General features: G+C 42.9%; 2 protein-coding genes across 7 annotated transcripts; one reads left to right on the top strand and one right to left on the bottom strand.

Annotated features, from left to right (window-relative positions):
- The first annotated feature begins 18,097 nt into the window (after nucleotides 1-18,097).
- Nucleotides 18,098-50,738, top strand: Mrap2 (melanocortin 2 receptor accessory protein 2). Of its 4 annotated transcripts, XM_041679668.1 has the most exons (6): nucleotides 18,127-18,245; nucleotides 18,526-18,644; nucleotides 18,799-19,041; nucleotides 33,980-34,113; nucleotides 42,033-42,132; nucleotides 49,187-50,738. In XM_041679668.1, the coding sequence occupies exons 4-6, from the start codon at nucleotides 33,987-33,989 to the stop codon at nucleotides 49,578-49,580; spliced, it is 621 nt and encodes a 206-aa protein (XP_041535602.1). In that variant the 5' UTR covers nucleotides 18,127-18,245; nucleotides 18,526-18,644; nucleotides 18,799-19,041; nucleotides 33,980-33,986; the 3' UTR covers nucleotides 49,581-50,738. The 4 variants fall into 4 exon arrangements, with proteins under 4 accessions (XP_041535603.1, XP_041535601.1, XP_041535602.1 ...); XM_041679669.1 differs by lacking the exon at nucleotides 18,526-18,644 and having other exon boundaries at nucleotides 18,098-18,245; nucleotides 18,866-19,041; XM_041679667.1 differs by lacking the exon at nucleotides 18,526-18,644 and having other exon boundaries at nucleotides 18,099-18,245.
- A 3,880-nt stretch (nucleotides 50,739-54,618) lies between these two features.
- On the bottom strand, nucleotides 54,619-130,869 carry Cep162 (centrosomal protein 162). Of its 3 annotated transcripts, none has more exons than XM_041679853.1 (27): nucleotides 130,637-130,869; nucleotides 129,437-129,556; nucleotides 125,996-126,107; nucleotides 122,992-123,138; nucleotides 122,532-122,715; nucleotides 120,768-120,835; nucleotides 112,758-112,876; nucleotides 111,273-111,303; nucleotides 110,738-110,854; nucleotides 108,300-108,497; nucleotides 107,384-107,459; nucleotides 103,511-103,793; nucleotides 101,602-101,863; nucleotides 94,497-94,627; nucleotides 93,990-94,217; nucleotides 93,365-93,505; nucleotides 91,700-91,812; nucleotides 89,696-89,801; nucleotides 83,506-83,632; nucleotides 82,187-82,350; nucleotides 81,329-81,433; nucleotides 77,710-77,922; nucleotides 72,434-73,086; nucleotides 70,417-70,558; nucleotides 68,715-68,813; nucleotides 58,436-58,570; nucleotides 54,619-57,225 (listed from the first exon to the last, which is right to left on the bottom strand). In XM_041679853.1, exons 2-27 carry the CDS (start codon nucleotides 129,491-129,493, stop codon nucleotides 57,019-57,021), a joined length of 4,218 nt encoding a protein of 1,405 aa, XP_041535787.1. In that variant the 5' UTR covers nucleotides 129,494-129,556; nucleotides 130,637-130,869; the 3' UTR covers nucleotides 54,619-57,018. The 3 variants fall into 3 exon arrangements, with proteins under 3 accessions (XP_041535787.1, XP_041535788.1, XP_041535789.1); XM_041679854.1 differs by having other exon boundaries at nucleotides 108,306-108,497; XM_041679855.1 differs by lacking the exons at nucleotides 120,768-120,835; nucleotides 122,532-122,715; nucleotides 122,992-123,138; ... (1 more) ...; nucleotides 129,437-129,556; nucleotides 130,637-130,869 and adding an exon at nucleotides 114,365-114,448.
- Nucleotides 130,870-131,404: the final 535 nt, after the last annotated feature.

The following is a 131,404-nucleotide window of genomic DNA, read 5'->3' as shown; positions in this document are numbered from 1 at the left end:
CAGCGTGTAAGTCATTCCAATACATAGTCACATAAGCATGCAAACACACACACACACACACACACACACACACACACACACACAGAGAGAGAGAGAGAGAGAGAGAGAGAGAGAGAGAGAGAGATTCATTCCTTAAGTTCCGTGACTCTAGAGAAGCTTGAGTAATATAGTATGGACGTTCAATACATATGGGATACATCACTCTTCCTGGATCTGTCTGAGGTACTTGGGATTGACATTGACTTCAGGGTTTGCCATGCCCTGCTTTATCATATTCTCGTCCCATTCTTCACTTACCAGAAGAAACTCCAGTGTTCTTCACACCAGTGTAAGCCTGACACAGAAGGGGCTCATGAGATGGATTAATAAATAAATAATCTTAGGAAGATTATTTGGTGTTCAGTGGGTAATATGAATTCGGGAACTTAAGCAGAGAAAAAAAAAGAACAAAGAACCAGGTCAGATTCTCCTGTCAGACCCAGCCCATGATGGGAGGACTGGGGGGGGGGCTGTTGTAAGTCTGTGTAGGACAGCAGGACACTTCCCACTGCCTTGTGCACGATCCTGCAGAGTCCCCAATACATACATCGTGGATATAATATGTGCACCTTTTAGTTGGTGTTACAGAAGCAGTATTTTAAAACACAGGAATCAAATGCATTTAATCCTTGTGGAAAAAAAAACACTGAGTTGGGGATATGGCTCAGTGGTTAAAGCACTTGCCACACAAATGGGAGGATCAGAATTTGAATCCCCAGAACACACGTGAATGTCAGGTGTGCCTGGTGACATGCCTATAATTCTAGCCCTGAGAAGGTGGAGACAGGGAATGCCAAGGACCGGCTCATAGCCATATCAGCAAGCTCTGGATTCAACTGAAATCCCTCGCTCCAGGAATAAGGTAAGCAGCTGAGGAAGACTGCCAACATCAGCCTTGGCCCTCCACACGCACACTTGCACACATACATGTACCTGCACACATGCATGCACCCGTTTACACACAGAGACACCACATGCAGATCCATGAGGGGAAAACGGTAAGACAGCCGAGTGAATCAGAGCACAGACCTGTGCTGGAGTTGAATCAGGCAGGTTGGGTGACTTCAGGCAAGTTCAAACTCTGCTCGATTTCCTGCAAAATGGAGATGATGTTAATGATAGTATCTGTACTAACTTTGAATAGTAGTTATGGAGAGAGGACAAATTAATATTTGTAAGAGTCCTATAAATATACATCAAATTTAAACAGTTGTCTTTGAGGGGATGAGAATAAAGATGTTTCAATGTGTGTCAGTCACCAAGGCCTCTGATTTTGTTGCAAAACAACATGCTATATTTCATGACTTCTTTGGGGTATGCAGAAGTCTACTGTCCCCATGTGAGATTTACAGGAGCATGATTTATTTGTCTGACCCTCATGTCAGGTAGAGAATCATCCTTCTGTTGTCCAGTGAGACATCTGAAAAGAAGCCTCTAGTTCATTACTCATGGGTGGTTTATTCCATCCCAGCAGTGGTGGAATGACCATTAGGGGCTGGAAGAAACTATTCTGCAATCCCCTTTTGTTTGCTGGAGCTAGAGGGGGAGACTGCTTTTCAAACAATCTAATCGTTATCTATAGGGCATGTGGCTCAGTTTGGTTATGGGTTTAAGTGTTTTCAGCTGCCTCAGGGAGGGAAAGGACAGCTCATCTCCATCCTACAAATAACTGTTTCTGGCGAGCCCAGCAATGTCCATTCAAATTCTGAAATTACCAGATACCATGCATCTTATGAACCCATTTGAGTTGTACAGTAGAAGATGCAAGTGACCAGAGGGAGGGCAGATCTTCCTTTGTCACAAGGCTGAACTTCATAAATTTCCCTCTTTTTTTCTGATAAAGTAGGTATCTTGCTGAGGATAAACCAAGAGAGAATTAAGATAACACAAGAGGAAATGAGCAGAAAATCAAAGTGATTGGAGTTTGAGGATAAAAATAGACCCTATAAACAAAGTGGTTCAGTTGGTAAGAGTCGGGGTGGAAATAGGCTACTTGTGGGATGCCGATCCACACAGCACCCAGAAAGCAGAATTCCTACTTAGTGTCCTACCCAAGCCTTCCATCCTGCTGTTATCATTAGTGCAATCCCAGCTCGGTGTTCTCCAATGATACAGGCATTTGTTTGCAACCTTCAGAGATCCATAGAACAGTTTGCAACCAAGACTTTCATTTTGAATTTGAGGACAATCTAAGTAGAGTGACACTAGACAGGTTTCCAAAGTCCATTCCTTTGTCCCCTTAACAACCATCCAGACTATTTCACCTTTGAGGATCAAGCTCCAAGTCCTCCCACACACATATGGTAGACATGGGACATACGGGACTTCAGTGGGGTACCTGTCTTCAGTCTGTGGACCTCCCAGCCTGGAGCTGTGTAACAGTGACGCTTGAATGCCTGCCCCCTTTGCTTCACCAGACTCTACTCTTCACCAGAGAAGGGCTGAAAAATCACCACAGAACGCATTAGAAACCCCTCCTGTGATGAGTTCTACACATGATTTCCAAGAGACAGTGTGCTCGAGAGGCATGAGGAAACAGAGAGAAGCCAAAAAGATGACCCAGACAGTTCAGGTGTCCGCAGCCCCCTTTCAAAGTGTCTGATGCTTGCAGGCTTGGAGGAACATAGAAGGTATCAAAAACCATGTGTGCAGCTGATGGAGGAAGGTCATTGGTTAAATAAAAAGAAACTGCTTGGCCCTCATTGGTTAGAAGATAGGTGGGAGGAGTAAACAGAACAGAACGCTGGGAGGAAGAGGAAGTGAGCTCAGAATCCACAGCTCTCCTCTCGGGAGCAGACGCCTCAGAGAGACGCCATGCTCCCAGCTCCCAGGCAGACGCACGCGATGAAGCTCCGACCCAGGATGGACACAGGCTAGAATCTTCCCGGTAAGCGCACCTAGGGGCGCTACACAGATGATTAGAAATGGGCTAAATTAATATGTGAGAATTAGCCTAGAAGTGGCTAGATAGAAATGGGCCAAGCAGTGATTAAATGAATACAGTTTGTGTGTTGTTATTTCGGGCATAAGCTAGCCAGGCAGCCGGGGTGCTGGGGATGCAGCCCCGCCGCCCTTATTACTACATGCAGCTCAGTGGGCAGTTTGAGTCTTAAACTGTTTGTTTTAGTGAGACAGGATTTCCCTGTGTAGACTTGGATATCCTGGAACTCACTGTTCTTCAGAGATGTTCCTGATTCTGCCTCCTGAGTGCTGGGATTAAGGGCTTGTGCCACTACCTCCAGGCGCAAGTTTTTGACTGGGCTAGCTGCATGGATTGTGACAAGCATCCTTCTCCTAGAATTCACAGGTCCCAGGTTTGCCCAATAGAAGCAATCCAAGGCCGTCTGGTGAGCACAGCTCAAGTTTTCCGGGAATCTCCCAACAGCAATGCCCTTCGTTGTTTAGCTGGATATCAGTCACTAGCATCTTGACACAGAGATTAAAGCAGATTGTCCTCGGTCTTAGTTACATTTCTAGTGCTGTGATAAAATGCTGTGACCAGGGCACCTTATAAAATCAAGTGTTTAATTTGGGATTTACTGTTCCAGAGTGTTAGAGCTCATGAGCATCATGGTGGGGAGCATGGCAGCAGGCAGGCAGGCAGGCATGATGCTGGAGCAGTACCCAAAAGCGCACATCTTAGGACACAACTACACACGAGGCAGAGAAAGAGATTCTGGAATGGCATGAGTCTTTTGAAACAACAAAGTCCAACCCCAATGTATGACTTCTCCAAGAAGGCCACACCTCCTAATCCTTCCCAAGCAGGAAATTCCACCAACTGGGGACCACGTGTTCAAATCTGTGAGCCTATGGAGTCAATCCAAGGTCTCCACACAGTCAGTATTTCTTGTGAGAAGATCACATATAACTCTTCTGCCTCCAATGATATGAGGCATTCTCTCAGGCAAAGAGAACTTGAAGACAGCATGCTGTCGTCTTCTCATTAACTTCTTTCTCTCTTTAAACAGAGACCTGCCAGACCCCACCACAGAACTACGCATCCCATCTGCCTTTCTTAGTTTCCAGGTGCTGAGAATGACTTGGTGTTACAAAAGGACTCATCTGCATAAGACAGTCTGGTGATTATCATGAAGGCCTTACTAGAAAACTAAGGGCCAGGGTTTTATTAAACAGAAAATACTGGAATGTACTGGAAGGAAAAAAAAACCCTACAATGTTCTCAATTGCTTTGGAAAGAAGATAAAACCAGACCCTTGCTTTTGTGTGGCATCGGGTGTGCATAGTTCATTTCTGCAACCAACACACACATCATGATCTAACCTGCCTGTTCTTTTGATGCCATATTAAATACCATGGCTTCCCATTCTGTTGTACTGTGCTTTTGAGAACAGCATAATATGAGAGTAGCATTTTATATTTTTATGTCTACTTATTAACAAACGCATACAACACCCATTATTTGGCACATGTCATGCACAAGACATAGTGTTTTCAAAATTGAACAGGATATAAAATCTATCTTCAAGAACCTCATGACTCTTGCTGGGTGGTGGTGGCACACACCTTTAATCCTAACACCTGGGAAACAGAAGCAGGTGGATCTCTGTGAGTTCAAGGATAGCCTGGTCTACAAGAGCTGGTTCCAGGACAGGCTCCAAAGCTACAGCGAAACCATGTCTTGAAAAAAAAAAAAAACGAAACAAAAAACAACAACAAAAACTGATGGGGGAGAGTCTTCTGTTTTGTGTTAATTTCATTGGTTAAATAAAGAAACTGCCTAGGCCCATTTGATAGGCCAACTCTTAGGTGGGTGGAGTAAACAGAACAGAATGCTGGGAGAAAGAAGCTGAGTCAGTGAGTCGCCATGATTCTCCTACTCTGGTAAGCCAGCTTGTGGGCTACAGCAGATTATTAGAAATGGGTTAGATCGATATGTAAGAGCTAGCCAATAAGAAACTGGAACTAATGGGCCAGGCAGTGTTTAAAAGAATGCAGTTTCCATGTAATTATTTCGGGTAAAGCTAGCCGTGTGGGCGGCCGGGTGCCAGGGACGCAGCCCACCGCTCCTATTACAACAAAAAACAACCCCCAAAACCACCTCATGGTTTAGTAATTAAAATCTGTTAGGTTTGTAGCCAGAGTGGCATCTGAGGTTTAAGCTATTTGCAACATAAAAATGTGGTAGTGTTAGCTGGGCAGTGGTGACACACGCCTTTAATCCCAGCACTTGGGAGGCAGAGGCAGGCGGATCTCTGTGAGTTTGAGGCCAGCCTGGTCTACGAGTGCTAGTTCTAGGACAGGCTCCAAAACCTACAGAGAAACCCTGTCTCAAAAAACAAAACAAAAATGTGGTGGTATTTAGAAAAACCAGGACTTGCTATCCACTCTGGAATTCTGAGACAGGGCTCTGGGAATAGAGCTCTCCCGCATGCAAGGGGGTGCTTGCCAGGCCACGAGGCAGGCTGAAGCACTGGAGGTTTTTCTCTTCCCTCTCACACCCTTTGTGTGCTTTTATGCAAGTCAGTGACCTTCCTGAAGCTTTGACTTCTTCATCCACAGCTCGGATGGCCTGCTGGCCTCATACACTCACCATGGAGCCAAGTGAGAAAAGCCCTGGAAAGGAGTCTGAAGGACATGCCAGGCATTTCCACGAAAGCAGGAATCTGGTCTCTTTTCTTTGGCTCCCTGTCATCTAAAGGAATTCCTGAATCTTGATACAATACTCATGGTATGTATTCACTGAATGAATGCCCCGGGGTAACAAGAGCAATTGCCCTTTCACTATAAACAACTCAAAACTATGGCAAATTGATTCTTTGCTATTTACCCACGAGTCTGTGTGCATGTGTGAGTGTGTGTCTTCTAGAATCACTGTGTCACAGGGGTGGAAATGATCTGCAAAAGTGTAATGTCCATCCTTGCAGGGTGACTTGAGTGCCCTTGACTCTGTCCTTGCCATGTGCTTGCATGTCTAGCGTGTTCCAGATCACAGTCACTAGCAGAATTTTCTTTTACTCATATGAAACTCATCCCTATCTAAAGTCACTGAACAATTCTCCTCAGGTCCTCAGTCTTCGAGTGTTTGAATGTAATCATTGCCTTTCCCCCTCCTTAGATTTCTTACTGTTAAATAGATTTTTTTTTAAAAAAAATTGACTATGCATGTCTGTTTCTATGCAGTAGCCTCTTGCTTGCAAACATGGACAAGACTGGCCCCACTTATTAGCAAAAGCCTGAGAAAACACTGATAAGCATAAAATAAATATAAAGGGACAGAGAAAACAATTGCTTTGTATTTTGTCTGTCATGTCCAGAGTTATATAAGACAAATGTCATTTTAGCAATACTGTGAAGGAAAAAAGCCTAGCATCTACCTAATGCTCTACCACGGATGAGTTAAATAAACCATGGTACACACTCAGTGAAATATTACCAGTGTAATTTCACATTATATGATAAAACATAAAATATAATAGAGTGAAATTACGTTAAAAAATTAATATTCCAAATTATGGCTACTGCATCTGCATTGTTTAGGCCCTATGGACATGGTCCTGTCTTACAGTTATATAAGACTAATGAGAAGCTGCCTGTCACTGGTTATCTTGTGACAGTGAGGGATAAATGGTCTATTCTCCTATAAAATGTTTGTGTTATCCTTAAAGTAAAAGATTCAGTGTCAGTATATCTACTATTTCTGAGACTTCATGCACACATTCACATGGGGGGGGGGGAGAAAAGAGAGAGAGAGAGAGAGAGAGAGAGAGAGAGAGAGAGAGAGAGAATGTGTCATCTCATTGCTATTCATCTTCACATTTGGTTTCACAGAACAAAGATTCAATTCTAGTATAGCCAAAAGTGTGAAGAGTCATCTTTCTTAGAGATAATTTGGGGAGAGTCAGAAGTGTGCTCCTTGCTTTTACCACATCACTGATGCTCCTGTCCTTGTAAGTACTGGCCCCTGATGTGGGATAATGCTCTTGTACACCGTATAGATTTGTCACTAGTACTGCTTTCATAAAACGCTGATTGGCCAGTAGCCAGGCAGAAAGTATAGGCAGGGCAACCAGACTAGGCAGAGACTCCATCATCATCCAGAAGCAAAGGAAGCAAGATGAGAATGTCCTACTGAGAAAAGGTACCAAGCCACATGGCTAAACATAGATAAGAATTTTGGGTTAATTTAAGTTGTAAGAGATAGGTAGTAAAAAGCCTGAATAATAGGGCAAACAGTTTATAATTAATATAAACCTCTGTGCATTTATTTGGATCTGAATGACTGTGGGATCAGGTGGGACAGAAACTTCTGCCTACAGGCCCCTCCTTTGCATAAAGGGGAGGGTGATAACAGTTCTCTGAATAACTATCATTTGTTTGCCAAGCATCCAGCATAGCGTGGAGCAGTGCAGAGTATAAATGTCTTCTACTCAAGTTAATTATAAAACTGCACCAAAGACGATGACTGTGCAGAGGAACCAGGCAACTTCCCTGAGGGGAGAGTACCCTAGAGCCTGGCTCCCTGCTGCTGTGGCTAGACAAGGACAATGTGGACCTTGCTGGATGGGCTCCAGATCGGCTGTGCTAAGACACCTTCAGGTGTTTGGTGGTGTCTCCTGGTTTAGCTCTGTGGTAGGCATTTGGGGACAGCAGTTGGATTGGTGCATATTTAAGATGGCAGCAGAGGCACACAGAAAAGGTCAGAAGCTGAAACTAGAAATGAAGAAGAAGCTGCGCTAACAACGGACTGGATCCTGTGATGAGATGCTCACAGCAGGGTTTGATGAGGTGCTATGGAGAGGGGAGAATAGAGATGGCCTTTGTTTCTCTAAGGGTGATAAGTCAGGACTCTTAAGTTCAAACTCATCCTGCATCACCCAGATGGCCCTCTTCACATACCTCCCCCACCCCACACACATAGTGGTTGTTTGAAAGAAAAAGACCCTCAGAGGGAGTGAAACTGTTAGGAGGTGTGGCTTTGTTGGAGGAAGTGTGTCACTGTAGGAGTGGGCTTTGAGGACTCCTATGCTGAAGCTATTCTCAATGTCAGAGACCAGTTCCTGTTGTCTGCAAGAAGTAGGACTCTCAGCCACTTCTCCAACACCGTGTCTGCCTGCACGCCACCATGCTCCCCACCATGATGATAATGGACTGAATCTCTGAAACAATAACTGAGCTCCCAAAACTATATGTTTTCCTCTATAAGAATTGTCGTAGACATGGTGTCCCTTCACAGCAATAGAAACCCTAATTAAGACAGATGTAGGTATCAGTTAGTGTTATTGTAATGGGCCTGCTCATGTTTGTGTTTGAAGGAAGGCATTGGTACTGCACATTGGATTAGAAAAACAGTTGAATGCTTTAAGGGCCATGCTAACAGGAGTATGGAAAATAGTAGTGTTGAGTGTAATTCAATGAACTGCTGTGGGGTTGGGAGGGGTTGATCAAGAGGTTACAGAGGAGAATAATTTTGGTATGTTGCCTAGAGATCATTCTTGTGATTCTTTGAAGAAAGTGGCTGCCTTTGCCCTTGTCCTAAGAGTCTGCCTGAGGCTAGAGAAAAGACTTTTGAATTCATTCTGTTGGCAGAGGAAATCTCACAACAGCCTAGTATAGACTACATTGTGTGGTTATTAGCATTAACTCTAATGAAGATTTCAAATGAAAAGGAACAAGCTGAGCAGGGTAAATTACAAAATGTAAAAATTAAGGAGAAAAGGAGCACCAGGAAGTGGAATGGAACTTAATCCTGTGTTCAAGGAGATAAACAGATTAAGACGTGGAATAAAGGAAGTGGAGACCTTGGGGCAAGTTTTCAATTTGTGGAAAGAAACTTAAAAAAAAAAAAAGGCTTAGAACTGGGTATGGGGATGGTGGGTCTCTGAGTTTGAGGCCAGCCTGGTCTACAGAACAAGTTTCAGGACAGCCAATCTGCCAATCTTAGGCAGTGAAGGACAGAAAGCTGGTGAAGATGTAATTGAATGAGGGGGTCATGCTCCAGCTCCAGCAAACAGCAGAACTTGGCAGCTTCGGCCACGTGATTCTGACTTTAGAGTTAAGGATAGAAGAAACAGGTTATGGAATTTGCCCTTGAGATTAAGAAAAGCCACTGAGGACAGGCATGTGTCGGGGGTGTCCCTACATGGAGGCCTAGAGGGGCCATTGCATGAAGCTGTGAAGTTTGGATTGCCTTGGAGACCTCAAGATGTTGGAGATCCCAGAGCCATGGGATACCTGCTGAGGAGAGCTGCTAACACGGAGGGGAACCAGCCCAAGAGAAAGAAGTGTGTTAGAGTCAACAAAGCTGAACGGAGGTGGAGATCTGAAGAGTGTTTTTACATCAGACATGGAAATGCAGTTTGGAGTTTGCCCAACTGGTTTTCAGTCTAGCTTTGGTCCAGTATCTCCTCACTATGCTCTTTGCTCTGTGTTTTGAAATGGTAATGTAATCCTGTGCCATTTATGTGTTGGACGTATGTGATCTGCTCTTTGACTTTGGTTTTACAGGTGGTTATAGATAAGAGATTGCAGGAATCTCAGAAGAGACTTTGAACTTTAGACGTTTAAGTTAGTTTGAGACTGTGCCTGACTATGGGGACTTTTGAAGTTTGACTGAATGCATTTTTGCATTATGATATGACTACAAGACAGGGAGTTGAATGTGGTGGTTTGAAAGAAAATTGTCCCCAAAGGGAGTGGCACTATTAAGAAGTGTGGCTTTGCTGGAGTAGGTGTGGCTTCATTAGAGGAAGTATGTCACTGTGTGAGTAGGTTTTGAGGTCTCCTATGCTGAAGCTACTCCTAGAGTCAGAAACCATTTCCTGTTGCCTGCAAGATGTAGGACTCTCAGCTGCTTCTCCAGCACCAGGTCTGCCTGCACGCTGTCATGCTTACGCCGATGATAATAATGGACTGAACCTCTGAAACTATAAGTGAGCTCCCCCCACAATGAAATGTTTTCTTCATAAGCGTTGCTGTGGTTATGGTGTCTCTTCACAGCAATGGAAACCCTTAGACAGAAGTCTCCTAGTCAGGGTGCTAAGTACAGGAGAGGGCAGGTGGGCTTCGAGTGCAAGCTGAAGCCTGCTGGGAACAAAGGCCTTCATTCACCTCACAGCCGTGCTCACTAGGCTTGAATACAAGTGATACACCATCCAACTAACCACCCATGTTAGCTGGAATCAACTGAAATTTCCAGTTTGGAATTGCTCTAGTGTACCTTGTCATTGGCTGTGATGCGGTTGAGAGACTAACAAACAGGAAGCAAAAAGCCAGGCCTGATGGAGGAAGGTCATTGGTTAAATAAAAAGAAACTGCTTGGCCCTCATTGGTTAGAAGATAGGTGGGAGGAGTAAACAGAACAGAACGCTGGGAGGAAGAGAAAGTGAGCTCAGATTGGACAGCTCTCCTCTCGGGAGCAGATGCCTCAGAGAGACGCCATGCCCCGCTCCCAGGCAGACGCATGCTATGAAGCTCCGACCCAGGATGGACATAGGCTAGAATCTTCCTGGTAAGACCGGTGCTACAGTTTATTAGAAATGGGTTGATCGGGATATCAGAATTAGCCAGTAAGGGCTAGATAGAAATGGGCCAAGCAGTGATTCAATGAATACAGTTTGAGTGTTGTTATTTCGGGCATAAGCTAGCCAGGCAGCAGGGGTGCTGGGGACGCAGCCCCGCCGCCCTTATTACTACACAGGCCAAGACAGCCTGGTTGCCATTTGCTGTCAGAAAGTAGAGGAGCCCAGAGTCAATCAACTGAAGCTTCCCCATGACTGTGTGATAGTAAACACTCAAACACCATCAGAGAAACTCACTCACCCTCCCCTCCAGAAAACTCTTCCCTCCACCCACTGTCCCGTGTGTGTGTGTGTGTGTGTGTGTGTGTGTGTGTGCGCACGCAAACGTGTGTGTATATTAAATGTATTCCATTTGCCAAAGCTCCATCTTCCAGACTGAATGTCAAGCATGGATGGAAAGATGTTAGCTGTTTTACTGGCTGGTACCGCACTCTGTGCTTGGCTGTCTGTAAGGTTCTAGTGGAGGTACAGTGGCACTAGACGCTAAAGGGACAGCTTGAGGAACTACTCCAGAGTGGACAGGGAGAGCTGGGATGTACAGGGCCTGTGTGGGAGCTCCGGCTGGGTTATGCCTGGTATGTGATCCATAGCATGAAGAGCAGCAGCTTGCCAGTGAAAGCAAAGAGCACAGACTTGGGAACGACGGTGCTGATTTGAAAAGAGCCACAGAGCCACAGAAAACTAAGACAAAGCAAATTAAACCAAATTTAGGACAAAAAATAAGAAAAATATAATAATCAGTAACTTTCAAATTAGCTAGGGAAAACTGGGAGCTATGGCAGGTAGAGGGTAGAAGAGGGTCCTGATTGGCAGGAGGGCACTGAGCCCGGGCTTCTCATAGTCTAGCTCGGCCTTCTGGGATGTTCACCCTCTTGTGTAACAGCATTTCACTTCTATGTCAATAAATAAAGCTTGCCTGAGGATCAGAAAAGTAAAACAGCTACCCTGGCCAGCCTTCTTGACTAGGTAGTAATAACACACACCTTTAATCCCAGTAGCCACACTAGTTTGCCACAGAAACCAGGCGGTAGTGGTGCACACATTTAATTCCAGCCCAAGAGAGGATGATAAAACTGGAGGAGACAGCTCTCAGGCTCAGTCTCATTCTGAGATTCCCGGAGGGAGGACTGCCATTTCAAACTAAGGCAGAGGTTAAGAGCCAGTGGCTGGCTGCTTTACTTTTCTGACCTTTAGGTTGAACCCCAATTTCTGTCTCTGAGTTTTTATTGATCGGGCTTCACTCTTCCTTGGCTCCTGAAGCCCCAGTGATGGAAGAGGATACCGTCCTTGAGGAATGGTACATTGTTCCCTTAGGGGACTTTTGCTGGCAGCATATTAGAGGTGTGCTTCTGCCTTTGGTTTAGCTAGGTGATAGATTATCCTATTTTGAAAAGAAAACAACCAAGTTAGAGCAGCAGATATATCATTCTATGCATTCTAAGATCTGAGCCCCACTGCAGTTTGTCTTGCCCGCTGGTTCTTGCCTTCCTGTTGAACACATTGGGATGCAGCCAGGATCCTCAGGCCAGACACATTAAATATTTGTGGTGGATCCTCAGAGACAGTTCTGGTTTTACTGCTTCCTTTTGGGCTGGCTGACATAGGTCCTAATCAACTGGAAAATAAACCGTGCCACCTCAAGTCTCCAGCCAACAATGAGCCTCTGCTCCTGGCATCCTGAGAGCTGCCAGCTGTCCCTTGCCAGCAGGCCAGGGACATTTCATCCCATTTTCTGTCTTTCCTTATCTTCTCTCCAGCTCCTCAGTGCTGCCTTTGGGTGGTCTCCAGGTTCATTTGTCTCCAAATCTTGCTTGTTTACTTAGATGACTAGATGCATCCATGATGTGTTTCCTTGCTGGTTTTATTCTTATTCTTTTCATGAAAAACTTCTTAATAGATGGTATCATTTTAAGCAAGCAGAAAGGAACAAACTGTATGCTTTTTTCCATATCTGCCTCGTCTCTTTGAAAAATTCCTTATCTTCAGAAGGACAATATATAATACCCACCATTAAATGAATTAGTAAGTGGATGCCCAGTCCTTCCTACAGCATTCTCTTGATTTATCTTCTTATTATTTTGCCCAGTGACTTATTCTATCCTTTGCTTTCTCCCTTGACTCTGGCTTTGAGTTCTTTCTTCCTTTACTCTATGTTTAGAAATGTTTGTCTCTAATCCAGAGGTTCTCAACCTGTGGGGCACAATCATAAGAAAATACGTTTCCAATGGACTTAGGGACTGGGACACTGTTCAATAAAAAATTACAGGTATGAAGCAGCAACGATAAGAATTTTATGGTTGAGGGTCACTACAACATGAAGAACTGTATGAAAGGGTTTCAGCATTAGGAAGATTGAGAGTCTACCTGAAATGAAAAAGAAAATTAAGAAAAGAGCAGTGCAGCCTGGCACTGTGTACCCCATTCATTTCTCATGTTGTGGGACATACCTACTGCGTATTTCCCATCAGGTTCAGAAAGAGCAGCTGTCGAATTAGTGAACCAGCAAACACAAAGGGCTCTAGCTATGGCTGTATACCAAGGCTAGGCCAATGGTGTCTTTGTTGGAAGACCTGTCACTGGTCCCTCAAGTAAGATGACTTGGCCTTAGTGGCTGGCCCTCCTTGTCCCATGGCTTTCCTTAGGCCTATGGTTCCTTCCTCTTCTTTCTTCTCAGTTTCCTTGTAAGGGCACCCGCGGCAGTCTGGTCCCAGTTTCCCTCTCATGACAACCCTGCTAAGGGTCACAGGCTCTGGTCATCACACATCCTTGGCTTTGGACATTATCACACATCTCCCTATGTTCTACACCCTTGAGATTAAAGCTATTTGGCTGTCATCTTAACTTTCATAAAGACATTATCTTTGAGTTTTGAGTTGGAGCTCTGCCCATTGGTCTACTGGATCTGACCTTAGTAACATACCACATTCTGGGTAACTTTAAGAACAGAAATGTGTCTCCTCCCAGAGACCGGAAGTTCCCTCGGGGCCACAGACATGTTTCAGATCTTTCTTTTTGACTTGCAGATGGCCACTCTCTTCCTGTCATCTGGTCACCCTTCTGTGCTCATTTGTACCCACTGTTTCTCTGTGTATTAATTTGCTCTTCCCATGAGAACACTGATCATATAGATGAAGACTTACCTAACATGACCTCATTTAACTTAACAGTCTCTTTAAACATCCCATACTCTGAAGTACTGGGGACCGGGACATATGACTCTGGGGATACACATCTTAGTGCTTAGTGAAGTCAGATGAAGGCTCAGTGTCTCAGCAAACTGTGGTCCTACTTCCTGCTCCCTTTCATGTCCTCCAGGGACATGTTCTTGGCTATCAGCTCCATAATTCTAAGCCTGTCAGCCAGCTAACATCACCCTTCACCCCACTTAGGAGGTACTGGTCAGGTGCTGGAGGGACCGATCATTCTTGTCCAAGGTTGGCAGTACCACTTCATCTGGCAGGGCTCAGCCTGCACCCTTCTAAACTCTAGGTATGTGAGGATAAAAATAAAATAAATAAAAAAGAAAGGCCATGATTGCTCCGAGGTGTGCTAGAAAAGAAAGTTCATTGTAAGTGACGGAGAAAATAGTCAGAGGCAGGGACATCTGGGAGAGTCCAGAGTGGATATGACCAGACTGAGCTGGGCCATGCGGGGATAGGAGGGAGGGAAAGAGAGAGAGGAGGAAGGGAAGAGGGGAAACGGGTGCAGCCGCCAGGAGGTCAAAGGTCCAAAAGAGGGCAGGTAACCAAAATGTCTAGGTTATATAGGGAAGAACCTCTGGGGAAAGGGTGGCCCAGCCCTGGGGCTGCAAAGGTCAGGGTAGAGGGTGGGGTATGCCAACCATACCCTGTGATAGGAGGGACTGAGGAATATATTAAATAATCACCTCAGCCACTTGTCCTAGGTTTGAAACTGAACAGTGTCCTGTCTATTCTGACTGATGGTGCAATTCTTAGATCCACAGACAAGGCTTCCAGAAAAGAAGCTGATGTCTTCTTTTGAAAATTTGACTAAAGTCTTTTAACATCTTCTCTGGCATGCACAGAGTTTGGCTTGAATAAAAAATGTCCCCCATAGGCCCATAGGGAAGTGACACTTTTAGAAGGCATGGCCTGGTTGGAGTAGGTGTGACTTTGTGTCACTGGGGGCGGGTTTTGAGGTCTCAGATGTTCAAGCCAGGCTTGGTGTGGCAATCCTCTTCCTGCTGCCTGCTGATCCAGATGTAGAGCTCTCAACTACGTATCCAGGATCATATCAGCCTGCCTGCCGCCATGCTTTCTGCCATGATGACAATGGACTAGACCAGTGAATTGTAAGCCAGTCCCAGTGAAACGTTTTTCTTTGTAAGAATTGCTGTGGTCACGTGTCTGCTCACGGCACTAGAACACTGACTATGATAGGCAGATATAACAACTTTTCATACATATTCAAGGACAACGTAGTCCCCGAAAGAACTGTATAGACCTCTGTGATCTGGCCCCACTGGCCTTGCTGGGCGCATCTGCTGTTTATCTCAAGAACTTCACACCCGCCCCCCACCCTCCACCCCATCTCCCACCCTACCCCATCCCCAGCAATCAAAGCCAGCCTCCCACCTCATCTCACTCATCCGCTCATCCCGGCTGCTCCTTCTCTGGCTCCTGTGCAGTTTCCTTCCGTGTTCTCCACCAGACTTCTATGGTGCTGTCTTCTCTACTGCCAGGTCCCCTCTTCAAGCCCCAGGTGGGAAACAAAGCATTCCTTTAGGCTGGCTCTCCACAAGGCTCTTTGGTGAAGTTCGCAGTCCTGGGTTTCGACTACTTCCGTGCTCATTTTTCTCTTTTATTAGATTTTTGAGGGTAAGATTTATGTGATAATCATTGCGATTTTCCTAGCAGCTGTTACAGAGCGGAGGCAAACAGTTGTAAGTATCTGTAGACAGAAGAAACAAATGAACGATTGAAGGAGAGGAAGTATGAGTTCCTGATGAAAATAATTTCTGCATTTTGAGCGTGAATCCCGGCTGTGCCACTGACTATAATCATGACCGTAGGAAAATGACCCTTAAGTCTTAATTTTCCAATCTCAGAATGAAAAATCAGAATTTTCCTCAAGAGGTGTCAATATTGACTGATGGACAGCATCTATAGATACATGCAGCTGTGCCTTGTCACTAGTTATCTTTGGACTGACATGACAAAATTAAAAGACAGTGAGTCTGCATTCTTTTATTACCTGTTATAAATATATACCCCCCTGTGTTGAAGAGATGGCTCAGTGGTTAACAACACTGACTGCTCTGCCAGAGGACCCAGGTTCAATTCCCAGCACCCACATGGCAGCTCACAACTGTCTGTAACTCTAGTCCCAGGGGATCCAATGCTCTCATACAGACATACATGCAGGCAAAACACCAATGCAAATGAAATAAAGATAAATATTTTAAAAAGTGAACCCCTTAAATGCCCACTGGATGCAAAAACATGATCTTGCAAAGAAACTGAAACAGGTCGGAGAGGAGGGGAGGGTAAACCTGCTGAACTCTAAAGTAGAAAGGGAAAAGAGAGGTTTCAGATTTCAGGTTAAGAGTTCATTGGTAGCGCTGGCAAGAAGGCTCTGGATAAAGTTCTTGTGCCCGCTTGAGGATCTGAATTCAGATCCAGCAGCGTGTCTGTAATTCTGCTCCTACAGCAAGACGGGACACAGTGCAGGCCCCTAGACAGTGAGCAATGAGGGATCCTGCCTTAAACAAGGTAGAAGGTAAGGACAGATGCCTGGGGTTGTCCCCTCACTTCCACACAGTCGATGTGCCCTGCATGAAACTGCAGTCACACAGGGACAAGCACACACCGGTGTTTCTCTTCCTGCATAGACGAGTTCGTAGCAAGGCAATGGAGGTTCTCTAGGAGAAGTGGTTCTTGAGATGGACCGAGAGGGACGGTAGAAATGTTGGTGACTCTGGGGGAAAGAAGGGGTTGGGTGCCACCAGGGACAGGTACCTAAGAGGGACATGGGAGCTTCATTAGCCCCCTGATGTCTGCAGCCTAGAGTTTTAGCTTCTGAGAGTAATGGTTAGCCTCCTGCAAACAAGAACAGTGTTCCTAGACTGTCAACCCTGTGAACCCCTGGCCCTCTAACTAGGTAAAAGAGCCCCTGGGGTCCACAGCTAAGGTGGACATTGGCCCGTTGTACTCAGCAGTGGCAGTTCTGCTGCTGCTCTTTGCAGTGTCACCAAGCCCTGACAGTGGTAGAGGTGCCATGACACGGGTGATGGGTCACATTCTCACAAACAGAACCCTACAAAGGGAATGAGTCAGCTCACAGTCTTGCGAACCACCGACAATTCTCACTGCAGATTGTTAAAATCTATCACGTAGAATCAAGCTGCTTGCCAATGAGCCAGGGAAACCACACAGAGATGCTATAAAAAATGGTTTTCAAAATATTTCATTTTACATGTGATAATGAAACTACTTTTTTTTTAAAAAAAAATTCACGAATCAGATATCATTTCCAGGAATCCTTTTCTGGCACCATCATATTGACTTAGACCATTGCCAGCCTGCCAGCTGTGACGGTGCATGCCTTCGTATGTAGCTCTCTCTCCCTCCTTCTTTCCCCCTCTCTCTCTCTTCCTCCCCCCTTCCCTCCCTCATGGGTTTATCTGTGTAGCCCTCGCTGTCCTGGAGCTTGCTCTGTAGACCAGGCTGGTTTTGAACTCAGGGATCCACCTGCCTCTGTCGCAGGAGTGCTGAGATTAAACGCATGCAGCACCACCGTCCAGCTTAAACTTTCTTATTTGTAAAATCGGCATGGCCATGCAACCTTTCTAGTGTGGCATTTGGGATAAGTATATGCTAAGGGACATCTTAGTGCCTGGCTCACAGCCAGGGTCATCTTTCCCCAGATAAAAGCCTGGTTGTTCTCTCACCTCCTTGTTACCCAATAACGCCAGCTCTGACCCCATCCCCCACACAAAGCCCACTGTCCTATTTTCTGCTTTGTATTTCTGTCCACAACACTTCATTCACATCCCCTGAGTTGTGTTTACTGGTAATCTTTATTGTCTGACTCCACTAGCTCTACAAAGTTGGTGTTTGGCACCCGATACAGACTGGATGAACAAATACAAATGTGCGCAGAATAGTCATGGTTGCTAACTTGAGCCTGCTCCCAGTCCACTGGTAACTCTTCAGGATCTGTCTGGAGGGTGTTTGGTGCCCCTTGCATCGCATCTATCTGCACCGTTAGGTTGGAAGAGGCACTCAAAATCCGAGATAGTAATTTAGGCAGTGCCTTATGGAGGGGTCAAGCATCTCTGAACTTGAACCCGAGGTTGAAAATGGCTGGCAAGCCTGCTCATGCAACCCCACTTCAGCTCAGGTACCCAAAGTTAGTCTAAGAGACCCACCACAGAGCCCGAGAGGTCAAAGTATCCCTGGGCATCTTTCCTTTGCTCAATGCAGGTGTATAGCCACACTCACGTAGTCCTCTGGCGCCCCAGGACTGGGGAGGCTTCTGGGAGCTCAACCCCAGCCTCCTTGCCCAAGCCGCCTCCGCCTCCGCGGCTAGGTCGCCAGCGCTTGTTTCCACCGCACCGCGGCGCAGGAAGCGACTGACACAGCTCCAGCCAGCAGCGGTGGTGAGGTTTGGGAACCGGAGGAGCTGGACACCGTAGAGCCTGCGGTAATCGGGGCAGGATGGGGCATGGGGATAGCCCGGGGGCCGAGGGTCGTTCAGTCTGCCCCGGGAGGGAGGGCGGGGAAAAGCCATTCGGGTTTGGACGGTACCGAGGGCAGCTTATGGGGGCCCTTTGAAGGGTTCCCAAGTTCGAAGCCTGTCCTGCTGCTGAAATCAGATCTTCCGGCCGAGGGAGTCAGGAAATCCTAGCTACAGCTCCTAGTCCTGGGCTGAGCATTCAGTGGGCTCATTGAGCATCTCGATCAGACCACACCCTCTTTCGCAGGTGAGAAACTTTCCCGCCATCAGGGTCTGCGGGCCTCCGTGGCACATCCACAGAGCCCAGAGGCTGGGTACTTGCGCCTCCAGACCAAGGGCGTGGTCCCCAGATGCGCACCCCCTGCAGTGAGTCTTTTTTTTTTTTTTTTTTTTTTTTTTTTTTGACTAACCCTGCGGTTGACAGGTTTGTTGAGACTGGGGAGCGGGTCTTGTGCCACCTTACTGTTGAGGCTGCAATTACAACTCCCTCCTGCGTTCCTCTCTGTCCTGTTCTGGGTAGGGGACCGAGGAAGGCCTTCTGAGAACAGGTGCGACAGAAAACTGTTCTGAAGCTTTGGTTTCCACAGCGCTTTAGAAGACATGGAGCACCGGATATTGTACTCGATTTAACCTGGCAACGATGAAGCAATCGGGACTGTTCTGAGAGCGACAGAAGCTTGGAGGAAAGTGTCCCTGTAGCTCCAGGGAAAACAGAGGAACTGCCACACACAAATCAATCCTTACGCACTGCCCTCTCCCCAAGGTAAGTGGCAGTATTTCCAGCGCGCAGGTGAAAATGAGATATCGTTTTCCACCCTGACTCCACCGGTTAACAGTGGGGAGCGGAGGGAGATCTGGAAACGAAAGCTGGGATTCCGGATTTGGAGTACAGCAGCAAAAACAGGTACAAGAGAATGGCTTGGGCTGCAGGGATCCGGGGAAGGTGGGGCACTGTCAGCCGGTTTTGTTGCAGTGTTTATAGCAGGGAGGTGACATCGACGACGGGGTGAAGGTGGGAGCAAAAATAAGTAGCTGCTTCGGTAAGGCAGAGGCCAGTCCAGACAGCGTGGGGAGGTTTTGAAGCCCAAAGGGGACTCTCGGTTTGAAGCTTGCCTGATGGGCAGGCTCTGGAGCATTGAAAGTGTTTTGCTGTCACCTTTGCACAGGCTGAGGCCTGAAAATAGAGCCAGACTTTTCAAAAGATGGAAACATCGCCTCCCAGAACAGGTTCTTCTAAAAGACAGCTGAAGACCACCCAGCAAAGCATTCCCAGAGGCCATTCATGGCAAGTTGGGCTGTGCATGGGGGTGTGTCATCTCCAGGCTCCTACAAATGTGAGTTATGATTCATGAGGGTAATGATGCCACCTAGTAGGTGGCAGCCAGCACTTTGAAAACATGAAAATGTCAGCACTTACTGTGAGAGAGATGTGCACTCCTGTGCATGTGTTTCTGTTGTATCTCCTGCCGTCACTATCTTAGCCCTGGCCGCTCTGGACAATATAAAGTATGCCTGGCTTTGCGGAGGCAAGGAAGGCAGTCTCCTGCTATAGCAAAGGATGGGGTGCGGTCTTTAAAATGAGCAGGGTTCTGTTTGTGTGCCTTCTCATTGGTGCCACTTCCTGGGACAGAGATATACGGCTGTGGGTGACTGGACAAAGTTACAATCGCTACAGATCTGAGGGGAACATATCTGAAAAAGATACTAATCCTAGAATGTTGGGCTCACAGTCAGGTTCAAGCTCTAGCTCTGCATTGAAGCTCAGAGACAGTTGTAAAATAGAGGACAGGGGACCAAAGAGATGGTGAGGTGTTTAAGAGCGCTGGCTGCTCTTCCAGAGGGCCTGGGTTCAATTCCTGGCACCCAAACTGTGTGCAAAGCCAGTCCCAGGGGATCCGACACGTCTCCTGGCCTCACTGGGTACTACACACAGGTGGTTAGGAGAATAGTTGGCAGACAGCCATGGGAACTGAATTTGGATCCCCAGCACTCACATTTACAAATGTCAGATGTAGTGGCCGTAATCCTGATGTTACAGAGGTGGAGACGGGGGTCCCTGGGACTAGCTGTCCAGCTAGTCTTTCTGAATCAATGAGCTTTAGACTTGAGAAAGATCCTGTGTCAAAAAAAGCAAGGTGAAGAGCCTGACACCAATCTCTTGCTTCCCCATGCGCACACACACGCATGTACGCCACCCCCCATGGGCAGAGTTGCATGATTATAAATTCCATTGTATGAGAAACTGAAGTAAGAGAATATGTTTGAGGCCAACTAGTGAGACCTTGTTTCGAAGAGGTTTGTGTGTGTGTGTGTGTGTGTGTGTGTGTGTGTGTAGTGGCGAGTAGGAAGAGATGAGATGAGATGGCGGGATAGTGCCTCTGTGATGAGCTACATTCATCTGAAAGATATCTGGAGTTTCAATAGTCTAAGTGAGGCCTAGGGAAGAGACTTGGATTTCCTTGGTAAGGGCATCCCATTCCTCACACACATTTGGGTGGGGCTTGTTACGTGTTTTCTTTTACTGCGATACCTGTAACAAACCCATGAAGTGGGAACATAATTACCGCTGTGCCCATTTAACAAACAAAGAGACAGAAGCACAAAGGAATGAGGTACTTGTTCGTGGTTACATAACCAATAGACAAGAGAGTGGAGATTAACACCAGGCATGTAACCACCGTCTGTCACCTCTTCCCTCCATGAATCATTAGGATTGGAGGAGCCCAGAGTCCACTGCACTCCATGGTCAATTCTGAGCAACATCCAGTTAGCATAGGGGCCATGTCAAAGAATCTGGAGGAAGGTGGTTGGAGGCAAGATCTGAAGACCAGATCATTGAGAGGAACAGACAGTGACAATGTTAGCCTGGCAGAGAGAGACGTGGCCAGCATTTGAGCCAGTCCTGTGAGAGTTAACCGGCAGGATGGGACGTCATTCCTAAGGTCAGTGGTCAGGACTGTCGGGGAGGGTCCCCACAGGATTAGCGGGTGCCGCATTTTGTTTTTCAGTGCTCACGTTCATTTCTGCTAGAAAGAAGAAGAGAAGGAATCAAAGGTTAGCACTCAGTCACAAAAACATGCCTGTAGGTAAAGTAAGGGTACCAGGATACGTTATCTGCCTAAGGCACACACTTTCCAACTGAGAGTACTCACTGCCAAGTAGAAAGGCTAAGGTCTCTATCTGAAGGCTGTACCTACCAACCACTCCAAGGGTGTGAGGGTTGCACTGGGGAGATGGCTCCGTTGGCAAGGTGCCCGCCTTGCAAGCATGAGAACCAGAGTTCGGATCCCCAGAATCCAGGGAAAAGGTTAGATGCAATGGTGCAGGCCTGTAGCCTTAGTTCTCTGGGTCAGGGTAGAGCCAGGTGGTGGATCTCTGAAGTTCATTGAGTAGCCAGTTCAGCTCAATCAGAGAGCTTCTGGTTCAATGAAAGACCCTGTCTCAAAAAATAAAGGTGGAGAGGAATAGAGGAAGACATGTTACATTGACCTCTGGCCTTCACCACCTAGGTCTACATATGCAGAAGCACCTGTAGAATATGCACACATGCATGTGCACACACACACACACACACACACACACACACACACACAGAGGAAGGGAGGGAGGGAGGGACAGAGAGAATCAATGAATACAAGTGTTGGATTGAGGTGTAGCTCAGCAATAGTGCACTTGCCCACCATAAGTGGGACCCTGTGTCACATCCCCATCACCACAAAGACACAAGAAGTGAACAATAATATAAGGGTTAAGAGAAAAGGCTGTTGAAGAGATGCCTTAGGAGTCACTTCTGTGCTAAGCCTAGTGACTGGGCCTTCAAGGGAACACAAATTGAGCTGCATATCTGCTCCCTGCACATGCCATTCAAAGGTGTCCTGGGTAGCGAATAAACCTGCCTTGCTCAAATTTGGTGAGGAAAGGAGTGCTTGAACATTTCCTGGGACCAAGGGGGACCACCTGGGAGAGATAACCAGCTGAAGATTGAGGGCACAGGAGCGGTTTTGAGTAGAGTAGGTGATGAAGAACCACCATCATTGAGCATGCCCAGAGGAAAGAACAGGGCAGCCCTATCTTCTGGCTTTGGATTTGGATGGGAGAGAAACTGGTCAGCAACTCAGGACAATGGAGAAAGAGAAAAGAAGTTCCCCTGATTCCAGTTGGGAGCATGGTGAGAGGTCAGAGTTGGATTTGTGGTCAAGGGCTGGACAGTGCATGTTTTTGTGGGGGAGGGGAGTCTTTGAAGTGTTTGTGTGAGTATAAGAGTTATGGACTCTGCAGGAAAGATGAATGCATTTCAAGGGGCTTTGGAATGCAAAAATAATCAAATACCTGAGGAGGTCCTATGAATTGTATTTACCAGAGTATGGGCTTTTTATGCTTAGATTAAAATAGGAAAGAGTAGCAAGCTGTCTGCTTGATTCTATATTTATTACTGAATTGGAGGAAGATTTAGATGTAGGAGCATTTAGACAAGAAAATGCTTACTTAGCCGGCATTCCGAGACTCCCACTTGGAAAGAGAGACTCATCAGAATGAGAGAGAGAGAGAGAGAAAGAGAGAGAGCGCGCATTTAAAGAGAAGTACCCAGGAAAATTACTGACAATACCACAACCTTTAGTTGTGTGTTGGGAGCTGAACACCTAAGCAAGAGCCGTCAGCACCCATGAGTACTTCCCTAGCTGTAAGTTGACAAATTTGTCTGATTTGTCTGTTGTTTGTGGTTGAAAATGACTTTCACATGCATTTCATTTTCCTAAAACTGTGACTTTTCTTTAGACCTCAGCATAGCAAACAACTGGGGTGGGGCAGCGGGAGATGTATTTTTTTTTAGGAGGTGGAACATAGTTAAGTTTTCACTGTTTGGGGAGAATTAGGGTCCATCTAAGATGATGCTAATACAGTCTAAGGGCCTGGGGATTAAATTTGTTTTCTCTGCCAGGCAAAATCTGAAGCATAACAGATGGCAGCAGAGAAATCTCAGATGCCACAGTCAAAATCAGCAACTGAAGGAAGGTGTTTATTAGGGGTGAGGACACACATACATTGTTGATTGAGGTTTTCTGTCCCACTTAGTCCCACATCTGTTTAGTCCCAAAGAAATTACACAGAGGTCTACATTAATTATAAACTGATTGGCCTATTAGCTCAGGTGTCTTATTAACTCTTATAACTTATATTAACCCATAATACTTGATTGTGTTAGCCACGTGGCTTGGCTAGGCCATCACATCTTGCTTGCTCTGTGTCTGGCTTCATCTAAACTTCCCTCTTCCCAGAATTCTTGTTGTCCCACCTCTACTTCCTGCCTGGTTGCCCCGCCTATATTTCCTGCCTGGCTACTGGCCAATCAGCGTTTATTTAAAATATAAGTGACAGGATACAGACCATTGTCCCACAGGAATACATGCCACAAACATACAGAGAAAAAGAATTGCAAAGTAGGGGGAGGCAAAAAACCCTCTTCTCTGGGGCTGGGAGTTTAAAAACCTTTGAAGAGTCAGTCCTTCCTTTTGGGTTGATCAGTCTGAAGACAGGGTAGTTGACAGTCCCCAACTGTTGTGTGACAGGTTCTTGATGACCAGTCAGTCCATCATCAGGGGGCCTGCTGGCATGGACCTGACAGCTTTTGTTTCAGGTCCAGGAGGTTAAATGCCACCACCTTCATTACCTAGCCATAGCCCTGCTCCCTGTCTGTCTGCCTAAGGGGGGGAGGAGGAGGGGGGCAGGGGTGGGGGGTGGGGGTGTGTGTCTAACTCCTAGGCTCTCAGTAACTGTTATTTTGGGCAAAGGTACAAAGTGATTTTTTTCTTTTTCTACTCGAGTATGAAAAGCATTTATTCCTATTAGAAAGATGGAGAAAGCATGTGAGACATTAATTTTTTGCTTCTCCTGCCTTGCAAAATGCTTGCTCAGCCCATGATAATGTTGCTTAGATGTGAAGAAAAAAAAAGCAGAGGCTGAAAATCTCTCTATGAGATGCTAACACTGAAGGTAGCATGTGGGGTTAATTGTCGCTTCTGCTTCTGCTACCGAGACCTATATACTTTCTTCCCTGACTAAAGAACATTGCTAAAATGCCACAGCCCTTCAGGTGAAAATGATTTACAAGCTTCAGATAATTGGCCTTCACATAGTGCCTTTGCTTTCCCCACACATGGCCCTGTGACAGCAAAACAACTGCCAGGGGAGGCGGGGCGGGCTGAGGACCTGCTTCCCACAGGGGACTCGCATTGTCTGGGGGACCCACAAAGAGACATAAGGAGGCAAGTGAGAGGATGTGACCATACACCTCTCCTGTCTCCCCGCCCCATCCACGGTAACACAAGTCCACTAAAGAAGCAAACATTCCAGATGAAGCCTTGCACAGCCTTACAGAAGCCTGTGTCCTATTCCTGGCAGTGTTTTGAAATTTCTCCCCAGCCTAATGATGCAGGGAGGTCACCCTGTATTCCCTTGAGTCTGAGGCTGAGCTCAGGGTGCTAGGAGTGAGATTACGAGATTATGGCTACCACGGACAATCACTTCATGTTTCTAGTTATCCTTAGTGTCTGCAGTTAGCTATTCGCCCTAGCTGCCCACCACCAAAGGAAGGTGAGCTAGGTACTTTTAGATGCTTGGGGATCCTCGGACAAGGGGCAGGTTCTACCATTCACCCCTCCTTTTGCAAGGCCCCTCCTTGCTCTGTTCTCACCGGGCCGTTTATGCAGGGTGAAGCGGTAGGTTGCTGGGGGCCATCAGTGCCCTTGCTCTGCCAGGCTCTGGCTTGCTTCTTATCGGCAGATCCACTAGAGTGGCTGAGGGCTAGACAAATGGACAGAGTGAACAACGGCTGCCCCTGTGTCAAAACTCCAGACTGACAAGATGATCCTTGTGTTTGAGCTTTCCTGATGCGTTGTCTCAACCTCCTGTAACTACAAGATCCGACTGACCCCTTCCCTTTGTTCTTGCATGTCCACAGAATGATTTAGCTCAGGGCTGTAGGAGGGGTGTGTGCTGCTTGAGGCTGGATACCACTGGAGAGAAGTGAAGCAAGCCAGTTTTGACAAATCACCTCCCAAATGATTTAAGATACAGCCTATTCCACTTACTGTAGTCTGTGCCAAATGTTTCATAAACTCCGGTAATTAAAACTTACAAAGTGGTTCCCTAGGGTGACACAAATGCCTGAAGTTTAAAGTTTTATTTCACCTGGCCCCAATGTTTTAGAACTACAGCTACATAAATCAGCACAAGTACTTTGTGAGCAACAGGCTGATCTCTTGGGAGTCACGCTGTTTGTGTTAGCTACTTTGATGTTGCTGTAATAAAATACTATAGCCAAAAGCAGCTTAAGGAAGAGTTTATTTAGGCTTACAGTTCCAGGGGGATAAGAGTCTGTAATGGCATGAGGACATGGCAGCAAGTGGCAGACATGGTGGCTGGAGTTCCATCATTGGGGGAGAGACACAAAGAAGAGAGAACAAACTGGAAATTGAGTGAGGTAGCATAACTCAAGTGACAAACTTCTTCCACCAAGTCCACACCTCCTAAATCTCCCAATAGGACAGCAAACTGGAGACCAAGTGCTCAAACACCAGACTCTATGGTGGACATTCCTCAGTCAAACTACCACTCTCTTAAGTAAGAAATTCAAGTAATTTATGCCATGGAATTTGAGAAGAGTCCTCATGTGCTAGAGTAGTTGGACAAGGTACCAGGGTAGAGTAGAGGTGGTACTTAACCTCTATCATGTAAAAACTCTTCTGGGGAGATGCAAAACCTACATCTACTCATTGTAGGTAGGAAACCCATAACAACCCAAAGTACAGATACCACCAAGTCTAGCTTGGTGAGCCAATGAGTTTTATGAGGGATACTTACAGGAGTATGGGTGAGGAGTTACTTCCAGGAGCAGAATGACTCAAAGACAGCTACATCACCAAGGCCTACCTCAGCATGAGTGACAGCTCATAAAAGCTAGGAACCCTGGAACATACTGCATAACCTGCAGGCAGCTCAACAGGTTGGAGAGTACCCTTGCTGCTACTGGTCTAGACCTCTTCCAGACAGCTCAGTACGTTCTGCTTCTTCCAGCAAGCTCATCTTATTTCAGTCTCTCGGGCTTGGCTCTCTAGGGTCTGAGGGTGACTCCCAGCTTTTATTGTTTACTCTGGCAGGGAGGGGTCTAATGAATCTGGTTGGTTTCAGGGACTGCCTGGAGCAGTTTTGAGTTGTCTACCTTCCTGTTGAAGGAGCTTCCTTGCTTGTTTCAATCTGAGAGGAGGAAACTGTTTCATGAGGCCCGCCCTCAAGGGAAGGGAAAGTGGGAGTCTGGAAAGAGGAAGCGCCAAGTCCAGATTGGAGGATGGAAGAGGATGGGTAGGAACTTTGAGGACCTTCTTTGTTTGTGGCAAGCCGGAGTTCCTGTGCTAAACTGAGACTCTTCAAGATGCTTTGCATCTACTGTCTACGTCATCATGCTGTTATGGAGCCCGTGTGTGTGTGTGTGTGTGTCTATGTGTGTGTGTGTGTCTATGTGTGTGTGTGTCTATGTGTGTGTGTGTCTATGTGTGTGTGTGTTTGTGTGTGTGTGTTTATGTGTGTGTGTGTGTTTATGTGTGTGTGTTTATGTGTGTGTGTTTATGTGTGTGTGTGTGTCTATGTGTGTGTGTGTCTATGTGTGTGTGTGTGTTTATGTGTGTGTGTTTATGTGTGTGTGTGTTTATGTGTGTGTGTTTATGTGTGTGTGTGTGTCTATGTGTGTGTGTGTGTGTCTATGTGTGTGTGTGTGTTGGGACATGAGGCTCATCAGGAGTGAGAATGATCCTTGATATAAGCCAGAATCTAGAGTGTGTAGGCCTGGACTATTTTTTTTATCTCCTCTAAGTTTCTCATGGTTCTGCTCACAGGGTTTGATCTGAAATCTCTCCTCCTAATTTTACCTTGTTTAGAACAATCACTCCTCCTTCTCACAGAGCATTCTTGTGGGAACTTTATGTACCTATTGAAGGTGGCACAGGAGAGGGTGGATTAATGACAGTTCGGAAATAGCTTTCTTTTCAAAAGTATATTTATTGTTTCATGGGTGCAAGAAAGGTTGGGATAAAATAAGCCAGATGTAATGAACTTTCAAATTAAGGTTAAAGTTAAATGAGTTTTATTTCTAATAACAGTTTAATTCGTTAAAGAGAACGCTGTTTTCCTCAGATTTATTCAGCACTTACAGAGGTTTGCTTGAACTACAAGTTACCGCAGGCAGGCAGAAAAGCTTAAACAGACACGCACACTCGTCCACTGAGGACCACAAGGAAAGGCCCTGTCCTAGGCTCACTGACGGGTGCCCTTTTGCCACCTGTTCTCATTTAGTCCATCTGTGTGTCCCCATCTCTCTCAGGATGTCTATCAGATAGCTTCTATTCTATAGCCCCTTTAGAAGCCCTGTTTCCAAATAGAGTTACGCTTGGAAGTGTCAGGGGTTAGAGCTTCAAATTATAAGGTGTTCAAAATTCAGTCTATAAGTGTCATATCTGATTATTATTCATATATGTGCCCATGTCTGTCCATGTGTATCTGTTTCATCTATCAGTCAAATTCCATTATCACCATCTATCAATTAACTACTTATCACCGTCGATCATGTATCTAGGTATACATAAACAATCATGTGTATGTGCTCACATACATACCCATTGTTAGTATCCAGGCACACCTTGGCCCTGCCCCTTGGAAACCTGGCATAGTGTGTCACCCTTCTGCGCATGTCCTCGCTCTCCAAATCCCAAGCATCTGCCCAGGGGCTTGAATGGAAAAGCGTTGCCTATTGGGCTTTTAAAGGAGTTAAATGATAGGCACAGGTTCTGTCCTCGGGCTGTTTGGCTCTTCTTTTTGTCTCGCTGCAGAAGCACGCGGCTGCTCCCAGTATCCTTCACTGCCACGTTTGTCAGGTCTCTGCTCTGAATCCTCCTATCATGGAATCTTTCTTTTGGGATCATGACTAACGGAGAAGTAGGGTAGAAGGTGTGCGGGAGAGAAGGAGCATTCGTTCACGTTTGCTGTCTCCAGACTAGCACAGTGTTTACTGCCTGGAGTGCTGTAAGGATGCCAGGCAGCTGCTTCCATGCCTGGTGGTCTCCGCTGTGTATTGCTGTGGAGCTATGGGGAGGGTATCTGGGTCCTCGCGGTTTAGCAGAAACAACATTGTCTTATTTCCTTTGTTTCATGTTCTTATCATTATCTTCTTGTCTCCCTCTGCTCTGTTTATTTTGGTGGCTGCAATGTCAATTTGCAGTGATCCAAGGAGACTTCATCTTAGTTTCCTTAAAAAGAAACAGCTTTTATTGTATTTCTAAGTTGGTAAGTCAGCTGGTCGCAGGAACCCTGAGACGTAAATGCTGATAACTACTGCTTTTAAACATTCAAATGGCTATTATTTGAGTTATTTTTATGAATAATTTCTTTCCATTTCTTCTTCCCTTTTTTTTTTATTTTCATAGTTCTGGGGATTGAGTCCAGGCTTAACACACATGATAGACAAGCACTGAGGGGCATCCCATATATGTTATTTTTAATTTTCTTCATTTACCCAGATCTATTAACCACAGGTTGATTTTATAGGAACCTGCTGGCCAAGGAGTTGGAGATGTCTGAAGAATAAAAACAGGATTTTCTTTTCAGAAAAGTTCTTAAGTAATAGTAACAGTGTAGGCATACCTTGAATCTTACCTCACTATTCATCTTTGTGTGTTTATGTATGTGTATGTTTATGTGTGTGTATATGTATATGTCTGTGCATGTGGAGACTAGGGGTTGACATCCATGTCTTACTCAATTGTTCTCTGCCTTAATTTTTGAGACATGGTCTCAAAACTTGGCTCTCACTAGTTCAGCAAGCCTCATGGTTCCTCCTATCTCCCCATGGCAGTGGTTAGAGATGTGAGCTGTTTACATGGATACTGGAGATCTGAACTCTGGTCCTCATGCTTGCACATCAAGCACTTTACCAGCTGAGCCATCTCTCTAGCCCCTCGCCTATTCATCTCCCATACGCCATTGCATTCTTTATGGCCACTCTGCAAAGTAAGTATTGTCATCATCTTTAGTTATCTAGAGGGAAAGCCGAGGCCCAGATAATTCTCTAATGTCTCTGTAGCACAGGTGGGCAAATGAAAGATCAGAAAATAAATAATGTAGGCTTTGGGGCTATCTCTATTGCAGTTAAAATGCCAAGGAAGCCAGAGAAAACAGGAATCAAGCAGACGGCTAAGTTACAATAAAACTTTTAAAATTGGTACTTGCTTTTGAGTTTCATATTGTTTATGGATAGCTCTTTAGATTTTTTTCAATCATTTAGAAATATAAGCATTCTTCCCTGGCAAGCTGTGTAAGAACAGGGCCATTGGGTTTGCTAACTCATGAGTTAGAAGGAAGGTGGTGGAGGTGCTGAGAGGGTGAAGAGACTTCACGTCATAGGGATGTCCTGTGTGCAGGGGGGCAGAGGGCATAAAGTATCCGAGGGACTGTTTAAAAAGTACAGTTTCCAAACTGTGACAAATTATGAGACAAAGTAACTCAAAGTGAGAGGAGCTGGTGTCTGGTGAGACTCAAGGCAGTCTCCTAACTATGAGCTCCTGGAAAACCAAATCCAAGTCACCTTTTTTACGGTATACAAAAGAGTGAGACAAACATTCTCACTCCAGAAAGGAGGAATAGGGACACAGGAAGGAAAGGTTAGACCAAAGGACTGAAATCCAGCAAGGCAAACACCAAACCTTCAGCTCCATGCCCAGCATCTGGGGTTCTTGGTGGCATCTGGTGGGCTCCAGCAGCCGTGGGTAGCTCCAGTTCCTCATTTCTGTTGCCTATAGCACATATACCCTCTCTCTTGGGCCAGCTGAATTTTGTGCCTTAGATGGCTTTATGCCATAGATATTCTAGTTGCGGCATCTCAACATTGTGTATGCGTGGGAGTCTCCATTGCTTCATAATGTAGCCTCTTAACGACTGCTTTACAAGAACCCTGACCCTACTGTCTTGTGCCTGGCTCAGTGGCTTCGTGGGACCTTGGTGTGAGGCTCCATGACTCTTAAATTTTGCATGCCTGTCAAACCATCATGTGGATGTTGCTGCCATGTCCTGCCAGCTCCGGGTGTTGTTGGACTTCTCTTTTGTTGCAGTAGCCTGCTTACAATGCGCCCACGCTGTCCACTCACCATTTTATCTGCCTCCCCTGGCCTTCCCTGACCAAACCGCACATTTTTATATCTCCCTTGTTATATGGGAAGAAGTGGTCATGGCAGAAGCAGCAGGTGTGTGAGAGAGAGCTGCTTTAATAGCTACGTTCCAATTCGAGTGTCTGAGAAAATAGAGGTTCTTGTTTCCCTTGTGTCTCTAGGAAGGCATCCCGTTTAGAGGGAGCCATCAGGGAGGCCCACATCCTGGGGAACTAACACATCAGGGAAGAACATTTTTGGGAACTAAGAGGATGACTCACTTTTGTAACATTTCACAGGGGGAATACATAGCTTAAAGGCATCAGGAACCTGACCTAACTCAGGGCCAAGGACTGCAGGGATGGGGAGAAGTGCGTGTTTATAACTTCCCATAGTTGCTACAGCGTATTAGGGACCAGGGTTCCAGGGGATGAACGTTCTCCTCAGGTTTGTTTTCTCCTGCTGACACCTGTAGGCTTCAATGCTCCCAGCATTTATAAAAATCGGTAACTTTTTTTTTTCGAGACAAGATTTCTCTTTTAGAGCCTGTCCTGGCACTAGCTCTTGTAGACCAGGTTGGCCTTGAACTCATAGAGATCCACCTGTTTCTGCCTCCAGAGGGCTGGGATTAAAGGTGTGTGCCACCACTGCCCGGCAAAATCAGTAACCTTTTTTGACGTTTAGTTACAGCATGGGCACAAAGCCTAAACAGTTTTAAACACATCCCAGTCTGTTGAAGGAGGCTGCTTGTTGGTTCCCCACTACTCAGCCCCAAAATAATCACACAGAAACTGTATTATTTAAAACACTGCTTGGCCCATTAGCCCTAGCTTCTTATTGGCTAACTCTTACATCTTAATTTAACCCATTTCTAGTAATCTGTGTATCGCCATGTGGCTGTGATTTACTGGGTAAAGTTTCATCTGGCTCAGGCGGGGCTACATGGCTTCTCTCTGCCTCTGCCTCCTTTCTCCCAGCATTCTGTTTAGTTTTCCCCACCTACCTAAGTTCTGCCCTATCAACAGGCCAAGGCAGTTTCTCTATTCACCAATGGTAATCACAGCATACAGAGGGGACTCCCATATCACCAGTCTGTGAGTTTCCCAGGTCATTTTGGTTGGAAACAATCCTTTTTGGTCAGTGTTTGTAAATATTGCTCCCGTGAGCAATCACGACAGCTGTCCATCATTGAACATATCTGCTCTGTTTCATCTTTCACGTTCCTCATGGGACTGACTCAGATCTTTGGGAAAATGGGAAGTTTGAAACATCTGTGTGTAAGCATACTTTGTTGGGTTGGGGGCTGGGGAGTGTGGGTCCGGCTGGCTGGAGCCTGAGCCAGTCAGGGTTCTCTGGCTTTGTCTCCAGCCTTAGCTTAGTCATAGCTCATGAGGTCCTTTAAAAAACACCTTGTCACATTTTTGGGACATTTGTGTTCTTACTGTTTTTTTCAGTTTATTTTGTTTGTTAATATCATGAGACATAGTAGCATTAACAACTTAATTTGCCAACCTGATAAAAAAAAGGTTTTCCCTCCACATTAGGTTTTTAGTAAGAGCTGTATGAGCTGTGTTAATCAGCCTTGAGTCATATAGATTGCCTTATAAGGAAAGGCAGAAAAGTGGGTTGGTCATATTTCCTGAAAACGAATTTTTTGAATAAAAATCTTACATTAAAATCCAAACACAGAATGCCGGTTGTGAGGCACAAAAATATGTAAAGTATGTTATAAAAAACCAAGTTATTGTTGGAGGCAATTTGGGAAGTTTGAAACATCTGTTTGTAAACACACATGGTGACTGGGAACCGTGGGGCTGGCTAGCTGCAGCCTGGGCCAGGCAGGGCAGCACACAGCTCCTGAGGCAGGAAACAGTGGGGAAGGCCCCCTGAAAGTCTGGTCCCCCTTTGGAGTCGTCAGCGGAAATGCGCAAAGCTATAATGGACAGACGAGGTAGAAGCAACCAGAGGATGTAGCGACGCAGGCCCCCGCTCTGCAGCACCAGCTTTAGGCATCAGTTACTTCTCTTGGCGGTGTGGAAAACACCCGACAAGAGCAAGGGCGGAAGGGGGACAGACACAGCGGCGGGATCGCGAGTCAGGGAGCAGAGACAGATGCAGGCTGGGGCTGGCTCTGTCTCCTTATTATTTAGTCTGGGACCCCACCAATGGCCGGGCATCACCTACATCTTGGATTGGTTTTCCCTCCTCAGTTAAGTCTGTCTGAAAAAAATCTTCATCGATATACCCAGAGCGGTGTTTCCATGGTGATTCTACATCTAGGCAAGTGGAAAAGATTCACCAGCACATGTAATGGTTTTGAACTGACATGGGATGGGTAATTGAAAGCTTAACCTAGGTAAAGTTCAGCTTTTCTTTTAGTTTACCAAGCTTTCTTCTTCACGTAAGGGTTGGCATCTCTGTTTCTGCCTGTCTGCCTTTAGGGGAGTGACTTAATTCCTAGCACTAGCCGGCATTTGTGGGCCCCAGTGCCTTACACTTTGGACATTGTGGCATGGGATACTCCGGGTTTCAGCTCACAGGGTGGAAGGAGTATGAAAGGAGAGATGTGTGCCTTGGGACGGAATGGTGGTGATGATTGGGCTTGGCTAGCCCTGTGGCTGTCCCCTAATGTTAGTTGTGGGTGACTCTGAGCCCCTGGCAGGCAGAAGAAGGCAAGTTTGAGAAAATTCTTTTATAGACCGACATGCAATGGTGCAGATTGCTTAAGAAATCTCGATATGGATTGGTGTTTTAGCCAGATTCCCCGAAATGACTTCCGTGTGTCCATTTGTCTGTGGGGTCCTGGTTTATGCATCCTGTGACTCTGTCCCCAGCAGGCTGTCTCACTTGCATGAGACACTTCACAGTAATCATACATGAGCTGCAATGACCGTGTGCTTCCCAGATACACATTCTAACAATCTCCCAAAGGAAATATTTAAAATAATCCCAAACAACAACAAGAACAAAGGTATTTGGGGAATCCTGGAAGTACGGCCTGCTTTAGGAATACGCAAAGGTGAGGTGTGGGCGTCGACTGAGGATCTTCCCGCCCTGTGCAGTTGCTGTAGTCCATGTCCCTGCTGTGTGTCCGCACTGGATGTACGTCTGCATTGCTACACCACAGATGCTCAAGACAGATGTGCTGGCAGTTCGGTCCTGACACTGATGTTACTGCACACAGGTCTAGGTGATGAGGCTGATGCAAAATCTCAGAGGTGCTGACACAGTCTCTCCTTTCCTTCTCCGCTTCCATCGTCACACTGACTGCATGCCAGGCATTCGGTACAGTTCACACACTCGCAAAGACAGTTTGTCTGACTTCATACATGTTCTCAGCTAGTGGAAATGAAAGGAAATAGTGGCTACATGTTGTGAGGTCTAGATAGCTGCTGACCCAGTGGTTAAGACATAGAGACTTTTGGCCCCACCCTCTTGCATGCCTCCGAGAGCAATTGGGGTAACTGAGAATGGACTGATGAATTCTGCACTTGCCTTTTTCCGTGTGCGCAGGGTCGAGATGTCTGCCCAGAGGTTGGCTTCTAACAGAACATCCCTGCAGTCAGCTTCTAATTCTGACTACACCTGGGAGTATGAGTACTATGAGATTGGACCAGTTTCCTTTGAAGGACTGAAGGCTCATAAATGTAAGTCTTGTGCTGCCCCCTGGGGTCACTGTCTTATGTTTCTGTTAACCTGTGAAATCCCTGTGACTGCCTTTCCTTAATATCCTATCTTCTTACAGAATGGCCTTCTATCTCTAAATACCAAGTACCCCTTCCGCAAAAGCTAATTGTTCTGGAATGGTATGATATGGGGGCATTGGTAATTCTGATTTTCAAGGAACCTGAAACAACTCCCCCTTGGTGGAAGAGTGTGGATTTGTGTTTTAGCCTTAGGAAAATCTTTTAAAAAGAATACATTAACTATTCAAAAAAAAAAAAAAAACTACCCGCTCAAAGCCTCAGTGTTTGAAGAGCAACAACAAAAATGTTTATAGAAATAGAATCTAGGGGGCTCGAGAGATGGCTCACTGGTTAAGAGCACCAGCTGCTCTTCCAGAGGTCCTGAGTTCAATTCCCAGCAACCATATGGTGGCTCACAACCATCTGTAATGAGATCTGGCGCCCTCTTCTGGCGTGTGGGCATACATGCAGGCAGACTGTTGTATCCATAATAAATAAATCTTGAAAAAAAGAAAATAGGATCTACAATGATTGCATGAAGACTCTTCTTTTGTAATAGACAGTAGTATCATTTACAAACCTATTAGAATAATGAAGAGATGGCTCAGCAGTTTAGATCACTGGCTGCTCTTCAGAAAGACCCAGGTTTTATTCCCAACACCCACAGGGCTCTCACAACCACCTGTAACTCCAGTTTGAAGGGATACAGTGTTCTCTTCTGGCCTCCATGAGCACTGTACAAAGATGGCACGCACATACTTACAGGCTAAGCACTAAAGCACTGTACAAAGATGGCACACACATACTTACAGGCTAAGCACTAAAGCACATAAAATAAAAATAAATCAATATTAAACAACATTTTAAAAATCCCATTGGACTGCTGGATTCCTGAAGAGCGGTGTTCACAGAGACAGACGAGAGCAGCCTCCCCGCATATACTGTGGAGATGTAGGCATCAGTTGCATTTCAGGGAATTGGCGTGGTTAGTGATCTGCCACAAAGCAATGCAGTCCCGTAAGAGGGCACTGGCAACCATTCAGGGTCATGCTGTAACTGTCCCTATGTTGTCCAGTTGTTTTGAAATGTATACATAAATCCTATAAACATTTTAAACTCATTGTTATCTATCTATCTATCTATCTATCTATCTATCTATCTATCTATCTATCTTGTGTGTGTGTTTCCTTCAGAGGCCACAGTTCTCCTGCAGCTAGAGATACAGGTAGTTCTGAGTCACCTGATCTGGGTTCTGGGAAATGAACTTATCTGACGCAAGGACAGAACGTGCTCTTAACTGCTGAGCCCCCTCTCCAGCTCTCCATTTTAAGCTCTAAATTGATCCAGACCAAATGGCACATTGGGAAATGTGAAAGATCAGAATCATAGGCATGATCTTTTCCCTCCGTCCCTCCCTCCCTTCCTCCCTCCTCCCTCTCCCTCCCTTCCTTCCCTGTGGGCAGCAGTGATCCTAGTACCCACCAGCAGTACCCATTCCCTCTTTCGCTGCAAGGAGGGATCTCTACTTTTCTTCCTTAAGCAAAGCCACTGGCTAAACCATGTGTCTTTCACACTTGCAGTAATAATGAAGTGCTTTTCTTGTTCCTCTGTTGACATCTGCTCGTATTTATGGGGATGAAGGGGAAGCGCATGAACCTCTTAGGACATGCAGTCGTTAATCATATGAATAAGGGTCTTGTGGTCTGAGTATGAAATCACCCTCCTAAAGTCGCTAGTCCTTTAATCTGTTGTTTTTAATAGGATAACTTTTAGGAAAGAACACTTGTCTGTTGTGGAAATCGGAAAGACTGGCGGAGCGCCATGCTCCCTGTCATGTGAGCCTTTCCATCAGCGCTATGCCCGTCTGGTCCTGTCTCTTTTCCTTGGTCTAAGGGTCTCCACAGGTAGCCCTGCTTCTCTAATTTCTATTGGCACATTTCCAGAGACAACCAGTGCAGCTCTGTGTTGAGCATTTCTTTTTTTTGTTATAGAAATGATTATTGTTTGAAAAAAAGAATTTCCTTTAAAAACCAAGGCAAAGCTGTGGCACATTGCATATTATTAATGATAATTCTTTTGTTTAAACACTAACGTCGTGAAAATACAAAAATGTTCAGGCATTCGCTGCGCCGATGGGAAAACTCTGACCAAAGGAAAGGGCTCTTGGCACAGGAACCTGACAATATTTGAGGCTGAGAGGGAATGGAACATAAACAGCTGTGCCTGTCCCCTTGATATACAGGAAACCCACAGGAATGTCCACCCTGGGAACGTGACCATCTGTACATTCTTCCATTTTATTAGTTTTATTTATTTTACGTGTATTAGTGTTTTGTCTGCATGTATGTCTGTACACCATGTGTGCCTAGTGCCTGCAGAGCCCAGAAGAGGGCACCAGGTTGTCTGGGACTGGGGTTACAGACAATTGTGAGTCATCATATGGATGCTCGGAATCAAAACCTTGTCCTCAGCAAGGACAGCATGTGCTCTGAACTGCTCGGCCATCTATCTGACTCCTGGACTTCCATTTAAAAGAAGCAGTAACCCTTAATGACATGCTGTTTTACTGGGTGACACAGAAAGCTGGTCTGGCAAATAGAATGACAACAGACCGTTTCCAGAGGAAGTGTATATTGTGGGCAAGAGTGGCCATCTTGGTCAACTCCCTTTACGTGGACCACATTTGGCAAGAGCAGGTACATCTTCAGATGACCTTCTTCAGCCTACAAAGAGCATGGTTGCTGCTCAGTGTGGAAATCATTCATTTGTGATTGCAGCATATTTCCTGAGCACCTATTGTGAATGGAATCATGGTATGCACTGGAGAGACAGCAGTGAGCTGAACATCCAAACGCCCCTCCTCTCACAGCTTGGCTTCTGTCATGCTATGGAAGGCTTTGGTGAAGGGGAGAGATCTGAGGGAGAGATCTGAAGGAACTGTGAGATTGAGCCGTGTCTGAGGGAAGAACAGGCCAGAAAATGCTCCATGGCCAGAACAAACTGGAACATGCAAGGAAAAAGGAGGTCATCCCAGTGCCAGGGGAGTAGATTCCATACAGAGTGGCAGAAGCCAAGTGTAAAGGAGAAGAGGACGGGGTGGGGGTGGAGCATAGAGATCTGGCTAAGACTATTGGCTTTTCTCTAAGGAGTCAGATAAGGCTTTGAAACAGAGGAAAAGCCTCTGCCTGAGGTTGAAGTGAGCAAGCTTAGAAGCAAGGACCACAGCCATTGATGTGCCAAGGTGCAGGCTAAAGTAAGCTGGCAAGAAGTACATGCATTTCACATGTTTAGAAATGAGGGGTCTCTCCAGATGTCAGTGCTTGACATAGTTTAAGAGATCAGGTAAGCCGGGCGGTGGTGGCGCACGCCTTTAATCCCAGCACTCGGGAGGCAGAGGCAGGTGGATCTCTGTGAGTTCGAGGCCAGCCTGGTCTAGAAGAGCTAGTTCCAGGACAGGAACCAAAAAAAGCTACGGAGAAACCCTGTCTTGAAAATCAGAGAGAGAGAGAGAGAGAGAGAGAGAGAGAGAGAGAGAGAGAGAGATCAGGTAAGGTTGCTTAGAAGTTTTGTGACCAGAGAGAGTAATTGGCAGAATGGAATTGCCATTAACTTGGATGAGGAAGTAAGGGAGAGACGGGTGTCAGAGAGGAACACTGGCGCTCAGTTTTGTACCTGTAAAATTAAGACACTTACCAGACATCCAGGAAGACAAGGGGGGGGGATGATGAAGAAGGCATAAATCTGAAAGTTGTTGGCGTTTAAATGCCTTTCAAGGCCAAGCGGTTGGTGAGGGGGTGTGATTAGGAAATGGGGGGGTGTCCTGGGATTGAACCCCAGGATATAGCTAACATCAGAAGGTGGACATCTGTGTAACTTAGTGTCTGTTAAGTTGTCACATACTGGAGTCACCTGAGAAGATGAGACTCTCAGCCATCAGATTTGGCCCTTGTACAAGTCTGAAGGCATTTTCTTGATTAGGGATTGATGTGGGAGGGGCCAGGTTACTGCGGGTGGTTCCACCCCCTCCAGGTGATCTTGAGTTGTGGAAGAAAGCTGGTCGCGGCTTCTGCCTCAGTTTCTATCCAGGTTTTGACCTTGAATTCCTGCCTAGACTCCTCTGGCTGGACTGTGAGGTGAGACAAGCTCTTCCTTCCCCAGGGTGGTTTTGGTCAGTGTTTATCCTGGGGTGGGGAGTCGGGGAGGAAGCTAGCACAGCAGTTGGTACCAGGGAAATGGAGTACCATGGCTTTGTACCTGACTATGGAGGAGGAATTTGGAGCTTTGGGCTGAGTGCTCAGAGCTCAGTGAGCTCTTCTGAGAACCCGGAAGTGTAATGCTGTGCACAGCGCAGACGATGCAAGTCTGGACTGGGAGGTTTCAGAGGGAAGTACAGACTCTATTGCGCTGTTTGTGAGATACATCTCAGTTAGGACTAGAGAAGCGGAACCTTTGTTTTACTGGAGAAATGGATGAAGGTGAGCTGGAGCTGAGAACTCATCTGTGATTGAAACTGGCTTCTTCGAGGTAAAATCTGGTCCAGAGGGCCCAAAGGCTGAGTTCCAAATTGGCAGCTGAACTTGATAATCTGTAAGTCCCCCACATGGTACTGGTTTTAAAGGCATGAAGGAATCAAGAAAAAGGGCTGAGGAGCTCAGGAGAGGCCATGGATGGAGGTGCTGTGAAAACCCCAGGGGTGAAGCGGTCATGGAGAGAAACTCACACTTGGCAGCGTTGAGGTAGTTTGAGTCCTGAGGAGAGCAGAGGAGAGGGCATTGGTGAAGGTGTGGCCTCAGAAGCAGTGGTCACTCCAGGGTTTTAGGGATACCGGGTACCGTGGGGTGGATGCCCGGTACCGTGGGGGTGGATGCCCGGTACCGTGGGGTGGATGCCCGGTACCGTGGGGTGGATGCCCAGTACCGTGGGGTGGCTACCGATAACAGTGGCAGTTTCAGCTCCTGGCTTGTAGCATCGGTCTCAGCCTCCCTTCCCCTCTCCTCTGCCCACTCCCTGCTTAGGAAAGTGGAAATGTGCTGCGAACCAGTCCACTGATCACTATGGAAGCTGCAGCTGTGGGCTCTGAACAAAGAGACTGGATACTGAGGCTTCCCTGGGAAAGCAGCTTTTAATCACCATAGCAATTCTGGGTCAGACAAACAAAAACCCAGAACAACCACTACAGTAAAATGGGGCCTTTTTATATGACTTTTGTTTTCTGTCTGTCATATTTGCAAACATAATTTTATTGACCATTTTAAATCCTTAAGGTGGGAGTCTAAAAATGGCCTGAGTGTAGAAGAGAGGGATGCTCCAAGACGGACTAGTATCTGACATATGCATTTTAATAGGCAGGAAACCCCAGGGGCAGCCACTCTGCTCTTCCTTTGAGGTCTTTGGGAAGGCTTACTAAACAACAAGGGGGTTACAGGAGAGACATGGTCAAGTTTTATATAGTTCAGGACATTGCTCAGCCCACGAGACTAGTTTCTTTCTTTCCTTGGCTCTCACGGACCCCTGTTCACTCTCCTCAGGAGAGACCTTCTCAGTAAACATATTTGTAAATGCCACTCATCACAGTGGGACTACATGCTAACTTTAGGACTGAAACATGACACTGGCATGTAGTTTGAGGGTTTGTTGTGGAATATTACTTTAAGTCGGCAAAGATGTGTTACATTTGTTTATGCTGTGGAATATTATGGAAAATTACTTTAACTATGCAAAGATGTGCTACACATGCATTTGTGCGGCATTTGTTTGGTTACTTAAAGATGTGTTGTTCTTTCACCTTGCCTGCCTAAGGCACCTGGTTGGTCTATTACAAAGCTGAACGTCCAATAGGTAGGCAGGAGAGGGATAGGCAAGCCTGGTGGGGCAGAGAGAATAAGTAGGCAGAGAAATCTAGGTTAGAGGAATGAGAGAGAAGACAGAATGAAGGAGAAAATGGGGGGAGACATTGGGGCCCGAAGGAATGAAGGAGAAAGGGGGGGAGACACTGGGGCCCGAAGGCATGAAGGAGAAAGGGGGGGAGACACTGGGGCCCGAAGCCAGGCCCAGATACAAAGGAAAGGAAGATATGCAGAATGAGAGATAGAAAGTCCCGAGGCAAAAACGTAGATAAAGAGAAACAGATTAAAACAAGAGCTAAGAACAAGTCTCCACGTCATGATTTGGGAGCTGGTTGGTGGCCCAACAGAAAGCCTGTTACAGTTTTAAAGTTGGCTCTTTCTGTGAAGCAGTTGCTAAAAATACAATGTGTCGACCTGAAGATAACCATACACCATTTTATCACAGCACATGCCCAGGTATACTGAGATTTATAATTTCAAATCAGCTGTACTTGAGTACATATGTTTTTGGTGATTTGCTTTATGTGTTTTCACTTATTATTGGGTGTGTGTGTATGATGTGTGGGTGGGCGCACACTCATGCCCTGGTGTTCCTGTAGAGGACAGCTCTGTGGGTTTGGTTCTCTCATGGCAGCTCTTGTGGGTTTGGAACACAAGCTCAGTGTCAGGATTCCTCCACAAGTGCTTTGCCCTGCTGAACCATCCTGAAGATACCTCCCGCACCCTCTTTACCTTCTGCCTTATTTCCATTAGATTAAAAGGCAAGGGCTAAAGAATTCGCTGGTTTTTTAGCACCTAGAATTAAGATACTAGAAATGAGTCATTAATTTTCATACAGAGTCCTTACTATGCAGGGTGGACCCTGCAGGGCAGACTTTGACCAGCACCAGAGGGGTGGAAACTTCTGTTCAATTGATGGTGTGAAAAAGGCTTAGCCAGGAGCAACACAAACACAGGGATAGAGTGTCCCCTTGTCCAAACGGGATTTCAAGTAGGAGAAATTAGGAGACAAGGATCGCCATTGTAATAAAATCCAGCCCTGTGGGATATCTTCCTGGCTGCAGGGTAAAGTGTTCTGAGAAGCACTTTTTTTTTTAATTCTTTTATTTTTTTTTAAAGAAAACAAACTATCCTTTTTTCATTTTATATACCAATCTCAGTTCCCACTCCCTCCCCTCCTCCCATCCCCTCCACCTACTCCCTCACCCCACCTCCATTTACTACTTCTCAGAGAGGGTAAGACATTGCCTTGGGGATGGCCCAAGGCCCTCCCTACTATATCTAGGCTGAACAAGGTATCCATTCAAAGAAAATAGGTTCCCCAAAAGCCAGTAGAAGCAGTAGGGAAAAATCCAGTGGCTCCGCAGTCTGCCCAGCCATGCAACTGTCACCCACATTCACAGGGACTAGTTTGGACCTATGCTGTTTCCTTCCCTCTCTGGTTGGAGTTGGTGAGCTCAGGTAGACTGTTTCAGTGGGTGAACCCATCATGGTCTTGACCTCTTTGCTCATATTCTCACTCCTCAACTCAACTTTGGGAGCTCAGCCCAGTGCTCCGCTGTGGGTCTTTGCTTCTGTTTCCATAAGTTGCCGGATAAAGGTTCTATGGTGAGAGGCTCTTTCAACCTGCCATACACTGCCAGCCTCAACGTCAGAAATGGGATAAAGCCGCTTGTGCAGAAAAGGGTCAAGGCAGGGAAAGTAGAAGGGATTCACTCCTTTGTACTGGTCAGGAGGCTAGGTTATATGTCCTTTCCAGAAAGTGGCCAAGACCTGAATTGCATCAATATAAACATGAATGAGCTGGAGTAGAGTCAACTCATTTTAAATATCTCTGAAAGAAAACAATCTAATCCAAGGTAGAAGATTGAAACTTGGGCCAACCTATGACTTGTCTTCATGCCCCATTGTGATGGTTGACTGACTTGTTATACTCTGTGCACTCTGAAATCTCGAGGAAGCTCAGCATCCTGACATGTTTCTAAGCTGATTCAAATCCTGCCAAACACTAATTTCACCTTCCCTGTCTTGCAGATTCCATTGTGATCGGATTCTGGGTTGGTCTCGCCGTTTTTGTGATTTTCATGTTTTTTGTGCTGACTTTGCTGACGAAGACAGGCGCCCCACACCAAGAGTAAGTCTGGGCAGCTCTCTGCTTCACATAGGACTAGACGGGGTGTTGGGGGCAGAGGGAGGACCAGTGCTGGGCCGATCCAGGGATGGGGAGGTGAGCAGGGCATGGATTTACTACCTACCCAGATCTGGGTGCTATCTAGGAGAGATCACCCTTTCTCCCTGGCTTCTTGTCTCTTGCCGCCCTTATCAATTCAGGCTTCTTGATCTTTCCCTGCTGTCTTCATGCTGATCCCAGATCTGATGTTTATGTTGCATTTTTCTCCCTTTCCTAGAAAGGGTTTCTATGGAGGAAATTTGCTGCACCTGCTGATGTGTTTACAAAGTTGAGCCTGGCGGTCTTTCCTGCCTGTTGTGATTCTTATATCTAGACTTCAACTGTAATGGAGATCCCAGAGAAAGGGAACTGTTCAGCCCATTCCTCGGTTTGCTTGAGACATTGGGAGCTAGAGAAATCTTCTAAATACAAACATTCCAAAGGGTGGGCAATGCTGTTATGTTAAAGTATAAGCTGACATATGCTGGAGACCCCTTTGAATGTCACCAGAAATATTCTCTTTTTCCCTCTCTCCTCTTCTTCCTCCCTTTTCTTCATCCTCTTTCCACATACATACATACATACACACACATACACACACACACCCCACACCTTTGCTTTTCATAGAATTGTTCTGGGAAATCCAAACATATGGTGACATTTGTATTAGGAAGAGAAGGGAAGGTTGAAACAAACAGACAAAACAAACAAACAACAAACACAAAATAGATCAGAGAGATGAATCAGTGGTTAAGAGCATTGAGTGCTCTTCCAGAAGACCCTGGTTTGATTCCCAGCACCCACATGGCAGCTCATCACCATCTTTAATTCCAGTTCCAGGGGATCTGATGCCCTCTTCTGACTTCATTTGGCACCAGGCATGAAGGTGGCAGACATACAAGCTGGCAGAACATTGCACATGTATCTAACTAGGCCATGATCTCTAGCTATTTGGACAGACACTACTCTAGGAGTTTCTGTACATGTACTTTTTTAAAAGATGAAGTTAATACTTAAATCTGCATACTTTAAGCGAGGGCTAGACAGATTACCTTCTGGAAGGTGGATGGGCTAGGCAGATTACCCTCTGGAAGGTGGGTGGGCTAGGCAGATTACCCTTTGGAAGATGTGTGGGCTAGGCAGATTACCCTCTGGAAGGTGGGTGGACTAGGCAGATTACCCTCCGGAAGGTGGGTGAGCTAGGCAGATTACCCTCTGGAAGGTGGGTGGGCTTCATTCACTCAGGTGAGCACCTTTCAAGAATAACACTGACACCCAAGACAAGAATTCTTCCTTGAGTCTACAGCCTTCGGGGCTTACAGAGTATGAATGAGTCAATTCTGGAGTGAAATTTCTCTACACATGCACGCAGTGGAGCGAAGGGTGAGAGGGGAGGGGAAGAAGGAGGAGGAAAGGAGAGAAAGAGAGGGGTAGGTTTGCATTCTATTGTTCCTCTGGAGAACCCTGTCTAGTCTACTTCCCTCAGGAGTCATCCCAAAGTGTGCTCAGTCATAGAACAGGAGTCACTGGGACCCTGTGAGCTTCTAACAAAGTGAACGGGAATGTCCTTCACTCTCAGGAAACTGGATCAACCCAGAGCTACAGTTTAAATACTTGTTCACAAAGTCTGAAGCCACGTTATGATGTGGCACTGGTAGGGACTCATTGGGCTAATCTGGGTTATGGGATATAAGAAGGAAGTCAGAGGCTGAGCCTTCAAGTGACTGGCAGAGGCGGCTTCCATTAGAGCAGTGGTTCTCAACCTGTGGGTTATGACCCCTTTCATAGAGGTTGCATATCAGAGGTTTATATTAGGATGCATAACAGTAGTAAAATTACAGTTATGAAGTAGCAATGAAATTGTATGGTTGAGAAGACCCCTATAGCATGAGGAACTGTACCAACGGGGCATAGCCTTAGGGAGGCTGACAGCCTGAGGAACTGTACCAACAGGGCACAGCCTCAGGGAGGCTGACAGCATGGGAACTGTATCAACGGGGCACAGCCTCAGGGAGGCTGACAGCCTGAGGAACTGTACCAACGGGGAACAGCCTCAGGGAGGCTGACAGCATGGGAACTGTACCAACGGGGCACAGCCTTAGGGAGACTGACAGCCTGAGGAACTGTACCAATGGGGCACAGCATCAGGAAGGCTGAGGACCACTGCTCTAGAGCACTGCGGTCTCTACCCCTCAGGCTCCCCAGTTGGGACAGCATACACGGGGATTCTGACCTTTCTGTCCTTTAGCTAGGAGGAGGTACACATCCTTTCCTCCTGCCACTCAGAGATCAGAACCAGCTGTGCCCAAGTGCTAACTCGGGGCCAGGAATTGTGGTGGGCTTCCTGTCTAGAAGAGGAGAGCCAGGTGCCTATGGTTGTGAGGAAAGAAAGGTTTGGAGGGAGGGATCCAGATGGTCTCCTCTTTATTAAAACCTTTTAGGCCGCAGAAGCAGCTTTGATGGTGATAATTTTCCCAAGGAGTATTTTTTTTTGTGTGTGTGTGTAGCGGGGAAGCTCTTACCTGGACGTTGTGGAGACAGTGAGAAGCCACTTTGTCCTGCTTGTCAGCAGAGAGCCCGAGTGGTTTCTTGGAGCATTATAGCCCATTAGCACACATCTGACAAAGAGAGAGGGGTGGGTTGGAGAGGTCTTAGATCCATTTTTATGTTAGATATTTTAGACTTCTTAAAAAAAATTCCAAGCCTCAGACATCTATCATAAATGGCCTCCTTTTGTAGCCTTTGCTAGATGACCCATATCCTGGTAGAGGTAGCTCTTATTTAAGGGTGAATACAGGCTTGCTCGTGGTCTTATAAAACGGGCAATGGCATTTTGTCTCAGGTTGTAATTTAGCAGAACATGGCACTCACTACAGGATGGGGTGTGTAACAAGAGCAGACAGCATGAAAATGTCAGCGCTGGGAGCCATTGGTGCTGACCGCAGCCTTGGAGCAGCTGGCCGGGAACAGACATGGTGAGGGGTTGCTAGGGAACCCTGGGATCTCAAGATGCCAGTGACCACTGTCAACAGGCAGAAAAGCCGTGTTGGGTCCAACCCCAGATACCTTTGCTGAGTTGCCTTTGTTTTACCATCAATTAGGAGGTTTTACTACGTGTGTGCAACTGCTTGCCCAGGGCCGTGCTGAGAAGAATTCTAAGGGTAGACCTTCTCCTTTCTCTGCCCACACAGCCCGACATCTCCCTGCTAATCAGGCAGAAGGTGTACACAGAAGGGCTTTCATAGGAGTGTGTGCCTGGCACCCCTGTCAGGCTGATTTACACCATGTATAAACTCTTGATACTGGCTGTGTCTCCCTGAGTGGCGGTGGCTATTTTCTCACACGGTTTCGTTCTTAGGAGGATGTTTCTCATCTTGTAAGAGCCCCGTGGAAGTGGCTGCTGGAAATGGCACGTGCCCCCATTCTGCTCAGCTCACCTCCTTCCCTGAGTAGATGATGAGGGTAATTGGTTTGTGGTGACTCAGCCCAGCGACAAGCATTTCATTGGTAGGGAATCGGGGAAATTCTTAGGGGCTGACTCAGGGTGTAACCTGTGTCGTCCTCTGCAGTTAGGAGTGTGTTTGACTTTCTTTGGGTTTCTATAACAACAAGACACATCTGGGGATGGCTGTATGCCTCATAGCAGTTAGGGTTTGGGACAAGCCTATAGATGCAGTCTTGATTCAGTGTTTTATATAGCAGCTGTCGAGGCCATGGCTTGCAAAGCCCTTTGAATGACTCAGATATTTACCAATGTGCACATCTGTGTATAGGAACGAAAGACCAGAAGCAAATGCCTCCCATGGAAGGCAGAAAAGCATAACCTGTGGGAAACCAGAAGAAAGACAGCAGGATAGGGGTGGGTGGACACATGGCTTCCTGTTGAGTCTTGCCACGGAGGCAATGACCATATCAGGCCAGAGGCCTGCTGGACATCACAAATGCATGCACGAAGAGGGGCAATCAGGTCCATTGTGGCTCTACTGTGGAGTGAGGGGACATGGGAATGGACGAAGGTGGGGGCCAGGGTTAAGAATATCAGGCAGAGGGTGTGGGAGTTGAGGTGAGTAGAACTGGGGGAGGCACGTCAAGTAAGGACCGACACTGCATGGGTTAGAGAATTAGCTGGGCCCTTCTGGGAGGTGTTGTCTATTCTGGTGGCAGATAACGCCACAGGCCTGGAGACTATAGGCGAAAAAGCCAAGGTTCAGGACAGCGAGGTCTAGCCAGGGAAGCAGATGTTGGAGATGATTAGTGAAATCCAAACTAAAAATAAAGAATACACATTCTCCAAACAATGAGAAAACGGGTTCAGGTTTCTAGCAAAATAAAGAGTATTTATTTCTCAGCCCTTAGGATGGTGTAGGAAGATGTCCAGCCAGATTCTGGCTTCAAAACAGCAGTGTAGATTGGGTGTGAACTGTCACAACTGACTTGGGATTCCAGGGCATAGTATTTCCTGGCAAGATTCTTTGAGCACTCTCTTATCATGACGGTACCAGATATTAGCCCACTCTTTCAAAGTTAGTTCTTGAATCTTGAGGTTTCTGATTTCAGATACCATTTTAGCCAAGGTGGAATTTAAGATGTTTGGACCTTGTAATTTCCTATTTTCACGGGCATAACCAGAACTGTGGAAGAGTTGTCTGCTCTTAAACTCCTTTTAAACTGCTATTATAGATGTTGTAAGCTTTAGTTTTCCCCAGGACCTCCCAAGTTTGAGAGGTTGAAGTTGCAGCTAGCCCTCCTCGGTCATGAGAGGAGTGGTACCCAGGCCACCATAGGAACACATTCTATGAAGCCAGCAATAATGTGTGTATTTCATTCTTGACTACTGAAGGCAGGGTATAGCTGCAAGCTCCCCACTGCCTACCAGAGAGCATCTTTAGCTAGTCACTGCATCACTTACCTGAGAGTATTCACAGGTATGACTCAACAAGGAGCAAGCTGCTTTAAGATGACTACCCTCTAGCATGTCTGTGCGAACTGAGGCCTGTGGGCTGTATGTTGCCAAGGATATTGAGATTATATATATGGCTCACAAGATCATAAACTTAAAACATAGTTTTTGTAACTTGAGGTTTTTAATTAAGAATTTGTGTGTGTGTGTGTGTGTGTGTATCTATATGCCCTATGTGTGTAGGTGCCCACAGAGGCCAGGAGGGGGTGTTAGACCCTGGGATCTGGAGCAATAAGTAGTCCTAAGCACTCAGGTTCTCTGGAAGAACAGTCAGCGCTTATCTTGGCTACTGTACCCTCTCTCTAACCAGTAACCCAAGGTCCTTGAATGTGAACTATGTAAACAGCAATGCTGTGTTATAACACTGAACATACTTGAGGGACATTTGCACTAATAGCTGGAAGACAGCCTGCTCCCATGGTATCTCAGCCTGTGAAACCACCCAGGCCAGTCAGTTGTGGAAATACCAGATGGTCTTTGCTTGCCAAGCACCCTGGGGAGGAAGCCCCATGGCATAATCTTGATCAGCTCTTGGAGATGCAGGGAGCAAAGACAAGATGGTTTCCTGTAGCCAGATACAGAGAGAGGAGAGACCCGCATGGGGCTGATTGATGGACTTTCTATATCGCTGTCTCTGGAATCTACACTCAGTACCAATTATCTCTCCATTCAGGTTCATCTGCTTCCAGTTTTAGGCCTTAGCTGAGCATGCCTTTGACTTTTTTCTAGCCTGTAGGATCTGTAGAAGAGGTATCTTGCCAAGCCAAGATTTGCTTTAATTTCAGATATCTTCATAACCAATGTGTTCATTCATTCACTCATCCAACAAAAATATGCTACACAATTAGTATCTATATACCTACACAATTAGTATCTATATACCTACACCATTAGTATCTATATACCTACACCATTTGTATCTATATACCTACCTCTGTTTTTGGAAGTGGGGATGTGGTAGGCAAGAAGCACACAGTGCCACCCTGGAGCACTTATGACATAAAGGAAGTAACAGAGAAGTGAAGAAATGGGCATAACACAGAGGAAGATGAATGAGGAGAAGCACCCGGCGTCCCTGCAGGGCAGCTACCCCAGGTCATAAGAACCGGAAAAGGTTTCTTGCAGAGATGGCTCCTAGATGCCTAAGAAGGCTTAGAGGAAGGATACAACTTGGCAGACACTAACAGGGCTCCAACCAGGAAGTGCTGTAGGCCTGTGATGTCTGCTAGGGGCCCATGCTGTATGCTATAGGCCTGTGAATTTGAACATCATTCCAGCAATGATCGTTGGGAGTACTATGACAATGCTGATCACTGAGTATCTCCAGAGGTCCTGAAGGTTTGCAAGACTGGACTTTGTTTCTTCAGATTGCCTTTGATGCAAGGATGGGAGATAACGTAGTTGCTTAAGTGACATCCATGTAAATTTCAGACACTGATTCTGGATCCCCAGAACCCACATGAAAACCAGTGTGTGGTGTGTGTCTGTATTCCCAGGACTGGGAAGGTGGAGGCAGGTTCTTATGGGCCACAGGTTCAGTGAGAGACCCTGCCTCATAAAAGAAAAAACAAACAAACAAACAAACAAACAAACAAAAAACCCCAAACCCAACAAAACAAAACAACAAAAAACCAAAAACAAACAAACAAAAAAGAACAAGAAGCAGAAGGTGTAGAAACAATTGAAGACAGGATATGGACTTTTGGTCTCAACGGGTGTGCACACACAAACGCATATATACACATAAACACCACATATACATAAGCACAAAATCAAGATTAGGAATTGATTTCAACTCAGGAGCTCTAAGAATCCCTGGAGTGCTTACAGGATGCTAGGGGGTAGGTTCCTGTACCCTATCTGCCCTCAGGAAAATCCAGCAGCTGTCCTCTGGAGGCTTTTGCCTTGGAGTCCTGCGCTTAGGAGCAATGTATCTCATTGTTGTTGGTGGTCTGCATGCCCTTAAGGGACACCCAGGAGGTGCTTCATGGGAATCTCCTCCATGAGCCAGCAAGCCAGTGAGCTGAGGATGGTGCCCTTCCCTTCTTGTCTTTACAGCAATGCAGAGTCGTCAGAGAAGAGGTTCAGAATGAACAGCTTCGTGTCAGACTTTGGGAAGCCACCGGAGTCAGATAAGGTGTTCTCTCGTCAGGGCAACGAGGAGTCCAGGTCTCTCTTCCACTGTTATATCAACGAAGTGGAACACTTGGACCGGGTGAAAGCCTGCCACCAGACAACAGCCATAGACAGTGATGTCCATCTCCAGGAAGCCATCCGAAGCACTGCGGAGGCTGAGGAGCAGCTGAGAAGGTTTATGAAGTTTGACATCCCCAACTTCGTAAACACGGACCAGAACTCCTCCTTTGGGGAAGATGACCTTCTGATTTCGGAACCACCTGTTCTTCTGGAAAATAAGCCGGTTTCTCAGACCTCACGGAAAGACCTGGGCTGAGAAATGGCGCTTTTCCTGAGGATGTGTTCTGTCTCTGTATAGCAAGAACCCTCCACCCACTCCACACCCTGCCCTCCCGCCCATGTGTGTGTGTGTGTGTGTGTGTAGAGGGGAGAGAGGATGATGTTTAAAGTTTAAGGCTTAGGCTAGGGCTGGGACTTAGTGATAGCCATGTAGAGTCTGGAGATGGAAGACACCATTTTGTTTTTTGGGGATGGTGGTGACTTTGTTTTTTTCTTCTCGGATTAAAAACACACAGTATTAAAGTTTCCTTATTGAAACTATTGGCCACATATGCAGTCGCGCTCCCCTAGGTGAGGTTAGGTCACTGCGCTCTCATCTAGCCCTTTGCCACAGTTCTTTGCCTGTGACTAACTGCTTTACCTCTCTGGACTGCCGTGGCTTTAAAGGTCAGGTGGCATGTCTGCAGCAGCTGAACCATCCCAGCTCTAGTATTTTGTGACTTTCAGACTTAGCATCCAATACGAGCTCATGTATATATAAGCAGTAGAAAATAGAACACGGCACCCTAGCTCTGATGGCAGGCTCGCCAGGTCTTGGTACCCTCCCTCCACCCGGTCCTTCACTAAGTCATATTTTAGTTGGGGAACCTTTACCAGGATGCCAGGAGAATCACACACACTGTGACAGACAGTGTTTCTGCTGAGTTACGCTGAGGCAGTTTACCTGAGGAACACCATCTGTCGGTGTTTTAATCCTGGGACAGCTCTGGCCCCATGAATGCCAGGCTAAAGTATTTCACAAGCATTTCAGCTCTCAAAAAATGGTAGGGAAGATTGTTATTTGACTGATGCAAGTCTCTTCTGGCTGTCCCTGTGGTTACGCTGCTGGATTGTTTTGCTTCAGAACAAGATACTGTATGCCATGTGGTCTGTCTGCTTGGCAGGCATGTAGGTGTTGACTGCCTGGCATGGAATTGAGATGGCCAGTGGGTTGTGTGTACATTAACAGCTGTTCAGGGTGGGGGAAGCAACATGATGTTCATTCCACAAAGGAATCCACCCTACTTTGCTGGTGTCGAAAACAACTCAATTCTGCACAGTGAGTTGTATGCATGGCCAGCTGCTAATCTTTGGGTGGCATCGTCTTTACATCCACCATCTGTCTCGCTTCAGTTGCAAAATAAATGCATTTATTGCACAGGAAAACATTCTCTGGTTTGATTTTTACACAGGCAGGTTTTCATTTCTCTAAAAAGCTATCCCACGTCTGCAATGTCTCTTGATTTCTGAGGGTGTGTGGTGGCAATGTCATCTCAGGGATCCTAGACTCAGTCATATGGGAGCGGGGTTGGGGATGACTCCACCCAAGTAAATTCCTTTCCCAAAATGACTTTGAAGGGAAGTTTGATTCTTTAAGAGACTAACAAAGAGTAGCAGAACAAAGCACGAACTATTTAGTATAATATAACTAAAACACCTTAATGAATCCTTACAGATACATGGTACCTTCATGTATATTTTTATACAACACAAGAAGATTGATCTTATTAACTTGCATGAGTCGTGACAATTTATTCCATTAAATATAAATCATGGGCTTCTTCATGATAGTGGTCAAAAGGTATTTGAGATCATGTGAATTTGATTAGCCAGAAGAGAACTGAGTACTAATGACTAGGAGGAATGTTCCCAATTGTATATTAATTTTAAGTACTGAATGTTAAAAGTTAGCAGGTTAGGCTCTCTCAGCCTTATAGATGCTTCCTGAAGATACAAGGTTTCTGAGCAAGACCAAGAACTTCATTCCAGCCCAGCAGGCTGCAGGTAATCATGTAGATGTTGGGTTCTTGAGTTAATTTTCCATGGCTGTTCTAGTAACTGAGGGCAGACAGTGGCTTATCTATTTTCTTAGCATCATAGCATACAAGTCTAAAATCAGCCCCAGACAGTTAAAAACAAAGTATTAACAGTGCCATGTTTCATCTAGATAAGTTGTTGTTTGGACTTGGAATGTCCTCCAAGGGCTCCTGGGTTAAGTACTTGGTCCACAGCACAGCAATGGCCAGGGTGGGATTCTGGGAGGTGATTGGCTCATGGGGGCTATCAGCTCATTAACAGATAGTGGGTTCCTAGTTTAATTAACTACTGGAGGTGTCAGAAACTTAGGAGGTAGAGAACCTCATTGTTAGTATACTTTGGGAAACTGCTGGCCCTAGTTCCCTTGACCACCATATGCTCTTGCTGTCTTGATGTGTCCAGAAGGATGAAACCAAAAGACCATGGATTGAGGCCTCTGAAACCATGAGCCAAAATACACTCTCCTTAATTTCTTTTAGGTATTTTGCACAGGAAGGGAAAGAGACTAACATAGGAGGCTTGGGGGGAGAATCCACCATCTTGCCTTTATCAGTTTTTATAAGTGGCTCAATCTTTGGCTCATGATCTCATGTTACTGTGACATCTTTCACCATGTCTCTGACTGCCCTGCTTTCCCCTGACAAGGACTCTGGTTTACTTCCATTGGATACTGAGGACAACCCACTCCAAGTCTCTCTTTTGTCATGGAAAGTAACATAGGACCAGTTTCTAGAGGATGGATTCCATGAGGATGTGGATGTGTTGACAGCCAGTAGCCTTTCCTGTCTTCTTTGCACAGTCATCTTCCTTGTAAAACATCTCAAAATGCTACTTTCAATCCATATCAGCTTGAAGCTACATATTGTTATTATTTTAACCATTTCAGCCAGTGGCAGTCCTGGGTAGAAAGTCATCCCCATCTATAGACCTGTAGAACTAGAAAATATTTTTGGTCCCCTGGTGTGAAAAGTCTAAGATGGAGGTTATAAAATTCCTGTTCATGGGTCAGAGGTCCCGTTAAATTTCAAAACTCAAGGAAGACATCCCGCTAGGTTTCAATGTAGGGTGTGACTACATCCTCTCTCCTAAGAACAGACCTAGCCTGATGCTGAGCTTCCCGGATCAGATGAGATGGGGCACAATCACGGTGGTACAGCAACAGACTGTTATGGAATGTTCCTTTGTCCCTCAACGGGAGAGTGTGGCATTAACTGAGTATTTACCAGCTTGCTTCTTGGTGATTAATTTTACCTTACTCTCTCTTTTCCACTTTAGTGTATTCAGTCAATTTCCTACATAATGTAAGGGGCACTTAAAACATATTTGGAATTATTTAATTCATTGTTCAACTTCTCCAGCTTTTCTTCTGTCTTTGTTGCTGCTGCTTCACTTTCAGGAGTAATGGAATAATTATTTGCCAATGGTCCTAACTCTAAATGGCTTGTGATGACAATGTGCGGCTGTATCTCAGGGACCTCTCCTCTCATCCCTGTACTCTTGGAGGAATCAGATCCTGAACAGTATCAACAGCATCTGGCCTCTGAGCTGCTGCATTCCCAGCCCTGTTCAGGCTCTCCTTTGGGAGGCACATGTGCCCCTGCTGCTGTCTGGAATTTGGGTCCTACCTTTCTCAGTGATGTGTCAGCTGCCCTTTGTGTGGCTTCAACTACGTCTGAGCAGAACCAACTGCATGAGGGAACCGGCCTTCCCACCATACTCAGTGTGCCAGGTGACTCTCACTGGGGGGATGATTTCTCCCATGAGCAATGTGAAGCTGAGGGCACTTCGAAGGCTTCTCACTTGGTTTCTTTCCTTTCACTCACTACTTCTGGTGATATTATGGAAATCCTAATTATTTGCAGTACCCATTAATCCCTAGAAAAGCATCATGATTTTAAAGGCTGCTTTATAAATAGAAGAAAAAAGTGCTCCCAGAATTTTGTTCTAAGAATTTCAGATAATGATTTGGGAAATCCAGAGCATTTTGATTTTAAGTCCAGAATGGCATGCCTATAATCCCAGCACTTAGGAGGCTGAGACAAGAGGAATGCCAGTTCAAAGCCATCCTGAATCACACAGCAAGCGCTGTTAAAAAAAAAAAAATTCTCAAAAAACTTAGCAAACTTTATTTTATACATCACCATTGCAGCGTAGCCATTGCTTTGGAACCGCTTATTTCTGTGGCACTTTGCTAGCGGGGATTTCTCCTAGGAGTCGCGACACTATTAGGGATTAGGAGGCCTGAAAGTCATCCAACATAACCCAATCAAGTGTCAGAGCCAGAGTCCTGTCTCATGTCTTGGTAACACCAATTTTGCAAGTGATGGGCCAAGAATTATATTTGGATCTCCTTATAATTTACAATACCAAAGGACAGAGAGAGATCACAATGTCTTTTTAAACTTTAAGACACCACACAGAAGGAAGGTGGAGGCAACAAGGGCTTTGCCGAGGCCCATCGGAAGGCCCTTCCCTCCTGGCAAAGCATCGCTATTCTCATACTTTCATACATATTTTTTTTTCTTTCTAACACACCCTGCTAACGTTGCTTTTGGTTAGAAGAAAGGGATCTGAATTGTTTCTCAGACCTTGGAGGACATGACTTTCGGAACTGCTAGGGAGATTATCAGAATACTGTTGAACAGGAAGTTTTCTGGTAAAGGACAAAGATGTAATTATCCCTTTCTTTTGAATTAACTAAAATGTGCCTGTCAGTAATCAAGATGGAAAAAATGTCCTGCAAGAAGCTGTTACAAAACTTAAGTAGTAGAAAGTCCACCTAAACACGTAGACTGGCACAGTATCCTCCGGGACCCTTGCAGTGTTTTAATCTTTACGTGACAATTACATGGTAACATACTATCCCTAAACTTCTCTAATTTGCTATCAGTCATTTTCGATCCTGTTTCAGCCAAGCTGTTAGGAGCCCTTTGTAATTCCTTGAAATGCAGTTTAGTTTTGAGACAGGATCTTATCTAGTCCAGTGCTGGGATCTGAACCCAGGTCTTTGTGCATACCAGATAAGTACTCTGTTGATGGAGCTACATCACCAATCACATCCCCAATCTGATGAGCTTTTTATTCAGAATCTCTGCTTTGTGGGTATGTATCCATATGTTTGGTCTGATCTGACTTTAATGTTCCTTCATATGAATTTTTACATCAATCCCTTAAATTCTACTTGAATAAGAAACCCCACAACTCCTTCTGGTTACAGTCCATATCTCACCTTTGGGAGCTTGTTGGACTCGAGTCCACTTGTAGGTGTAGAAGCAACCAGGGTTGGTGGTTCTTTGCCTCAAGGTAAACCAGTTTTAGATGCCTTGCTTAGCACCTGACTTAGGTCATTAATATTTCAGTCAATGCAGGGCTGATGCCCCCTGGTGGTGAAAAGCTGCTATTGCCCACTTGTGAATAGAGTTCACCAGGATGGAGATGAGCAGCTCAGTCAAGAGAGTGCTTGACTAGCATGCCCACAGGGTTCAAATCCCAGCACTGTCTCAAAACTAAAACACCACTACCAGCACCATCAGAAATGAAACCATCGGGAGCCCACTTGGGTGATGTTTACACCCTGCAGTCCTAGCTCTGAGAAGGCTGAGGTAGGAGGATTTCAAGTTTGAGTTAAACCTGGGCCACACAGCAAGACTGTCTCAAAACAAAGGGGCGTGCGTATGGCGCTCTGGACTGGATGCTCTGTACTGTCATAAAGGGAAAAAAATCTCACTGGAATTCAGCTGCTCCACATCCCCAGCCCGGTCAGTCTTCACACCATGTCTTTCCACTGCAGGCTCACATTCTTCTCCAAGGAACTCCTCCATCCTAGCGTCTTCACTTCTCTCTCACGCTCCTAAGCCATCGTAGCCTCTGAATACATCTGGACCAATAAAGCCAGGATGACTTTACTTTTATGTTTCCAAGATGAAGCTCAAAAGATAATTAGACTTTTAAGGACCACACAGTAGTAAGTAGGGCCCTCTGGACCCCATTACTTCACTAAGAGTCACTGTGTAAGCTATGCCCCTCCCGTCTTGTGCATTCTCTAGACCACTGCAGCAGACCCCCTTACAAGGCAAGGATGTTAAAACTGAATGTGGCCAGGACTGCTACAGCTCCTGGATATGCTAATCCCCATTTCTCAAGTTTGTGCAGGCCATCCATATACAAACAGAAATAATGCCTTTGAACTTGGCTTACTAGTCAACATTGACCTTTTCTGCAATATCCTTGTTTTAGAACCAGCTTTGTACTTTGAGTGGCTCAGGCTCATATCTAAAATCAGCCAAAAAAAAAAAAAAAACTGGGATGGGGTGGGAAGCTATGTATTCATAGGCATGTATACTGATAAACACAAGACACATAAATAATAAATTATTTGTATAATAACTTTGAAATATTGTACAAGAAAAAAATTGAAAATGTTTTACTCCCCTCTCAGAAACAAAACATATTACAAAATGTTGGCATTAAGACAGTAATTACACTTCTTGTATTTAGCAGGTGCTATATATACCTCACAACCTTTGCTCACGTGGTCACTCACTTGTCCCTTATGGAACATTCTACTTAGCAAGTATTACCTCAGAACTGCAGTTACTGGCACATGCAGTTGGAATGTAGTCCAAGTCAAAATGTGCTATTAATGTAAATTATAGTCTAAAGATTTAGCTCACAGTTTTATATCTTAAAGTGACTAAAAATTAAATTTACTATGCAGCTCTTATGCTGCCTGGGGCTACTAAGAGCAACCAGATGTCCTGGATGACCAGGGAGGACCCAGTACAGACACCAGCTGTGTCTCCATGGACAGCACTCTCCAGCAAGGGCTGTACGACAGACTGGGAGAGACATGGAAAGGCTGTGACTTTGATTCACCATATGTTATATAGCTCTGATTTGCTTTTAAAGATGGGATCATAAAATAAGCTAGCTATTGTTATCAGATTTTCGCCCTAATGGACACAATAGCTCTTTTTCAACAGAAAAAGTAAAACTTCTTATATTGTTTATAACTTTAGAGCTGCCAAAAATTAGGACTGTCATTTACAGACCTGACAGTAATGGATACATCAAACTGTGCCAGTAGCTGTCACTTTAAATCAGGTCCACAAAGCCCAAGAAAACCTGCTGTTTCCCTGGTCAGAAGTGGCAACTGTCATCTAAATTACCGAGGATGTGCTACCTCAGCTGACAGTTGATGAGACTGTCCCCAGCACTCGGCCCACATTCCTTTCCAGGGACATTTCCCAGAACATGAGAAAGAGCAGATGTTCTGTCGTGCGGAAGACGAACAGTACACACGTATGGATAAAATGGGGCTGAGATGGGCACTGCTTTCCTTCTCCGGTAGCCTGGGAGTGAGCCCTTCTGCAGTCAACCTCGCTAGTCACGGTCTTCTGACATTAGGGAACCTGCTGAGTCATCTCCGATGCGACTAGCTAATGGTTTTCAGTAAACTACACCATGACCAATGTTCTTTTCCTTGCTGGTTCCAGGCGGTTTATTCTGACGTAACTCTGGTGCTGTTCACACACATCTGTACTAGATCCTTATTTTTCCAAAGCTGTCCAGACAGTGGCACATCTTCATCGGTGAGGTCACGCAGATCCAAGTTCCGACTAAAACCCTGCTGTGTTTACTTCATCTGCAAGGGCAGCCGGCACAACCACCCCCTGTCGGTGCAGCTCCCGCAGCACATCTAAGATGGAGTCTAATTCTGTGCGGAACTTGTCCAGCTCTTGATTCTTCAGCTGTGCAAGTCTCTTCCATTTTTCAACTTCCTTGTTTTGCTCAGTTTCTACTACTTGGCGTGTTTGCTGTATTATCTGAAAACAAAAAATTTACATTATTACTCCAATTTATAGTGGAAATGAGTAACAGTTTTAAAGAACAGGAGAATACTGAATAGGTATACCCAGGGCTTCTTGGGGGAAACTCAAACTCAGATCAACCATCAAGCTTATGTGTTGTTTTTTTTGTTTTTGTTTTTTTTTGGCTTCAAATTTCTTACTACTTGTTATGGACTGAATGTCCACATGTTGCAACCCTAACCATTGGTGTGGCTGTATTTGGAGTGAGGAAATAAGGTTAAATGGTTGTACTGATGGGGCCCTGAACTCATGGGAGCAGTGTCCTCCTAGGAAGAGACACATCAGAGAGCTTTCTTGCCTCAAGTAAAAGTCATTCAAGAATGCAGCTTGTAAGCCAGGAAGACAGCCTCATTAGAAACCAACAAGCCAGAATCCTGACTTGACAACATCTGATCTAGGAGACTTGTCATGACAGTCTGAGCTGACTAACCGCGTAAGGAAAGCTGGGCATTAGCACCAAGGCAGGCCTAGAACATCACATTCTCTGTCTTTCAGTGCAGGAAGCCTGTTCCTAGTGCTAGGGATGTAATACACCAATGACCATCTTTTAACATATATTTTATAAATACGTGAAATGATTTGAATATCAAGTACTATTCCCAGGGTAATAAACATAAAACTTACTAGGTGCCTATCAGTGCTTAAGGACAAGATAAAAGTTTTTCCTCTCAAAATATAAGGAAAATCAATATTAAAGTTTTTGAGATTTTAAGTCTTACTTATTTTTAATTCAAAACTATACTCTTAAGGAATTAAAAAGACAATGGGGAAGTTGCTGGAGATGTGACTCAGTGGTTAAGAACACCATCTACTCTTCAAGAGGTCCCGAGTTCAATTCCTAGCACCCACATGGTGACTTACAGTTGCTGATAACTGTGTTCCCATGGGATCCAATGTCTTTCCTGGAGTGCAGACATACATGCAGACGAAATATTCATATACATAAAATACACAAATAAAAGATAATGGAAACACTGGAAGAGTGCTTGGTAGGGATGTACAAGTCGCAGCAAGGAAAGGTGCTTAGAGTACAGTGCTGCAGGAATGCCCCCAGCCCTGCTGTGTTTACCTGCTGGAGTTCCTGCAGCAATGCCCCCGCCCTGCTGTGTTTACCTGCTGGAGTTCCTGCTCTCCTGCAGCAATGCCCCCGCCCTGCTGTGTTTACCTGCTGGAGTTCCTGCTCTCTCTGCTTATGCCTCATTTCCATCTGCTGGATTTTCCTTTCTAAGCCCATGAAATGTTTCATCTCTGGTGTATGGTTTTCTTTGGCTTCTTTCAATTCTTCCAAGAGTTTTGTGATCTAAAATTGAAGTTGGAAGGGAAAAACCACAATCACAAGGAAACAATTATTTTCAAAGAGATAATCTTGAAAATCAAGAATATTTGTATAAAATTTATCAAGTGGCACCTTGGATTCATCTAGAAATTAACAGCTTCCATTCTTATGTCTAAGAAGTAAAGAATCACTCTAGCTGGGCTGACCTCACATTCTAATTGGTTCCAGATGTCCGGACCACCTTCCTCCCATGACTATTTCGGGGTTCAAGTGAGGTGGGTGCTTTCTTTGGCTTCAAGGTGTTAGTAACTGTTTTTAGAATTCGAAGTACGGCTCAGTCATGCAGCACTGAGTGTTCAGTGCACAGAAAGAACTCATTTTATTTGTAATTCTCTGGTGACCCCTATATGACTTAGAATTTTAGTAATTTGCTCCACAGATAAAGGCTGCTGGGCAGAGGAGAATGGAGCAGAGCCAGGGTGGGGAAGGTGGAGGGAAAGATGTCTTTCCTGGTTGACTGCTCTTTGGGACCCCAGGATGCCGAGAGATGAAAGGCACAGTCTCTGCCCTCACGGGTTAGTACTGCAGCATCTGTCTTCTCAGCACAGGGAAAGGGAGCTATTTTTATAGCACTGGCAGCAAAATGGAGGGGTTGGGAGACTTTCATCTTAGACTCAGTGAAGCGACTAACTGCATTTTCTATCATATAGTGAGTCATTCTACCAGAGATCTGATTCCACCAATTGCTGTATCAAAGGCAATAATAATGAAGGTGGATAAAATGAAGATACATTACCACACTCAATCATGTTTTATATAAAATACCCACTATCTAATAGTTACAATGCTACTCTCTGAATCTTACCTGAATTAGTAGGGGAAAGTGAATACAAATGCATATTCAATCAGAGGCAATCAAACTATTTTAAATGAGAAACATCCTGCTGGTATCACAGTCGCCACAGAAACATGCTGTCTTGAGCTGGGGTGGTTTGCAGAAAGCACAGGGAAAGCCTAATTGCTGGGCATGAAGATGAAGATGGTATACACTATGCAATGATTACTAAAAGTTATTTAGGAAAAAAAAACTCAGGCATGGTGACAGAACAAAAAGCTGATGGAGTCATAATCATATACAGAATGGATGGTCAAATATTTTGATTTTTGTAAACTTATTTTTGGAAGTGAGTTCTGAGGAATGAGTCAGGAGTTTCATGTACACTGCTGTATACTAGACCTCTGAACTATATCACCAGTTCCTCATAAAGTTTTCATGGTTGGAAAATGATTTTGTCATTCTAAGTTATTGCTGTCTTGTGTAAACACCCACAGTGCATTCCTGGTCTTTTGAAGCCATCAAGTAAGTGAGAATTCTAACGTGACCAAGGATCTGTAGGGTAGGGAGAACTCCTAAGAGGTCGGTGGCAGGATCCAAAGGCGGACGCCGCTGGCTTGAGTTTTAAAGAAGTCTTAGTGAACAAACTGCAGTGAGTTCGTGCTAAGAACTTTATAGATACCAGCATCTTATTATATTTACGTTTGTTTACTCTGTTATTCCACAAAATGTAAGGGTCACAGAGCAGGACTTGCTGACTACTTTGTCCTCAGTATTTCTAGAACCTAGGGTTTTCTACTACTGATGGGTCCAATGCTAGCATTTCTTTCTGTATGCTGGTCAGTAACAATGGTAAAGTTATTTCATTTTCTTGATATAAATTTCACCTTTATAATGGGAAAAACAGTACCCACTCCTTGGATATGTTTAGAATCAGATACACTAATCCATGTTCTTAGCATTCAGACCAAACTTTCCATACTTGTTTCTACTATTGTCAATCTTGTTAAACAGCTAATGGAGCTATACACCAACAGAAAAATCTATCTCAATAAACATTTTAGGTAAGACTTTTCAATGTTTAAAAATCATATGCATCCACACACAAATAACTGCACCTATACAGTGTTTGCACCCCTGTGTGAACAGGAAAAGACAGAGCAGAATAAATTTGGGGTAGTGGGACTACAGCTGATTTTACAGCTTCTAGTTTCTAACATCTAACACTAGTATAAAATAATATGCTGACCACTAAATCCATGCTCAGAAGGTATTTAATAGTATCAATAGAAGACTCAGTTATCTTAATAGTTAATAGTTATTTTAATAAAGAGGGATTTCATGCAGATTGTATCAGCAGAGGTGGAGTAACAAATGCTTGTAAGCCATCATGTGGGTGCTGGGATTTGAACTCAGGTCTGGAAGAGCAGCCAATGCTCTTAACTACAGTCCCTCAGTCCCTGTATGCTGATTTTTGAGTCCTGAAATTTTTCTGAATTCTTTTAAATCACTTAACTACTTTTTTAAAAATGGAGAATTTAGAGTTTTCAACATATAATGCCCCCAAATTTGCAAATATAAATAATTTACCTTCTTCCTTTTCAATGTGGATGCCTTCTGTTTCTTTTGCCAGGATCATAGTACTAAACAAGAGTAGTAGTGACAGTGGCTATGTTTGTTTGTTTGTTTGTTTCTTTTGCTTTGTTGTTCTAGACCTTAAGGGTAATCCTTTTGTTCTGTGGGGTATTTGATGACGTTTACTGTTTTGAATCAAGTCTAACCATTTTTGCATCTCTGGTAGAAGTTTCAGCTGATCACTGAATGAGCACTGTGATGCGCTCTTGAATTCAGTTTGTCAGCATTTTGTTGAGAATCTGCATTCAGTGCAGATACAGGTCTACAGTTTCATAGTTTGTTTTTGTTTGGTATCAGGGTAATGGTGGCCTCTAACAAGTTTAGCAGAGTTCTTTTCATTTCAGTTTCTTGGATTATTCTAAAAAGAACTGGAATAATTTTCTTTATAAAGCTTTTGTAGAAATCTGGGTCACTGAGTTCTGATTTTAGACAGTAGACTAAATTACTGCTCCAGTTGTATTACCATTTGTTCTACTTATATGTCATACTTCTTGATTCAATTTTGCTAAGTGTGTATGTGGGATTTTATCCATTTCTTTTGGGTTTACCAGTTTCTCATATAATTATGCATAACCATCTCTTATGATCCTTTATTACTGAAGTCAGATCAGTAAAAATGTCTACCTTTTGGTCTGTGGCTATTATTTTTCGTGATTAGTCTAATTAAAGGTTTGTCAATTTTGTGTCTTGCCAAGCAAGCACTTCTGAATCTTTTGTCTTGGTCTTGCTTCTCTTTCAAGCTCAGTGCTCTGGCTGTGCCGCGGACTCTGATCTTCCGGCTTGGGTTTGCATGCTGTCTTCTGATGTGAACATCTGCTGTTACAAATGCTCTGCTCAGTGCTGCTGCGGCTGCAGACTTTCATGTTGTCCTTTCGCTTTCCTGTTCAAGACTGAGTTTTTGATTTCTGTTTTAACTTTTTCACTTTGCAATGTGTCATTTGGGAGAAGGTTGTTCATTTCCTACATACTGCGTATTTCCCGTTATTCTTTTTGTTGACATACTGTTTAATCCTGTCTGTTGTCTAAGGATATACAGTAAGATTATAGTTATTGAAAATATTGAGATTTGACTTGGGGCCTAATGCATGATCTATCTTGGAGAATGTTCTTTCTGTTGTTGGATGAGATGACTTTGCTCCTCGGTGTTTCAGTTCATGTTTCTTTGCTGGTCTTCTGCTTACATGACGTGTCAGTATAGGAGTCTGTCCCTTTTGGAGCTGATACTATTTGCTTTATGTATTCCAGTGGTACTGTGCTGAGTACCTAAGCCTTTACAACTGGTAAACCAGGCTGCTCTATCACCATGCAATGACCGCTTGGTCTCTCTTTAGTTATTGACTTAAAGTTCTTTATGATAAAGCACAGCTAGTCTTGTTTGCGTCTAGTTTTCATTTGTATATCACTTCCAAGTTCTTCATTTTACATTTGTGTGTGTGCATCTTTTATTAGTAAAATAAGTGCTTTGTTGGCAGCACATGAGTGCTACTCCCCCACCCCACAAAAGCCCATTTTGTCAGTCTGTGTCTTTTGATTAATGAATCTATTCCATTTACGTAAAGTGAAGATTATTAATTACAGGTATCAACTTCCTCCTGTCATTTTGTTAAATGCTTTGTGTATTCTGTTCCTTTCTACCTCTAATTATTTACCTTAGTGGTTTAATCTGATTCTCTTTTAGGTATGTTTTCCTGATAAGTTTTATAAGTACTATGATTATTATTCTTTTTAGTGTAGAATATTAAGCATTTCTTGTAGGCCTGTTCTGGTGGTGATGAATCCCTTCAAGTTTCTGCTTATCTAAGAAAAATGTTTTTTTTTCTATTCTAAAGAAAGCTTTGCTGAGTATAGATTTTTTTTCCAGCAATTTGAATATATCATTCTATTCTCTTTCTGTCTATAAGAGTTTATCAGAAATATGGACTCTATCTACTAGGCCTTATTTTAAATATAACTTGAAGCTTTCCTCTTGGAGAATTCAGAATTTTAGCATTTCCTGTTTTGCACTTTTAGTACATGACTGTAATATGGCCCAGTGAAGGTCTCTGTTATTGAATCTAGCTGGGGTCCTCTGAACTTCTGGTATTGGAATGTCCATTTTCTTGGAAGATTTGGGATACAGTTGAATATTTTGTCAAATAAATTTTTAATGCCTTTGTCTTTTTCTTCTACAACTCCCACCATGCAAACATTGGCTCACTTTGTGGTGCCCCACTAGCTTCACAGACTTCCCCCTTTCATTTATAATAGCTACTTCTTTGGTAAAATTTTCATTCACATTTGGAATTGTTCTTATTTTTTTGTTCTGATTTCTTATATTCTTTTGCATGAATTTCCTTAGGATCATTAGTTTGACTTTTTTTTCAGGCATTTCATAAGTTTCCCTCAAATGGGGTACTGGAGAATTATGTTTCTTTAGGTATACTATTTCATGCCTCTTATACTCTGCCATTGATGCTTCTATACCCATTGTGGTTGTTTCTCCCAGTTTTGGGGTATAGATTTTATAAGGAAGTTCTTTTTTTCTCCAGTCAGATGCGATATAAAGTGTCAGTAGGGGTAGTTGCCTTAGTTGCTGTTGTAGATGAGCTTAAAGACCTCAGCCCATGTGCTACCCATGTTTAGGGTGGGAGTTATGCTTCTCTGAAAACATCTCCCCAGATAGGCAGTGTGCCTCCAAATCCAGTCAGCTCACACTGAAGATCAGCCATCAGATTCAGGCACTGAGGGATGAACGTAAGTGATGCTGAGGTTACTGCACTAGTAACACAGAACTGAGGTGATGTGATACAAAGGGAACTTTCCTTAGGTCTCGTGGGGCAATGACAAAGTTTTGAGGCTTGTGGTACTGGCAGCTGCTGGACCTGGATGGATATTCCCCAGGTCTGAAGTGACACATGAGCCCAGCGCTGGGGTGTTTGGCACTCTGAGTTATGGAGGAACTGTTTCTGAGTTCTGTGGATGGGCATTTGTTGAGGGATTGTGGCTGTGTTGTTTATGGTCCTGGAGCTGCACAACATGGAAGGGGATGTTCTCAGGTCACATGGAGAAAAGTGCTGGTGGAGCTGGCGCTTGTGTTGGCAGTCACATTCCTAAGTTATGGGACCCGGATGGGAACGCTGTCAGGTCTAGAGGAACAGGCAGGAGTGGACACTTAGCTTTCCCATCAGCAGCTGTGGGGTGAGTGCTGGTGGTGCTGCGGTGAACAGCTACATTCTTGCAATTAGATGACATGGATGGAAACGCCCCTGGGTGTGAGGGGACATAGTGAGGTGACAGTGAACTTTTTGTACCACCAGCTCCACTGGTGGGCGGGAGTTATTAGGGAGATCTTTCTTAGTTCTGGTAACAGGTGGTAGACTTTGGTGGTAGCATTCCTGGAGCCATGAGACACAGCTGCAATCTTCCTCAGTTCCTCAGGGTCAGGCAAAGGTGCTGTCAAGGGTTTCTAAATTATCAGTAGCAATCCCAAGGCTTTGGGGCCATGGGTTATGGGATAGAGCTTTTCCTGTTCCCATGGGGCAAGGCAAAGGCAGCCTTTGTCATGGATCTGCAGGACACGGAGAAGCCACAGCTGCAGACACCAGGATCCATCTGTTGTTTAGACACCTAGGGTGTTATCTAGCAGTGGCTGATGTGTAACAGGTTAGCCTCTTGAGTTGCAGGGGTCCCGACTGGGAGCAGAACAGTTATTCTTAGATTAGCCAGCTACCCAAAACACACGGAGTACCTGTGAAGACCAGGGGCATCTTCTCTAGTGAGGACAGACAGTCTGCAGCTATCACGGAAGTCACTGGTGTTTTCCCATCTATCTCTTCTATCAACTCCCCCCCTCCACGGCCAGGAAACAAGGCTTGCACCTGTACTTTTCTTTGTTCTCTAAGTTGCCTTCCAACTCCCATGCAGTTTAGGGAGTGCCCACTTCCCAGTCTAGACTAATCTCTCTTCTTGAAACACAAAGTTCCCCTTTGTCAAATGATTCTTTGGTGGCCACTTTGCAGGTAGAGTGTCCCCATTAGTCATCCTGAAATCTAAATGTTAAGAGATGGGATCTAGTGAGAAGTCTTTAGGTTACTGGGCGGTGATGCCTTGGCAGGGGACTGGGTGATTCTGGGCCCTTCCTTTCTTTCTGATGTTCCTAGTCACAAGGTAAGTAGCTCTGCCCTGACATATGATCCCCCATGATGTGTGGACTTCATCCTGCTCTAGGCATCTGGGCCAACTACTCCTGGATGAGACTTCAATACTAACTTTTCTCCTTCTTAGCCAGCTGTCTCAGGTATTGCGACAGTGACAGAAAGCAAATGACACAGTTAAGGATTTACATACAGATCTTACCATAACCCCCACCATATCCCACTGCCTGCTCAGGAAGTCACAACTGCCTCCAGAATATCTAATTTAAGTTACAGTAAGCACAACAAGATTTATCTTTTTTTTTTTTTTTTTTTTTTTTTAAATCATGGGCCTTAAGAGTCCCCAGGCTCAAGTCAGATGCTGGCCTTAACTGATTTCTTTTTCCTTTTGTTCTTTTAATCAGACAGGGTTTCAAATGTAGTACAGGCTAGCTTGGAGTTTGTGCAGCTCAGACGGAGAATCCCAAGTACTGGGGTTACACTCATGCCATCATTACACCCAGTGTGGCTTCTATGAGGGATTGCAAGCACACATCACCATGCTTAGCTTGGTTTCTATGAAGTGACTATAGACTTTTTCTCAATGATGACATTTGTAATCGGCCCTGCATCTGTCTTTAGGAAGTCTGGATAGAGATTCAAATCCTTTCTCTACAACTACAGGGTGCAAGGAAAGTAACTACTGAAAATTTGTAATGACTCCTAACTCGTGAAAAATGAACCGTTTTTTGAAGGGTATCATAAATCCCAAGATAGAAGCTAATATGTGCCTAAGTTTGCAAAGACTGGTTGGCAACATAGCAGAGGTTGACTAAAAAATCTGCACCCTTTGCAGCAGGTGTGACCTTAAAGAGTTGTATGATTTAGAACATTTTAAATAAAAAGGTTTGGACAAACATGCAATCTACAGAAAAGTCCTTCCCAGCATCAGCACAGTAAGTGAGAGAAGTAAATTCCCGAGGACACTGAGGGTATTTGCTTTAACTAAATTTTGAAAACTTCCAAGTCACAGCTGATGGTCCTTATAAAAATGCATAAACAAAAGATCTAACAGAACTCACCACTGTTAGTGCACCTTCATTTGTGGCTATACAAAGTGACAGGGAACTAGAACATAAAGTAAAATAGACCAATCAGCTGCTTTCAGATGCTGGGTAACAGCTCACTGGACTGTGACTCCTGAGAACAGGGCTCTGTCACTGCCCAGTTAATCATGGCAACAGTTCAGCTTCAGAAAAACAGACTACTAGTTCCTGGAGGTCAGAAGTGGGAAGAGTTTTCCCTTCTAATTGAGATGGGATGCCCCAGGAGCAGCCAGCGTCCATCAGTGGTAGGACTATATCAGCCGCGCTACTGCAGCTCCTGAAAATGAACCCCACATTAAGCAGCAGGTACCCAGACTATGCGCTCATCTCTATTTGGCAGATAGTGGCTCACACAGTCGCAAAGGGACAAGGCTTCGACACACACTGCAGTTGTTTGGCTTCCAGTGCGTCCTCCCAAGCTAGGACTGAAGTTGTCACTGGAGGAGCGAGTGAGTTATTCTGGAAAGAGGCTGTTAGAGAAGCAAGCTTGGCTCTTTCCTACCTCTCTACCCTCTACCATGGGATGATGCAGTATAAAGGCCCTCATCAGATACAGGCATAATGTTCTTGAATGTTTGAATTAACAATGGTTTTTGATTAATTATCAAATCTAAGGTTTGCTTTTAACAAGACTATAACTTGGGTTAACATGGACCTTGATTAAGGCTAAAAAGGTTCTGTGTGCATCTTGAGTGCTGGAATGAAAGCTAGCTCGCATGCGCGCATGCACACGCACACACACACACACACACACACACGCACGCACACACACCTTCCTAGAATCAATGGGATGGATCTTAGGCTGATGAGCAGCGGTGGTTTTCTGGAGGAGCCTGTGTCTGATGATCTTGCTGCTGGTGACACAGCATGTCTATTTCTTTGACATGTTTTTCAGTAGATGATAACTGTGACACAGCAAACAGGAAAAGCTTCCTATGAGTCCTTTTCTGTCTAAGGCAGGATACAGTCCTTTACTGGCAATAGTTTAGCTCCTATCAGCACAGCGAAGAAGACATCAGATGAATCTAAAATCAAATCTCACTCTGAAAGTTTTCTCCCATTTATTCCTTCCCACGGTTCCACCTTTGGAACTCTGGCTTTCCAGTGTCCTACTGGGTCCACACAGGTTTCCTCTTCTTTGCTGAAGGCAGAGCTCCAAGTCACTGCATCGTCACTTTCTACTGAGTTTTCTCCTGCTTGGTGAGCACTGTGAGTGCCAATCAACTCGTCTGCTTTCTTCAAGTCTAATTAATCTGTGGCTCATTACAGGAGACTGTCCCAACTGAGAACTCAGAGCTGAGTAGCATCATTTTCTTTGAAACATCAGTTTCTAGAGACTTAGACAGGGCTCTCCGGAAAACCCTTCCCGGAACCTAGGGATGGGATCCTAGGGAAACTGGCAGCAGCCAGTATAACAGAATTCTCACTAAAGCAAGTTTCCCCACATCTGTCTCCTTCTCTCTGGCTTTCACTCTGTAGCTTGGGCTGGCCTCAAACTCATGCCTCAGTCTACAGGATGCTAAGATCATAGGCATGAGCCACATGACTTGCTTCCCACAAGAGAGAGAGAGAGGAAGGTTCATCTTTCCCTGGCCCTTCCTTTACAAATTCCAAATATCAGCAGGAAACAAACTCAGCTCTTGATAAGTGTCTTTCACAGATTTAGTTGCCTGTGGTTATCAGCTGTGGACCTTGAGACTCCCAGAGAGGCCACTGTGCTCACTGTCTTTCTGCCATGTGCTGGAAGAGACTCACAAGTAGAGCACATCCCGGGTCTCGTAAGTCTTACTGTTCAAGCCAGGATAAAGGACTGTGGGGTTAACACTTTTTACAAATGGACACATTCCTCCCTCTTTTCTCTGTCCTGACAGCTTGGCTTTTGTGACTAGTGAGAACACTAGTTTCTGCTAGCTAGAGGGGTATAAATGTTAGCTTGTGCCAAGCACTTTACTAGAGGGACTGGGGTTAGACCACCAAGTAGCATCCCCTCTAGTTGCTGGCTTTGGGTCCATCAGGGGCCTTGACTTCTCTTTGTTGGATGGTGCTGCCAACCAGGAATAGCTGTAACTTCATCTACAGATCTGATCTGACTGGAGTGGCCTACATTCCACAGTAACTTGAAACAATGTCTCCATTAATACCATTCTCACCAACAGTGTAGTATGTTACTGCCCAGATGTCTGTAATGTCTCAGCCATTTTGGGAGGGGACTTTGCATCTTGGGCAGTTATGCCCAGGAAGCCTGTACTAAACACAAATTACAAGACTTACCAGTTAGAGAGATATGAAGGCTGATTGTAAAACAGATTTCTAGACTGATACATTAAGTTACTACTAATTTTTCTATATGTGACAGACTTCTAGGTTATGTTAGTGTGTGCATCTGTTTGAAAAAAATCTATACATAAATATTAACATAATTGAAATCCCTAAGAAAAACTTATTTAGTCCAATATTTTGGTTATTTCTTACATTCTTACCTGGTTCTGTAGGATTTCTTCTCGAACCTGAGAAACTGCAAGGGATTCTTGTTTACCTTGTAGCTCAGTAACTTGACTTTGGAAATGTTTTATAAGTACCTAGGGAAATAGGACAAGTAGGGTTAGTCTACAGCTACACATCTCTGGATGTGTCCAACCTTGTCTTGTCCTGGATGCTGAGCAGGGTTGGGCCTGGTGAGGACTTGGGTGGGAGATGAATTTGGTTAACAAGGCTCCCCCTTGAATATTATGTAGATAATATAACCCAACACTGAAAAAAGCCTTTAGACGTAAACCTCTGCAAAGTCTAAGTTTGGAAATGGGCAGTATTATCTTTATACTTCGTGATTAAGAAGGATGTTAGGTTATTAAATAAAGATAACAGTTATAATCTCTGAACTAAAAATGCCACACCATAATTTTAGACAAAGGAACGGAAACCATGAACAGATTTCCATTTGATATTCCAAGGACGTGTGGAATGCCTGGCTCTCTTCTCTGCAACACCTTCACTGTTCTACAGAGCTGGCGGCAATGACTGCCATGGAAATCTATTACATTTATCATCTGGGGAAAACATTATCTGCGTTACTATGGTTTTAGAAGAACACTGCCCTCTCACTGTCCCAGATTATCCCTGCAAATCACGTGGTGCAATGTCAGCTGCCTTCTGACACTGGCAAGGATCTGCAGGACTAGGTCAGGCGATAACCTGAAGAATACTTTAGAAAAGCATTTAAGATACGTCTGACTATAGTATAGGAACTGTACTGAGTTCCTGACATCTCATCCCCCATGTTTCAACATGTACCTCTTTGTAATAGGGCATTTCTCAAAAGGTATAACATTTTTACATCTGATAATTTACAATGATTTAAAAATATTTAATAACCCACCCCTCTTTAAATTTCCCCAACTAAGGCTTTGTCTGTAATTCTACTGGTAATATATTACAGGAGGGAGATGGTAGTAGCTTTTGAAGCCTCCCCTTAAGCTAGTCTTATCAAAGTAAAAACCTCCAGGAAGGATGAGGAGCAAAATAAACACTCAGCTTCATTTAGCACAGCTTATGTTTCCCATTTTTAGCAAAAGTTATTTTCATCCTAACAGTACAGAAAATGGCCACAGGGGAGTTATTTTCAGATAGTCTGAGTAGATGTACCTGTTACCCAAGAGGGAAGCCACTGATTGAAGCAAATGTTCATGGGTTGTCAGCACTGCCCGTCACAGCTGTTGGAAGGCTGTGTTTCCCATGGCTGGAGCTGTGTGTCTCTGTTCACTACTTTAGCCCTAGTGCCTCACCATCTGGAGCCTTCAGCTGCTCCACAATGAAAAGTAACGAGCAAGAAGAATGCATGAGGATAAGTTGTGGTGGAGGGAGGGAGGTCAACATACGCAAGTTCAAGTGGTAAGGTCCACTCAGCTAGACACAGACAGCTGTCTGTGACAGTCTATGTAGAGGAAGAGCTGAGAAGTGTAGGGACAGGTCTGTAGAAACACTTTTTTATAGTACATAATTTTAAGGTAAATGTTAAAAATATGGTAATGATAATCCTCTCTATATTATAAAAATTAAGTCAATAATTATTTTCCATTTATATCACCAACCTGGAAAAAATGAAGTTAAAACATTTCCAAATTAACTCCTGTTCTATCAATAGTCTTAAAAATACATTAGTGATGTTTTAGAAGGACCAGCTACCTCTTGAGTTGTGATTTTGCGAGTCAGTTCAGCTACTTTGGAAGAGGAATTTTCTACTGCATTCTGGCAAAGGAGTTTCTCTATTTCCCTCTGATGAGCCGCCTTGAGGGACGCGATGTGTGCTGCAGTGTCTTCCTTGACCCTGTGGGAGAAACACAAGAGAACATGTGAAGTGACTCTCACACCTCTAACTCAGGAGGCCCAGACAGGAGTCAAGACCTGGAAACGAACGCAGCAGAGGGCAGCTACTCCTGGCTGCATGTCCGGTGTGCTCAGCAGCATGTGGTGAGCTCCTCCAGTCACTCACAGGCTAGCATGTCCCAGGCTTTGTAAGAGTACTGCAAAGGGTACAGATCTGCAAACTGTCTAGCCTGAGATCAAGTCAAGCACAAATAGAGTTTAAAATGTGGGCCTTTCACTCTCCTCTATCTGAAGCTGTATTCTCCAAGGGACTCGGACACTTCAATGCACCTCCCTGGATTTCAAGCAAATGTTTAGTCACTGTTTTTTAAGGTATACTCAGATTGCTCACTTGGGTTCTTGTTTGGATAGCCACAGTCCATAAAATCTTCAATGGTTTTTATTGGCAGCTCATCAATATTTGGGCATGCAAATGATTACTGGGATAGTTGCATGTTATGAGAATACAATAATTTTATGGTAATTCTCAGAATTATTTGCTTCATTTGGAAGGGACATGTGACAGTAAAGAACAGCCTCAATCTGGGACAAGGAAAACTCTTAACATGAGAGAAATAGACTAACAACACTAGCAAAAACTTAAAGAAAAATTTCCTGCAAGAAACCTGAAACTACAAACCTGAATTTTAAGTTGTTTCTAGGAAAGATAACAACTAGATTCAGTACTGGAGAAACCAATTTCAATATGGTGCTGCCATGATGGTTTAATTGCCAGCACTGCTGTCAATCAAAAAATAAAACAAGCATTGTGGGTGCTACTGCCATGCTCATCCTGTTGAGTGAAATCAGGTAATTGCAGGCAAGGGCATGCAAAAGCAGTGCGATCTTCTCTCTCTTCTTTGGGAGCTACAAGGCTGGTGATGATTAATGCTTATGTAGGCGTTGTGGGTGGAAGCAAGCAATTTTCTGAGATGGGCCAAGAAATTTTTTGTGAAAGAAGCAGAACTTCAAGCACAACTGAGCAAGAAGCACAAAGAAACATGGCAGTTAGGCACAGAGATTAATATGAGAGTAGCCACAGAATTTGAAAAGAGAGGCAGAGAACTTTAGTATTGATAGTTAAGGAAGTTGGTAGTTACTAAAAGACATAATGATCCAATGACAATGAGAACATTTAAATACACACACACACCAAGATGACTGGGAGAGAAAGAAATGAAGAATGACAGGGTGGGAAGTATGATGTCCTGTTAGGTACAGAAAGGAGGGGGGTACGGGTGGGAACAGTGATAGGCAGTGTCCTATAGACAATGAACTCAAGCAATAAAGGAGATAAAACTGACTGGCAGTTGGAATTAACAGTTAGCAATCATGGGTAGGAATGGGAGCCTCGGGGGGAGGGAGAACTAATTTATGAGTAAAGAGAGGAAACTTGCCAGTCACCCCAAAAACATGGCTTGGGTTGGCATGGAGGTTTCAGTTGATCAGAATCTGATGCTTCATCAAGTAGAGGATCCTACACTGAAAATCCTTTATCTTCACACATTCCACTACGTACACATAATATAATAAATACTATTTTTTAAGACCAGTCACATGTAACTTGCTATGTAGCCAAGAATGACCTTTATTTATGATCCTCCAGCTTTTACCAAGTGTTTGAGTGTTAGGAGGACGTGGATGCTCCTCACACACCGTTTCTGTGGTTTTGGGGATCAAACACAGGATTCCATGTACACTAGGCAAGCATTCTAGCAGTCGATCAACTATAGTTTCTTAAAATGTATGAATGCGTTTCAAAGTCAAGATATTATAGAGAAAATATGCCTTATAATTAAACTGTGTTCCCATATATTTATGAAGTTTGACCTTTTACCTTTTCATGGAGTTCTCAAATTGCTGTTCTGCTGCTTCAGAGTCCGTCTTCAGCCTACTTCTCTCCAGAATCAACCCCTCTACTTCTTTCTTCAACCTGTAGTTTTCCTGTAAAACCTCTGAAACATGGGAGTCGGTAAAGGTGTGTGGGTGGTACAGTTTGGCATCTGGGGTTCCAGGGAAGGAATGTGCATTCCCTCGATCTGGGTGCAAAGCCTCTTTCTTCAGCCGTTTGGCAGACATTTCCTCTCTGCTCCTGGGGCTCTGCCTAGACAGCATCATTCTTCTCTCCTTCTGGAGCCTCTCCACAGTTTTTGAAAGGTCTTGGATCTCTCTCCCCTTTGCTGCCAGTTCTTCATTGAGTCTTGCCAGTTTTGCTTTAGCATGTGCCTGCTCTACCTGGAATTCTATAGACTGGAGGTCCTGATCCTCTTTGCCATTCTTCTTGTGTTCTAACTCAGCATTTTGATGTTTAAGAACATCAATTTCGTCTTCTAGCTTTTTTACAGTGACTTGATGGGCTTCCTTTATTTCCCCAAGTTCTGTCTCAAGTGCCTTCAGCCTGGATGAACTGTTGTGCTGGTTCTGCGGAGCTTCCTTTAGTCTGTGTGAAAGCAGCTGCTCCTGCTCCTCCAGCCGCTGTTCATACTGGATCTGAGGAGAGAATTCAAGTCCTATCAAAACCCTGTTAAACATGCCATTACTTATCGAAACTGTGCATTTTGTTGTGTCCACATGAGTCCTCTGTCCAAACACTCATATACTCTTATGTCTTCAGCTTTCTTTGCAAATCAGATGTATTGATTTTAGTCTCTGAAAGGTGTAACTATATCATTTAAACATTGATTCAGTAGGTAACATGTGCTGACTCAGCCCTCAGGTGTTAAAATTTAAGTTTAAGAGCTGGGTGCCACATGCCTGCAACCCCCGAGGCAGGAGGGTCAAGAGTTTAAGATCTGCTGGGGCTACACAGTGAGCTCAAGGGCAGCCTGATATATATGAGGCTCTGTCTCAAAAAGAAAATAGTTGAGGCTTAATAAAATAATAGTATTGATACTTTATACTGTTAAACTAATTAAATTAATGTTAGCCTATAATTTTGCTTCTCCATGCAAGCTGTTATACCCTGAGGATAAACATGCAAAGCAACTGGAGGTACTGAAGTACATTGAGAAACAGTACATTTTCTATTTGTGCTGGTTTTTAAAAAGAGGGTCTTGCTGGCCTTGAACTTGTGATCCATCCTCTTGCTTCCAACTCTAGAGAACAGTACATTTTCAAAACAGGGAGTGCAACAGCTTAGAATTTTTATATTGGACCTTTAGTGCAAAATGAAATATACAGAATAAAGAGTTTGTTCTATTTGGAGTCAGGTACCAATGTTTGCTCATTTATGAGCATTTACTGAGCTACAACCAAGTATTGTGCTTGGTTCTAATGATCTTTAGCTGTGTTTTCAAATAGATAACGGTCTAGAGGAGGAGAGCAACACGGCAGCCGCCATGTTTTAGGACACTTGTAGTGAAGACACATAGTACAGGGGCTGAGGCAGTGCTGATGCCTGGAGACCCAAGGAAGTTGGGAAGATTGCACTGAGACATCACATTTACATTTCATCTTCAAGGCTGAGTAAAAAAACAGGGTAAGTAGAACCAGAAAGACAAAGATCATATGTACTCACTCGTAAGTGGCTTTTAGACATAAAGCAAAGAAAAACCAGCCTACAATTCACAATCCCAGAGAACCTAGACAACAAAGAGAATCCTAAGAGAAACATACATGGATCTAATCTTTACAAGAAGTAGAAAAAGACAAGATTTCCTGAATAAATTGGGAGCATGGGGACCATGAGAGAGGGCAGAAGGGGAGGGGAGAGGGAGGGAAGCAGAGAAAAATCTATAGCTCAATGAAAACAATAAAAAAAGCAAACAAATGGGGTAAGTAGACACAGGGTTACCTTGGAGTAGAAGGGGAATAGACAAAGGTTACTGAATATTAGTGTCTATTGAAAATAAGAACTGAAAGGAGCAAGTGGTAGGTAATGTGAGGAAGGGGAGGGAGGGAAAGGTGGTAGGGAATTGTAAGAGGAGGAAAATTAGTGTAGGTAGATTTATAGACACAGAAACATAGGCTAGAGTTCATGCTTTAGAGTCCCCACTTGTTCAGTGACCTGTTAACAGTAATTATAATCATTTAGTCAAATGTTTGTGTGGTAGTAGGAATGTACTTAAGCACATATGGGAAGGGTGACACTTGATCTTCTAGTATTTATAATTAGTAGTTAATTGATTAAATAGTTATTAAATATCTAGTTTGGATATTTAATGTGATCACACAAACATGGATGTACATGGGGCTGGGCTGTTGCTCAGTGGTAGAGCACCTGATTTGTACACACAAAGCCCCAGAACTACCACTTAAAAGAGGGATGGGGTAGTATGTGCACAGAGAAGGGAGGCGTGAGGGGGCAGGAGGAACCTAATGGAGCTAGAGTGAACATTTTGATTCATTTCTGTTCCACTAAAGAATGGAAAATTCAGGAATTAAAAACTTTCTGAGCAAGGATGCTCTTTAGTAACCCCTCCCACCTCCAAGACGGGTGCCTGCCTCTGTCTCATCTCCTTACCCCCTCACTACTAGATGAACTTCAACAATGGCAGTGCCTTCTCTCCTCTGCTTCTGAACACACAGAAGAGGTATTTTAATCTATTTTTCCTGACTTATTTTCCTTTGACTCTAATACTGACAGGATTGCATAATGATATATTGTGCAGAACTTCACATTTTTGAAGAAAGAAACTGAAGATGTCAGAAGATAGCAAGATCTCCTGTGCTTATGGATCAGGATTAAGATAGCAGAAATGGCCATCTTACCAAAAGCAATATACAGATTCAATTCAATCCCCATTAAAATTCCAACACATTTCTTTAAAGACCTTGAAAGAACAATAATTTCACATGGAAAAACAAAACAAACAAAAAACCCAGGATAGCTCAAACAATCCTGCATAGTAAAAGAACTTCCAGAGGCATCACCATCCCTGATTTCAAACTCTACTACAGAGCTATAGTAATAAAAATCACATGGTATTGACATAAAAACAGACAGGTGGATCAATGGAATTGAATTAAAGACCCAGACATAAATCCACACACCTATGAACATCTAATTTTTGATAAATAAGCCAAAATTCTACAATGGAAAAAAAGAAAGCATCTTCAACAAATGGTGCTGGCATAACTGGATATCAACATGTAGAAAAGTGAAAATATACTCATGTCTATCACCCTGTACACAACTTAAGTCCAAAGGGATCAAAGACCTCCTCCAGATACACTGAACCTGACAGAAGAGAAAGTGGGAAATAACCTTGAATGCTTTGGCAGAGGAGTGGTGTAGGAGGTCCTTCAGTCTTTGTGTTGCTTTCATTGATTGGGCCCTTGATAGGGCAGAACTTAGGTAGGCGGAGAAGATGCAACTGAATTCTGGGAGGAAGAAAGCAAAGGCGGGGTGGGGGGGAGCTTGCCATGGAGCCACCATCAGAGTAACACAAGCTGAATCTTCGCTGGTAAGCCACTGCCACGTGGCGATATACAGATCAATAGAAATGGGTTAAATCAAGATGTGAGAGTTAGCCAATGAGAGGCTAGAGCTAATGGGCCAAGCAGTGATTTAATTAATACAGTTTCCATGTGATTATTTCGGTGCACCAGGACAAACAAGCAGGCCCTTCTCCTACAGAGGAGACAACTTTCTGAACAGAACACCAATAATAGCACAGGTACTAAGACTGACAAAAAATGGGACCTCATGAAATTAAAAGGTTTCTGTAAAGTAAAGGATGTTGTCAATAAGACAAAACGGTGGCAGCCTATAGAATGGGAAAAGATCTTCACCAATCCCACATTCAACAGAGTGCTGATTTTCAAAATATATAAAGAATTCAAGAAACTAGATTTCAACAAACTAAATAATCCAATTTAAAAAAGGAATACAAATCTAAAGAGAATTCCCAAGTGAAGAATCTCAAATGGCTGAGAAACATTTAAGGAGATGTTCAACATCCTTATCCATCAGGGAAATGCAAATCAAAACAACTTTGAGATTCCATCTTACACCTTCAGAATGGCTAAGAATAAAATCACAGTTGATGCTAGACAGTGGTGACACACGCCTTTAATCCCAGCACTCGGGAGGCAGAGGCAGGCAGATCTCTGTGAGTTCGAGGCCAACCTGGTCTACAAGAGCTAGTTCCAGGACATGTTCCAAAGCTACAGAGAAACCCTATCTTGAAAAACCAAAAAACAAAAACCATACCTCAGTCTAAAGAGGACATGGAACAAAGGTAACACTTCTCCATTGCTGGTGGGAGTGTAAACTTGTACAGCCACTTTGGAGAGCAATATGATGGTTTCTCAGAAAACTGGGAATCAATCTACCCTAAGATCCACTCTTGGACATATGCCCAAAGGAAGTTCAACCATATCACAAGAACACTTACTTGCTCAACTACGTTCACAGCAACTTTACTTGTAATAGTCAGAAGCTGGAAACAACATAGATGTCCCTCAATCAGCTGTTAAAAACAAGGCAAATGGGTGGAACTAGAAAAAAATCATCCTGAGTGAGGTAACCCAGACTGAGAAGGACAAGCATGGTATGTACTAGTTCATAAGTAGGTATTAGATGTAAATAAAGGATAACTATGCCATAATACACAGACCCAAAGAGACTAGGTAACAAGAAGGGAGCCTGCATGGGACAGACCTAGTAATTCTGTATATATGTGACAGTTGAGTAGCTTGGTCCTCTTGTGGGACTCTAAACAGTGGGAACAGGGGCTGTCTCTGACTCTTTTACTGGCTTTTGGGAACCTACTCCTCATACTGGGTTGCTTTGCTCACACTTAATACATGGGGAAGTGCATAGACTTACTGCAAGTTGATATACCATGTTTTATTGATACTCATGGGTGACCTTCCCTTTCCTAAGCAGAAACGGAGGAGTGGATTGCAGGGTGGAGGTAATGGACTGGGAGGAGGGAAAACTGTGACCAGGATGTAAAATAATTATTTTAAAATAAAGATATCCTGCACTTGATTATTCTGTCAGAAACAGAAAGGAGTTGCTGATGGAGCCTAAGAAGACACAGTGGATCTAGACTTTTTTTTTATGGAATCACAATGGCGGACAAGGATGCTCTGAGATGTTTGTTAAAGTGAGGGCTGGGAATGACCTGCTTCCATACTCCATCTCTGCTACCTTGAAGCACTTACCTTCATTTTCTGAAACTGTTGTTCCATGGTGCGAAGGCTTTTCTTTGCTTCTTCATCTTTGCCCTCTAGATCAGCTTCTAGCTTTTTTATCCTCCTTTCCATAAACTCTACTGTATTTCTATCTACTGAATCACCAGCTGCGGAGGCAGCCAGAATCAAAGCAGGTAAAGAGTTGGGGTATCTTCTCTTCAGAATTCCTTCCATTTCTTTAACCTATGAAAAAGTGTTAAATACCTGTAAATTGACAAATATACATAAAGAAGCAGTTTAATGTCTAGGCTTAGATTATGCCACACCAGTCATGTCAAGGATGTTGACATCCAACCTCCATTCTGAATCAGAGGCACAGGAACGCAGTTATTTCAAAAGATTGCCCTCTAACGTCCAACTAGCTTGTTCAACCTAGAGATCTTATACTCACTCAAAAGCACACCTTCAGCCTTGCTATTCTATTGCTAATAGCTGGTCTGCAGGACAGAGCTCTTGTTCTGCTCACTGACCCCTTCATGTGACAGCATTCCTGGTACCTACTGGCTGAAAATGTATCGACCTGCACAGAGCAGGCAATGCACTACCACAGACACAGACCACCCTAAGCACCTGCCCTTCTCGGACATCAGCCCTCCCTGCCGAGGACAGTTAACATTATCCTTTAAAAGAAAAAAATTAAATATATGGGTGTTCTGTCTGAGTACCATGTGCATGCAGTGCCTATGGGGGTCAGAAGAATCCCCTGAGACTAGAGTTACAGACTGTTGTGAGCTACCGTGTGGGTGCTGGGAATCAAACCTGGGCCTGTGCAAGAGTAGCAAGGGCGCTGAACTGCAGAGCCATGTCTCCTTCTCCTAAAATGACCTTCTTAAAGTCTTCAAAGACTACCTTCACTCAGTCTACAAACCAATGATGTATTTTAAGACTTTTCTGTAAGAGAGTACTGTGCTTCAATGCACAGAAACTGCAGCTTGGTATTACAGGAGCCAGAGCCTGCACCTATTTTAAAATGGTATTACGACAGCCATGGCATTCTGTAAACTATATATTAAACCCAACAGTCTTTGTTTCAACACTTCCCTATCTCACAAGCAGGCAGTAATACAAAGCTGAGACCCAACAGAGCACAGTGGTTAAGGTCGTGTCTGGTTACTGTGCTCCTCACTACAGGACCTTGGTCCCCTCAATCCAAATGTCTTGCTTTATGGGTAAAACAAAGATATCAGCAAATATTAACCCCCAGGATTCAAACAGGGAGAATCAACTAACTTCTATCTTGATAAGCATTTGCTGAGTATCAGTATACAGTTAGCACTGATAAATCCTGGCTTTTAGTATGAATTTGTCTAAAAAGGGACTAAATTTCCTAATTGTTGGAGCTCAAAAACCTATGAGCAGACAACACAACTCACAGTAGAAATTCTGGAACATACTGGCTGCAAAGCCAGCAGTAAGCATTTCTATTTCTTAAAACTGCCTGCTCGTGGCACACTATCAACTGAGCTCTATCCAGATACATATCGCAAATTTCTTTACCAGAATAGCATTCAGAGCTGTTTCCTCTGGTATTAACAACCTAGTAATCAGAGTGAATTACTAATTAGGGCAGGTATAGATGACACATGTTAAAAAGAGAACTAGATTAAACTATTTTAAATTAATAGATTTGTTTTAATATTAAAATGTCATATAATGAAATACATAATACTTTTTTGGGAAAAAATTAAATTTTGTCTGTATCTTTAATTTTTGGTTAAAATTTTATTCTTTGGTTAATGTCTGTCTGGTATACAAGGTCAATTTTAAAAAGATCTCAGACAATTAAACTATGAAATAGTACATTAAATAAAAGTATGAAGAGATAATTAAATTTTCTTATAAAGTACATACAATTAGCCTCATTCTTACTTATGTTCTATTTAGAAAGTACATTTTACTTACAGCTGATCCATTTCAGAACATGACTTGAAATGATTCTAACTATACTGTGATATATTCTGGCTGTAAAGCAGATGTTCAAGCATAAAATCATTACAAAAGAAGTGCCCAAGGAGACAGATTAAGTAAGCATATCAGACATGCACAGGTAGCAACCTAACTAAAAATATTATCAAAGAGTATTTTTTCAAGGATCTACCCTCAGATGGATAATCAACAAATGTTCAATCAGAGTGCAGCTGTTATAAATAGTGTGTTTCTGGCCAATATGGAGCCCCACCTGGGGATGGGGAGGTAAGGAAAGTGTGTGTATAGACCTGCACTGGCAAACACAAGCCTTGTCAACCTGGAGTGCTGGTCTTCAGGTGAGTCTCAGGAGACAGGATTTTTATAGGATATTTTATGGGTGTCTGGGGCTTGTGGACTGGGCTTGTTGGCTAGATGCCCAGTAAACCCCTCCAGAACTGGGATGACAGGCATATGCTGCCATGCTGACTGTTTCTGGAGGCCCCGAGGAGTGACCTCAGGTCCTCAGGATTGCACAGGAAGCACTGTAATGACTGCGCATCTCTCCAGCCCCACCATCTGAAGTCTCATACACAGGTCAAGATTACCACTCCTTTCCTCCCACACATCCACTTTGACATAGTCTCTCTTTAGGAGATCATCTAATGGACTTACTCCTTTGCCTCTATCCCTTCCCAGCAGTGGACAGCTGTTTCTACACTGGGCAACATAAACCCTAAGCCCTGAAGACAACCTGAACACAATCCCACACTACACTCACTTTCAAATACTTCTCACTCTTCAAGCCACTTCTGTCCTGGTCTTTTCTTTAGCCAAATTACTAAGTCATACCTCTTAATACCAGAAAAGGTTCCGTGAAGGTAACAAAGTTGAATTTTACTTCCTCCTAAAACCACTCAGCTCTGTGATGACCTCACAGTCTTGGATCTGTGATGAAATAATAGCTGTCTGTTTAAGTACCCGCAGGCAATTACAAAAGTCCTGCTCCCTCAAAGGCTGGAAAATCATGCTTTAATATTCAGCTATGAATATAAATGCTACATAGAATGCTTTAAAAATAAAAGAAAATTGTCTGTATCCCTCAAAAACTACTTCAATAAAAAATTCTTCTTCTTGAGAAGCTCCACAGTAAGAGTTTAATGAAGTTTCTTTGCTATAGCCATCCTGAATTGAACATGTGATGAGCAAGGTCCAGGCTGATGGCCAGCAGATGGGAAATTGAATGTTCTTTGTGTACGGTGTTTGTTTTGTAACATTTCCCAAGTGTTAGCCACATAATCCAGATTCTAGGACCTTTCTTCCTATACTCCCTTCCAACCTATTTTTGGTCAGGATATTATGGGTTAATCTAAAAAAAAAAAAAGAATTTTGCTATGTTTCTGAGATTGTCCTGAATTCCTGAGTTCGAGTGATCCTACTGCCTCAGCCTCCCAAGAAACAAGAATTAAAACTCAATACCCAAGGCTTCAAATTTCTGCTTCTGTCTTCCTAACGCTGGGCAGCAGAAGGACCTCTCATCAATAGATCTCTGTCTTCTGCAGGTCTGAGCCCTGGGTTATGCAATCTGTTACACACTTTATTGTTGGCACTTTAAGGATTTCTTGAATAATTCAGTCTGTATACATTAAAGGTGCTTCAATAAAAATTCATCTCTGACACCTACCTGCCGCTCCAGATCCTGAATTCTTTTGGCATCAAGAGCTCTTTCCTTTGAGCGTAACCTTTGCTGAGTAGTTGGGCTCCCGGACTCAGTTTTTAGTTTTTCAATCTGTTGACAAGGAGAGAACATGGTGATGTAAGAAGTGTATTTACAAGAACAGGAAAGCACCAAAGGTGGGGGGCGCACAACGTTAATTCACTAATTCACTCTGTTACAGACACTGATTGAGCAAATCCTTTGTTCCAAGTGTTTCCAAAGTGCAGTACTGGAGGCAGAAGATGGCAGCAAACGAGAGAATCTGGGTCCTTGGCTTGTAGAGGCAGATGGATGACCAGCTAAGTAAATCAACGGGTAAAGAAAATCACTGTACAGAGAGACAGTGCTATCAACCAAACAGGGTGGAGTGAAAGACAAAGAGCAGGGTCAGGCTGGGGAGGAAGCTCAAAGAGTACAAACTGGAGCTGAGTTTTGACAGGAAGAGGGGGAGTGAGGCGTGAGAAAACCCAAGGACAAGGCAGCAAGCGAAATGAGTCTGGAGGAGCTGTGTGGCTAGAGTCTACTCACCGAGTGGCGCTGAGGAGGTGTGAGGCAGACCCTGTGGCTCGGGCCAGATGGTCCCTACAGGCTGTGATAAGCAGCTGGCATTTACCCACAGTCCATATAAAAAGACTAGTCATTTAAACTCAAACCAAAGCTCAAACTAGCTATAAATCCAGACCCTAGGAGTAAGGGGTCTAGAGTTAGGGATGCGGCGGCACAGCAGAGCATCTCCAGTACAGGAGACAAAGCACAAAGACTGAGGGGGCAGTGACAAGGTTAGACATGAGGACACCACGGCGCGAGGGCTCCTGTAAAAAGTACCTCTAGTTTCAGCTTCTCAGCTTCTTCAGTGGCCTCTCGGAGACGAGCTGCATCTTTATCTAGAAGCTCCTGATTCTCGGCGTACCATTGTAACCGCTTCTGCAGACGACTGACTTCTTGTTTATGTGTTTCTTCCAAAATTTTTATTTCATATAATTTTTCACCTAAATAATAAAGTAACTCAATAATCTGATGGTAATTTTTTAAAATAGGGAAACAACAAAATTCCAATGTTTTAAATAAAAAGCCAATGTCTATCTAAATGAAAGCATTATTAAAAAAGAGGAATGAACAAATTATATATACATCTAGTTGAATCTTCTAGTAATAGAGACAAGAGATTGTGTTTATAATCTGAAGCTTCTACTTCATAATAAGCATGGCTATCTAGAAATGTGTGACTGCTTCCCACTAACATACTATGAACATCGAGTTGTGTCCAGTGGAGAAATAGGTTCAAGAAATAAAAATAAGGAATGTTTATAATTAGTAAAAATGGCATACATTAGTAAGTGGCTCATTTTAGTTAACACAACAAATTTATATGGAAAACATTTTTGAATTTTTGAAAAGTAGTTTACCCCTCTACTTTAGAGATAAGGGAAGGGAACACTGTCTTCTTATACGCAGTTAATGGCTTCTTTGTATGGCGTTTACACTGAAGCCGACGGCGCTGTAGACAGAAGACTAACTGTGGCAGACAGCCAAAGTCCTTCCATCTCTGCAGCTGTGTTCTGCTGCCCTGACCACCTACTCTGCAATGTGCTCAAGGCAAACACCCAAGCCTCCCTCTGTTCCTCTACTTCCAAATCTCACTGTCTGGGCCTGACTCCAATGCCATTTTTCTCCAAATTCTTGTTGTCTGTATCCCCACCTCCCTATTAAATTTTGTTTATCCTTATCTTTCTCCCCAGATGTTTACTGGTGGGTGCCATGCCATGTTTCTTTTCATTCCTATAAAATAATGCAATGTTAAGTGTTCATGTGGCAAAAAAAAAAAAAAACTCAAACAAACCAAAACTAAACAAAACAAACAGACAAAGCATGTTTCAGTCCTGCCTTCAGGAAGCTCTCAGCCAGGCTAAGACCACAGGCCTCTAAACAACTCAACACAAAGCTATGAATTAAATTAATGCTGGATTCTCCCTTGATGTTACAACTGTTCTAGTTAAAAGTAAGAAGTATATATCATTTTATCACTCATTTTAAATTTTTCAAAGATTACAAGTTACCTACAGGGTAAGTATTTTAATGATACCATTCAATTTCTATTTACGTCATGATTGGAACCAAAAGAGAGCAGTCTCAGCCGCACTCACCTGTGGCATAAGCAATCTGCTCTTTGGCTTGGTCTCTCTCTTTCTTTATTTTTTCCAGGTCTACTTCAAGAGCTTGTTTGTCCTGCTTCACTCTTTTGATATCTTCCATCAGATGGTTTTTCTCTTTCTTAATATTTGAAGGAATATAAAAGAGGGCTACATCCAAATACAATAAATCATGGGATATTCTCCCCTCTCAACCCATCAAAAATACTGTTGTGAAATGTCCTGAATTTCAGGTCACATTTTATGTAAAAGGGTCAGAGGGTGCTCTACCCCTAAACCATTAACTTCCCAGGTTCTAGTACTGATTCCTGTCTTCTCACCATTGCATTGGAGATCCACACTCTATTATCCTAATGTGTTCTTTTTGAAGGCCTTTGCTTGGACTGCTGTAATTATATCTAAGCATTTCCCCAGGCCTGCTCTTGTAGCAGTTAGCTGGTCTAGTTACAGTGCTCCAGCTGAACCCCCTGGTGGTTCTTCTCTTAGGGTGAATCCTAAGTGAACCACGACTTTGAGCGTCACATAACCTGGCTGTGACTGTGACTGAGCACACGAGCCACAGAGGCCTCTTTGCTGCTCTCTGAACACCCACTACCTCTAGAGCACTCCTACCCACGTCTGCCAGGTATCCCTCTGCAAGGTAACTTGCTCCTTCCTGTCATGACTGCTCAAAAGAAGCCTCGGCAAAACCTCGCCTGGCCACTTTCTCTGAAAATGTAAGCTTTTCCTCTGACTAAAACTCATCACTACCTGACCTATTTAACTAAAAGCAGATTTTTTTTTTTTTAAAGGCAGATTCTCATATGCAACCCTAGAACTCACTAGGTAGATCAGGCTGGTCTCCAACTCAGAGATCTACCTGCCTCTGCCTCCCAGGTGCTGGATCACCATGCCTGAATTATTTTGATAACTCAAATTACAATTACATAAAATAAAGGTTAAGGGGCTGAAGAGATGTGCGATAGTTGGGAGCACTGGCTGCTCTTTCAGGAAACCCAGGTTTGATTCCTAGTATGCACACAGTGGCTCACAACAATCTGTAACTCCAGTTTCAGGGGATCTGATGCTCTCTGGTCTCGATAGGCACCAGATATATGTGTGGTATATAGACATACATGCAGGCAAAACACTCATGCAAATAAAGTAAGAATAATTTAAAAATTAAAATAAAAGCTAAGTGAATCCCCAAATATCCTGTGCTCCACACCATTGTCAATACTTGGACTATGTCCACTCTTCTGGTTTGCAAAATTCATGCCTACCCTTCAGAGTCCAGTGTGTAGCCAGGAAAGAGATTCCCAGTATTTCCTTCTATGCCCACACAAACTTGAAACTCTCTTTTATACAACACTGCTCTATGTACGGATTCTTCTCACTTTCTGTGAAATTGGCTTATAATTTCTTCTTACTTTATGGCATGGCACGTACTCTGTGTGTACACACACACACACACACACACACACACTACATCAGACTTAAAACTGTTCTCACAGTAATAAAACTACAGATTCTCACAAATCCTGTATTATACTATGTTATGATTTAAATTAAGTCTGACAAAAGAAAGTATGTTCATAAAGCATAATGTCATTTTGGATTTTATAGACATCTCAGACTCATTTCATTGTTTAATCTGTGTGGTCCATGGATGTCTTTTCAGGGGTATGAACTTCAAGTTTTCAAAATTCATATACGTTTCTGAAAATACTGTGTGTTTAATCACTCTGACTTAGAAATGCTATCTAGCAGTGCTTACTTCATTATAGTAGTCCAGAATTTAAAGTGTCATTGAATTCAACCACACAGTAAATACCTAAATGGATAAGGACTATGCTCTGGGTTTGTGTAGATGCAGAAACAGGGCCTGCGTCATGTCAGTACGGTGTATGAGGGGTTCTACCTGGCAAATAGGACTTTCCCTCCCTGTGAGTTACTGTGCATACAATGAAAACTTTTAACCTCTAAAGAAAGAGGTAGATGCTAGAGAATGGAAAGACAGCTCATGGGTTGGTATCATTAATATTGTAAAAATGGCCATTTTTACTGGAAGCTATTTACAGATGCAGTGTAATCTCAATCAAAGTCTCCATCTCAGTGGATGTGAGATCCCCCACTGTATGCTACGAATGTGTTTTATTACCATTGGTTATTAAAGAAGCTGTTTTGGCCAATGACTTAGTAGAGGGAAGCCAGGGAGGAAATCTGAACACAGATATATAGAGAAAGTAAGCAGATTTGGAGGGACGCCATGTAGCTGCCAAAGAAGGACCTGGAAACATTTTAGTAAGCCACAGCCTCATGGCAATACACAGATTAATAGAAATGGGTTAATTTAAGATGTAAGAATTACTTAATAAGAAGCCTGATCTAATAGGCCAGTGTTGCAATTAATATAGATTCTGCATGATTATTCAGGTCTTGTTGGCTGGGAAATAAATGAGAAGTCTCTATTTACAAAACGGCATACCAACGCGGGCCTACTACATCCACATAAAACCTGAGAGGGCTTGGGAAGGAATTTTACACACACACACACACACACACACACACACACACACACACAGAGAGAGAGAGAGAGAATTAAGCATGGCTTCTTGGTAGCAGTATTATCTTGGGTGGGCTCTATTTGTTAGAAGTAAGCAGAGGCATGATTCCTTTAAGAGAAGGTGTCCTCACTCAGTGGTAGCAGCAAAAACTGTGCAGCTCCTTTAAGAAGACTTCCTGGTTAGTGGTAGTTGCATGAACAGCTTTGGCTCTTTTAGGAGGCTGAGCACATGAATGGGGTTTGTGGGCAGCATGGGTCAACTGCTTACCAGAGCTGAGGTGGAGAGCAAGGCTCCAGAGCTGGCAGTAAAGGCACCTCTGCCATATTGAAAGGCTGAGAGAGGTGGAGACAGCATCTAGGGCTGCTGTAACCACACTGCTTACCATTTTAAAGCACTCCTGGTCAGAAAAGGATTACAGATATGCAATAAAGACAGAGTCAGACAGAAATAAACCTCTGAACAGATCACAGTGTATTTTAAAAATATACATAGGCTTAAGAGAGAGAGAGAAGAAAGAGTATAGACAGTTAGAAAAATAGTTTAAAAAATAAAAGAAAGTCTTTAAAGAGATAAGTACAGACAGTCATAGATTAAAGGAATAAAGAAAAATAAGCCATGTAAAGATGGAATATACACAGAGAGTCTGGATTATGAATATTATTGTGTATTCTTTGAATTTTTTGATACGAATGAGCTAAGCACAGAGAGACATTTCATTGTATGGGCTGGTAAGCTAAATCAACATATATATTTTAAAAGTATTTTGACTTCAAAATTTGGGTCTAAGATATGTTGCTTTGGAAAAGAGGTTCTGCTTTTGTTTCCACAGAGAATTAGGAAGCTGTGGATTCCTTACTGGCTAATATGGTTTGATCAAACAAGACCTCTGAAGCAAATGTCCAGATGGTCCAACATCTATGACAGCTTCAGGATTGCTGGCTGAGATGGTCCTAGCACACAGGTTACCCCACGAAAGACCTGATTAACAGTGTACCCAATTAGCAGGAAATACTAAAAAACTACATCCAAATTCCCAAATATTGTTTACAAATGATTGTTTTCATTTATATTTCATTGTTTCAAAGGGGGTTGATTGTTAAGTGATTAATGGTCAGTCAATTTCTATAAAAAATAAGGAGGCTGTGCTATAGAAATGAATACTTTACAATGGTATGGATCTTGGCTTACTGATACAAATTTAAGGTCAATTTTGTTATATGTATGTTTCTGCTCTTGATTAAGGTATTATGTTTGTGCAGTTCATTTAAAAATGTAATGTATAGTTAAGAAATACAGATTAATAAATAGTCATCTATAATAGTCAAACTTGTAAGTCATATTAATTAGGTTTTCTAGATGTACAGAGATATATTTCAGATGAATAGGTATTCTTCAACCCTTTCAAAGACCTACAGAATATGACATTTAAAATGTTTTAAGAACTTAGAATTTTCTCAACAGTGAGACATGTCTGCTTCTGGCAGCACCAATTACTTCAGAGAGGTTATGGGCATTGAAGAAACTTGTTATGGAATTTGCTTTTAATATGAAAAGGCTAGCCATTTGGGCAAGAAACTGCTTTTGCCTGGACTGCTTGTTGGTACGCTGTGTGAAGTGGACAAGCAGGACTAACAGAAAAATGAGTGCTAAAGTTTCCTAAAGATGAGACAGTCCTTCAGGGTCCCTGCTTCATGAGTCAGCCAGACATTCTTTAGGATACAGAAGAAAGTGACTGATAAACTGCCAACAGAGGAAAAACACTCTTTCAAGTTTCCTGCTTCATGGAAATGTCTGCCGGATACTATGGGCCTGTAGGCTGAAGATGGAGGCCCCAATGTTACACAAGAACTTTGAGTGACTGTCCCGCCAGCAAGATGTCTCTGTCAATTCTAGAATTTTGGAAGTAGCTTACAATGTACTTCCTGTTAACTTAGGTAACCTGCTGGGGTCTTTTATAGAGTTGAAGAATAGATAGTTATAGTTTTCCTTAGTTAAGATGAAAATTAAGGTAGATATAAATATTGTAACTTTATGCTTTATGCCTGTTTTGTTATATATAATTATACTATGTTAAAGTTAAAACCTTCCTATTTATTTAGACAGAAAAGGGGAGATGATGTGGGGTTACCCTCTGTTTGTTATGAATGTTTTATTACCATTGGTTATTAAAGAAGCTGTTCTGGCCAATGGCTTAGTAGAGTAAAGCCACATGGGAAATCTGAATAGAGATATAAAGTAGGCAGAGTTGGAGGGACGCCATGTAGCTGTTGAAGGAGAAGGACTCAGAAACTTTTCAGTAAGCCACAGCCTTATGGCAATACACAAATTAATAGAAATGGGTTAATTTAAGATGTAAGAGTTACTTAATAAGAAGTCTGAGCTAATATGTCAAACTGTTGTAATTAACATAGTTTCTGTGTGATAATTCAGGTCTGAGCAGTTAGGAAATGAACAAGAAGTCTTTGCCTATACTCAATCTTTACAGAAATAGAAAAAAGTTCTAAAATTCACATGGAACCACAAAAGACCCCAGATTGCCAAAGCAATTCTGAGCAAAAAGAACCACGGAGGGATTACCATTCCAGATTTCAAAACACACGCAGATTCATGGTGATAGAAACAGCATGTTACCAGCATAAACAGACAGACAAGTAGACCAACTGTACAAAATAAAGACCCAAATTTGAATACAAATAACTAGAACCTTCTTGTAGTTGAGAAAGATTTCAAAAAATACACATTGAAGAAAGTGCTTTCAACAATTGGTACTAAAAAACCTGGATGTCCACATGTAGAATAATGAAAATTATTAAACCACATCTTTTACCCTGCACAAAGCTTAACTTGAAATGGATCAAAGATCTCAGTCTGAAACCTGGAACATTGAAACTGCTGTAAGAAAACATGGGCAGTGCTCTTCAACATACAGGCACAGGAAAGGACTTCAGGAAGGAGATTGTCCGGGAACTAAGACCACCAACCAGTCTCCACTTTTATCTTGGGTATCTGGGATACAATATTTACAATACACAGTCTGCTGTTCAGACATGCACTGAGTACTTTGGGAAAAAGATGAAAAGGAAATTACCTCCCTACTGTTTTCCTATTTCAGCACACACTGTATTACCACAGTGAAGAATTTGTTTTTTAAGATTTATTTTTAATTACATGTATAAGTGTGTGCGTACATGAGTGAAGGGGCCCTTGGATGTCAGGGGTACTGGATCCTTTGGAAATGGAATTAGAGGTGATATGTGAACCGCCTGAAGTGGGTACTGAGAACTGAACTTGGGTTTTCCGCAAGAGTAGCCACGTATTCTGTACCAACACCTGGGCCATCTTTACAGCCCTAGGAATCTGTTTGAAATAAAGTATATACGTGCTCCAAATGCAATGACGTGATAAATGCCTGAGGAGAGGTTACACTGTAGAGTGGGGGCCATTTCAACCGGTTTCCAAGGTTTTCTGTACATTAAAGTCACAGGAATACTAAATGCTAATCTTAGATACTTCTTAATTTTAAATATCTTTAAATATATTTTTATTTATATATTTATTACAAACATACTTTTCTATAACACTGGAATTTCTATGATAACTTTACCAACCTCAATAGTTTAAATCCTTACTCAACTTACCTGCACCGCCCGTAATTCTGCTAGCAGATCTGTGAAACTCTGGTTTTTCATGGGTTCTACATTTTCAACTACTTGAGACAGGAAACGATTTTTGTGCACCTGTTCTCTGATTTTCAAAATTAAAAAAAAGGCTTTATAAGACAAGGTATTCCTTTAATACAAAATATTCTCATGAACTCACACTATATGTATCACTAGAGGAAAAAGATGAAAGTATGGACATATTAAAGGAAAGTAGCCTTGAGAGAAATGCCTATACTTTCTACTTTAAAAGAACAGAAATACTAAGATTTTTGGTTTAATTGAAATTTAAAAATACTTGCTTTTAATTCTAAAAAAAATAAGTATTACCATTTTTCTAGAGCTTTCTGTACTCCTAGTCTCACTGCTGCTGAATGATTCCTTTGATCTGACAAATACAAATCTCAATTTAATATATAGAAACAAAACCAGAAACATATCTGGACCTCAGATTCAAATTTTAGACTTTTTTCAAGAAAAATCTACGTTTTAAATAAATTATTTAAATAATTATCTGTTCATTATTTTATAATGGAAGTCTACTTAATTTGGGATTTAGGAATAGTTCTTTCTAGAAGCCAGGGAGTAAAAATGTGGTATTTTAAAAGTTATGTTTACTTATCTAATATCTGACATAGAGTTCAAACTAGACTAAGCTGTTTTATGGCTGTGGATGACCTTGAACTTCCAAGCCTCCTGCCTCCCTCCAGAGTACTGCAACTACAGGCATGCATGCCAGGATTAGTGCATGTGGTATTGGGGACTGAACCTAACCCAGACCTCACCAACTGAGCTACATCTCCAGTTCAGATCGGATCTTATGAGAAGCATCTTACAAGAAGATGTAAGTATCTTCAAGCATCAGAACAACATACCTGGCTTTGGGGCCACTCTCAATAAGAGAAAGGGACATTAAAACACTCTCTTTTTCTTTCTCTCTCTCCTTCCCTCCTTCTCTCTGTTCACCAGTCTGTATAGCTGTCACTTCTGTATATTACGGGGTGTATATTTTTCTCTTTTACACGAAAGGTCAGTATAAGTGAATGGCTACTCTTTTCATGTTATAAGTCATCTAAAAACAAGAGCCTGTTAATAAATATGGTTAGTATCCGTGATATTCATGGTCACCAAAACTTCTGGTAGCATCCTGAATAATTGGACATTTATGTGGAATGATGTACTAAACAGTCATTTCCTAGTGGAAGACAGTGTCCTCATATGTCCCTGTTTGTAGGTTTGGTGTTTGTTCTTCCACTAGTAAGGTAATGAACCAGGGTTGGGCATGAGTAAGCAGGCTCTGGTGGCCACGGCTCTGTGGTGAGTGTCAGATTGTTGGATAGTAACCACTCATAGGTTGTTACTTGGAACAAATGAGGTCATCTAAACAACAGCCTTTGACCCAGAAGATGCTCTGAGTTCCCTCCCAGCTACATCCCAGTCAGAGGTACAAACTGTGGCGTGGTCTATTTTCCAGGGCTCCCTCGCGGCCTCAGGTTCCAGCTGAGATCATACTCTTTGCATCCTCTCCCTCTCCTTTTTCACTTTCTTTCTCTTTTTCTAGAATTATGTTTTTTTTCTCTTTTCAGAGTTATTCTATAGTTATTCTGTTTCTACAGAACCCAAGGCCAAGCTGATACTGTGGATTTATTTTTTTACTTTTGTATTATTAGTCAAATCATTGTTTAGGGACCAGTTATTTACCAACAAAGGCAAGTGCTCTATTTTCAGTTCTTTGAAAGCAACCTCAAACTCACATATGGATACACTGAGAATACTGGAGTATATACTAGCTATCAGTTACTGAAAGAAAAATCCTCTGGTATGCAATGTAACATTTACGAGACGGGAATCAGTGTACAAATGAAAACAGATACATGTAAAAGTATTTACCATTTCTAAGAAAAAACCTCATTAGTAATATGATACCAATATGCTTAGAAAGAGTTAAGTATATTTAAGTGTCAGAAATTCAAAAGAACTTACTTTAAAGAGGCTAGCTCACTAAATAAATTCTGATTTTCCTTAAACATTCGTTCTTCGTTTTTCTTATTTTGTTCCTGGAGATCTTTTACTTGATTATACAACCTTTCATTTTCCTTTTTAAAAACAGAAAAATGATTTCAGCTAAAAGTTAGCAGTACTTTGTGACATGAAGAGGTGTAAATAAGTCACTTAGGTGGTCTTTACAATTTCCTTAGATTTTAATTTTATAAAACCCTTTTCAAATATCTTTTATTATCTTAGAAGGCAACTTCTCTAGACATAACTCTTTCTAAAATGTTAAAAATTTTAGAAACATGCAAAGAAATTATAGAATTCCCCAACCTGAAGAGTCTAATGTCAGAGCGATACACTGAATTTGACCAGAGTAAAGGCAAAAGAGAGAGTGGAGAAGCCTAGCCTTACGTGTGGGCTGGGGTGAGAAAGCCCAGCAGGACTATATACCAGTTCTGGTTCTGGCCAGAAAGGAAAAACATCAGGACTAGAGGAAAATCCCAGGAGCCTGACTTCTAACAGCGGGGTAATTAGATAGGGAACAGATGAATCTGTGATTAGAGCTCTGACCCACTGACCTCACTTTATATTGAGAATTTTCTGAAAACTAAAGGCTTTTGAGGTGGTAACAAAAACTATGGATTATCACAGCATGTGTGAACTACTGCCTGGCAGATGGCATGTCAACACACACAAGGAACTTGTGTATTGTCTTCTGAGGGGACAGCTGACATATTTAGAGCCCGTGAAATCTTAAAGTCCCTCTCTGTATGGCAGGATGAGACAGGGGATGAGGATCTCAATGGTCTCCCTAAACTGAGGCAGAACATCTTGTGTGGTGAAAATGGTTTCCCCAGGCTTCTCTGACTGATGAAGAGAGGCGCAAAGCTCAGATTATAGTTGTAAAAGGGAACTTCAATGAGGTGGAAGACGAGAGGAGGCAGAAAAGGAAGCTACATCTTAAACCTGCCACTTTCAACAGCTCACACTAAACAAAAACAAGCTCATCCTTGAGGCAGCAACACTTGAGAGCAGACTGATGGCTGAAAACAATAGCAAGACTAGTCACAACCTATTACAAACTGTGTAGAAGCTAAGGGAAATACGCTCATTTCTAAGGGACATGGCTATTAAAATAGCATGCAACAGTTTCTGGCTGGTTACTGTATTCCAGGTTAGGGGGCTGGTTTGTATTGTTTTATTTTGAATTTCACTATTCCCTTGTCTTATTATCCCTACTCATAAAGACAGAGGAAGGTAAGAGGGTTGGACAAGGCCCCACAGCAGGTGTTAGAGTTAAGACTTAAAACTAGGCTTTTATTTAAACCAGAATTGATGCTCTTAGCTACTTTACTCTGGCTAATAAATGTGCAGGCCAACTGGGCAGGAAAGAGCATGCCTGCGCCCAGCACTTGGGAGGTGGATCACAACCTTGAGGACCACCTGGGCTATATAGTGAGTTCCAGAGAACAGGAGAGAGGGCGGGAAGGAAGGACGAGGAGAGGGAAAAGGTAGGGGAAGAACACTGGTCAAATTACTTACTACCTTACTTCTATCTGCATGTGAAATGACCACAGCAGTATTTTAATATACCTTACATTTATAATTAAAGAGTCAAAAGCAAAGTTGTCTGAGGCTGAAGAACTGTCTCACCTGCTGATATCCCTGAAGAAGTGTCTCTTGTTCTTGTATTTCTTTTTGGATTTGTTTCAGTTTTTCTCCAGTGATGGGATCAGATGTTTCTCCAAGCTGTAGCCACTTCTGTTTTCTGCTTGTTTCTTCAAAGCTACTTAACTTTAAGAAAATGAATAAATTGCTTTATTTGCAAACAGAGATTAAAGAAAGAAGTGAGGAAGATAGAGGTTCTCAGACCCACACAACCTCCATTATGGCTGTCCTGGGGAGTGCCATGGAGCACTGTCAAGTCAGCACAGTGCTTTGCTGGTGAGAGAGGAACTCACAAACACTGTTGTGACTCTGGCTCTAGATCTTCTACTACAGCTCCTGTTGGAACTCTCATTTCTCTGAAGGGTATAAGGAACTCATTGGCTTGTTTTCAAAAGAACAGCTAATACAGGAAAATCATCAAAATGGGCCATGTTTGATTTCAATTCACTCTGGAGAGAACCAAGAACCAAGTCTGTATTGTATACAGCAAATACATCAAGGTGAACAGCTCCAGGTACCAGGATAACAAGGAATTTGAAAGGAAGCATAATTGCATTTATTTATTTATTTTAATATATAAGAAAGAAAACCAGAACAGTACATTTGGTACCTTGGCCTGAAGAATGTAATTTTCCTGGTTCAGTTTGAAGAGCTCTCCTTCCTGCTGTCTCTTAAGGTTTTCCAGGGTGTTCTCCAGCTCCTTCTCCTTCTCTGAGAATGTGATTTTAATTTGCTCAATTAGGGCTTGTGCGCCCCTCCATTTTTCCTCTGCATCCTGAGCTCTTTTCAACATAAGGAATTCTTTCTCTCTGTTCTCACCAGAGGATCCTGAAGGCTCCTTTAAAAAAGAAGCATGACTTCATTACATGAGTTGCATGGTTAAGACCAGAACCCAAACAGAAAGACAGAGACTGGCAATGACATGGTAATAATGCTCCAGTACAAAGAAACCAGTGAGAATAATGTGAATAAGGAAAAGAAATTTCATATCTGTACACATTAATCAACTTCAATTACGATATTTTCTTAAGTATGCAATTAACACATTTATAATCTAATTTTAAAATGATTTTAAAATATGAAAATTAGAAATATTAATATGAACTTCAATACTTACAGTCTGGAACTGGACAGTGGAGTCGGCTGTGGAGTCATCTGGCCTCTTAGGTGTAGCTAGGCTACCTTTACTTTGCAGGGATGGCTTATTCAAAACTGCAGGCTTGATGAGTTTTGTTCCAGATAATATTTCTAAATATTATAGACAACAGAAGGAACCATAATAAAAGTAAGGCTGAATGTGCATTCAGCAATGATGGGCAATAAATGAGGACAGTGGCAATGTGGAGGTAAAACATAGATCGCAACACAGGCTGAGGCACCCTCCCCCCCTATGGTCCTTTCGCTGTGGTCACTGCACCCCAGCAGTCACCCACAATCAACATCCACAGATGGAGCTAAGTAAGTGTGAGGAGACGATGAATCAGGATAACTTCAAGACTTTACCACTTTTAACAAATTATGTTGTAAGAGGATCACAGTCAGGATGGCCACATAATGGATCAGAAAGAGCAGCTGGTAAGCATGAAGAATTTTAGTTCAGAGTCACTGTGTCTTGAGCACTCTTGATACTCGGTGTATGAGAGGGAATCACAGCACCAATGGAGCAATGCACACTGCAGAGGATACCATAACGCCTAACCTAAGTCTGATTTCAAAGACTAACAATACTGTTCTAACCCAGTAGCATCATCTAGCAAATTAGAAAAGAATGTGACTAATATATGTTTGGCCCAATTTTCTGCTTTTACAGTAACTTTTAAACTCCAAAGATAGATGAAATTCTGAAGCCAGTATATACTATTCGGTTAGCAACAAGCAATGTAGGCAGATGCTTCTATGGAATATTTTAAAAATTCATTTTATATACCAACTACAGTTCCCCCTCCCTCGTCTCCTCCCACTCCCCTCACAATCCCCAAAACCCCATCCATTTTTCAGAGAGGTTAAGGCCTCCCGTGGGGAGCTAACTAAGCCTAACACTGCATGAAGGCTGAGCAAGTATCCACCATAGGGAATGGGCTCCACAAAAGCCAGTTCGTGCATCAAGGATAAACCCTGGTCCCACTGCCAGGGATCCCACAAACAGACCAAGCCACACAATTGTCACCCACATTCGGAGGGCCTAGTTTGGTCACATGCAGAGGTACCAGTTGTCAGTTCATGAACTCTCACTAGCTTGGGTCAGCTGTCTCCATGGGTTTCCCCCTCATGATCTAATTTACCCCCTCTTGCTCACATAATCCCTCCTCCCTTTCTTCAACTGGACTCCTGGAGGTCGGTCCAGTGCCTGGTCTGCATCTGTTTCGAAACCATCAGTTTCTATGATGAAGGTTCTATGATGACAATTAGGTTAATCACCAATTTGATTACAGGAGAAGGCCTATGCTGGCACCCTCTCCATGATTGCTAGGAATCTTAGCCAGGGTCATTGTTGTGGATTCCTGGGAGTTTCCCTAGCACCAAGTTTCTCCCTAACCCCACAATGGTTTCCTCTATCAAGATGCCTCTTTTACTGTTCTCCCTCTCTATCCCTCCCCCAACTCGATCATCCCATTCCTCTGTTCTCATCCCCCATTCCCTCTCCACCCCCCCACCCCCTCCCCCAGTTTACCCAGGAGCAATACCACTCTTAAGCATATACCCAAAGGATGCTCAATCACACAACAAGGACATCTGCTCAACTATATTCATAGCAGCATTATTCATAATAGTCAGAATCTGGAAACAGCCTAGATGCCCCTCAACCAAAGAATGGATAAAGACTATGTGGTACATTTACACAATGGATTACTACTCAGCAGTAAAAAACAATTGACATCATGTAGGCAGATAGATGGAACTAGAAAAAATCATCCTGAGTGAGGTAACCCAGACCCAGAAAGACAAACAGTACGTACTCACTCCTAAGTGGATAGTAGATGTAAAGCAGAGGATAACCAGGCTACAGTCCACAGTCCCAGAGGAGCTAGGTGGCAAGGAGAACCCTAAGAGGGACACAAATGCATCGCCCTAGGAAGGGGAAATAGGTGAGAGCTTCTGTGGAATCTTAGAGCCCACATTCAAATGTGTCAGGCTTAACACTCTATGAACGTTATCCAGCTGCTTTAAAGATAAATAAATAGCCTCATTTTTTTTTACAATTATTTCCTCAAGATTTGTTTAAATGTATTTTTTAAATTAAAACTATCTTCAGATATTTGGAAAATACAGAAAAGCTGAAAGAAGAAATAATTCAATACTTCCTCACAGAAAGATTCATTTCTATCTTTTTTTGTAGGCATATAAAGGTTTTCCTTACAGTCATCATCATACTTAGTGTGTTTCATAATAAATGTCTTAAAGCATCCAAAAAAACTGAATCACTGAAAATGTAGCATATGATCCCTTCCAATCACAGGCAGGTTATTCCATGACAAGGGCTAGGAGTGTCCCGCCAGCAAACGACTCTCTGAGGACTAGGCAGCTACAAATAGGAGGTTCTGTATGTAGACATTCAACCTGCCAGACTTTTTACAACAGAATTTCCATTCCTGAATCTTTTTTTCCATAGGTATGAGTGTTTATGGAATATATATCTGTGTACCATGTTTGTGTCTGGTGCCCCAAAGAGGCCAGAAGTGGACACTGAATCTTCTAGTACTAGAGGTACAGACAGTTGTGAGCTACATGCTGGCAACGGAACCAAGTCCTCTGTAAGACATCTATCTGCTATTTCCCCCCTTACCTAAGAAAGGAAAATTTCTTAATATGAAAATTCAAACAGAAAAACCCTGCAGAATTAGACCTCTTTGAAGAAACAATGCATTAATCACATTCAACCATAAAGAAATGAATCAAAGTAATTCCACATTGATGTCACTATCGGTAACAGACATTCAATTTACTTAATAACCAGAAGCAAAAACTAAATCTCCAAACTGAGAGAGATATGGTTGCAAGAGAAAATATACCTTGAAAAAGTAAAACCCCTGGTTGGGTGGCATGGGGATGCAGAATATATTACTTCATATTTCACAGAAGGGAAGGAAGTTATTGGCAATACATAAAATTGAAAATAAAGCCAGGAAACAATAATGTGGCGTTAGCAATCTCTCAGAGGTTATCAGAATCTATTTCTTAAGGGGATGTCTTAGAACATGTAATTTTTAAGAATGAAGTTTATCTCCTTGGAGATTTAAGGAATCTACATCTAATATATTTAAGAACTTGTAGGGGCCAGGAGATGACTCGGTGGTGAAAAGCACTGGCTGTTCTTCCATAGTGCCCAGGTTCGACGCTCAGCACCCAGCTGGTGGCCCACAAACGTCTATCACTGCAGTTCTGGGAGGTCCAATGCCCTCTCTGGCCCCCTCATGTGCCAGACATGCAAATGGTGCACATACACACATGTGGGCTAAGCATATAAAATAAGTTAAAAAGTTAAAAAAATAAAAAGAACTTAAAGTGTGATCACATCATTGTTTTAGAAACTGAGTTTTAGGTCAGTCTGTAGACTAATGGGCTTCATCTGGTATTTTTGGGTATTACTCTTAGAAAATATTCAGTCCATTTATCTACTTCTGCTGTCCACCCACCCATTTGTTCTCTTGTTTAAGACACACACAGAGAAAAGCCTGATTCAGCACTTAGCACGGCACAGTATTTCTTGTTACCTTTTCTTTTTCCTGTTTTCCCCTATTTTTGAATTTTTACTCATCAGCAAGTTTTTTTTTTAAAAAAGAAAGCATAAACATGAAATGCTAAGTAAAAGGTAGCTAGAATAAACAGGCAGCCCCCACGTGACAAGTCTGTAGCCACTAACCTCCACTTCCTCCCCTCTAACAGACACCTAATTCTACATGGGCAGCAATGTGCTTAGCTCACAGTGACTGCACCCCAAACTGTATGCAAACTGGGGTGGCAACAAGTTTTAGTCAAAAGATGGAAGCAAAAGGTTCCTAGGTGAAGGGTTTCAGGGAAGAGATTCTAATGAAAGCACCATAGATTTGGCTGCTCTACTGTCATTCCACCTCATGGGCAGAACGTGGAGACAGACATCATTGTGTAAGAATAGAGACAGAGGAAGCTGGGGAAAGGGTTCAGTGGATAAGAGCATGTATTTATTTTTCTTGCAGAGGACCTAAGTTTGCTTCCTGAAACCCACATCAGGTGGCTCACAATCACTGGTAACTCCAACTCCAGGGCATCTGACACCTCTGGCCTCAATGAGCACCTGTATTCTCACATGCATATAACCTGGTATAGGCATATTCTCATTCTCTCTGTCTCTCTGTCTCTCTCTCTCTCTGTTTCTCTCTCAAAAATAAATCTTACAAAAAAGACAGAAGTCACATTGTATGGATTCTGCAACAGGAAAGATGGGATCTATCTGGTTCCTTTCCCAGCTGCATATCTCAGCTCCCTTTGGGCTCACAGTCACATCAAAGACAAAAGACTTTCATTTGGTTAAGCAACTGGGCTTAATTTTTATTCTAACCAATGATGATCTGAACTGCCCTACTGTGCTTCCCAAGGAACCCAACCTGTAACAATTATTCCAAAAGAATTACCGTTATGAGTAAAATTAAAGCTACTCTGGGCAGATTATCAACAAAGAGACAAATACAAAAAACCCATACTGAACAGTCTAACGAGATACTACAGTAGTTCAGCGAAAGAACAGGTCCACTGTTGTGGAATATTATTTTAGCCAGGCAAAGATGTGTTACGTTTGTCTGTGCTGTGGAATATTACTTTAACTATGCGGAGGTGTGTTACATTTGTTTCTGCTGCCTTTGTTAAAGATGTAAAGAGGTGCTACATTTGTTTCACCTTGCCTGCCAAAGGAACCTGACTGGTCTGATAAAAAGCTGAATGGTCAATAGTTAAGCAGGAGAAGTATAACCGGGACTGCCAAGCAGAGAGGTATAAGAAGAAAGAAGAGAGAATGGGGAGCAAGAGAGGAAGATGCCCTGGGCCAGCAAGGCAGCTGGCAGTCAGCAGACACAGGGTAGGACATTCAGAGAGAAAGGTAAAAAGTCCTGAGACAAAATGTAAATGAAGAAAAATAGGTTAAGTTATAAGAGCTAGCAAGAATGGAGCCTAAGCTAAGGCCAAGCATTCCTAAGTCTCTGTGTCATGATCTGGGAACTGGTTGGCAGCTCAAAAGAAAAAGCCTGGTGCAGTCCACCACTGCATGTTTTAGTACAAAAATGAGTAATGTGTTTTGATTCTGATAGTCGCAAATACTTTAAGATTTTGAAATATGGAAAACAAGTTTAGAATATTAGCTAACTCTACTCATAAAAATATTGTTGCCTTCAATCATTTACATTGATAGCTTCTCAATCACTGTGACACTTGTCTTCATTTGCAATGACTTCAACATACTCAGACTCTGCCAACTCCTTGACTTTGGTTCCTTAATGTTCCTTGCTCTTAGCTGCTCACTCACACTGGTGTGACCTAGGTTCACTTCCAATCATGCAATGACCTTCTAACCTCCAGCTCAGTAACCACTTGGAAGCATACTTCATATCTTCCCTTCTTTCCCTCTTCACTGCTCTGTGATGGCACGGTGTTTGATTCTAAGAAGACTGAAGCAGACAGAGGTAACAGTCACACTTCCTCCCTCTCACATCTATCCAGCTGCCAGCTGGTGCTCTCTTCCTGTGCTTCCACATTTCCTAGAACTCAGAACTGTCCACATTCCTAGGTAATGAAGTCCTACTGTGCACCATTATAGTTCTAAGTCAAGGACACTGCCCTGGCAATTATTCCCTCTATCTACCACACTGTCCATTCTTTCTCTTTCCATTCAGTCTTTCTTAAGGGCAGACATGTGCAGTATGTGTTTAAGTGTGTGGAGGTGTAGAGCCAGAAAACAACTTTTAGGAGCTAATTCTCTCCTTCAGGACTAACTTAGGATGCTAAGGCTGGAGTGGCAAATATCTTTACCCACAGTGCTACTGTGGTGGCCCCCTAACTGTCTCTCAACTCCTTCCAAGTCAGCTTCTGCTTCATCTTCTGCCTTTCACGGGAACTTTCCTCCAGAATGTCCTATTACTTGAAGCACTAATTCTATCCACATTCTTGTCTACTCAATCTGCCTTGCAGTCAGCTCTGCCAGGAATCTGACCTCCACCGCTGATGGCCACCAACTTGCTAAAACTGAAGAGCTGTTCTCAGTTCAGCTTCTTCCCCTGTGGGCAACAAATGGCAGAAGAGACGCTCCTTGAGCTACATCTTCCCTAGACTGAAGGTTCTGTCAGGGTTCTCCTCCCTCACTCTGCCTGCCTTGCAGATCCCTTTTGTTCTGTTTGATCGGCTAGAGTGAGCCTGTTTGTGTTTACCCTCTAGTAAGCCTGTCATAGCTTCAGCTGCCAAAAGACACAGCCTTAAGGGTCAAATGGAAAGAAGGAACCTCCATTAAGGAGTTGCCTCCAACAGATTGGTCTGTGGATGGCATGTTTGCGGGGCATTTCCTTGACTACTAAGAAGTAGAAGGGTCCACTGTGGGAGGTGCAACCCCTAGGCAGGGAGACCCCGGATGTGTAAGAATGGTAGCTGAGAAATCCAGGACAACCAGGTCAGTAAGCTGTGTACCTGTGTGCATTCTGCTTCAAGTCCCTGTACAAGGACGGACTGTAGCCTATAAGTGAGAGCAAATTCTTCTTCCCCAAGTTGCTTTTGTATCATAACAACAGAAAGAGGTAACAAGAACATCCTCCTGCTCTGTCAGTGCTTATAAAAACGCATCTTCTGGTCTTTAGTAAGTGCTCAAATGGTATCTTCAGTTTATACTTCCTCTAGGACGGCAGACTTTCAATCTAAATGCCTACTCTTTATCACTGTTTGTAAGTCAGAACGTCATCTCAAAGTTGTCATCTCCCTTCCTCTCAGCCCAGAGTTTACCTCCATTTGTCTGACCTCGGGGAGCGTCTGCTCCATTCCTTCAGTTGCCTGGACCAAAAACTACAGTGACCCAAACTAGATTTTTACATTATCGGCTCTACCTTTAAACATATTTTCATCAACCACTTTTCACTATCTTCATTGCTACTATCCTCAACAGCTATACACTACACACTTATTCTAAAAGGAATACACAGAAAAAAACAAAGAAAATGACATAATATGCTATTTATATGTCAAACTCTACCTTGAAAGGAATGTATTCTTACCTTTTTTCCTGAATTGACTTGATGTGGGAATGGATCTCACATTTTTACTTTTTATATTGTCCTTTGAAGATTTCTTTTCAAAAGCAGAAAATAATTGTAGTGGCGAACTGGCTTTGCTGTAGCCTGAGCTCCGAGTTGATACATACAGTCCACTCTGCGGCTTTCTCTTAAGCAAAGGAGGTGCACTTCTGGCCTTCTTGTATGGAACCTGCTTGCCAGTTACAGGTCCTTCTTCCCCAGCACTGAACTGAGTCTTTGAAGTCTGTATACGACAAGAGCAAACTCTTTAGTATCGGAATGAATTTCAACTACTCTTGTTAAAAAAAAAATTAACACATGGCAAGATCGTGACTGGCAAATAACGAGGTTTGTGAAGGGCAAACTACTACAGCAACGTTCTCTAATTTATTAGAATTCCAGTGTTTTGAAGCCTATCTTCACAGTTAGCATTGGCACCAAGTACTTTAAAGCAAAAATAAGCTAGCTGGAGAGTAAGGTGTAGCTACTGGAGTAATGAAGACATCAAGGAGGAAGGTATTTTGAAATGACAACCAAAACAGCACCTAATTTTCTTTGGATTTAAGGTATATTAAAAATATCAAGACTTGTGATGGTTAGTGGATTGTCAACCCTACAGAATCTGGGTGGGAGCTGGGCCTAGGAACCTGTGATGAGAGGCTCCCCTTCCCTGACTGGGGTGCTGGAGAAGGGCCTAGGTACCTGTGATAAGAGGGTACTCAGATTGTGGTGAGAAAGCTCTCCTTCCCTGACAGGGGTCCTGAACTTCATAAAAGGGGAAAGGAACTGTGCTGCACCTGGGATTCATTGCTCTCGTTGACTTCCCACCATGACAGGCTGTATCTTCAACTAGGAACCAACAAAGTTTCTTTCCCAACTGGCTTTTTCAGAGTATTTTATCACAGTAACAATACAGTTACACAGCACATCTACAAAAATGAGATGCTTCATAGCAAATACTAAATTAGACAGTAAAAATAGAATACTGGAACCAAGCTAAACAGAGAAAGAAGGAACAATGAGATGTGCATTTCGTCACAGTGGCTGATCACAATCCTATAAATGCCAACTCTCTTATGGTGCAGACTGAGGAGATGAGCCCTGAGCTATGCAGTGATGCAGAGAATGTTTTCTGAAACGATCCAAGTCTTAAACTAGTTAACGAAAGGAAATAGAAGGAAAGGGCAAGAGGAAATGGACATCCTGCTATACTCATAGATCAGTGCCTAGCCCAACTGTCATCAGAAGAGGTGCCATCTGGCAACCCCTGGGAACAGATGCAGAGACCCACAGGCAAATGTTAGACTGAGTCAGGGGAACCCTGGAGTGGATGGGGGTGGGGGTATTCAGGGGCCAGAGGGGTCAAGGACACCAGAAGAACATGGTCCAAAGATTCAATTAAGCGGGACTCTTAGGGGCTCACAGAGACGGAAGAGACAGTCATGGATCCTTTATGGGGCTGAGCTAGGTTCTCTGCATATATATACACTTGTGTAGCTGGGTGTTCTTGTGGGACTGTTAACAGTGAGACCTGGGGTGTCGCTGACTCTTATGTCTGCTCACAGGACCCTTTTCCTTCTACTGTGTAGCCTCATCCAGCCTGATATGAGGGTTTGTATCTAGTTTTATTGTAACTTGTTATGCCGAGTTTGTTATACCCCTGAAAGGTCTGCTCTTTTTTAGAAGAAAAACAGAGAAAAAGTGCATCTGGGGGAGAGGGGAAGTGTTGGGAGGGGGGCTGGGAAGAGTGGCAGAGGGAAAACAGAGGTAGGGATGAAAGGTATGGGAGAAGAATAAAAGAAAAAGGAAGTGAGTGCTCTGGCGGGCTCTGTAAGAAGTCCCACCCACAGCTGATGTCAGCAGCCCCACAGCTTAAGCGCATACTTCTTACCTGGTTGGTTTTGTCATCCTGAGGTAATAGTGAAGGGTTAACAGTTGTTTTTTTCTTCAAAATCTCAAGGTACACTTTGTCCAAACGATCTTTCATAGCAGTTGATGCTGGACAGCCGCCACCCATGCTCTCACCTGCTGTCTTGGGTAAAGCCACATTCTCCTTGTGTTTGTGGGGAAATTGGCTCTCATGAGTGGGGTCTTGAGACACAGTGTTTCCATTCATCTTAAGAGGTAAACAGTTCCTAGATTCCCCCTCTTCACTGTCAGCTGCTTTCTTAAGGCTACAGAACAAAGTAGAACACAGTAAAAACTGCATGTAACCTAAGTCCTCAAGTTCCTCAGTGATCCACTCATATTTGTACAGACATGAGCTGTAACTATTCAAACGAAGTTACACTGTTAAACATGTCATACAACACAACACCATTAGCCTAGGATACTCACAGGTTATCATGTAACTGTTCATACTTTTTTTCTGTTCTTTTGAGGCAGGGTCTCATGGAGCCCAGGCTTGCTTCTAACTCACAGAGATAATACCTGCCTCTAACTTCGTGCTGGGATTAGTAGATGATCCTGAACTCCTGATCCTCCTGCCTCCACCTCTGACAGCTACTGAGATTATAAGCATGTGCCATTATGCCCCACTAATTTCAGATAATTTTAATGCAGCACAATAATTTTTACCCACAATTTCTTACTAAGTCAACACGTATTTTGTTTTGTTTTTCCAGACAGGGTTTCTCTGTGTAACAGCTCTGACTATAAAGGTCACTCTGCAGACCAGGCTGGCCTTGAACTCACAGAAATACCTGCCTCCGCCTTAGTGTTGGGATTAAAGGTGTGCGCCACTACTGCCTGGACTATATCAACATGTATTCGAAGTAGAGGAATTTTTTTATATATTTCTGTAAGACTCTAAAGTGACTATAATTTATGACAAGAAATCAAGGAGTATAAATACCAAAAGCATAGAAATAACCACAATATAGGGAAACTTGAAAATAAAATCATAAAAATCACTAGGATTTTAAAATTAAACCATTTACCATTTAATGAACTAAAACAAATTAGACAAGTACTAAAAATGTCAGAACAGGTTGGAGGGATGGCTCAGTGGTTAAAAACACTGCTGTTCTCAGAGAGGACCTGGGTTCAATTCCCAGCACCCACAGAGTGACTCACAGCTGCCTGTGGCTCCAGTTCCACGGAAGTCAGTGCCCCCTTCTGGCTTTTCATGGGTATCAGGGAGCACATGGTACACTGAAGTATATGCAGGAGAACATTGAAACACACCTTTATGTTGTTTTTTGAGACAGAGTTTCTCTGTGTAACAGTCCTGGCTGTCCTGGAACTCACTTTGTAGGCTGGCCTTGAACTCACAGAGATCTGCTTGTCTCTATATCCCTGCTGCTGGGGATTAGAAGCATGTGCCACCATGCCTGGCTACATCATTTATTTATTTATTTTTACATTTTGGGAACTATATTTCCAAGGAATGTCTTATATTTGGTTAAACACCAGTAAACCACAAGGGCTCTAAAATATGACTATCTTATGATTTGTGATTGAGGAACAGTTTAAGAGGCTACCATTTTTATACTATGTAGACAAGCTACTCAGTAAATGCTGGAAACTTCTAAAGTACTTGGAGCCAGCAGGAAATGCATCAGCTCCTTACTATCTAGGTGCTAATCCAAACTGTTTCCTGTTCCTGCTGAGTACCAACTCGGCTGCGTTTCTCTGACATTTACTAGTTCCTGCCGTTAGAATGTGAGCACTAGCATGGACGGGCTCCAGGTGCCAGGAAACTGACGGCAGAGGCTAGAGAGGGGCATTGTAGTGCACAACATTTGCTAATCTGCCACTTCCAACTTCATCTAGGCAGACCTGGAGCAGTAAGGTTAAAAAGTGGCGGGAGAGGACATAATGACACTAAGTGCTGGCTATTACTGGCTGCTTTCAGCAAGGTATTACAAGAAACCAGATGAACTCAGGACAGAATGGCTCTTCCAGAGAACTGACAAGGAATACTTAGAAACTTAGGACTTATCGGGTTTACTCTCTGCATACAGACGTCAGCAATAGGGTTCACTCTGGAAAGATGGTGCGAGAAGGAGAATTTCATTACATTTCTCAGCTGAAAGAATGCTGGATGTTTCTCACAAGGCCATAGGTCCTGCGTGTTCTTCACATAGGGTTACTGTTCCCAGATGGTCAAGAACTAAGCATCTCAAGTAGATTTAAAATTTAACATAGCAAAGAACTTTGAATCTAGTTTCTGGCACATGGAGCTGACTGGAGCCAAACAAACCAGAAGGCCACTGAAGGCTAACAATCAAGTTCAAAAGCAAAGGAAAGCAAAGCTGAACCACTCCCCAGAGCCAGAAAACGGGAGTCTGAGAACTACCTGCAGGTAGTAGAAAAAGCGTGTAACCCAGCATGGCATGTCCTTCTCCTAAAACCTACTGTAGCTTGGCCAATGTCGATAACCTGAGATAAATCGTCCAAGAAACAGGAACAGCGGCTATCCAGAAATATTCATATGTGGTTCTGGAAAAGTGGAAAGGCCTAATCTGGGCAATCCCGTTATTTAAGGTTTTTACAAGGTCCTTCCGGTCTTTTCGAAGTGGCAACTCTGACTGCTCTATTTCCCACAGACTTCCCATTCCTGAACAGAGCCATTTCCATTACTTGATGTTGGCTGAGGGGAAGGAAACACATTGTCTGTTTTTTAATTCATTTACTGGTAAAGAATCACACCCAAACTGGAGAGGGCTGTACTTCACTTGGATATCAGGGCTTTCCTGATGGTAAGAGCTCTGAGTAGGACACTGTAATGAAAAATGATGGCCACTGGCCATCTGGGTATTATGAGGGTACTAACTAGACACTACCAAACTAGTACATTTTTCTTTCTAGGTGCACAAGTAAATCATATTTCCCACCTTCCTCCAATTGGTTTCCTCAAAGTTTTGGTTCTGACAGACAGAATGTGACATGCCACTCTTTACTTTCCGGATAACACTACAGTCAAAGCTACAGTTGGGGATCGAAGCACTGGGCACTGAATGCCCACACGGAGCAGAGCCCAACCAGTCTCACTGCCCATGCGTGTGTGAGAAATAACTGTGTGATGTTCTACTACTAGGCCTCCAAGAACTATGTGTTACAGCAGTTAAGTTACTTACCTTACACTTCACTGGAGATTTTAAAAGAGGTAAGGGTGGCATTATGACATTTCTGAAATTATTGATCCTTGGATCATATAAGTATTCAGGTTTTTTTTGCTGTGTTTATTCTATTATTTTTTCTTTTGGTATTATATTTGACATAAAATGTATCATTTTAACCATTTTAAGTGTACATTTCAGAGGCAAAATCTGTTCATATATTTGACAAACTTTACCAAATTTATCCCCATACTCCTTTGATTTTGTGAAGTTGAAATTCTACAAGCATCAAAGACCATACCCTCCACCTAACCGTGAGATGATGGTCAGCTGCTGACTAAGTCAGAACCTATGGTTCATATAAAAATAGAATAAATTTTCCACTGATAGTGGATTGGAGACCCATGTGCCACTGAAAGAGGAGGAATCACATTTTCAGTGAAGACATTAGGACTAGTTAATGGCACCAACTTTCTTTTTCTTTTAGTACTGGGAAAATTTTGATGGAGGATAAATACAAAAAGAGATCAGGGGCTCACAGGTAGACACAAACAAGCCTGCATTTTTGATTAATCATTTACGAGGAATGGTTCCACAGAACAGATGGTTTTAAGTTCCCTGTGACAAAACAAGAAGCGACAACAGTAAACACCACTCAGTTAAGCAACCGTCCTGCACAGGGCATTGCTGAAACCTCATACCTGAGCAAGTCAAAGCCACTGACCCCAAAGGAGTCTATCCTGATGGGTCTCATCAGCTCCTCTACTGTGGGCAGATCTAAAAATGAGAAAAGTTAAATTGCCTAAATTGCTTAAATTATATATTAAGTAACATAAAAATAATTTTTCTCTATTTCATATAGTTAACAAAATGGCATGTGCAATAAATGAAATTTACATCACAAAATTGCACCAGGAACCCTCTCTTGGATCTTATAAAATCTCCATTATCTACATCTAGATCTCATATACACACTTGCTATGTAATTTTTTTAATCTTAAAACACTATTTCTATTAATGCACATACGTATATATGCCAAGCTTGTTGCTTAATTTGGCTAAGGCTCATTGGAAGATGAGCTGTATTCTGTGTTTAGCTCTAACTCTGGAGTTAATCCAGATGGGGTTTCCTTTGATCATGCCCTATGTAATGGTCTGTCCTGTCCCTTTAAGAGACAGGCCCTGCCCACTCCCTCTCCAATCTACTGAGGCAAACAGATCTTCCTTCAGCTTCCAGCCCAAGTTCTGAGTTCTTTCCTTTCTGTCTCTCTCCCAAGGAGGCAGCTTCTGCATCTTTCCCTTCTCTCCACTTCTTCCCTTCTTCCCTTTCCCTTTCCCCTCCATAACCCACTAAATAAATGCCCACTTTCTCTTCATGGCGCACTTCTCGCCTGCTGCATGGCTCCTTGTCTTGGACCTGTGCCACCATTCAGGGTCCTGTGGTGTCTTACCATAACACCCTTTACATTCAAACACTAAGAAGTCATCACCACAGCAAACTGTATGTAGAATATACTCCAACGGACACTGTCTAAAGAGGGTAAATAGTAGAGACAATTTGTCTGTCCATCCGTCCATCCATCCGTCCATCCATCATCTTTCTACCAAAGCTGTCACCTTTACCAGATTCTGTGGTGGAGATGTTCTTTGAAGACTCTTCATTTTCTTGAAGATAATCTCTTACTGAGCTCTTGACATTTTCCATAGTGCTAGCCTCGATTCTTGGTTCCCCTGTGTCTCCCAGAGAATGAGCTATATGACAGTAAGCCTGATGCAGGGCTTCAGTGTCACCACTGCTCTGTCCATAAGACACACCTGTTGAAATAAATGCAATTCCCAGGCATCACAGGAGACAAATGCAACACTGAAGTCATTCCTTAGTCTCTTAGGAGTGGTGAACAAGGCTGCAGGTCAACAGCAATATTAGAAAAGTAGAGTCGAGCAGAAACCTGGGTAGGCTATGGGTATGAACTCACAGCAAGTAAAGACAATCTTGATGTGGCAATTGTCAACTCTGACGTTACCAGTCCCTGCTGTCTCACTGTCCTGAACCAGCCTCTCTGTGCCAGGTAAAACTGTTCCCATACCTCCTAGATGGACACATTCCTGAAGGATCCTGCCCTTGCAGGGTAATTCTCACCCCGCTGTGTGGTAATCTCAGTCTGAATGGTTCCTACTACAAGCATGCTCCTCAAACCCTACAAACTACTGATGGCTCTGTCATTTGGTTGAAGCTGCTATGACTCAAAGCCCTTTCCTGATGGCAATGCCCAGTCCCGTGTCCTTTCTGAGCTTGTAAGACATCAGACAACATCCTCTACCTGGCCACGGTTTCTTTTACACCCTTTCTTCTACCTACCACTCCAGTCAGTGCTTTTCCATTTTTTATTATCAATGGCCCATCAAGTGGTCTATCTCTAGTCCTTTTAAAATCCTCTCAATACTTTTGAAAAATCCAATTAATTCTTCCCTTTCTCCTCCTCTCTATCATTCCTTTGTTTTAAAATTATTATTATTATTTATGTGTATATAGTGTGCACATACAAATACAAACTACACAGTGGAGGTTAAAGGACAAGACTGGAGTGGTTCTCTCTGTTTACTTATGTTGGTTCTAGAGATTGGGTCACCAGACTTGCGTGGCAAGTACCTTTACCCACTGAGCAATCTCTCTGGACTCTTCCCTTTGTTTTTGGAGAAAGGATCTCATGTAGCCCAGGCCATACCTTTACTGGCTGAACCACCTTGCCAGCTACAAGACTGGGTCTTATTATATAGCTCAGGTTGATACTAAATTTGCCATCCTTCTGTTTCAGCTTACTGAATGCTAGGATTATAAGGATGCACCACAACACCCAGAGATTTTTTATTTTCTATTTGAAGAGGAAAACTATATGAAACAAATCTAGACAGTAACAACCCTTGGAAGATGTTGGCCAAAAATAAGAGTTATGACAAGATAATGTAGTTTGAGTCTTCTTGATTTTTGATCTAGATGCTGATTACATGGGAGCATTCAGTGTTTAAAAATTCATCAAGCCAGGGACCAATGAGATGGCTCAGCAGGTGAAGGCGATGCTAGACAAGCCTTAATATATGAGTTTGACCCTCAGAAGCTACGGCAGAAGAGAGCTGACTCCTGAAAGTTGAACTATGACAACATGTGTACCACGTCATTCAAGCCCCCAGAGATACACACTATACACACATGCACACAATACAAATAAACAAATAGATAAAAGTGCACTGTATACCAAGAAACATGAGCTTTTCTGTAACAAGAAAATAAATAGTAAGGCAGGCGGTGGTGGCGCACACCTTTAGTTCCAGCATTTGGGAGGCAGAGGCAGGCGGATCTCAGTGAGTTTGAGGCCAGTGTGGTCTACATGAGCTAGTTCCAGGACAGGCTCCAAAGCTACAGAGAAACCCTGTCTCAAAAAAGGAAATTAGTTAAAAATTAGTATAAGTAACATACAAGATGTTTAGAGTTGGTTTGTGATTTCTACTGTTTTTTTTTATCCAAGGGTCTCAGTTTACTAGACTAATCTAAATAAGTCCTCTGAACCCCCAAAGCAAGATGGTTAAAAAGTTCCCATTTGCAACTAATAATGTGGGAAATCAAGAATATATTATATTCTATAGCAAAACAATATGCTGCCTGGCACAATCCTAATTTCATGGAAGATCCAAATGACAATGATGGTTCTACTGCTTTATAGTTTGAAAGGGCAATATCACAAAACTGTTACGAGCTTTAGGGAAAATAGTTCAGAATCTAAGGGTGTGACATAGCCTGTGCCTGAGGAGGGAACAATGTAAAGCACAGCCAGGACCCATGTCCATTTCTCCTCCTCATGGCGAATTGAACAGAAAACCATGGATGGTACAACAACTACTTAGCCCTCACCTACAGCTTCCCCTTGTAATGACAGCATAGTCAATCTATGAGATTGAACATCCTCAATGTCCAGATGGTTATTACATGAAATTTTCTAGAAAAGAAGCCAGTTACTCACAGAGCATCCTATAGTTAATCACGTTTTCACATGCGTTACCTGTTCCCGCTAGTTCACCAGCAGTCATTTCTGGGACGGCCTTTGCTTTAGGGGTTGCTTTATTTTGATAAGCAAGGTCAACATCCTCAACAGAGTCTAAAGAATCGAGCAGCACAACTGCAGGAACATAAACAAAAAACAAGGAGTGTAGGAAGCTCTGTGTGTTTCTTGGTCCAATAAAATTAGGCACATGCAATGCTTAAAAACAAATATTTACATATAAATGTTGTTAGTGTATAATCACGTGTGTTTCCACATGCATGATTTTAATGGTATATACAAGATAATAGGCTAACATCAAAACAAACATAAGTGATTCCATATATCTAGACATTTATTTGGAAGGTGGAAGGCTTGAGAAAAACAGAAAAGGAAATATTTCAAACATAATAGGGTCAAGAAAGGAATAAAGGACAAATGACTAAGAAAGGTTAAGAATTTTAATTCTTTGAGAAAGATTCAAAACAAAAACATTTTATTCAAAATTATTTAGATGAGATTTTGAACAGTTTACTTGTCAATTAATAATATTTACCATTAGCCAGCATGCCAGTTTTCTCTTCTTCCTAAATTAAAAGAAAATTACATGTTTTGAAAGCAAGATTATATGGAATGACCACAGTTTTGAGAAGCAGGAGCTATGAGAGGACCAGAAACATTTTCTAGGTGTCTTCATCAACACTTGTCTGAGCCAAAGCTGTACAGGAATTTCTACCTGTTCCTTCTAAATCTGGGCAATTGCTAAACCTGTTTTAGGCCTTAAGAAGATTTGCCTAAAGTACCTAGAGGTCACCTGCTCAAAAATTATGTCTCAAAAATAATGTCTTTCTTTAAATATCAAAGTAACAGAGCTATGTCACAACAAGTATAACATCAATCAATTGGTCAAAACTTAATTACCAAATATACATCCAATTCCCCATTTTCTCTACAGTCTGAAGGACATACCTTCAGACAGGCGTGCTACCAACTGGCAGGAGAGATGCAGTTCTTCATTACTAAGGTTTTTATGTAGCATCGCCTTTGATTCCCTTCTTGGGCAGGCAGTGTAGGGTCTTCTAGAGTTAACACTTTAGCTTTTTATCATTTTCATTTTTAATCAGCTCTGGGAGGGTTCCTATTATTATGCAGATTATACTTTCTTTTTTTTTTGTTAAGATTATACCTTCTTGATAAATGGTAATATCCTGCTCTTTATTAATTTTCATTAAATACTGGGAGTGCCAAATTTCAAACATAAATACCATGAATTTCTAAAGATATCATGAGGTCACATTAATTTTTCTGTTAATTTAAAAATCATTTTGCTTCTTGAAAACTGATATATGTATATACACTTGAGGAGATGTATTATATAAACTAAAAAAACAAAGCATTTATGTATAACTTCAATGTGTTTCTATTTAGATAATCTATGGCTTTATATAAGCTTAAAACATCTTGTCCTAACAGTGCCTCAAAAAACTGCAAAGATGAAGACCAAAATAATAAATAGTAAAGATCCCATTAACTACTATTATATAGCTACAATGACAAATTATTGCACATACGTAGTATTTAATGGCAGCCTTAAACACACCTTGGTAAGAACTGAGGGAATGGCAGTACTAGAGCAGCAGCCTGTATGTGAACAACAGAGCAGTGTGATTTTTTTTTTTATCTTAAGTACAGGAGCTCCAGATACTGACACTGCCAATCTTACCAATCCTGAGAAGAGCTATTTACAGCTTCCACAAGGTCAGGTCTTACAATGATGTTAGTTCATAGATCAACTGAAAAATAGCATCAATATTTAATTGTGTTCAATTGCTAAAGCTTACCTTAAAGCAATTATGCAGCAAAGGCCATCCTATAAAAAAGCATCAACTATTATGATTGTTTAATGTATACTGATACCCTGAGACTTTAAGTTAGCAATGAGCAGGGCTACAAGGAACTCTGCACCTTAAGTCTTTACATGGTGAGTTTGCCAAGCTGATAAAAGCAGTCACAAAACTGTTAAAAGACAACTGATACATACCTGTGTGGGAACATCTGCTTTTCCTGACTCAGAGGTCTCTTTGGGATGGGTCTCTTCATCTTTAGTAATCAAAGGTACATCAACATCCTCTGCATCTTCAAAATCATCACTGTATGTTTCTGAAGGAGATTATTGTTAGAAAGATCACACTGTTAAAGTTAAATTTCAAACAAGTACTACTGGCTCACAAAGAAAATATCTCCAAATATAATCCTCTGGGGTAATAGCATGAAGGTACCTCCCAGGATCTCCCTTCTTTCCTTCCTTCTTTCTTTTTCTTCCTTCCTTCCCTCCATCCTCTCTCTTTCTCTCTCTCTCTCTCTCTCTTCTTTTCTCCCTCCCTCCCTTTCTTTTTCTTTCTTTCTAACAAATAAGTTCAAACTAAAATGAACACAATCTTAGGTTTATTTTATTTTCTGTACTTTGACATATCCTTACATAAATACTGGCCCTATATGGCTTTTGCTGTTCTTCAGTCCTGAATAATTCTTGGTGTAAAGCTCTTAGACTATGTCTTAGTGCCTTTGCAGTGGGAGAATAAAGGGATCTCCAAGTTAACTGATCTCATCAGTCTACTCATGGGGCAGGTGGGGGCAGGAGTTATACAGCCAACATCTCTTTCATCAATTTTTAAGTTGTTTATTATTTTTAAATCAAAAGGCTGACTGAGATCAGTGGGGTAAAGGAAAGGAACCCTTTTTCAGAATGCAAAGAGTTCCAGTGTGGAGACAGTATGGAGATGCATGTCAAAGTAGTGCTTAAGAATGTGACCTGGAACCAGAAGGCTAGACTCAACTCTTCACCCCCTACTCCAGCTTCAGAATGACAGACCATTGCAAAACCCCTGGCCTTACTTTTCTCACCGTAGAGATGACAACTGCACTTTTCTCAAGGAACTGAGAACTGAGAGCTAAGCGGCATCTAAGGAGTTATTTCATATATAACATGCACAAATATGATGTGTAATAGTACTGATTGGCAGTATTAGAGCTAGTTTTGCTTAATCTACATTAAAAGCTAATGAAAACATATCATTTTTTATCTTTTTCTCTTTGCAGTGGGAAATGAACTTGGACATGCCAAGCAAGTAGTCAGCCCTACCTTCTAAATGGGAAAATTGCTAATGCACATTATTCCAAACTAGATTTTAATGTCTTCATTTAGTAACTGAACAAATTATAGGAAAATATTCCCATATAACATATGAATGGCAAGCCTCCTTCCTAGGAATCTGTCATGAACAGAGTTGGTGGGAAATAAGTCACTAGCAAGTGACACAGAAATGAAAGGAAAAAGTAGAAGGAAGGAAAACATGTCAGAGCTTTCAGAATCATCAACGTGAATTAAGCTGACACAAAAATGAGGGAGCAAACCAAACAGGTGGTCATTTTGAGAACCACCTGGGTTGGTGCCCAGTCCTCCAGCCACAGCGACACTGAGTGATGCCTATAGCGTATTACACATTCAAAATATTCTCTATGCTTAACTTCAAAATTATGACTTTCAAAACAAGAACATGCTCTTAAAATTCAGAAAGTAAACCATAGGCAATTAAAGTCTAAATGCTCCTTTTTGGAGCTATTTCCATCCTTTATTGGCAAGTTTACCTGTAAGCTCTGAGTATAACGCAATCCGAAAATCCTCCTGTCATGTCAGGACTGAAGAAACTGGATTTAAATTCCATTGTGAACAATTAGACAAAACTGGCAGTGGGCTGTCAGAGGAGCTGCAGTCAGCAATGGAATTTATGGCGGACATCTCACTGGTTAGCACAGCTACTCTGCTACAATGAGCACACCCCCAGAGGCCAAGCCCCAGGAGTTTGTCTCCAGAATGTCCCCTGCCTCTGCTGTGCCGTCTTCTGTTTGCTGCTACCGCATTCTTACTGCATTTAGCATGGTGAGACTGTTATGTGAAAGAATCCCACTGTATCTAGTACAGTGTGATTGTTTTATGGGAAAATTCCCACTCTTCACTGGGCAATTTACATGCAAATCATAATGAAGATGATTTTTTATAGAGCAACAGCACTTAGAGATGTGAGATTTGCTAAGGATGGAAAATAACAAGTTCCATTCATTACAGACCTGTGAATTCTGCCTGTGGAAAAAAACAGGCTGGGACCGAAAAAAGGCAATTATGTCCCTGCATCCAAGGTTAGGTCTGAGTTCTTTGGTCATGTAGCTTACAGAATTATTCACGGGTTTCAGTGTGTACCTTGTAAAACCAAAGTTGTGAAAAGGAATTAAATGACCCTATTGTTTGTAAGGAAAAGTAGATGGTTAGCTAGACCATCTACTTACTGGAGTAAGGTTTTAGAGAGTAGAACAGGAATCTGCTACCCTGAAACTGCAAACAAAGGTAGGAAAGAACTGGCTGAAATACACTTGGCTTGAATAAAGTTTTGTTAATCAACAATAATAAAAAAAAATCATTGTTTTGGAGTGAAGCTGTTATAGTGGAAAAACTAATACAAAGAAAAATGTTTAATTACATGAGCTTCTAAGAAAAACATGTAACTTGTGAGCATAATGTGATTTCTTCCTATGTAAAGATTTTGTTTTTGGAAAATATGTAACTTGTGTTTGTGAGGTGATTTCCTTCTTGCATAGAGATTTTTGTCTGAGATAGTATAAAAGGATTAAGAGAAAAATAAATGAGAAAAGAATTAAGTTTTGCCTCCTCAGATAAGTCTCCTGTGTTTCTGTAATAGCTGCCGACCCCACATCTCCTTTCCAGTTTCTCTGACCTGCTGGCGCTGGACTCTGGCACAAAATATAAGAAGTAATTGTTTTTAGTTCAGATAATTGGCAGGGAAAAATGTAATTCTGAAGAAATATAAACAAACGAGACATGAGCTCCACAATCACTGAAGGGGAATACATTTTTGGAGTATAAGGGAAGGTGAGGCAATTTCAATGAACTGAGAAAATGAAGAGTTCTGAGAGGCCAAGCCATGCAGCAGCTGTGGGGCAGTAATGAGGTGGGCACATTCAGCAGGAGTTCCAGGGGAAATCTGCATGGGTCCCTGAGGATGAGGGTCCTTCTGAGTTGTCACAAAATACTAAACCCTTAATATAAAGGCTGTGCCAAAAACTGGAAAACTATAGCTTGGACAGTTCCTTCAGGAGACTTTTCAACCCCAACCTATGAGTAGCAGGCACTCACTGTGTACTGGGGATTATTAGAAGAACCCTCAAGAAGAAATGCCATAGGTCAGCAGGCAAACGATGCCCAGAGTGGCTGTTCTAGACACTACTAAGTGAGACAAGAAGTGCCTAAATGGACCAAGTTGCAAGACTGTCTACCAGAACTGGCTGAACACCTTCTTAAAGAAAATGAAATCCAGATATCATAAAATCTACAACATCCAACAAAAGAAAGCAAAGAATAGTAAATGGAAAAAAAGCAAGCATATTCAACAAATGGTGCTGGCACAACTGGATATAACATGTAGAAGAATGAAAATAGACCCATATCTATCACCATGCACAGAACTCAAGTCCAAATGGATCAAAGCCAACCACAATGAACCTCATAGAAGAGAAAGTGGGAAGTATACTTGAACGCATTGGCACAGGAAATCACTTCCTAAATATAACCCCAGTAGCACAAACACTGAGAGAAACAATTAATAAATGGGACCTCCTGAAACTGAGAAGCTTCTGTAAAGCAAAGTACATGGTCAACAAGACAAAATGACAGCCTATGAATGAGAAAAGGTCTTCATTAGCCCCACATCAGACAGAGAGCTGATCTCCAAAATATACAAAGAACTCAAGAACTGGTCATCAAAAAAACCAAATAAGCCAATTAAAAAATGGGGCACAAACCTAAACAGAGAACGCTCAACAGAGGAATCTAAAATGGCTGAAAGACACTTAAGGAAATGTTCAACATCCTTAGCCATCAGAGAAATGAAAATCAAAGCATGTCTGAGATTCCATCTTACACCTATAGGAATGGCCAAGATCAAAAACACTGATGACAACTTATGCTGGAGAGGATGAGAGGTAAAGGGAACACTCTTTCATTTGGGTAGCAGAGCAAACTGGGACAGCCCCTTTGGATATCAGAATGGCGATTTGTCAGAAAATTGGGAAACAACCTTTCTCAAGACCCAGCAGTACCACTTTTGGGTATATACCCAAAGGATGCTCAATCATACCACAAAGACATGTGCTCAACTACATTCATAGCAGCATTGTTTGTCATAGCCAGAACCTGGAAACAACCTAAATGCCCCTCAACTGAAGAATGGATGAGGAAATTGCGATACATTTACACAGCAGAAAAAATTATGACAACTTAAAATTTGCAGGAAAATGGATGGAGCTAGAAAACATCATTCTGAGTGAGGTAATCCAGATCCAGAAAGACAAATATCATATGGACTCACTCACAAGTAACTTTTAAACATGAAGCAAAGAAAAATCAGCCTACCATTCACAATCCCAGAGAACCTAGGCAACAATGAGGACCCTAAGAGAGACATACATGGATCTAAACTACATGGTAAGTAGAAAAAGACAAGATCGCCTGAGTAAATTAGGAGCATGAGGACCTTGGGAGAGGGTAGAAGGGGAGGGGAGAGAGAGGGAGGGGAGCAGAGAAAAATATATAGCTCAATTAAAAATAATAAAAAAGGACCATGCATTCATAAGGAAAGAAATCTGGAAACAAACTGTGTCCGCACTAGACATGTACCTTGTCCCCTGTCATCGTTCTGTAAACAATGCAGAGTGACATGTACTTAGCCTGCATGTACAGGTGTAAAGTAAGTAAACCAGAAATGACAAAGCATACAGGCATGTGCACTAGGCAATTGTAATAGGACCTGAGCATCTAGTACCTGCATGAGACTAAAGCTCCAGATACATGGGAGTGGATACCCAGGCAAAGAAACTATAAGAAATTATGAGTGAACTTATGAGAAATGAGGTCAGAAGAAAAAAATGCAACTCTATTAAAAAAGAAAGAACGAACAAAAGAAAGAAACCCTATATTACGAAAGTAGTGTGTATCCCTGTTATATCAGGGTCTCACTACAGAGTTTAAACTGGTCTTAAATTCTCAATCCTCATTTATTAATTGTTTCTTTCAGTGTCTGTGCTGCTGGGGTTATATTTAGAAAGTGGTCTCCTGTGCCAATGCGTTCAAGTGTACTTCTCACTTTTTCTTCTATAAGGTTCAGTGTGGCTGGCTTTAGGTTGAGGTCTTTGATCTATTTGGACTTCTCCTGAAACTGAAAAACTTCTGTAAAGCAAAGGACACGGTCAACAAGACAAAACGACAGCCTACGAATGGGAAAAAGATCTTCACTAACCCCACATCAGACAGAGGTCTGATCTCCAAAATATACAAAGAACTCAAGAAACTGGTCACCAAAAGAATACATAATCCAATAAAAAAAATGGAGTATAGACCTAAACAGAGAACTCTCAACATAGGAATCTAAAATGGCTGAAAGACACTTAAGGAAATGTTGAACATCCTTAGTCATCAGAGAAATGCAAATCCAAACAACTCTGAGATTCCATCTTACACCTGTAAGAATGGCCAAGATCAAAACCACTGATGACAACTTATGTTGGAGAGGTTGTGGGGAAAAGAGAACACTTCTGCATTGCTGGTGGGAATGCAAGCTGGTACAACCCCTTTGAATGTCAGTGTGGTGATTTCTCAGAAAATTAGGAAACAACCTTCCTCAAGACCCAGTAATACCACTTTTGGTTATATACCCAAAGGATGCTCAATCGTGCCACAAGGATAAGTGCTCAACTATGTTCACAGCAGCATTGTTTGTCATAGCCAGAAACTGGAAACAACCTAAATGCACCTCGATCGAAGATTGGATAAGGAAAATGTGGTACATTTACACAATGGAGTACTACACAGGAGAAAAAAATAACAACATCTTGAATTTTGCAGGAAAATGGATGGAGCTAGAAAACATTATTTTGAGTGAGGTAACCCAGACACAGAAAGACAATTATCACATGTCCTCAATGATAGGTGGTTTTAAACATAAAGCAAAAAAAAAAAAAGCCTACAAACCACGACCCCAGAAAACTCTGACAACAATGAGAACTCTAAGAGAGACTTACATAGAACTAATCTACATGGGAAGTAGAAAAAGACAAGATCTCCTGAGTAAATTGGGCGCATGGAGACCTTGGGGGAAGGGTTGAAGGGGGTGGGGAGAGCCAGGGAGGGGAGCAGAGAAAAATGTAGAGTTCAATAAAAATCAATAAAAAAATTCTCAATCCTCCTGACTTAGGTTCCCAAGCCTTGATATCAGCCACCATACCTAGTATAAAATATTCTTTAATAATGAAGATAAATCATATTCAAACAAGGAAAGCTAGGAGACTCTGTTCTTAACAACATTAAACTAGATGGTTTAAACAGGGTTCTTCATGCTGAAGAAAAGAGTATGTGCAGAAACGGAAATCCATACACAGGAGCAGAATACAGACCTGACAGTAAGCAGTGGAACAACACAAATCTTTACAAGGACACACCTCACATTCCTTAAAAGAGTTTCATCAATAGTAGAACATATTCCAGTATTTTAAGACAAGTACAACAAAAAATACCTATAAATAGACACTGAGGGGTCGAGTTTTGATGCTCACATATTCATATAATATGTATATGTATATGAATAACAATTCATATAAAGTAGAATGTCACTTGAATACCCTTTAATAAGGTAAAAATATGTATGATTTGTATCAATTCAGTCAAAAATACAACAAAAAGGTTTAACTAAAAAGCCAAAAGAGGGAATAGCATCGAGTTTTATAAGTAAACCAAGAGAATGCGGAGCAAAAACAGTAAAAGAGACAGAAAACAAGCTAGATGTATAATCCCAGGACTTAAGAAGCTGAGGCAGAAGGATTGGTGTGCGTTCATGGCAAGTTTGAGCTACACAGCAATATTATTATTTCAAATAACTAAAAATGAAAACAGTTCGCAATCATATCACTCACTAAACACCATTTGTAAAGGGTAGATGTGTGGTGATATTTTGTTTGTATTTTAACGAATAAAGCTTGCCTAAATATCAGAGTGCAGAGCTAAGTAAGACACTAGAGGCCAGGGAGTGGTGGCACACACCTTTAATCCCAGGACTGGGGAAAGGGAGGCCAAGGGATCTCTGTTAGTTCAAGGCCACCCTGGGCTTGAATCTGCAGGTTGAATCTGTCTAAAAGAGAAATAGAGCTCACATAAAGTTGGTCACAGTACTTGGGTCCACTTTAATCCCAGCACTATGGAGGTGGAGGCAGGAGTGATATGGCTGGGCAGAGAAGACTTATAAGGTGGGAGGAGACAGGAGCTCAGTGCAGTCTGAGGCAGCAGCCAGAGCAAGCGGTCTGAGGAGGCAGTCTGAGGATAGGATTGCCCCTTCTGTCTGAGCACTGGTGGAGGTCTCCCTAGTGGCTGCTCTGTTTCTCTGATCCTTCAGCTTTCACCCCTAATATCTGACTCTGGGTTTTTATTAAGAACAATTAGAATCCATGCTAGATACTTATCAATTACATACCAGAGGTGGCCATGTTATTCAGAAAAACCATTTTAAATGTAAAAACAGACATACACACTTTTAATACCAGCACTCGGGAGGCAAAGACAGAAGGATCTCTGAGATCAAGGACAGCCTGCTTTACATAGTGATTTTTAAGGCTAGTCTGCTTTATAGAGTAACTAAAGGTCACCCAACAAAGACTTTATTTTTTAAAAAAAGGGTGTGGGGGGGCAGTAAAGAAGGAGAAAAGGACCACTTCCTGGCACCACACAGTAGAGGTCCTCTGCCTTTGGATCCCCACTATCTTCACCATATGAGGCAGTGGTTTCCTCTTAATCATTTCTTAGTTATCGAGATAATAACACAGGCACTGTACACTGCTGCTCACAGCACTCTCTAAGACAATGTGGTTTACCTTTTCGATACTGTTCTTATCAGTGTCTGTACTATATGTTGTATTATCTTTTCAGTGAAGTTACCTGGCAGTCCCTCATGCTCTGATTCATTCTTATGCCCATCTTCAGCTGGGTCCACACTATCTTGATAACTGGAAAAACATTTAACATGCAATATCACAGGTTAATATGTATTCATACAATGTATGTTGCATTATTTGTTTCAAATTTTCTAAAATTATGTCTTCTCAAGTACCACTGTTCTACCTAATTTTTACCAAAGCTAAAAATTAGGGTGACTGAAGGAAATGTTTTGAAAACAAGATTCTTAAAGCCTAAAACTAATTTGAACTGCAAATAATCAATAGATAATGTCATTTTTTTAGATACAAGTACACACAATTTTATGTGTGTACATTAATATAAATACATCTCATCCCATGAACCAGGTACCTCTTCTTCATTAGAGATTAGGAATTATGAGCTATGAGGAAAATTACAGGAAGGCCAAAACAACAACAAAACTCCACAAAATGAAGTTAGCATTTATATGCTAATAAGCAATGTAACTCTTAGTGGAAGCTGATAGGGACCTGTAGTGATTTGGATGATAATGACCCCCATAAATTCATATATTTGAATACTTGTTCCTCAGTTGGTGGAACTGTTTGGGAAGGATTAAAAAGGTGTGGCCTTGTTGGAAAAGGTGTGGTCTTTAAGGTTTCAAAAGCATTCTCAGTTAGTTCTCTATGGGGGTCTTCTTTTCCTTCCCAGTCATCAGTTCGAGAGGGCAAAGGGACAGAAAGCTTTGTACATGGCCCATGATCATGAACGGAGATAGCCCTCTGGGAGACAGACTTCAGTAGTCAGTTCAACTTTATTCTAGAATAGAAGGATCATAATCTTCCTTAAGTGGCATGCTCCTATCACAAGGCTTAGTATGTGGCAGTAGGGTCCTAGCAAAATGGCTGGAGCACTTGCCTACCTGCCCTGTGGGTCATCAAGGGAAGAGTGTTTGCAGGGAACTGTGTCAAGGGTCACCTTTGAGATAAGGTCAGTCCTCCAGGCCCAGTGACATTCTCCAGATAAGGTTAGGTAGACTGCAGTTGCTACGGTAGACTGCAACCTCTGATCAACCAGCAATGCCTTCTAACATCTCTCCTTGCCTGGGGCTTGTGGATCTAGATGGGAGCTTTAGGTGTTCCTGCTGCCGGTTGCCAAGCCTTCGCTCCACCATCATGAACTCTAACCTCTGAAATACTAAACACATAAACTTTTCCTTCTATAAGTGGCCTCAGTCTCTGTGTTTCACCACAGCAATAGAAAAGTAACGAGGACAGGGCCTTAAACCAGTACCTGGTACGGTTGTGAGAAATAGAGTCCACTGCTTCTGACTGAAGACTCTTGTTAACTGTCACCTCTACAATGCTGAATGCAGCTGGTTAGGCGCACTGCCATCTCAAACCCCACAGCCCATGCCAGTCTATTTCATCTGCTGAGACTCCGTTCTAATGAGCCACACGCCATGATTCTCCCAACTCTTTCAATTTCATTTTTGTGTTCTTAAGATCCTAGATAAGACCATAACCCAATTTTCATTTATAAGAAGAAAAACAGCCACACGGTTAATTAAGTAAGATGTTTGGCACCAAACCCTGGCCTTCACATACATACACACATACACACATACACACACACACACACACACACACACACACAGAGAGAGAGAGAGAGAGAGAGAGAGAGAGAGAATGGGATTTGTCTGTTATATGTTTACCTATTAGAATTCATGCACATACAGAAATATAGAAAAGCACAAAAATTAGTTAATGTTTTTCCTATATTTACCTCTGTAAAGCTCTGAATTGTGCGGAGTCATCAGAATCTAGTTCTTGATTTAATTTGGAATAATCAATAGAAGACGTCAAGCCTTTTTCAAGTCTGGCAAAGAACTGCCCTTTCTCTTCTTGTTCTTCTAATGTGTCCAATCCCAACCCCAGGGTACTATGATGGAGCTCAGAAATGACTAATTCTACACAGAAATGAATGATAAACATATTTTGTTAACATGTACAACTTTGATAAAATTAAACAATCCTTTTGCTGATGTTATAGAGGAAACCCTCCACCCATCAAGCATATCAACGAAAGGCTGTAATGTAGACTTTGTGTCTAAGTTGTGACCCTGATTCACTGGGGAGATCATATAATATGATATGTGATAGAAGCTGGGGGACAGTTGAGCCCACTGCTACGAAAGTCTGAAGTACAGTAGCAGTGACTTCCCGATTCACATCTCCCTTCTCACCATTTGCTTCTAAGCTGTCAACACTTAAGATGGAGGTTCCACTGCTCTTAAGAAATTGAGCTTTATCAGCAGACTCCTCTTCTGTGTCCATAATAGGTTGGGAAGCCTTCTTTGTTTTCAAATAGCTCACATTTGTCCTAAGCACTCCTAGGAACAAGACTTTATAAGTTGGTATTCATATTTACATTCAGGTAGTTCTGTTTAGAGAACTGTTATGATCATTATGCCAATGCAAGGAAACTGTCTTAAATGATTTTGTGCATAATGGCTACAAATCTGTCATATTAAATAAAAATAACTAGTACTAGAATTTACAAAAGAAAAACTAATTCTGCTTGATTATAGTACCCTTTGCTCTAAAAAGAACATTTTAAAGGTTTGCATAAGATTCCTAACCCAGTTTTGCTGCTTGACGCTGACTATGAAAAATATGAACCAACATACACAACTCTAGACAGGGAGAGTAGGTTCAAGGACAAATATGAGGGTTAGACAAGTTCCTTGTAAATACAATTTCAAGAAAACACCAGAACATCTCTGAAGTCATCATTTCTCAACGCTGGGAAATTCTCACACGAAGGTATGTGTAATATTTTTTGGAGAGGCAAGGCTATCACAGTCTGTAACACATTTCTGAATTCACCCTTTCTCTGAAACTAAATTATAAGAGATATTAAATGTATTTCATGATTGATTTGTGTCATGGTCAGCCTCTGCTATCAACCTGACAAAAGCCTGGGCTCCAGAATCAAGTTTTTTCCTGGCTTTATGTGAATAGTGGCCTTAAGAACTCACAGTAATTTCCACACAGTTGTACAGAGTTAGGATGTACCCAGAGCCCGCAGATGACAGAGTGCAAACCATAGTGGTTGCTGCTGTGTCAGCTCCTCACTCCGGCTCTAACCCTGGGCTCAGCAGATGTGACCCTGACTCACCAGACAGACCCTTTAGCCTTATGACAAATGAAAAAAAAAATCAAAACCCAACATTCTATGAGAATTTGTTCAGTTTTAATGTTTACTGGTAGGTACTCAAGGCTGATTGGTAATGAATGAATCCCTGTCCTTAGGATGGATATACAGGTCCCCCAGAAGCTGCTTCAGTCTGTGGCAGGACTCCCACCTGGTGAGCACAACAGAGCCTGGTACACAGAATGCATAGTGAGCTCACTGAAAGCTTGTGACTGGGAACAGTGCAGGCTGCACTGGAGTGGAGTGGAGCGGAGTGCAGCTCTCACGTGCTACAGAAGTCTAAGGGGTTGTGCTTCACCTAGCTTTGCCTGCTTCTTTTATTCATGCATCTACTTTGAACTGAGACCTTCTTAAAAACAACTTATAGTTTTAGTTGTTACAGGTAAGTATTTTTGTTCTAGGAGTTATTCTTTCCTTTTAGAATATTTGCATATTTCTGCTCTGGTTTAGTACTTTCTAGACAAAAGGCTTCCATTCTAATTAAGCCCCAAATCTTTGGCAACATTTCCAAAGTACTTTTATCCTATGATATCTTTTTTGAACACTATGGGAAAAATAATTCTAGAAAAAAATTTCTTTATAAGCATACTTAATAGTTATGTGGTTTAAGGAATTGACGAAAAATCACCTGAAGTTTTCACTGAGAAACTCCTTTAATGTAGCACAGTTAAAAACAATTAACAAATAACATCATTGTCAACAACAACAACAAAATCTAAGGGGCACTGTGGAGTCTATGCTAACACAGGAAAGGAGGAGCACTGTGGAGTCTATGCTAACACAGGAAAGGAGGAGCACTGTGGAGTCTATCCTAACACAGGGAAAAAGGAGCACTATGGAGTCTATGCTAACACAGGAAAGGAGGAGCACTGTAAAGTCTATGCTAACACAGGGAAGAAGGAACACTGTGAAGTCTATGCTAACACAGGAAAGGAGCACTTCCCATTCACACAAAGCTCCTAAGTCCAGGAGTGCCATCTGATGTGGAGGGTCCCTGTGGTGTTCAAGGCCCAAAAGCACAAACCCTTGTGTTAAGAGGGAGCTGGGAGATTACTGCAGGACTGTGGGAAGCAGTGACATGAGCCTTACTGGACAAGGATGTTAAGACGAAGGCCTATGACAGCAGGGAAGCAAGGGCTAAGCAAGGCATAGAAGCTGGGATCCAAAGGTGTTTCTAGAAGACAGAAGAACTGAGCATGATGCAATCACACGATGTAGAGGGGAGGGATACCATCAGAGTATACAGAACTTCAATTGTCACTTGAGAGAATCCAGGCTCAACATTGTTGGGGAAAAATGAAAAAGAGAAACAAACAAACCCCACAAACAATAATAAAAGCCATAGGTAAAATCCTCCCCTAGACAGGAGAAATAGAAATGCTATTCGTCATCATAATTGTGCTTAACCCTGACCCACAAGTACGGAGAACACAGTAGCAGTCATGGTTCTTCACAACTGGGGCAGCAGCAGAAGCAGAAGTCTACATCAGACACAGTGTGATTTGTGATTTGATATACACATCATAAACAACACTACATATGATGCCCACCTATTATATGTGTGAGCAACACTTAAGGTCACACTGCAGTTGTAAAATGTGACCAGGAAATCCTGGGGAAAGTATAAACACAGGTCAGAGAAGACAAAGGCATGTGTTACAGCTGAGGCAGTAAATTATTGATTTTCACTACTTAGTAGCAAACTGTGATTCCAAATCCTACTTATTTGTTAATATGGTTACATGAATATAACATGGCAGATTAGTAAGCCACTTGAAATTTATTTATATCATATACAAGATATGATAATATGTAAATTATTTGACTAATCTTAATTTAAATGATCTCAGTGCAAATTAATGTAATAAGACATTCTGAATTACATAATGTGCAACAAAGTAGAACAGTATGAAAATCAAATCAAACCTCAGTTTTCTTTACAGTTTAATGATGCAGTAACTGCAGAATTAAGTCTTGACTGACCTCTTGTGGTCAAATGATTTAAAACTACAAAAAAAATTATCAGTCTTTACCTTCATCAAAATCATCCTCAGTTATCCACCAAGGCACTGTATCTTTCTTCTTCATTTCTCTTTTAGGTTGTTTCAGTGTTTTGCTTGAATTTTCAAAAGAATCATCTGAAAGCTAAATAAGATACAAATTGTTAAATTTTAAAATACAGTTCAAATTACAAAATCCCGGATATGTTTTTTTCTTTAGCTCTTTCACAATTCAATTATACTGACGTCACATTTGGAATTAAACAAGGAACCATGGTGGTGGAATGAAAACAGCCCCCGTGGGCCTACAGGGAGTGGCACTACTAGGAGGCGTGGCTTTGTTGGAAGAAGTTGTGTCACTGGGGGTGGGCTCTGAGGTTTCAAATGTTCAAGCCAGGCCCCACGTCACTCTCTCTTCCTACTTTCAGCAACCTCTCCAGCACCATGTCTGCCTGAGTGGCACCATATTTCCTGCCACGATGAAAATGGACTAAAACTCTGAAACTGTAAGCCAGCCCCAATTAAATGTTTTCCTTGTAAGAGAGTTGCTGTGGTCATGGTGTCTCTTCACAGTAATAGAAACCCTAAGACGGGAACAAAACAAAATATGAAAATATGATATACATACTTGCTTAGAAAACAAAGAATAGACCCCCATATTCTGGACATTTTCTAGGGTCTAAGAGTAAGCGGCAATTTAGAAAACTTACTACAATGACTCTAGAATAGTCTCTGTGAGTGAAAAAATGAGGTAACAGAAATAAACATTCTGCTCCAGATATTAACCAACATGTCCCTTTCTACTCCTTAGCTATTTTTTTTTTTTTACTACAATTCTGAATCCCTTTTTCTAACCCTAGTTACCTCCCTAGCTTCCTCTTCTCCTACTTTCCTGATTATACACCTGCTCGGTGCCGGATCTCCAGTACCTAGCAAGTGGTACCTGGAGCAAATGTGGGATTAAGGGAGGAATACTAGAGTCTGTTTTACATTGGGGTGGGGGGATACAGGATGAGTTCCTCATCTCTACCTCTCTTGTACTCTTATCTAGCTTTTCCTTTACAGAGCAATTCTTGAATTAATTGCTCAGCCCCATAAAATGTGGTTTCATCCAAAATGGTTTCCCTCAGGGACCAGGAGGCTTTCTAAACGCCTCCTGCAAAGGAAGTGTGATCAAGTAATCCGCTGACCACGTTATGGAAACCAACACCTCCTGGAAGGCTCTACCTATGAACTGAGGTGCATCCTTCTACTAGGCTCCTCTTCAGTTCTGCGGCCTCACACACAGCTAGTTAACAGCTAGGGGCTCCTGAGCCCACTTCTTCAACACGAGATTTCCCCTACACTACATTCCTCTTCCTTTTCCATTCTCACTCTGCATCCCCCCCCCCAATCCCCCACCCCCGGACGCCCTAGGAAGAATCATGTTTATCATGTGCCTTCCCAGGGGCAGGGCTGCACCTGGTTCCTCTCACTTTATCTTTAAATAACCTCGCAGAGATTTCTGATGAGAAACTGAAACCCAGAGGGATCGATGGCCCCCACTGCAACTGTTAAAGAGTGATAACAAGTAGGACCCAAACTAACTAAGGACTCCGCCGAGGGCTGTCTACTTCCCACTACTGCAGACAGCTATCCATTGGGACAATACCAGGGTGAGTGACTAAACTTCCAAGATGATATATTTTTACCTGCTACATGGAAAATACTCTCAACAACTTGATGGAGTTTTAATTTTTAAAATGCTTAAAAAGAATTCATTGTCTTCCAGGTAAGGAAAGGGAAAGGTGTAACAAAAAAAAAATCACTTTATTTCAACCTGGACTTCTGGTATCTCTATCACTTTCCAGTTTGTCTTTAAACATTACTACCATATTGAAACGTTCCACCCCTTGCCCTCAGCTCCGCGGTTTCTCTGTCTACATACAGGGCTAGAACCATTGCCGATTCCGAGCGATGGCAAAGACAGGAAGACAAAGGATGATGGCCCATCCTTCCAAAACACTGTACGTGTTCTGCCTTTCAAATCTTCTACACTGCTTCGCAGGCTATTATCATCAAACAAAAACAAAAAGCCTGGCCCACACATAGTATCAGTATCAGGGAAGATAATGAAGATTGGACCCTTCATAAATGAATATGCTGTTGGTGGGAATAATAGTGTGTTGGGAGCAGTGAGACCCCAGATCCTGAATTTCTTGTAATCCCCTGATCTGAGTGCCTACAGCTGTTCTGAGCAGGAGACCTTCAGGAGTTCCTGATGGCAGGAGAGTGGTTTCTGGTGGGTTTGGCTGGGGCGTGGCTATTTCTATATAATCTGCCCCTGAACACAATAAAGGGGGCATTCTGGGGGAATTCAAGGATGACCCGTGTCGCTGTCTCTCTGTCTGTGTCTGTCTGTGTATTTTAACCTCCAGCCCCCTTGCCCGAAGCTCGCGAACTGGGTGCCAGCGCACAGAGCGCAGACACGGGGGCGCGGTGAGCGGCAATTGTGTATGACACAATTTCACTTCTAGGCACATATTCAGAAGACATTAACATCCATCCACACTCGAAGTTGTATGGTTATTCATAGTAGCATTGTGCATGACTGTCCAAAGTAGAAGGATCTCGATGTCTGTTATCTGTAAACTTAACAGTATATCCACAGAATGGCAAGCTACTCACTAAAAAAAACTGATGTCAAGACATGCTATAACACAGGACTGTTGCATTGGAAACACTATGTTAAGTAAAAGAAGCCAGCCTCCAAAGACCAGACATACAGTAGGGTTCCATTTCTATGAAGCCAAAATAAGGGACAAAAAGCCAATAGTGGTTACCCAAGCCTGGGGAAGGACGAGCGATGAATGCATTCTACAGTTGACTATGGCAAAGGTTATAAAATACTAAAACAGTGGTCACATACATTTTAAATGGGCGAGTTATATGGTTTATAAATTATAACTGAAGAAAGTTAACTTTAAAAAATTGGGTTTAACTACTCTCTTAAAACCAGATATTGAATCATATCTTTGAGCAAAATGTTTGTTCAACAATTTATCATAATGATCAAGGGAGTTAGCATGCTTCTTAGAAACCATGATGTGGTGTGTGTGTGTGTGTGTGTGCAAGTGTGTGTACATCCTTGCTCACGTATGCATGCCACATGTACTATGGAGGGAATGCTACATTCACTGGGAACTGCTGGGATAGACTAGATAAGATGATGGCATTGCGCTAACAGATGCCAGCGTCTGAATGAGAAGGAACCAAGAGCTTCTGGGTATCTTCTGGAGGTGAGATGAAGGCATTGTGCTAACAGATGCCAGTGTCTGAAATGAGACGGAACCGAGGGCTCCTGGGTATCTTCTTAGGAGAGGCTGAAGGGATGAAGGGATGTGCTTGCTGATGCGGAGGTTGTGTCTTTAGAGGAAAGCTAAGGAGGGGTCTTAGGTGAGATTTACAATAAAGCTTGAGAAGGCTTGAACTTACCTCCTTCATAAATTGCTCAAATTCTTCATCAAGCTCTTCTTTGGAATAGTGAGCCATACTTAGTAATTTTCACTTCACAAAGAAAGCATCCAGAAGTATTTAAGGCACTGGAAACCCTAACTGACAAGACATAAAAATAAATCTCTTGAGGAAATCATCATTGAAACAACACTAAATGCCTGAAAAACTTCATCAAGACAGTATAAAAATCACAATTACGATATGCTAGTGGAGTCCTAATTCACTGGAGCAAACGCTTGTGAAGGTTTCTTCTACTCACGGTCTGTAATTACATTTCATCCAGTTGTTAAGGGGAGGGCTCCACATTTTCCACTGTGTTTGTATTTGTCTCTACTAAAATCTCTCAAAAACCAGGTCCTCAGAGAGAATTTTTTTTTTTTTTAAAAGCAGGAAGTGAAAACAGTACTTTCTCCTTGTAAAGAACAGCACAGTTCGGGCTGCTTGATTCAAATTAATGGTCTTGCAAAACAGATTTCCTACAAGCAGGGATGATGTTTCCAGACATAAAGTGAATTTATAAGACTCAGAATACAGTAAAGAATTTAGTGGTGCATGCCTGAAATCCCTACAATAAGGAGACATAAGGCTTTCTAGTTGGAGGCCAACCTGGGCTCAATTAAGCACAATTAAGTAATGCCTAGTTTAATGATATACGCTAATCAGTACGAAGTGTTTCTTTGGAATTAAAGGTAGGATAACAGAAACAATGCCCTGAATATCTTGACGGTGATCCAGCCAAGTTGCAGCTCCTCTGAGCTCAACTCTTTCCCCTGGGTGAGCCCATCTTCAGATCTGTCCTAGCTTTTGGATTCAACTCTCTGGGGCAGCACAAACCCTGGTTGCTTTTCTAAGGGACTGGGGCGAGGACTCGAGTGTATAATATTCACTCCAACCTGCAGGGCAACACCTAATGCCTTTATTTGCATTTCTGACCAAGAGGTCCAACGGAGTTGGACAAATAGCTTGGTCAGAGGTGGACCCCACGAAAGGGCCCTCGTACTGGTGGTGTTCAGGCTGCAATTAGTGCAGATTTTGGCGGCTGGCGCGAAGCAAAGACGCATCCGACTTGGAGTTCGGGCAGAGGAGCGGAGTAAGGCTCAAATAAAAGTTGGGGGCCCGGCCCGAGGTACAACCTGGAAACAGCAAGAGGGTCGTGTGCAGAGACAGCGCCTGACCTACCTGCTACCAAGAGCCCGCGCTTTCCCGGAAAGTCCCGGCAGGCCAGCTGTAGTCAGGGCAACAGACCTCCACAGGCGGGCGGGCTCCCGCAGTCACGTGACGTGACCGGCCACATGACACACTGAGCAGCCACACTAGCTGTACGTTTCCCGGAGACTTTGCAAATGGAAAACGGAACCACCGGGCTCCGCAGGATGCTACGCCCAGGAAGGGAGGACTTGGGCAACGCAGCAGCGCGCACACCCCGCTTTTCCTACGCTCTTGTAAATCCCAGCGCCACAAGCCTGACGCGAGGACGGGACGCAAGCGCACAATCCCGAGCCAGCGCACGGCTTCCTGGGAGTTGTAGTTTAATCCCCCGGTGCTGCTTCTTCCGCAGAGGCTGCTCTTCATTCCAGTCGTTCCCACCCTTTGCATTTGAACATTGTTTTCTAGGTTGAAAGGATTTTTTTTTTGTTTGTTTTTCGAGACAGGGTTTCTCTGTAACTTTGGAGCCTGTCCTAAAACTAGTTTTTGTATACCAGGCTAGCCTCGAACTCACAGAGATCCACCTGCCTCTGCCTCCCGAGTGCTGGGATTAAAGGTGTGCTTCACCACCGCCCGGCTTCTAGGTTGAAAGTTGTACAAATAATTTACGAGGTTGCATCTCCTTCACGTAAGAAGCCATGTATGGGTGTTGTGAGTGGAACCCAAACCTGGTAGAGCTAATTCTAGTGTTAGGAGAAGAGAGGTCCGCCACCTAGTGGACAAACATTTGAAAATACACAC

This window comes from Microtus oregoni, unplaced genomic scaffold (genome assembly GCF_018167655.1).
Source record: "Microtus oregoni isolate MIOR12 unplaced genomic scaffold, Mior012 000032F_ref0000030, whole genome shotgun sequence".
Taxonomy (NCBI): domain Eukaryota; kingdom Metazoa; phylum Chordata; class Mammalia; order Rodentia; family Cricetidae; genus Microtus; species Microtus oregoni.
The sequence above is the reverse complement of the archived record's forward strand: the minus strand, read 5'-3'. Positions and strand labels throughout refer to the sequence as shown.

What these genes read in the sequence shown, in the direction of transcription:
- Mrap2 (XM_041679669.1), top strand. Translation starts at nt 33,987, where the DNA reads ATGTCTGCCCAGAGGTTGGCTTCTAACAGAACATCCCTGCAGTCAGCT. An exon ending in AGGACTGAAGGCTCATAAAT is followed by an intron (nt 34,114 to 42,032) that starts GTAAGTCTTGTG and finishes CCTGTCTTGCAG; the next exon opens with ATTCCATTGTGATCGGATTC. An exon ending in ACAGGCGCCCCACACCAAGA is followed by an intron (nt 42,133 to 49,186) that starts GTAAGTCTGGGC and finishes TTGTCTTTACAG; the next exon opens with CAATGCAGAGTCGTCAGAGA.
- Cep162 (XM_041679853.1), bottom strand. Translation starts at nt 129,493, where the DNA reads ATGGCTCACTATTCCAAAGAAGAGCTTGATGAAGAATTTGAGCAATTT. An exon ending in CAATTCAGAGCTTTACAGAG is followed by an intron (nt 120,836 to 122,531) that starts GTAAATATAGGA and finishes ATGTTTTTCCAG; the next exon opens with TTATCAAGATAGTGTGGACC. An exon ending in CAGAATTACGGGCGGTGCAG is followed by an intron (nt 83,633 to 89,695) that starts GTAAGTTGAGTA and finishes TCAAATATTAAG; the next exon opens with AAAGAGAAAAACCATCTGAT.